The 132,053-nt window shown below is 61.6% G+C and overlaps 11 protein-coding genes and 4 non-coding genes across 21 annotated transcripts in view; 12 read left to right on the top strand and 3 right to left on the bottom strand.

Annotated features, from left to right (window-relative positions):
* Positions 1-9,439, top strand: part of CHRNB1 (cholinergic receptor nicotinic beta 1 subunit) — a 10,544-nt gene extending 1,105 nt beyond the window's left edge. For 2 of the 3 annotated variants that reach the window (XM_030548196.1, XM_030548198.1), the window contains exons 2-11: positions 260-399; positions 1,576-1,620; positions 2,322-2,431; positions 2,617-2,725; positions 3,938-4,085; positions 6,208-6,399; positions 7,137-7,360; positions 7,520-7,692; positions 8,231-8,378; positions 9,135-9,439. In XM_030548196.1, coding sequence (XP_030404056.1) covers positions 260-399; positions 1,576-1,620; positions 2,322-2,431; positions 2,617-2,725; positions 3,938-4,085; positions 6,208-6,399; positions 7,137-7,360; positions 7,520-7,692; positions 8,231-8,378; positions 9,135-9,275 — 1,430 coding nt within the window. In that variant the 3' untranslated portion in view covers positions 9,276-9,439. The remainder of the gene's footprint in view (positions 1-259; positions 400-1,575; positions 1,621-2,321; positions 2,432-2,616; positions 2,726-3,937; positions 4,086-6,207; positions 6,400-7,136; positions 7,361-7,519; positions 7,693-8,230; positions 8,379-9,134) is intronic. The other variant, XM_030548197.1, reaches the window with a different exon arrangement.
* A 3,653-nt stretch (positions 9,440-13,092) lies between these two features.
* On the top strand, positions 13,093-15,672 carry LOC115644094 (diamine acetyltransferase 2-like). The gene is made up of 6 exons (XM_030548193.1): positions 13,093-13,161; positions 13,450-13,504; positions 13,769-13,852; positions 14,465-14,566; positions 14,935-14,975; positions 15,496-15,672. Exons 1-6 carry the CDS (start codon positions 13,099-13,101, stop codon positions 15,670-15,672), a joined length of 522 nt encoding a protein of 173 aa, XP_030404053.1. The 5' UTR covers positions 13,093-13,098.
* Positions 15,673-20,019: 4,347 nt separating this feature from the next.
* Positions 20,020-22,836, top strand: LOC115644098 (diamine acetyltransferase 2-like). The gene is made up of 6 exons (XM_030548200.1): positions 20,020-20,082; positions 20,428-20,479; positions 21,155-21,236; positions 21,906-22,048; positions 22,394-22,434; positions 22,660-22,836. The coding sequence occupies exons 1-6, from the start codon at positions 20,020-20,022 to the stop codon at positions 22,834-22,836; spliced, it is 558 nt and encodes a 185-aa protein (XP_030404060.1).
* Positions 22,837-24,908: 2,072 nt separating this feature from the next.
* On the top strand, positions 24,909-28,522 carry LOC115644097 (diamine acetyltransferase 2-like). Its single transcript, XM_030548199.1, has 7 exons — positions 24,909-25,201; positions 25,900-25,951; positions 26,174-26,257; positions 26,820-26,921; positions 27,270-27,310; positions 27,919-28,121; positions 28,274-28,522. Exons 1-6 carry the CDS (start codon positions 25,139-25,141, stop codon positions 28,096-28,098), a joined length of 522 nt encoding a protein of 173 aa, XP_030404059.1. The 5' UTR covers positions 24,909-25,138; the 3' UTR covers positions 28,099-28,121; positions 28,274-28,522.
* A 7,370-nt stretch (positions 28,523-35,892) lies between these two features.
* On the top strand, positions 35,893-48,020 carry SENP3 (SUMO specific peptidase 3). The gene is made up of 11 exons (XM_030548195.1): positions 35,893-35,967; positions 41,437-42,302; positions 42,395-42,637; positions 43,230-43,341; positions 43,742-43,889; positions 44,362-44,409; positions 44,774-44,851; positions 45,286-45,423; positions 45,992-46,075; positions 46,778-46,828; positions 47,246-48,020. The coding sequence occupies exons 2-11, from the start codon at positions 41,450-41,452 to the stop codon at positions 47,354-47,356; spliced, it is 1,866 nt and encodes a 621-aa protein (XP_030404055.1). The 5' UTR covers positions 35,893-35,967; positions 41,437-41,449; the 3' UTR covers positions 47,357-48,020.
* A 6,569-nt stretch (positions 48,021-54,589) lies between these two features.
* Positions 54,590-63,244, top strand: EIF4A1 (eukaryotic translation initiation factor 4A1). Of its 2 annotated transcripts, none has more exons than XM_030548188.1 (11): positions 54,590-54,662; positions 56,207-56,255; positions 56,678-56,810; positions 57,297-57,436; positions 57,990-58,158; positions 58,432-58,541; positions 59,670-59,813; positions 60,188-60,325; positions 60,837-60,926; positions 61,325-61,404; positions 62,280-63,244. In XM_030548188.1, exons 1-11 carry the CDS (start codon positions 54,640-54,642, stop codon positions 62,422-62,424), a joined length of 1,221 nt encoding a protein of 406 aa, XP_030404048.1. In that variant the 5' UTR covers positions 54,590-54,639; the 3' UTR covers positions 62,425-63,244. The 2 variants fall into 2 exon arrangements, with proteins under 2 accessions (XP_030404048.1, XP_030404047.1); XM_030548187.1 differs by lacking the exon at positions 54,590-54,662 and adding an exon at positions 54,716-54,924.
* LOC115644112 lies at positions 57,694-57,835 on the top strand. The gene has a single exon (XR_003998432.1). It is a non-coding gene; the product is annotated as a small nucleolar RNA SNORA48 (small nucleolar RNA).
* Positions 58,237-58,363, top strand: LOC115644113. Its single transcript, XR_003998433.1, has one exon. It is a non-coding gene; the product is annotated as a small nucleolar RNA SNORD10 (small nucleolar RNA).
* LOC115644111 lies at positions 59,897-60,031 on the top strand. The gene has a single exon (XR_003998431.1). It is a non-coding gene; the product is annotated as a small nucleolar RNA SNORA42/SNORA80 family (small nucleolar RNA).
* Positions 60,451-60,587, top strand: LOC115644110. Its single transcript, XR_003998430.1, has one exon. It is a non-coding gene; the product is annotated as a small nucleolar RNA SNORA42/SNORA80 family (small nucleolar RNA).
* Positions 63,245-66,038: 2,794 nt separating the features above from the next.
* On the top strand, positions 66,039-76,104 carry CD68 (CD68 molecule). 4 transcript variants are annotated; one of them, XM_030548189.1, is made up of 7 exons: positions 66,044-66,199; positions 67,401-67,523; positions 69,603-70,135; positions 72,206-72,325; positions 72,731-72,803; positions 75,587-75,754; positions 75,934-76,103. In XM_030548189.1, exons 1-7 carry the CDS (start codon positions 66,148-66,150, stop codon positions 76,071-76,073), a joined length of 1,209 nt encoding a protein of 402 aa, XP_030404049.1. In that variant the 5' UTR covers positions 66,044-66,147; the 3' UTR covers positions 76,074-76,103. The 4 variants fall into 4 exon arrangements, with proteins under 4 accessions (XP_030404052.1, XP_030404049.1, XP_030404051.1 ...); XM_030548190.1 differs by lacking the exon at positions 66,044-66,199 and adding an exon at positions 66,862-66,898; XM_030548192.1 differs by lacking the exon at positions 75,587-75,754 and having other exon boundaries at positions 66,039-66,199; positions 75,934-76,104.
* A 5,974-nt stretch (positions 76,105-82,078) lies between these two features.
* Positions 82,079-89,301, top strand: MPDU1 (mannose-P-dolichol utilization defect 1). The gene is made up of 7 exons (XM_030548209.1): positions 82,079-82,514; positions 84,870-84,935; positions 85,417-85,549; positions 88,058-88,143; positions 88,240-88,358; positions 88,642-88,752; positions 88,954-89,301. The coding sequence occupies exons 1-7, from the start codon at positions 82,427-82,429 to the stop codon at positions 89,080-89,082; spliced, it is 732 nt and encodes a 243-aa protein (XP_030404069.1). The 5' UTR covers positions 82,079-82,426; the 3' UTR covers positions 89,083-89,301.
* Positions 89,302-90,794: 1,493 nt separating this feature from the next.
* Positions 90,795-94,137, bottom strand: SOX15 (SRY-box transcription factor 15). Its single transcript, XM_030548210.1, has 2 exons — positions 93,511-94,137; positions 90,795-91,467 (listed from the first exon to the last, which is right to left on the bottom strand). Exons 1-2 carry the CDS (start codon positions 93,951-93,953, stop codon positions 91,278-91,280), a joined length of 633 nt encoding a protein of 210 aa, XP_030404070.1. The 5' UTR covers positions 93,954-94,137; the 3' UTR covers positions 90,795-91,277.
* A 5,716-nt stretch (positions 94,138-99,853) lies between these two features.
* Positions 99,854-129,230, bottom strand: FXR2 (FMR1 autosomal homolog 2). The gene is made up of 17 exons (XM_030548184.1): positions 129,128-129,230; positions 113,582-113,634; positions 106,263-106,356; positions 106,093-106,164; positions 105,548-105,696; positions 105,080-105,173; positions 104,658-104,774; positions 104,215-104,385; positions 104,027-104,105; positions 103,499-103,608; positions 103,335-103,421; positions 102,295-102,508; positions 101,936-102,115; positions 101,420-101,620; positions 101,204-101,299; positions 100,768-100,871; positions 99,854-100,662 (listed from the first exon to the last, which is right to left on the bottom strand). Exons 1-17 carry the CDS (start codon positions 129,176-129,178, stop codon positions 100,582-100,584), a joined length of 1,953 nt encoding a protein of 650 aa, XP_030404044.1. The 5' UTR covers positions 129,179-129,230; the 3' UTR covers positions 99,854-100,581.
* Positions 111,247-112,254, bottom strand: LOC115644090 (uncharacterized PE-PGRS family protein PE_PGRS54-like). The gene is made up of 2 exons (XM_030548185.1): positions 111,420-112,254; positions 111,247-111,356 (listed from the first exon to the last, which is right to left on the bottom strand). The coding sequence occupies exons 1-2, from the start codon at positions 112,245-112,247 to the stop codon at positions 111,267-111,269; spliced, it is 918 nt and encodes a 305-aa protein (XP_030404045.1). The 5' UTR covers positions 112,248-112,254; the 3' UTR covers positions 111,247-111,266.
* Positions 129,231-132,053: the final 2,823 nt, after the last annotated feature.

Here is a 132,053-nt window from a genome sequence, read left to right as displayed (position 1 = left end):
GACGGGTGTGGGGGGATGGAGGGATGGGTGGAGAGATAAAGGTGTGTCTGGGTGGGGATGGATAGAGGGAATGTGTGGGGAGGGGGGAATGGATGGATGGATGGATAGATAGTCGGCTCAGTAGTTAGCTATGTCCCATGGAGCAGTACCAGGCTGCAGGGGGGTGTGAGGGGGAAACACACACACACACACACACACACACACACACACACACACACACACACACACAAACACACACACATTTTCTCTCTCCCGGCAGTGGCGGGCGGCTTGGAGACCGAGGAGCGTCTCCTGGAGAAGCTGTTTGAGAACTACAACCCCAACGTTCGCCCCGCCCGCACCCTCACCGACAAGGTGTTCGTCCGGGTGGGCATGTCGCTCTCGCAGCTCATCAGCTTGGTGAGGAACCAGAGTTCTAGATCCGCCACACACACCCCTGGAATGTTCTAGACCAGGTTCTAGGTTGTCCTGGGCCAGAGTTCCTGGTCCTTTGCTGGCAAAAAAGAGAACATGTTCTAGATTAGCTTACACATGGGATGGTGGATGAGCCACTCATATTGTTCTAGACCATGTTCTAGACCAGTCTAGTGCCTGTAGCTCCTGGTCCTTGATGGCCCAAAGGGACTGCAATCTAGATTGGCTTTTGGGGGGGGACCTTTTCTAGCTCAGCTGTATGGCATGGCCATGCGCACTGCCCAGAGAAGACCGTCCTCTAGGCTTCCTCCCTGATGACGTTCCAGACTGGTTACCGAGGCTATTTCAGGCTGGGTTCTAGAGTGGCCTAGAACACAGCAACTCCTGATCGATACTGGCCAGTGGGTGCTGTGTTCTGAGGTGACCTCCTTGGCAGCAGCCTAGACCAATCACCGCCCCCCAGTGCTATCTAGAGCAGCCTAGAACATGACCCTGTGTCCTAGATGGTCTCCCCAGTGACGTTCCAGAGCTATTCTAGCCCATGTTCTAGAGCGGCCTAGCGCACCTCTGCTCCTGTGCTGCACCGACTGTGTTCTAGATTAGCTTTCCAGTAGTTTCTTTCAGGCCAGGGCCCAAAGCCACACTACAGCGACCTAGAACGCAGTTGCTTCGGCTGTGACGCCTGGGCCTCTCGCTCTAGATTTCTTTCTTGAGGCAGCTAGCGCCCGTGGGGGGAAGGCAGCAGGATCTCCGACTCTGGCACGGAGAGGGTTAAGGACCTCTCGCCAGCCCCCTTGGCCCACGGACAGAGACAGCAGCTGTCACGGAGCCCATCCCAGGCACTTTATAAATAGCAGTGGACGGGGAACGGGGGGAGGAAATTGGGCTGGAGGGGGAGGGGACACTGGATAAGTTCATGGGGTTGGCACACCAGGCGGGAGTCCATCTCAGCCCCATCTATCTGCCCACCAAAAACCAACCCCCACTGGCCAGTCTCCCCCGAAAGGGCCCTATTCCTCCCAACATACCTCCACTAGGAGGGGCATTCTCAAGGGGGTTACACGGGGGAGGTACCAATACTGGGGAGGGGGCAGGATTCTGGAGGTGGAGGGGGTATCCCCCGAATGACTTTTTAACCTTTTCTCACCCCCACCCTCCCAGAATGAAAAAGACGAGGAGCTGACCACGAAGGTGTATATGGACCTGGTGGGTACCTTCCCCCCACCCACCCCAAACTATTTCCATGCCTACTGCCCCCCACATATCCCATCCCAGATGGGGAGGGGGGGCTGCGTTCCCTAGTCTGCCTCTTCACACCTGGGCAGGTAGCTGACTCCACCTAATGGCTACTGGGGGAAGTGCAGGAGTAGATTTCTAGTTGTGTGTTGTGGGGGGGGGCTCTGTGGGTTATAAAAGGGGGGACAATGAGGAAAGGTGCCCCAGCTCTGCTTCCTTATTTATAACAGCAGCCAGGCGGGGGGCTGGTCCATTCCCAGCTCAGCCACAGACGGCGGGCAGATCACTGTGTGCCTCAGTTTCCCCATTTGTGCCATGGGGCAAACAGCCCTGCCTGGCCTCACAGGATGGGGTGGGGCTGGGAGGACAAACACAGGGGGAGGAGTTATTTCTTTCTTTCTTTCACTCTTATCCTTACATTTTTTCACACTCATCTTTTCTCTTCCTTCCTTCCTTCCTTCCTTTCTTTGTCTTTCTTTCTTTCACACTCAATTCTTTTTTCTTACTTTCTTTCACACTCATTCTTACTCATTCTTTCTTTATTTCACATTCATCTTTCTTTCTTTCTTTCTTTCTTTCTTTCTTTCTTTCTTTCTTTCTTTCTTTCTTTCTTTCCCACTCACCCTGTCTCTTTCCCCTCCCGTCCACCCCTCCCTGTCGGCCACACTCAGGAGTGGACAGACTATCGCCTGAGCTGGAACGTGTCCGACTTCGACGACATCACGTCCATCCGGACCTCGTCCGACAAAGTCTGGCTCCCAGATATCTACCTCATGAACAAGTGAGCCGGGCGAGGGGCCGGGGCTGGGGGGGCAGCCCGAGGCCCTAGCACAAGCTGAGCGCGGTGTGCGAATAGGACAGGGGGTGTCCTTTGCCCAAGTGGCGCCCCCTCTTTCTTTCTTTCTTTCTTTCTTTCTTTCTTTCTTTCTTTCTTTCTTTCTTTCTTTCTTTCTTTCTTTCTTTCAGTAACGATGGGAATTTCGACATCGCATTGGCTGTGAATGTTTTGGTGTCGCACGTTGGGGCCGTTCGCTGGCTTCCCCCAGCTCTCTACCGCAGCAGCTGCAGCATCCAGGTGAGCTGGGCGCGGGGCTGCAGAGGGCTCCCAGCAGGGGGCGCTGTTCAGAGAGGCTCAGTGGGGGGGGCAGTGCTGCAGGGGCCCAGCAGGGGGCGTGGTGCTGCAGGGAGCAGAGGGGCCCAGCAGGGGGCACGGTGCTGCAGGGGCCCAGCAGGGGGCGCGGTGCTGCAGGGAGCAGAGGGGCCCAGCAGGGGGGCGCCATACCGAGGGCTCCAGCAGGGGGCGCTGTTCAGAGGGGCTCAGCAGGGGAGGCAGTGCTGCAGGGGCCCAGCAGGGGGCGCGGTGCTGCAGGGAGCAGAGGGGCCCAGCAGGGGGGCGCCATACCGAGGGCTCCAGCAGGGGGCGCTGTTCAGAGGGGCTCAGCAGGGGAAGCAGTGCTGCAGGAGCAGAGGGGCCCAGCAGGGGGCAGAAGGATCCAGCAGGGGGCACCGTGCTGAGGGGGCCAGCAGGGGGCAGAGGGGATCAATAGGGGGCGTGGTGCCGAGGGGCTCCAGCAGGGGGCACGGTGCTGCAGGGGGCAAAGGGGCCCAGCAGGAGGCAGAGGGGCCCAGCAGGGGGCGCCATGCAGGGGGCCCAGCAGGGGCGAGGTGCCGAGGGTCCAGCAAGGGGCACCATGCAGGGGGGCCTAACAGGGGTGCGGTGCTGAGGGTCCAGCAGGGGGCACCATGCAGGGGGCCCAGCAGGGGATGCCGTGCCGAGGGTCCAGCAGGGGGCGCCATGCAGGGGGCCCAGCAAGGGCGAGGTGCTGAGGGTCCAGCAGGGGACACCATGCAGGGGGCCCAGCAGGGGCGAGGTGCTGAGGGTCCAGCAGGGGACACCATGCAGGGGGCCCAGCAGGGGGTGCGGTGCGAGGGTCCAGCAGGGGGCGCCATGCAGGGGGGCCCAGCAGGGGCGTGGTGCCGAGGGTCCAGCAGGGGACGCCATGCAGCGGGGCCCAGCAGGGGCGTGGTGCCGAGGGTCCAGCAGGGGGCGCCATGCAGGGGGATCAGCAGGGGCACGGTGCCGAGGGTCCAGCAGGGGGCGCCATGCAGGGGGCCCAGCAGGGGGTGCCGTGCTGAGGGTCCAGCAGGGGGCGCCATGCAGGGGGGCCTAGCAGGGGTGCGGTGCCGAGGGTCCAGCAGGGGGCATCATGCAGGGGGGCCCAGCAGGGGCGAGGTGCCGAGGGTCCAGCAGGGGGCGCTGCATCCACACCATCTCTCCCATGCCCAGGTGACCTACTTCCCCTTCGACTGGCAGAACTGCAGCATGGTGTTCCAGTCGTACGCCTACAGCGCCGCCGAGCTCGGCCTCCTGCACCCGCTGGGCGAGGACGGGCGCGAGGTGCGCGAGATCGTCGTCTTCGACAACACCTTCATTGGTGAGCCGGGCATGCTGCACCCACAGCTACACACACACACACACACACACACACACACACACACACACACACAGAGCTGCACACACAGCTACACACAGACACACAGACACACATACACAGCTACACACAGACACACACATACAGACACAGAGCTACACACAGACACACACAGCCGCACTCACAGCTACACACACAGAGCTATACACGCACACACACACACAGCTACACACACACAGCCGCACCCACAGCTACACACACAGAGCTACGCACCCACAGCTACACACACAGAGCTACACGCAGACACACACACACACACATACACAGAGCTACACACAGACTCACACAGCTACACACACACAGAGCTACACACACACACACACAGATACACACACACAACTACAGAGTGACGCACACAGCTACACACAGAGAGAGACACGCACACACACACACAGCTACACACAGACACACACACACAGCTACGCAGACTCACACACAACTACACAAAAATACACACACAGCTATGCGCATATAGATCTACACACACACAGACAGACAGATACACACAGCTACTCATGCACAGCTACACACTGACACACACAGAGCTACACAGAGAGAGAGAGAGACGCACACACACACAGCTATGCACACACACACACAGCTACACACAGATGCACACAGAGCTACACATGCACATAGCTACACACAGACACACACAGCTACACACACACACACACACACAGCTACAGAGTGACGCACACAGCTACACACAGAGAGAGACACGCAGACACACACACAGCTACACACACACACACAGCTACGCAGACTCACACACAACTACACACAGATACACACACAGCTATGCACATATAGATCTGCACACACACAGACAGACAGATACACACAGCTACTCATGCACAGCTACACACAGATGCACACAGAGCTACACACGCACACAGCTACACACAGACATAAACACACAGCTACACACAAAGACACACAGCTACATGCACTCACAGCTACACACACACAGCTACACAGAGACACACACAGAGCTACACTCATACACACAGCTACACACGCACACAGTTACACACAGAGACACACACAGCTACACACAGAGAAACACACATACACAGAGCAACACACACAGCTACACACAGAGACAGCTACACACAGAGAGACGCACACAGCTACATGCACACAGAGCTACACATTCACACACATCACAGAGTCACACATGCACAATCACAACACACAGAGCTATACAGACACACACACACACACAGCTACACACACAAGCTACAAGTGCACAATCAAAACACACACCTACACAAACACACTCACAGCTACACATGCACACAACACACAGAGCTACACACACACACAGCCATGCATACACAACCACAAGACACACGCAAATAGAGTTACACACACACCTACACATGCACAGCCATGCACACAACACACCATCATCTCAAACACGCACAGAGCTACACACATGGCCATCTCTCTGTCACACACACACAGCCAGGTATGCACAACCACAACACACACAGAGCTACAGAGAGAGAGAGGTACACACACACAGCCATATCTCACATGCCACCACAACACACAGAGCAACACACATACACTGACAACCACTACATGCACACAGGAACAACCACAACATACAGCTCCACACACCCATACAGTGTCACACACATGACCACAACACACCCAGAGCAACGCACACACACAGCCATGATGCACGCAACAAAACACACCCAGAGCGATACACAGGCAAAGCCACAATCCACACAGGCAGAATGACACCCAGCCACACCACAAACACAGTGACACATGCACAAAGCCACCTCACACACAGAGTGACACACATCGAGCGACACACATGCAACATGACACACACAGCGCCAGCTATGCACACCCGCACACACACACACACAGTTACTTGACACACAGACACAACCTGCACAGCATCACACAGCCAATCCCTGCACATTCAGGGTAGTGATCCCACTTCTGCCACCAATGGTCTCTGGGCCGCACTCCCCTGCCACTCCTAGTGGGGTGACTCCGGATTGGCACCCCTTTGCCCCTGACCCGCTCCTTTGCCCTCCAGACAACGGGCAGTGGGAGATCCGGCACAAGCCGGCACGGCGCAACACGCTGCCCGGGGATTCACAACACGAGGACCTGACCTTCTATCTCATCATCCGCCGCAAACCGCTCTTCTACATCATCAACGTCATCATCCCCTGCATCCTCATCACCATCCTGGCCATCTTCGTCTTCTACCTGCCCCCTGACGCCGGTGGGTGCCGGGTAGACGGGCACAGGTTGCCCCTGGGGCAGTGGGGGGCAAGGGAAGGGCTGGACCCATTCCAGGGGGCAGGAACCTGGTGCCAGGTTTTCCTCTCATCCCAGGAACTGCCTCCTTTCCAGGGGAGGGGAGGAATCCAGTGCCAGGACTCCGGTCTCCCTGAGCAGACCTGAGTCCATCCTAGGTGGGCACCTTGGCAGACCAGAGGCCATGTTAGATGGGCACCAGAATCCCCTGTGCCCGGAGAGAGACCAGAGACCATGTTAGATGGGCACCAGAATCCCCTGTGCCAGGAGAGAGACCAGAGACCATGTTAGATGGGCACCAGAATCCCCTGTGCCTGGAGAGAGACCAGAGACCATGTTAGATGGGCACCAGAATCCCCTGTGCCAGAAGAGAGACCAGAGGCCATGTTAGATGGGCACCAGAATCCCCTGTGCCAGGAGAGAGACCAGAGGCCATGTTAGATGGGCACCAGAATCCCCTGTGCCAGGAGAGAGACCAGAGGCCATGTTAGATGGGCACCAGAATCCCCTGTGCCAGGAGAGAGACCAGAGGCCATGTTAGATGGGCACCAGAATCCCCTGTGCCAGGAGAGGGACCAGAGGCCATGTTAGATGGGCCCCACAACCCCTCTCATGGGAAGAGACCAGAGGCCAGGCTAGATGGGCACAGGTCTCCCAGTTGTCCCCGGGCCTGGCTGATGCCCCTCCATGGTCTCTGCGCAGGGGAGAAGATGACCCTGTCTATCTTCGCCCTGCTCACCCTCACCGTCTTCCTGCTACTGATGGCGGAGAAGGTGCCGGAGACGTCGCTGGCGGTGCCCATCATCGTCAAGTATCTCATGTTCACCATGATCCTGGTGACCTTCTCCGTCATCCTCAGCGTGGTGGTCCTCAACCTGCACCACCGCTCGCCCAAGACGCATGACATGCCCTTCTGGGTCCGGCAGGTAACGGGCCCCCTTCACCCCCGGCTCCCACCCGGCCCCAGGGCAGGGACTGGCTGGCTCAGGGGGGTGGGGAATGGGGCAGGGGCCTGTCCTCTCTAGGGGATGCCGGCCCCAGGGCGGGGGCTCACGGAGGGGTCCTGGATTCTCTCTCCTGGGCAGATTTTTATTCACCGGCTCCCACGGTACCTGGGGTTGCAGCGGCCGAAACCAGAGGCCATCCTGAAACCGCCCCCGGCCCCCAGACGGGAACTGGGGGTCAAGAGCAACCGAGGCACAGATGAGTATTTCATCCGCAAGCCCACCTGTGACTTCCTCTTCCCCAAGCCTAACAGGTCAGATGGGGGGCGCTGTGGGGCAGGGAGCGGGGCGGGGGCTCAGCAGGGGGCGCTTTCCCCTGGCAGGCGGGGCTGGCCCCAGGGCTGCTCTAGGGGGTGCTGTGGGGCAGGGAGCGGGGCGGGGGCTCAGCAGGGGGCGCTTTCCCCTGGCAGGCGGGGCTGGCCCCAGGGCTGCTCTAGGGGGAGCTGTGGGGCAGAGAGTGAGGCAGGGGGCTCAGCAGGGGGCGCTCTCCCCTGGCAGGCGGGGCTGGCCCCAGGGCTGCTCTAGGGGGTGCTGTGGGGCAGAGGTTTTCAGCATTTTCTTCCGTCTCTCTGAATTCCCCCGTGGAGTTTCAGCCAGATGTGAGGTTCCCCTTTTCTTCCTGGCCTAAAAGGCTATGCAGGTGTTAAGCAGCCCTCATGCCCTGCCCCAGAGGTGGGTGCATCTGAGCGCTGCAAGGGGTCCCTGGGTAACTAGCCACCCCGCCCCAGAGGTGGGCGCATCTCCTGGGCCCCGGTGGAGGTCTTCACGCCCTCTTCCCGGTGATCTCTTCAGGTTCTCCCAGGACCCCTTCTCGCAGGACCTGAGGCGGTTCATCAACGGGCCAAGCGAATGCCTCGTCCTGCCGCCCGACCTCAAGTCTGCCATGGACGCCGTCACCTACATCGCCCGGCAGCTGCAGGACCAGGAGGACTACGACACGGTGAGTGGGGACCGGCCGGCTGCCCATCACCCATGGACTCTGGCTCCGGCCCCAGCCAACACGCCCCCGCCCCCCCGGTCCCTGGGATTAGAGTTTGTCTGTCTGTCCAGCACCGAGCACAGTGGGCTGGTTTGGGAGGGATGGGGGCCCCTATGGGTCAGGGTTAAGGGGGGATCAGTGGGGCAGGCTTGAAGGGTGGGGAAGATTGCTGAGGGGTTGGTGGGGCAGGCTTGGGCCAATGGGGCAGGTTTAAGGGGATCCGTGGGGCAAGTTTAGGGGCCAAGGCATCAAAGTGAGGGGGGCGTGAGGCAGGACTAGGGGACTGGTGGGGCGGGGTTAGAGGCCAGTGGGTCAAGTTTAGGGGGGTCTTAGGGGTCTGTGGGGCAAGGTTGGGAGCCGCTATGGGTCAGGGTTAAGGGGGGCCAATGGGGCAGGCTTGGGGGGTTGGGGAGGTTTATGGGGGTCAGTGGGACAGGGTTGGGGGCCACAATGGGGCAGGGTTACGGGGCAGCCAAAGAGGCAGACTTTGGGGGTGGTGGGAAGGTATATGGTGGTCAGTGGGGCAGGGTTGGGGGCTATGATAGGCCAGGGTTATGGGCCGCCAATGGGACAGGCTTAGGGGGTGGTGGGGAGGTTTATGGGGGGTCAGTGGGGCTAGGTTGGGGGTCGCTAGGTGCACCTACTAGGCAGAGCATTAGGGGGCTGCAAGGATCAGCCCCCCCATGTCACTCCCCCGGGACCCCCATCTCCCCCCAGCTCAAGGAGGACTGGCAGTATGTGGCGATGGTCGTCGACCGTCTTTTCCTCTGGACGTTCATCACCTTCACCAGCGTCGGGACCCTCACCATCTTCCTCGACGCCAGCTACAACCTGCCCCCCGAGCACCCCTTCCCGTAAATCCGGAGTCACTCCCAATCGTGTTCACAACCCGCCGGGGGGCAGCGGAGTGACTCCGGATTGACGCCCCGGGAGCTGGTGGGAGTCAGTTCTGCCCGTGACCTCCAGAGGGCGCTGTGAGGTGGTGCTTGTTTTCTGAGGCTGAATAAATCCCCCAGGTTGGTTCACAGTGAAAACGGGTCCTTCGGCGTCATTGAATCCGGTGTCTGATGGGTTAGAGCAGGAGGGGCTGGGAGCCCGGACTCCTGGGTTCTCTCCCCGGCTCTGGGAGAGGAGTGGGGGCTGGTGGGTTAGAGCAGGGGGGGGCTGGGAGCCCGGACTCCTGGGTTCTCTCCCCAGCTCTGGGAGAGGAGTGGGGGCTGGTGGGTTAGAGCAGGGGGGGGCTGGGAGCCCGGACTCCTGGGTTCTGTCCCCAGCTCTGGGAGAGGAGTGGGGGCTGGTGGGTTAGAGCAGGGGGGGCTGGGACCCAGGACTCCTGGGTTCTCTCCCTGGCTCTGGGAGGGGAGTGGGGGCTGGTGGGTTAGAGGGGGGAGGCGCTGAGACCCCGCACTCCTGGGTTCTCTCCCCGGCTCTGGGAGGGGAGTGGGGGCTGGTGGGTCAGAGCAGAGGGGGCTGGGAGCCAGGACTCCTGGGTTCTTTCCAGTGCCGAGGTAGCCACTTGCCTCAGGCACGCACAGCAGAGGGGTGCAGAACAAGACTGATTTTTCTTGTCTCCCTCCCCAACCGGGTCGGGCTTCTTGCCTCCCTGCAGGCGGCTGCCTGGAGAACAGGAACCCCGATACCTGCAAACCCCCCCCCGCCACCGGCAACCCCTTTCTGCGTGCCCCGGGACTTGGGCTGCAGCGATTCCAGGGCCGCCCCCACCTGACTCCTCCGGCCTGAGCCAGCCCAGGGCGGGAACGGGGCGAGCCTAGGGTGACCAAGCAGGACAGGGGGTGGGGGGTAATGGAGCCTATACGAGGCCTAGTCCACACTACAGCGTTAAATCGATTTAATGCTGTACCTGTCCACACTACAAGGCACTTTAAATCGATTTTAAGGGCTTTTAAAATCGATTTCTGTATTCCTCCCCAACGAGAGGAGTAACCCTAAAATTGATATTACTATATCGATTTAGGGTTAGTGTGGACGGAAATCGAAGTTATTGGTCTCATTCCTTTAATGTAGCTACCCAGAGTGCACCGCTGCGGAAATCGATGGTAGCCTAGGACCATGGACACACACCACCGAAGTAATGTGCCCTAGTGTGGACGCGTAAAACCGATTTTATAAAACCAGTTTTAATAATTTCGATTTTATGCTGTAGTGTAGACGTGGCCTTGTTGGTCACCCTAGGGGAGCCACTACCCAGTAACTCCAGCTTGTGCCCTGCGGCTTCGTCCTCCAGCGTAGCCCGGTGGGTTTAGTCCTTGGCGGCTCAGAACTGGCCCGAACCGCGGGGCTGGCAGGGGACAAGCCCGGCCCGGCTGCCAGGCGGGTTTTGGTAGGAGCCAGAGGCCGGTCCGGTGCGGATTGTGGAGCACCACGGTGGCACTGAGCAACCCCGAGCGCTACCCGGCGCAGCAGCTCCCGGCCCGGCTCAGGGGCCGGATCGCAGGGAGGCGGGGAGCTCGGGGCGCAGACTGGGCTGCCTCGGGCGTTTCCTGCTCCTGCCCAGCCCCTGCCACCCACCGGCTCGGGCGCCCCCTTCCCTGGGCACGGGCTGAAGCAATCGGGGCCGCTCCCCGGCTTGGGCTTCGCCCTGGCGCGCTTGCAGGGCCCCGAGCCAGATGCCCAGAGGATTCAGGGGGGCTGGGGTCTTTGGCCACAGGGGGTCCCGGGGCACAAGGACCCCCCCACTGCAGGTCTTCGGGGCAGTTCGGCGGCAGGTCCCAGGGCGGAAGGACCCCCCAGGGCAAGTCTTCGGGGCACTTTGGCAGTGGGTCCTGGAGCAGAAGGACCCCTCCCCACCGTGGGTCTTTGGGGCACTTTGGTGGCGGGTCCTGGAGTGGAAGGACCCCCCCGCGCCATCAAATTGCTGCCAAAAACCCATAGTGGAAGAAACTCCAGGGGCCCGGGCCCCACGAGAGTTTTCTGGGGCCCCCAGAGCGAGTCAAGGACCCTGCTCCAGGGGCCCCGAAAAACTCTTGTGGGGGCCTGGGGCAAATTGCCCCACTTACCCCCCTCGGGTGGCCCTGTGGCAGCAGCAGTGCGTCGTGCACGGGGGGCACCCTGGGGCCGCTTGTCCGTGCCACGGGGGGAGCAGCGCCCACACCTTGTGGCTGGCCCGGGCAGGCTCCGAGCGGGGGACACTGGGGATGGGGGCTGCCCCGTGGGGCACACAGAGCCTCCTGCAGGTGCCGCAGGGCGGACGCCCCCCAGCACCACAGCGGGGGAGGCCAGAAGCAGCTGGGTCATAGAGGGTGGGACGCTGCCATGTGGGGCCCACGTCCTGCTCTCCGGGGCTCCGCTCCCTCTCGGGCTGCCCCGCCCCAGCTCCTCAGCCCCCTGCCAGGCCGGTCCCCCGGCTCTGCCCTCCCGGGTCCCCGATGGTCCTGGAGGCGGGAGCCCCGGCTGGAGGGAGCCTGGGCCGAGGCACGGCCAGGAGCCCTGCCGCTTACCCCGACCCAGCTGGAGGCCAGAGGGGGAGCGGGTGGAGTCAGCACCGGTGGGGGGGAGCCCAGGGCTGGGGTGGCAGGGGGGGGACATCAGGGGGAAGGTGAGAGCCCAGGGCTGGCATGGGGGGGCAGCCAGAATTTCCTGGCGATTTCTTAGAGAACAGGCATCCTTAGTCCGAACACAAAAGCTCAGGACTGAACTGGGAGCAGAACCAAACGCTCTGATTGTTGGTCATTCAAACAATTTTTCCCCCCCCGAAGACTCCCCGGTTCAAACGGGTCCTGTGATTCCAATAAATAAACTTTCTATTGTCATTATTCCTGTTACTGACGTGTCCTCCGTTTTTTCACAAAGTAACGACTATGAAATTAGATGGAGGGCACAATTTTATGCGCAAAAAATAGTTAGTTACGGCTCTGGTTCCCTCCCCGGCTCTGGGAGGGGAGTGGGGTCCGGTGGTTAGAGCAGGGGGACTGGGAGCCAGGACTCCTGGGTTCTCTCCGCGGCTCTGGGAGGGGAGTGGGGGCTGGTGGGTCAGAGCAGGGGGGCTGGGAGCCCGGACTCCTGGGTTCTCTCCCTGGCTCTGGGAGGGGAGTGGGGTCTGGTGGTTAGAGCAGGGGGGCTGGGAGCCAGGACTCCTGGGTTCCATCCCCAGCTTGCGGCCATTGTGTGTTTTGAATTTCAGCTCCCCTCTGAACTACTAACCCCCCCCTCCCCTCCCACAGCTGGGGAGTGAACCCAGGAGTCCTGAATCCCACCCTACTCCCCTCTCAGACCTCAGTCCATGACCCAGGAGCCCTGGCTCCATTTTCCTCGCTCCCCATAACCCCCGGTGTAGGCCAGTCCCACCCTCAAACCCAGCCCTATTTCCTCCATCTCAAACTCAGTTGTGGCTGCAGACCTGTCCCCCCTGCCCCGCCAGGTCCCCTATTACTCTCTATGCGGGGAGATGGAGTCACCGTCCCTCTGGCCCCAAGCTCCTTTGCAATCAGAGGTTGCTTGGTGTCAGTAGTGGGATCCCCTCTCTTTGGTGGGAGCCGTGGGATGGCGCCTTCCTGCCAGGCGCCCCCTCCTGGCGCTGGAGCGAACTGATTCAGGGGTGGGACACAACTCCTCCCTCTTGTTGTGTAGCCCCGCCCCCACCTCGCCCTGGCAGCTGCTCTTAAAGGGGCAGCAGGAGTCCAAGGGTCGGGAAGGAAAAGAGGCAGAGGAAGGAGCTGGCACCATGAACTGCATCATCCGAGCGTGCACGGTGAAGGACTGCAAAGTCCTCATGCAGTTTATCAAGGTAAGGGGGGAGGGGTCCTGGATCCCAGCTCCCCCCCTGCTCTGACCCACCAGCCCCAACTCCCCTCCCAGAGCTGGGGAGAGAACCCAGGAGACCTGGCTCCCACCCTTCCCTGCTCTACCCACTAGGCCCCACTCCCTCCCCAAAGCTGGGGAGCGAACCCCAGGCTTCCCGAGGTTGGGGCAGGGAGAGGCTCAGGATGGGGGTCACAGGGGACTGGCCCTCAGGGGTGGGCGTCTGGGACCAGCGGCAGCTCTGGGGCACTCAGGTGGGTGCTGTCTCTTGCAGAACATTGCCATTGATTACGAGGTGCCCCCCACTGATGTGAAAGTCACTCTGGAAGGTAAGAGCCTTTGGGGGAGCGGTGGAGGGAGGGATGGGGGGCAGAGGGGGAGGAGTCCTGGGCAGAGGAGGAGGGATAGGGGGTCTGAGCTGTGAGGGGTGGTGGAGGGGGTCTCTGGCTCTGCACACCCCTTGCCCCATGGCTCTGGTTCCCTCCCATTCAGCAGTGCCCCCTCCCCAGTGCACTACTCTGGTGCCCCCCCTTTCCCACACCCCTGGGGGGGCACTCTGGGCCCTGACGAGTGTCTCTCCTTCCCCTGCCCAGCGCTGAGAGAGGACGGGTTCGGGGCGCGACCCCAATACGAGTGCTACCTGGCGGAGCTGCCCCCTGGGCAAACGAACGAGGAGGGTAGGTGTGTGCGCTGGTGCGACGCCGCCCCTGTTGGGGTGTGCGCATGTGCGAGGCTGCCCCCCTGCTGGTGTGTGCACGTGTGCGAGGCCCCCTGCTGGTGTGTGTGCTTGTGTGACGATGCCCCCTGCTGGTGTGTGCATGTGTGCGAGGCTGCCCCCTGCTGGTGTGTGTGCTTGTGTGACGATGCCCCCTGCTGGTGTGTGCGGCCGCCCCTATTGGTGTGTGTGTGCACGATGCCGCGCCCTGCTGGGGCGCACGCTCAGGCGACCCTGCCCCCTACTGGTGTGTTCATGTGTGCGAGGCCCCCTGCTGGTGTGTAATCACACGTGTAAGGCTGCTCACGATTGGTGTGCGCACTTGTGCACCACCGCACTGTGCTGGTCTGTGCACGCTCGTGCGACGCTGCCCCCTGCTGGTCCGTACGTGCTTGTGTGGCACTGCCCCTTGCTGCTGTGTGCGTTTCGACCCCACACTGGCTAGGATGCCGACGATACTCTGTGTGTCATGGGCCCTGTACAGCTACCGGCTGCTGTCGCTGGAGGTGGGTGGGTCTTGGGGTGAAGCCGGCAGATCCTGCCCCAGCCCAAGGCTCTGTCATTCCCCCGGCAGGTGGCAGTGCCGTGGGTTACGTCCTGTTCAGCTACACCTACAGCGCCTGGAAGGGCAGGAACCTCTACATAGACAATCTGTATGTCCAGCCTCAGTTCAGAGGTACGGCTGGGCCGAGCCCAGGGGGAGAACCCAGGCGTCCGGGCTCCCAGTCCCCCCTCCACTCTAACCCACCAGCCCCCACTCCCCTCCCAGAGCTGGGGAGAGAACCCAGGAGTCCTGGCTCCCTGCCCCCCTCCTCTAACCACCACCCCCACTCCCCTCCCAGAGCCAGGGAGAGAACCCAGGAGTCCTGGCTCCCAGCCCCCTCTACTCTAACCCACCAGCCCCCACTCCCTTCCCAGAGCTGGGGAGAGAACCCAGGAGTCCTGGCTCCCAGCCCCCTCCTGCTCTAACCACCAGCCCCCACTCCCCTCCTAGAGCTGGGGAGAGAACCCAGGCATCCGGCCTCACTTCTGTTGCTCCCACAGGCCAGCGGATCGGGAAGCAGCTGATAGAGAAGGCTGCCCAGGTGAGGTTTTGTTACTGGGGGAGGGGGCAAATGCTTATCTCTAACACCCCCACCCCACCCTGAACCCCTCAACTCTGACCTAGGGAGCCAACCCCTCTTTGCTGGGGTCACCACCCCCACCCCCCTCCTCCCTGACCAGTCCCAACCCGGATCGGCTGAGGCCTGGGCACTTCATCACTTCGGTTATGGGCCAGGATTAGGGTGACTAGCCAGTGTGTGTGAGAGACACCCAGCTCTCTGACCCCCACCATCGCACACCCCTTGCCATGTATCCTATGCCCTGCACTGCTGCCTGGTAGCAGAGATTCCCCCCACAGCAGTGGCTCTAACCCCTCTCTCTGTTACTCCACGTGTCCTATGCCCTGCATTGCCCTCAGGTAGTGGAGATTCCCCCTGCAGCAGCGAGTCTAACCCCTTTCTCTGCTCCTCCATGTGTCCTACTCCCCGTACTGCCCCCTGATAGCGGAGATCCCCCCCCCAGCAGTGAGGCTAACCCCTCTGTCTTTGCTGCCTCCTGCAGGCAGCAGTGAGCAAGGGCTGTGGCCAGCTCCGCATGCACGTGGCCAACTGGAAGGCGAAGGAAAAGGACTTCCTGGCCCGCCGGGGAGGCGAGGACCTGACGGCCAAGGAGGGCTGGAGCCTCTTCCACTTAGAAGAGGACGCCCTGCGGAGACTGGCAGCCCAGAGCACAATTTAGGGGCCTCGGGAGGGGGACAGGACAAAGCCCAGATGGGTTGGGGGGGCCAGGGGGTTCCCCAGAGGGGAGAGATCATCTCGGGGGGGGTGTCTCAGTGGCTGGGAGGAGGGAATTGTGACTCGGGGAGCTGGTTCTCCCAATGCCCCAACTCCCCCAAAAAATGACTGGGGGGTGGATGTGGGCCTGGCTGATAAAGTCAGGGTGATTTTTGCTGGGGGCCCCTAAAAACAGATGGTTTAATGGATATGGGGAATTGTAGTCAGGACTCTTGGGTTCCCGCCCCAGTTCTGGGAGGGGAGTGGGGGCTGGTGGGTCAGAGCAGGGGGGCTGGGAGCCAGGACTCCTGGGTTCTCTCCCCGGCTCTGGGAGGGGAGTGGGGGCTGGTGGGTCAGAGCAGGGGGGGCTGGGAGCCAGGACTCCTGGGTTCTCTCCCCAGCTCTGGGAGGGGAGTGGGGGCTGGTGGGTCAGAGCAGGGGGGCTGGGAGCCAGGACTCCTGGGTTCTCTCCCCGGCTCTGGGAGGGGAGTGGGGGCTGGTGGGTTAGAGCGGGGGCGACTGAGGGGGAAGCCGGGCATGGGGCAGGGGGAAGAAGAGAATCCCTGCCCTGGGAAAGCCAGCAGTTACTGGGTTGTCTCTGGCCAAATCCAGAGCACCATTGGCCAATCCACACAGCCCAGGGGAGATGTTGGGGTGATGAGGGCCTGAGCTCTGGGAGGGGAATGGAGTCTAGTGGTTAGAGCCGTATGGGACTGGGAGCCAGAACTCCTGGGTTCTCTCTTCAGCTCTGGCTCCCCCCTCACTGCCCTCCCAGAGCCAGGGAGAGAACCCAGGAGTCCTGGCTCCCAGGGCCCCCTGCTCTAACCCACCAGCCCCCACTCCCCTTCCAGAGCCGGGGGTAGAACCCAGGGGTCCTGGCCCCTCTATTCCCAGCCCTTAACCATTAAACCACCTAGTTTTCAGGTTGGGTGATTTTTACCTTCCTTTCCAGTCTGCCGTGCCCCATGTCAAGTGAGATCTTTGCCCCACATGGGTCCCTTTCCCCCAGCATGTGATCAGCGACTGGCAGGTGGGGGGGGATGAAAAATCTCTGACCTGACAAATCCCCTCCCACGATGCCCCCTGAGAGGCAGCTCCTCAGCCAAGCGGAGATGGACCCTGACCCCCAGCTTAGTGATTAGGTGCCCTGAGGGGCCACCTGCCCTGCCCGGGGGCCCGCCCCTCTCTGCCCATGTGTGGGACCCCTTGCCAGAGGATTGAGTCCGACCAGGGATGGGAGGGAGCTGGAATCTGTATCGTTTCCCCCCCCACGCCACCCGGAGCAGAACCCCCCCTGTGATGAAGTGGGAATGTTCTTAATGTTCTCTCTGAATACTGTGTGGGTGCCTCAGTTTCCCCTATGCAGTTCTCAAGTGTCTAGGTGGTGGGATAAGGGGTGCAGAGCCCAAGAGGGCCAGTGTGATCCTGTCTGCACAGAGAATGGCGAATGCCCTGTCTCCTGGCCACTGATGGCCTGGGCCCCTCCCCTGAAAGGTGCCAACTGAAGGGGCTGGAGAACAAAGAGACCAGGTGGCCTCCTGGCCCGGGACAGAGAGAAAGGCAGAGGAGGGGCTGGAGAGTTTCAGTTTGGAGCTGGCTGGGGAAATGGAGGGAGCCCCAGGGCTGGGGTGTAAGCTCCCTGCCCCCCAAGATGGACCTGACTGAGGGGTCCTGTTCTCTGTACCTACAAGCTTGGTTCTGGACTGTGTTCCTGTCGGCTAATAAACCTTCTGTGTTACCGGCTGGCTGAGAGTCTCAGTGAATGGCAGGAAGTGGGGGGTGCAGGACCCTGACTCCCCCACACGCCGTGGCCCCAAACCAGCCCACGGATGTGCCCAGCGGGCAGCCTGGCATTAGCCCACCTGCTGCAGGGCTGAGTCTGAAACCAGGCAGAGCTAGCCCAGGGCACCAGCGAGCACCCCCACAACCCAACTGCGCATATCCATCCATATCCATCCATCCATCTCTGTCTTCCCATCCATCCATCCATCCATCCATCCATCCATCCATCTCTATCTTCCCATCCATCCATCCATCCATCTCTATCTATCCGTCCATACATCCATCAACCCATCCGTCCATCTCTATCTTCCCATCCATCCATCCATCCATCCATCTCTATCTGTCCATACATCCATCAACCCATCCGTCCATCTCTATCTTCCCATCCATCCATCCATCCATCCATCTCTATCTATCCGTCCATACATCCATCAACCCATCCGTCCATCTCTATCTTCCCATCCATCCATCCATCCATCCATCTCTATCTATCCGTCCATACATCCATCAACCCATCCGTCCATCTCTATCTTCCCATCCATCCATCCATCCATCTCTATCTATCCATCCATACATCCATCAACCCATCCGTCCATCTCTATCTTCCCATCAACCCATCCGTCCATCTCTATCTTCCCATCCATCCATCCATCCATCTCTATCTTCCCATCCATCCATCCATCCATCTCTATCTTCCCATCCATCCATCCATCAACCCATCCATCCATCTCTATCTTCCCATCCATCCATCCATCCATCTCTATCTTCCCATCCATCCATCCATCAACCCATCCGTCCATCTCTATCTTCCCATCCATCCATCCATCCATCTCTATCTATCCGTCCATACATCCATCAACCCACCCGTCCATCTCTATCTTCCCATCCATCCATCCATCCATCCATCTCTATCTATCCGTCCATACATCCATCAGCCCATCCGTCCATCTCTATCTTCCCATCCATCCATCCATCCATCCATCTCTATCTATCCGTCCATACATCCATCAACCCATCCATCCATCTCTATCTTCCCATCCATCCGTCCATCTCTATCTTCCCATCCATCCATCCATCCATCCATCTCTATCTATCCGTCCATACATCCATCAGCCCATCCGTCCATCTCTATCTTCCCATCCATCCATCCATCCATCTCTATCTATCCGTCCATACATCCATCAACCCATCCGTCCATCTCTATCTTCCCATCCATCCATCCATCCATCTCTATCTATCCGTCCATCCATCCATCAACCCATCCGTCCATCTCTATCTTTCCATCCATCCATCCATCCATCCATCCATCCATCTCTATCTTCCCATTCATCCATCCATATCTATTTACCCATCCATCCATCACTTCTACTTTCTACCCATCCATCCATACACACACCCCTCTAGCCATCCCTCCCCATTCACAGCTATCCATCCATCCATCCACCCATCCATCCCCATACACACCATCTATCCATCCATCCGTCCATCCATCCATCCATCCACCCATCCATCCCCATACACACCATCTATCCATCCATCCGCCGATCCATCTAACCACCCCATACACCCCCTCTATCCATCCATCCATCCCCATACACAGCTATCCACCCATCCATCCGTACATCCATTCATTCATCCATCCATCCATCCATCTCCATACACACCATCTATCCATCCATCCATCCCCATACACAGCCATCCATCTAACCATCCATCCATCCAATACACCCCCTCTATTCATCCATCCATCCCCATACACAGCTATCCACCCATCCATCCGTACATCCATCCATTCATCCACCCACACGTTCATCCATCCGTACAGCCTTCAATCTGTCCATCGAACCCCAGGCATCTCTATCCATCTTTCCATCCACCCATCTACCCATCCACTCACTTCTACCTATCCGTCCATCCAAATCCACATACCTCTTTCTGTCCATCCCTCCATCCATCCATGTATCCATCCATCCATCCATCCCTCCTCCTACCTACCTATCCATCCCCATACATGCCACTCGCCTATCTATCCATCTGTCCATCCATACACACACCCCTCTATCCATCCCTCCCAGTACACCTCTCCCTCTCTCTCTTACTGGATCCATCCTCCCCCACTGGTACAGCACCCAGCTTCTCCTGGGCACCCCCATCTTTGCCCTGAGGGCTCAGTTCCCTGCTCTCGTCACACCCTGTCCCCACGGATGCACTCTGGTCTCCAGGCCAGGAGTGCCTGGAGCTGGGGACACTGGCCCCTTTTACATGGCTACCCTGCCTTGCTGGCTTAGAGGGAGAGGGGCCGTGGCTAATGTGCCTTTGAGTCTGATTGGTGCCAGCGGTGGGATCCTGTCTGGCTGGTGTTAGCTGTGGGGTTACCTCCTACTTGGCGCCCCCTCCTGGCTCCATAGGGAACCACAGCCACCGAGGGCTCTCGGAGGGGCCAGGACTCCTCCTCCTCCTGGATATCTGACCCAAAGGGCAGGAGTCCAAAGCTGAGAAGGGAGAGAGAGAAGAAGAGAGGCCTGCAGCCATGAGCTACGTCGTCCGACCCTGGGCTCTGAGGGACCTCAAGGATGTCATGCGGCTGATTCGGGTGAGCAGCGGAGGGAAGCGTAATCGCACCCCGAGGGAATGGAACTGCCCAGGGGTGGTAGCAATGGTGGTGATAGAACCCAGGAGTCCTGGCTCCCAGCCTCCCCCTCCTCTGATCGCTAATGCCTCCTCCCTAAGCCAGGGTAGAAACCAGGAGCCCTGGATTCAGCTGGAAAGTTCCCTATTCCCAGGGAAGCAAAGCTGTGGGCATGTTAACAAGCGACGATGAGATGCAGCAACTACTGGGGGGGGGCTGGTTATACAGGGACCCCTCACCCGGGGCTGAGATGCAGCCACCTCTGCAGCAGGGCAGCTGGTTATACAGGGGTCTGTCATTTCTAAACAGGAAGGGGCAACATTTCACAAGGCTTTGGATCAGGTCAAAACTACCCCCGAAGGTAAGTTACTGGGGCTCTACCATGAGCAATGTTCAGGGCTGGATTTCAGTGTTGGGGGGCAGCTCTGAGTTTCTTCACCCCACTTCTTGTCCAAATTCCAGCCTCCCCCTGCTCTAACCCCCCCCTCCCCTCCCCTCCCCTCCCCTCCCAGCTCCGGGGAGAGAACCCAGGAGTCCTGGCTCCCAGTCCCTCCCCAGCTCTGACCACCAGCCCCCACTCCCCTCCCAGAGCCGGGCAGAGAACCCAGGAGTCCTGGCTCCCAGCCCCCCCTGCTCTAACCCACCAGTCCCCACTCCCCTCCCAGAGCTGGGGAGAGAACCCAGGAGTCCTGGCTCCCAGCCCCCCCTGCTCTGACCCACCAGCCCCCACACCCCTCCCAGAGCCAGGGAGAGAACCCAGGAGTCCTGGCTCCCAGCCCCCCTTGCTCTGACCCACCAGCCCCCACTCCCCTCCCAGAGCCAGGGAGAGAACCCAGGAGTCCTGGCTCCCAGCCCCCCTGCTCTGACCCACCAGCCCCCACTCCCCTCCCAGAGCCGGGGAGAGAACCCAGGAGTCCTGGCTCCCAGCCCCCCTGCTCTAACCCACCAGCCCCCACTCCCCTCCCAGAGCCAGCGAGAGAACCCAGGAGTCCTGGCTCCCAGCCCCGCCTGTTCTGTTTATTCTCTCTGCCTGCAGCGCTGAGGGAAGACGGCTTCGGGACGGACCCCAAGTTTGGCTGCCTGGTAGCCGAAGTTCCCCCTGACCAGAGGAGCAAAGACGGTGACACATGGGAATTTGGGGGGGCGGGGGGGGAGCTAAGCAGGAAGGGGTTGGGCAATGTCTGGATGGGAGACTCACGTGCCCGCAGGGAGATGTGGGAGGCGCTCAGCAGGGGGCGTTGTTCTGCACAGAGTGCGGTGTTGGACTCCACACCCCAGAGGTGGCTGAGGGGTCCCTGTGTAACCGGCCACCCCACCCCAGAGGTGGCTGCATCTCAGCACCAGGCGAGGGGTCCCTGGATTACCAGTCACACAAACCCAGAGGTGGCTGCATCTCAGCGCCGGGTCAGGGGTCCCTGGGTTACCGGCCGCCCTGCCCCAGAGATGGGCGCATCTCAGCACCGGGCAAGGAGTCCTTGGGTAACCAGCCGCCCCGCCCCAGAGGTGGCCGCATCTCAGCGCCGGGCGAGGGGTCCCTGGGTAACCGGCCACCCTGCCCCAAAGGTGGGCGCATCTCAGCACTGAGCGAGGGGTCCCTGGGTAACCGGCCACCCTGCCCCAAAGGTGGCTGCATCTCAGCACCGGGCAAGGGGTCCTTGGGTAACCAGCCGCCCCGCCCCAGAGGTGGGCGCATCTCAGCGCCGGGCGAGGGGTCCCTGGGTAACCGGCCGCCCCGCCCCAGAGGTGACCGTGTAACAAGCCATATATGGGGCTGAATCTTCACTGCCTGATGTGCCCTTCTCTCTGCCTTTGACACTGGTTTCTCCAGGGCACACCATCGTCGGGTACCAGTTCCATTACTTCAGATACTGCACCTGGACAGGGCGGATCATTTTTGGGGAGGATCTGTACGTCATGCCGGAGTTTAGAGGTAGAGGGCCACGCTAGGGGGCTCTGTGGGGCAGGGAGGGCTCAGAAGGGGGTGCTCTCCCCAGACATGACACTATCGTTAGACTGTCCTGCCTTTCATGGAAACAATATTAAGACACGTGATTTTATGCAAGACCCACAGGGTCAGGGTTTGAACTCACATATCATGTGTGCCGGGCGAGGGGTCCCTGGGTAACCAGCTGCCCCACCCCAGAGGTGGCCGCATGTCAGCGCCGGGCGAGAGGTCCTTGGGTAAGCAGCCCCCCTGCCCCAGAGGTGGCTGCATCTCAGCGCTGGGTGAGAGTAAAGTTGGTAGTTCCATATTGATTTATGTTCTTCTCCGCAGGCAAAGGAATTGGCACCAGTTTACTGAGCCAAGTGGCCAAGGTGAGATTAGCTCCGAAAATCAGTCTCTCTCCCTTCCTGGTCGGTGTGGGCCAGATCTGGGGTCAATGGGCCTATTGCTCTGTCAGAGTTTATGGGGCGAGACCCCCTAGGTAACTCCTCTGGTGCCAAGCCTTGCCTTCTGGCACAGGAGCAGATAGGACACTGCTGGTCCCACACTGATGAGTGAGTCAGTAAAACAGCTCTGCCCCTCTGTCCCTCCCGCAGCTCATGCTTGCCCACGGCTGCAAACAGTTCAGATTCATGTCGGCCAACTGGAACCATCCGGCCACGGCGCTGTACGAGAAATTGGGGGCTGTGGATGTGACGGCGAGGGACAACTGGGTCATCTGGCACATCGAGGGGCAGGCCGTGCAGGAGATGGCACAGCAGGCGACACAATAAGAGCTGCTGCCAGGAGGCAGCTGGGGAGTTAACCCAGGAGTCCTGGCTCCCAGCCCCCACCCTCCCACTCCCCTCCCAGAGCCGGGGAGAAAACCCAGGAGTCCTGGCCCCCAGCCCCTGTGCTCTAACCACCAGCCCCCACTCCCCTCCCAGAGCTGGAGAGCAAACCCAGGAGTCCTGGCTCCCAACCCCCACCCTCCCACTCTAACCACCAGCCCCCACTCCCCTCCCAGAGCTGGGGAGAGAACCCAGGAGTCCTGGCTCCCAGCCCCCCTGCTCTAACCACCAGCCCCCACTCCCCTCCCAGAGCCAGGGAGAGAACCCAGGAGTCCTGGCTCCCAGCGCCCTCTGCTCTAACCCACCAGCCCCCACTCCCCTCCCAGAGCCAGGGAGAGAACCCAGGAGTCCTGGCTCCCAGCCCCCCTGCTCTAACCCACCAGCCCCCACTCCCCTCCCAGAGCTGGGGAGAGAACCCAGGAGTCCTGCAGGTTCAATCCTGCCACCACCTGGAATCTGGCCCAGATCCGGATGCAGCTCGACGTGCTGGCGAGAGACAACGCCCCCTGGGGGGTGCCACAGGGCATGACCTGCCACTGGGAGGCTCCTTGGGGCAGGGACCCCGTGCCGCGCGGGACCCATGTGTGATGAACTGGGAAAGTTCTTAATGTTTTCTCTGAATACTGTGTTGGTGCCTCAGTGTCCCCATGGCAGTTCTTAAGTATCTGGCAGAGCAAAGGGCCAGTGCACCTAAATGCCTGGCACTCTGTCTCCTAGCAGCTGATGGCCTGGGCCCCCCCCCTGCAAAGGTGCCAGCTGAAGGTGTTGGAGACAAAGGGATCAGGTGACCTCCTGGCCCGGGAAAGGGGCTGAGGAGAGAGGAGGGGCTGGGAGGGGTTGTTCGTCTGGAGCTGGCTGGGGTCAAGGGTGGAGGGCAGATGTGGGGGGTCTGGCTCACTGCCCCCCAGAATGGACCCAGCCGAGGGGTCCGGTTCTCTGTACCTACAAGCTCTGTTTTAGACCCTGTTCCTGTCATTGAATAAACCTCTGTTTTACTGGCTGGCTGAGAGTCACGTCTGACTGCAAAGTGGGGGTGCAGAACCCGGTGGCTTCCCCAGGACCCCACTGGGGTGACTCACTGTGGGAAGCGCACGGAGGGGCAGAGGATGCTGAATGCTCCGAGGAGAGACCCAGGAGGTGAAGCCGTGTGAGCTTCTTGCCCTGAACAAGTCTGCTCCGAGGGAGAGGAGGCTCCCCAAAGTCCTGCCCGGCTTGGTGGGGAGCAGTTCCAGAGCATCGCCCGGGGACGCCGTGACACCATGTCAAGAAACAACAGTGTCAACTAGCTTGTGCATGACTCTGTGCCTCGGGGTGGGGGGGTTGTCTTTCCACCCCTCCAGGGCCACTTTAGGAGGTGGGGGAGTGGGGGCTGGTGGTCAGAGCAGGGGGTCTGGGAGCCAGGACTCCTGGGTTCTCTCCCTGGCTCTGGGAGGGGAGTGGAGGCTGGTGGGTCAGAGCAGGGGATCTGGGAGCCAGGACTCCTGGGTTCTCTCCCTGGCTCTGGGAGGGGAGTGGGGCCTGGTGGGTCAGAGCAGGGGGGGGCTGAGAGCCAGGACTCCTGGGTTCTCTCCCCAGCTGTGGGAGGGGAGTGGGGGCTGGTGGGTCAGAGCAGGGGGGCTGGGAGCCAGGACTCCTGGGTTCTCTCCCCGGCTCTGGGGGGGGAGTGGGGGCTGGTGGGTCAGAGCAGGGGGGCTGGGAGCCAGGACTCCTGGGTTCTCTCCCCGGCTCTGGGAGGGGAGTGGGGGCTGGTGGGTTAGAGCAGGGGGGCTGGGAGCCAGGACTCCTGGGTTCTCTCCCCGGCTCTGGGGGGGGAGTGGGGGCTGGTGGGTCAGAGCAGGGGGGCTGGGAGCCAGGACTCCTGGGTTCTCTCCCCGGCTCTGGGAGGGGAGTGGGGGCTGGTGGGTCAGAGCAGGGGGGCTGGGAGCCAGGACTCCTGGGTTCTCTCCCCGGCTCTGGGAGGGGAGTGGGGGCTGGTGGGTTAGAGCAGGGGGGCTGGGAGCCAGGACTCCTGGGTTCCATTAGCTATTTCCGTGTTGAAAGCGGGAGGTAGGGCCTCATTCACGGGGGGATTGTGCCCCATGGAAAGTAGGACGGGGCATAGGGTGTGGGGCAGATCCAAGTGCATGCTGGGAAATACAATAAATTCTCTGCAGTCGGCGGCTCCCCCCGCTGAGCCGTAGGTGAGGCGGGGTACTGCTCCCTCCCGCCCTGACTTTGAACCCAGGCGATCGGCGCGGGACGGGGAATGGAGTGTGTGCTCCGGCCCTGCAGGGCTGAAGACTGCGCGGAGGTCGTGCGGATGATAAAGGTAAGGAGAGAACCCAGGCGTCCTGGCTCCCAGCCCCCACTTCCCTCCCAGAGCCGGGGAGAGAACCCAGGAGTCCTGGCTCCCAGCCCCCCTGCTCTAACCACCAGCCCCCACTCCCCTCCGAAAGCCAGGAAGAGAACCCAGGAGTCCTGGCTCCCAGCCCCAACCCACCAGCCCCCACTCCCCTCCCAGAGCCGGGGAGAGAACCCAGGAGTCCTGGCTCCCAGCCCCCCCTGCTCTAACCCACCAGCCCCCACTCCCCTCCCAGAGCCAGGGAGAGAACCCAGGAGTCCTGGCTCCCAGCCCCCCCTGCTCTAACCCATCAGCCCCCACTCCCCTCCCAGAGCCGGGGAGAGAACCCAGGAGTCCTGGCTCTCAGCCCCCCTGCTCTAACCACCAGCCCCCACTCCCCTCCTGGAGCTGGGGATAGAAGGGGGGCCTGTGGGGGGGCTTTGCGTGTGCAGAATGGGGGGCTGGGCAGAGGGAAGGGAATTTGGGGGGCTGGGTAGAAATGGGAGGTCTAGGAGGTGGGGAATTGGGGCTGGGGAGAAACGAGAGCGCTGGGTGGAGAAGAGATTTCTTGGAGGCTGGAGGGAGGGTCTGGGGGCTGGGAGAGGAATGGTGGGGCAGGGACGGAGAGGGGACTTGGGGGGAGATTGGGGGGGGCTGATCCAGGGGGTTCCCTTTCTGCCCCCCAGGAGCTGGCAGAGTTTGAGAAGCTCCCGGACCAGGTAGAAATCAGCGACCAAGGTGAGCCCTTCCCCTGCCCGATATCTCCCTCTCCCCTGGGGACCTGGGCATGCACCCCCTCTTCTGGGGCAGGAGGAGGGGAGAGCGAGTGGGCTTTGATGGTGCCCCAGTTTGGGAGGGGGGGTTCAGGGAGCTGGGGGGTCTTGCCTGTGAGTGACAATGGGGTTCTCTCTCCTCCCCTTCCCCTCATGACTCCCCCCGCCCCCCAATATCCTTCCCCAGTGCTCCGGGAAGACGGTTTCGCCAACGACCCTTTCTACAGATGTCTGGTGGCGGAGGTCCCACCCGAGCACCGGAGTCGAGACGGTAATGCCCACCCTCCCCCGCCAGCAACGCCCGAGGGGGTACCCCCCCGGACACCCGTGGGGTCCAGAATCCCATCACAGTCATAATTTGGGGGACCCCAAGAGGCCGAAGCCAGCACAGCCCCACCCCAGCTCAGCCCCGGGGCAGATTGGGGGAACCCAGCCCCCCACAATCTCACTTTTCCCTGATACATTTATAGCCAGGGAGAGAACCCAGGAGTCCTGGCTCCCAGCCCCCCCTGCTCTAACCACCAGCCCCCACTCCCCTCCCAGAGCCGGGAAGGGAACCCAAGAGTCCTGGCTCCCAGCCCCCCCTGCTCTGATCCACCAGCCCCCACAGCAGGGGATAGACTTGGGGGTGCCTGGGGAGCTTTGGGGATGGAGAATGGGGGGCTGAGAGCAGGGAAGGGAATTTGGGGGGCTCGGACGTGGGGAATTGGGGGCCGGGTGGAGAAGGGATTTCTCGGAGGCTAGAGGGAGAGTTCAGGGTGGCTGGGAGAGTACCAGGAATTTGGGAGGGGGCTGAGATGGGGGCAGCTGTTGGATTTTGTTCCCCACCCCAGGACACACCGTCGTGGGGTACGGCCTCTATTTCTTCACCTACAGTACCTGGAAAGGCAGGAACATCTACATGGAAGACCTGTACGTCATGCCTGAGTTCAGAGGTAGGGAACGGGGGGAGAACGGGATAATTTTGGGGTCCCCACCAGAGACAGCCCCTGCGATGCCTGGAAGGCAGTCACCCCAGGGGAAGTGCTAGGACGCGGAAAAGTGGAGCAGAACCCAGGAGTCCTGGCTCCCAGCCCCCCCTGCTCTAACCACCAGCCCCTACTCCCCTCCCAGAGCCGGGGAGAGAACCCAGGAGTCCTGGCTCCCCGCCCCCCCTGCTCTAACCACCAGCCCCCACTCGCCTCCCAGAGCCGGGGAGAGAACCCAGGAGTCCTGGCTCCCAGCCCCCCCTGCTCTAACCACTAGACCTTGCTGTTAACTTACTCATTTCTCTCCCCACGCAGGTAAAGGCATTGGCAAGAAGCTTATGAGTAAAATTGCAGAGGTAACAGGATTTTGGTCCCTTTCCCCTTTCTGGCCCCTTCCTTTACTTGATCTCAGATTGCAAGGCTGCCCTCTAGGGGTATCATTGTTCCCACTTATACCATGGGGGAAACTGAGGCAATGGCTTGGCTCCCAGCCTCCCCTGCTATAACCACTAGGCCCCACTCCCCTCCCAGAGCAGGGGAGAGAACCCAGGAGTCCTGGCTCCCAGCCCCCCTGCTCTAACCACCAGCCCCCACTCCCCTCCCAGAGCCGGGGAGAGAACCCAGGAGCCCTGGCTCCCAGCCTCCCCTGCTATAACCACTAGGCCCCACTCCCCTCCCAGAGCAGGGGAGAGAACCCAGGAGCCATGGCTCCCAGCCCCCCCTGCTCTAACCACCAGCCCCCACTCCCCTCCCAGAGCCGGGGAGAGAACCCAGGAGCCCTGGCTCCCAGCCCCTCCTGCTCTAACCCTCCAGCCCCCACTCCCCTCCCAGCACCGAGGAGAGAACCCAGGAGTCCTGACTCCCAGCACCCCTGCTCCAACCCACCAGCCCCCACTCCCCTCCCAGAGCCGGGGAGAGAACCCAGGAGTCCTGGCTCCCAGCCCCCACTATTGATCCTTCTCAGATCGGCGTGGAGAACAGATGCTCCCAGATGAAGTTTGTGGTGCTGGACTGGAATCGAGCGGCCATCGACTTCTACCAGGGCCACGGGGCGGTGGACCTCACGGCCGCCGAGGGCTGGCACTTCTTCCACCTCGAAGGAGATGCCCTGAAGCAGCTAGCGCGGGGGCAGCTGGGACAGTGACGTGGCCACCGGCCCCCACTCCCCTCCCAGAGCCGGAGAGAGAAACCAGGAGTCCTGGCTCCCAGCCCCCCCTGCTCTGACCCATCAGCCCCCACTCCCCTCCCAGAGCCGGGGAGAGAACCCAGGAGTCCTGGCTCCCAGCCCCCCCTGCTCTAACCCACCAGCCCCCACTCCCCTCCCAGAGCCGGGGAGAGAACCCAGGAGTCTGGGATCCCACTCCTCTGCTGGAAACCTTCATAGATGCTCCTGTAAAATGCCTTTCTGCTGATCGATTTCTTGGGGGGCGGTTTCAGGGTCAGGCAAAGCTGTGGGAATGAGGATGGTGGGAGGGCCAAGCCCCCCAGCTGCGGGGAGGTCTCTAGATCCACTGGGATCCTGTCTCCCAGCAAGCCCCAGCCTCTAGAATAAAACCATGGGGAACAAATATTTGTCTGTGTCCAAATCACTTTCCTTCAAGAATGGCAGGGTGGGAACTGGGGGTGGGGGCAGACTCAGCTAGCAATGGGCAGGGGGGAGATGGGAAGCTGCAGGTTATGGGGTGACATGGCAGTTTCCCAGTGCAGGAGTAGGGAGCGAGTGAGTGCAACTCCCCTGTGCTGAAATATCCATTGGACAGTAGGGGAATCGCCCATGGGGAGGTTGCAGTAGAGGGAGTATGACACACAGTGTCCAAATCATCGCTCTGTGGGCTTGGCTACCTCGGTCGGGGCGGGGGGCGGATCTAGGCAGTCCTTATGTTCAGGGCCTGGGGCCGACTTCAGATCTGCAGAACGAGGACCGTGCTTTATGGCTCTGGGCCAGTGGCTCCTAAGGAAGCTGGGGATAGAACCCAGGAGTCCTGGCTCCCAGCCCCCCCTGCTCTAACCCACCAGCCCCTGCTCCCCTCCCCGAGCCAGGGAGAGAACCCAGGAGTCCTGGCTCCCAGCCCCCCCTGCTCTAACCCACCAGCCCCTGCTCCCCTCCCAGAGCCAGAGAGAGAACCCAGGAGTCCTGGCTCCCAGCCCCCCTCCCCCTTCTAACCACTCGACCCTCCTTCCAGGAGGTCTGTCCGCGGAGATCACAATCATCTGTCCTGACCTTGGAATCTAGAAATCTACCAATGTATTTATGAAATAAAACCCTAGCAAAACAAGCCCCTGCAAGGCACACCCTTCTTTCTCCAGGAGAGGACAATCAGGTGTCCACTCTGGGGCCTGGTTGCTTAATGGCCTGCGGGATGGAGCTCGGCTACTCCCGGGATCAACCAGGCGGGAACCCCAGGGAAGTCCCGCGGCCCCTACATGACCACAGATTGTGACCTTAGAATGTATACATCTAAGGGGGGAGGGGCACTGGAGAAGAACCCATAGAGAGAAGAGCCTATAGAGAAGAACCCATAGAAAAGAGAAGAAGCTATAGAGAGAAGAGCCCATAGAGAGGTGAAGAACCTATAGAGAAAAGAGCCTATAGAGAAGGACCCATAGAGAAGAGCCTATAGATAAAAGAAGAGCCTATGGAGTGGTGAAGAGCACATAGAGAAGAACCTATAGAGAAGAGCCTATAGAGAGGTGAAGGGCCTACAGAGAAGAACCTGTAGAGAAGAGAAGAGCCTATAGAGAAAAGCCCATACAGAAGGACCTATGGAGAAGAGCCTATAGAGAGGTGAAGAGCCTATAGAGTGGTGAAGAGCACACAGAGAAGAACCTATAGAGAAGAGAAGAGCCTACAGAGAAAAGCCCATACAGAAGGACCCATAGAGAGGTGAAGCGCCCATAGAGAACCTATAGAGAGGTGAAGAGCCTATAGAGAACAGCCCATACAGAAGGACCATAGAGAAGGACCTATGGAGAAGAGCCTATAGAGAGGTGAAGAGCCTATAGAGTGGTGAAGAGCACACAGAGAAGAACCTATAGAGAAGAGAAGAGCCTACAGAGAAAAGCCCATACAGAAGGACCCATAGAGAGGTGAAGCGCCCATAGAGAAGAACCTATAGAGAGGTGAAGAGCCTATAGAGAACAGCCCATACAGAAGGACCATAGAGAAGGACCTATGGAGAAGAGCCTATAGAGAGGTGAAGAGCACACAGAGAAGAACCTATAGAGAAGAGAAGAGCCTACAGTGAAAAGCCCATACAGAAGGACCCATAGAGAGGTGAAGCGCCCATAGAGAAGAACCTACAGAGAAGAGCCTACAGAGAGGTGAATTGCCCACAGAGAAGGACGCATAGAGAAGAGCAGAGCCTATAGAGGAGCACAGCAGCAAGGTGCTAGAGGCTGGCACAACTGCTGTATATATATTTTTCCCCCCTACCTACGCAGATGGGGACCCAGCGGTGGCATTCCAAGCAGACAATCTTTCCAAGCCTCACTGCATTCCAGAAGCAGCCCTTCTGTATGAAGAGTGTGAGTCAAGGGCCCCAAATCCTGAAGTGCTGACAGACTGGAGGCGGGGGTACTTGCCTTCTGATTATTATTTTTTTGAGCTTCCAGGGAGAAGCTGCTAGCTCCTCAGAGCGGTTCGTTTCAGCTACAAACTTCACCTGTGGAAAGTTTCCACTGTGCCTGCAAAACTCTGTAAATCATCTCAGACCATTGTAGGCCATAGAATCTCTTCCTCGTACTCCTGGACGGTGAAACCTCCAGCCATCGAGCTGGGCAAGTGCAGGGCGGCTCCGCAGGGGTTGTGATCCTGGAATGGGTTCCCTAGGGAGGTGGTGGAGTCTCCATCCTTAGAGGTGTTTAAGGCCTGGCTTGACAAAGCCCTGGCTGGGATGATTTAGTTGGGGATTGGTCCTGCTTTGAGCAGGGGGTGGGACTAGATGGCGTCCTGAGGTCTCTTCCAACCCTAATCTATGATCCCAAGCAGTGGACCTCTGTCTTCCCACACATCCTGGGGCGCATGCACGCCTCTCCACATTTCCCAAGGACCCTCTCTTGTTCCCTGTCCGCCATAGCTTTATAACACCGGGTTCTTTCAGGCAAGGAATCACAACTTCTGCGTGGGTTAGTTAACAGGTGTCATGACCTCAAGGATAGTGGCCATCTTGGCTGATACTAAGGACCGAATCAGGGTGAATTCTCCCAGCACTTGGGATCCTCAAAGTGGCCATCGGAAAGTGTGACCAGTTGTGACGAAAGCTCTCACTTTAGTCATCCAACAGAACATCTCTCCAAGTCCTGTTAAGATGCAATGTGTTTCCCACGGCATCTTCCAACATAAGCCCACAAGGAGGGTCCAATTAAGGTCAAAACGTTCCATTTCTACCTTAGTAGAACAGAACATTTTTTGTGTCTGGCGGTGGGTGGTGTTATAAAATCAAGGATCCAGTACAAAAATGTTGGGCATTGTGTGTTGCGGGGGAACTTTAAAACTTCTCCATTTTTGTTCCAAAATGGAACAAAAACATCACAGAATCATAGAATATCAGGGTTGGAAGGGACCTCAGGAGGGATCTAGTCCAATCCCCTGCTCAAAGCAGGACCAATTCCCAACACAATCATCCCAGCCAGGGCTTTGTCAAGCCTGACCTTAAAAACCTCTAAGGAAGGAGATTCCACCACCTCCCTAGGGAACCCATTCCACTGCTTCACCACCCTTTGAGTGAAAAAGTTTTTCCTAATATCCAACCTAAACCTCCCTCACTGCAACTTGAGACCATTACTCCTTGTTCTGTCATCTGCTACCACTGAGAACAGTCTAGATCCTTCCTCTTTGGAACCTCCTTTCAGGTAGCTGAAGGCAGCTATCAAATCCCCCCTCACTCTTCTCTTCTGCAGACTAAACAATCCCAGTTCCCTCAGCCTCTCCTCATAAGTCATGTGCTCCAGCCCCCTAATCATTTTTGTTGCCCTCCGCTGGACTCTCTCCAATTTTTCCACATCCTTCTTGTAGTCTGGGGCCCAAAACTGGACACAGTATCCAGATGAGACCTCACCAATGTCGAATAGAGGGGAATGATCACGTCCCTCGATCTGCTGGCCATGCCCCTACTTATACAGCCCAAAATGCCGTTAGCCTTCTCGGCAACAAGGGCCCACTGCTGACTCAGATCCAGCTTCTCATCCACTGTTAACCCCTAGGTCCTTTTCTGCAGAACTGCTGCCTAGTCACTCGGTCCCTAGTCTGTAGCAGTGCCTGGGATTCTTCCGTCCTAAGTGCAGGACTCTGCACTTGTCCTTGTTGAATCTCATCAGGTTTCTTTTGGCCCAGTCCTCTAATACATCCATGAATAAACTTAAGTTGGAAGGTTTCCAACAATCCGAGTGGGTGTACTAGAATAACTCCTAATAGAAGTAACAAGGAAAGCAGGGGGAACCTAACGAGACTTCAGATGGAGCTTGATAAATTGATGACCATGCTGCCATCGCCTGGACTGGATGACCCAAGAGACCTTTCCAGTCCTATATAAATATTGGGATTTCTCAAACACACTTCTGAGGTTTCAACTAGCTCTCCTAGATCTGGCTGAAGTGCCTGGTGGGTGAATTTTGGCAGACTAAGTTATCATGTCTGAGGTCACAATGGTTCCTTTGGGCATTCAGCTGAGAATCTGCTACTGGCTGCAGTGGCTAGCAGATATTCTGGGCCTCGCAGGGCTGCCTCTATGAGGAGACAGAGGTGACATGAGTCAGGTGTACCCTTGTTTATAACCATCTACGAAGTTCTGCTTCCCTGAACGCAGAAAGAGCAACCGGTGCTCTGGCTTTCAGGCCTGGAGTGTCCAAAAGGCAGTGTGGGCTAGTGAATAGAGCACTGAACGGGGACACGTGAAAGGTCACCCAGATCTTCCAAGTCCCTTTACGTGCCTCCATTTCCCCATCTGCAAAATGGAGATGATATTGACCTTCTCTAAAGCACCTGGAGAGCTACAGATGAAAAGAGCTAGGTATTAAATTCCTTCTCCTGGCTTCCTCTGATTACAGGCTGCAGCAATCGCCAAGGCAATCTCCAAGCAGCAGACTGCCTTGGGCAGTCATCCCTCCCACACGTTCTATTGCTCTCTCACACCTTAAAGGGGCTTAATTGCTCCTTCTGAGCCTCGGGCCATAATGAGGTCTGTGGATCCAAGACTCCACTGTGTCTGGTTCTATCCCTCTTTATCCTCTTGCAGGTGGTGAAGATCCGCCTGAGATGATGCTGGCATTGATTTTGCTGGTGGCAGCAGCTGTCGTTACGGCTCTCTCATCTTCGTGGTCAAAAGACGTGGCCACTCGGCCCCGCAACCAGGGGTGTGATTTCCGTCTTTCTGTTCAATAGTGAAGAGAAACTAGCTCCGATGTGTGATTTCAATAGATTGTTTTGGGGGGTTCACTTTGGAACGGGTTGGGAACTGGTGTGGAAGGTCAATGGGAAATTCACACCCTGAATGGGGACAAGAAACAGATTTGGACAAAAAGCTGAATCCCTCCCCCTCAAAAAAACCCAACAAACCCATGATGGGAGGAGACTGGATTGTGGGCAGATCAGAGTCCTGTTAGCAAGGTGGAAATGGATGTCCAGCTATAGGGAAGAGGCTGGGTTGAAGATCCCTTCGTTAGCCTCTGTAAAGGGTTCTACCATGGAAGGGGTTGACGGCTCTAAAATGGTTTGACTGGTAGATCACAATGGCCATAGTGGGTCAGACCAACGGTCCGCCTAGCCCAGTGTCCTCTCTTCCAACGAGGGCCGGTGCCAGGTGCTTCCAAGGGAAGGAACCGAACAGAGGCTGGGCCATTGGAAAGTTGCCGTTGTCCAATCCCAGAGGTTCGGGGCCACCCGGAGCATGGGGTTGTCCCCCCGACCATCTTGGCTAACATGATGGACCTATCCTCCAGGAACGTATCTAATTCTTTTTCTAACCCTGTTATCCTTTTGGCCTTCACAACATCCTTTGGTTTGGTTTTAAAGCTGCTGCTTACTCACCTGAGCAGGTGTCCTCCCGGTCCTCGGGTTATGTGAAAGGGGAAATAAATATACCTTCTCCACACCACGTATGATTTGATAGACCTCTATCATCTCCTTCCCAGCAGTCCTCTTTTCCAAGCTAAACAGTCCTGTCTTTTTAATCTCTCCTCGTACAGAAGCTGTTCCATACTCCAGCCAGCACAGTCCCAGTATCGATGCTTGAGGGACCCTCCGGTTTACCGCTCTCCATTCTGAAAATTAACCGGTTATTCCTACCCGTTGTTCCCTATCTTTTATCCAGTTTTTGATCCAAGAGACGACCTTCCCTCTTATACCATGACTGCTTGCTTTGCTTAAGAGCCTTTAGTGAGGGACCTTGTCAAAAGCTTTCGGAAAGTCCAAGTATGCTAGATGCACTATCCGCGTGTTCGTTGACCCCCTGAAAGAATTCTAATAGATCAGTGAGGCGTGATTTCCCTTTCCAGCAGCTGCGTTGCCTCTTTCTCCAACAAATCCCGTCCAGCGCCGTGGAAGGCCGAGTCCTCGCAGTAGTAGGTGGGGAAGCGGAGGCAGGGCAGCCCTCGTCTCCAAGCCTGGGTGCAGCTTGGCCATCGGGTTTTGTACGGGGTGTGGGGAGGTCCCAGAAGGGAGTCATCGGGTCACCCCTCTCAGCTGCCGCACGTGACAGCATGTGCTGCTGTTACGCTGTTAGAGGACGCGTCGAGGCACTGGGGTGGGGGGGCTGCCTTGCCAGAAAAATATTCAGGGCACTGCCAGCCCCGCGTGACAGGAGGTTGCCTTGTGCCCCAACCCATCGTGTCAGGCGGCCTCCTGTCCCACAATGCCCCGGGGCCCATGGGGCGGCCTCCTGTCCCACAATGCCCTGGGGCACATGGGGCAACTGCCTGTGTCCCATGATGCACTGGGGCAACTGCCTGTGTCCCACAATGCCCTGGGGCATATGGCGCAACCACCTGTGTCCCACAATGCCCTGGGGCACATGGGGTGGCCTCCTGTCTCACAATGCCCTGGGGTGATCATCTGTGTCCCACAATGCCCTGGGGTGGCCGCCTGTCCCACAATGCCCTGGGGCACATGGGGTGATGCCTGTTTCCCATGATGCACTGGGGCAACCGCCTGTGTCCCACAATGCCCTGGGGCATATGGTGCAACCGCCTGTGTCCCACAATGCCCTGGGGCATATGGAGCAACTGCCTGTGTCCCACAATGCCCTGGGGTGGCCACCTGTCCCACAATGCCCTGGTGCACATGGGGCGATGCCTGTGTCCCATGATGCACTGGGGCAACCGCCTGTGTCCCACAATGCCCTGGGGCATATGGAGCAACCGCCTGTGTCCCACAATGCCCTGGGGTGGCCACCTGTCCCACAATGCCCTGGGGCACATGGGGCGATGCCTGTGTCCCATGATGCACTGGGGCAACCGCCTGTGTCCCACAATGCCCTGGGGCATATGGAGCAACCGCCTGTGTCCCACAATGCCCTGGGGTGGCCACCTGTCCCACAATGCCCTGGGGTGGCCGCCTGTCCCACAATGCCCTGGGGCACATGGGGCAATGCCTGTGTCCCATGATGCACTGGGGCAACCGCCTGTGTCCCACAATGCCCTGGGGTGGCCGCCTGTCCCACAATGCCCCGCGGCCTCACAGGCTCCCTCTCCCAGCCCCTCCCTCCCACGGGGAGGATCAGGCCCCGCCCCCTCCCTCGGCCTGACGCACGCCGTCGCCGTGACGTAAGAGCCCGAGGAGCGAGGCGTGGCCCCGCCCAAGAGCGGGAGGGGGCGGGGAGGCAGCGCGGTGACGCGAGGGACGTGACGTGAGTCGGGGGCGGGGCGGGGCGGGCGGTGACGCGGCGCGCGCGGCCCCCTCCCCTTTTTTTCGGGCGCGGGTTGATGACGACATCGGGCGGCGACGGCGGCTCCTGGGTCCGGGGAGGCGGCGGCGGCGGCGCAGGGAGCCGGAGCGAGGCCCCGCTCTGCGGGGAGGGGGGTGAGTGACCGGCCTCGGCCCCGCCCCCCGGCCCTGTTCCCACCCGGGTCCGCTCCTGGCCCTGTTCTCACTGCGGTCCGCAGCCCCTCCCCCATAGCGCCCCCCCCCCCGTCCTGTTCCCACCGCGGTCCGCCGCCCCTCCAACCGCCTGTCCCTCCCCGGGTCCGCTCTTCCCCCCACAGGCCCCGGACCCTGCTCCCACCCGGGTCCGCCCCTGGTGCTGTTCCCACCGCGGTCCGCCGCCCCCCCCCCGCCTGTCCCTCCCCGGGTCCGCTCTTCCCTCCACGGCCCCCGGACCCTGCTCCCACCCGGGTCCGCCCCTGGTGCTGTTCCCACCGCGGTCCGCCGCCCCCCCCCCCCGCCTGTCCCTCCCCGGGTCCGCTCTTCCCTCCACGGCCCCCGGACCCTGCTCCCACCCGGGTCCGCTCCTGGTCCTGTTCTCACCGCGGTCCGCCGCCCCTCCCCCCCCCGCCTGTCCCTCCCCGGGTCCGCTCTTCCCCCACAACCCCCGGATCCTGCTCCCACCCGGGTCCGCTCCCCTCGGATTTCCCTCCCCCAAGGGCCCCTCTGCTCCCGGGGGAGGGGTTAGAGGCTTCGTCTCCCCCCTTCCCCTTTGATCTTCTCCTGATGGGGGGGGTGATGGGATCTCAGGGCCGAGGCCCCCCCTGCCCAGCCTGGCAGATTTGCCTGGAGTCTGAGACATTTTCCCCTCTGGCTCCTCCCTTCCCCCCTTGACATACCCAGGCCTTGGGGGGCTTCAGTGGGGTTGGCCGGGGTGGCCCCCAGAGCAGCCTCCCACTGCTCTTCATAGCGCACAGGACCGACAGGCTCCCCCGGTGCTGTGACAAGGGGAGGAAGAGGTGTGGGCCCCCCCAGCCCCGGGTCCACCCCCTCCCCGGATCACCAGGGAGCCCGTCGCCGCCATGGGGGGCTTTCGCTCACGACACCCTGACGGGTTTGGACTCAGGCCCCCGACTTCCTCCCTAGGCTGTGTCTGAATCCAGCCGGCACCCAGGGGTGCGGCCAACGCTGCGGTGTGGGCTTAACTCGGGTTCGCTGACCTCCCCCTGCCCCTGAAACCCCAGGCTTGACCCCTGAGTTCAAAACCAAGCTGCTGCCTCCCAGCCCAGCGTGGAGGAGGCGCTGAATCTTGCAGCGTAGACGTGCCCTGAGCTGCGTGGCCTTTCCCGTCCCCCCCATTGCTCCCTTCCCCCATGGCAGGATCCCTCATTTCCCCCCCACACACACACCAGGGGCTCTGTGTGCCCCCACTCTCCCCGCCCCCATACTGGGGTCCCTCAATCTCCCCCATGCCAGAGGCTCTGTGCGTCTCCAGTTTTCCTCCCGCAAGCCAGTGGTTCTGTGTGCGCCCCGATTCCCTTCTTACCCCCATACCAGGGCACCCCATTCTCTCTCCGTTCTACCTTTTCCCATGCCAGGGCCCCCAATCTCCCCCCATGCCCATGGCTCTATGTGCCTCCCCCCACCCCATTGCCTCTTTCCTCCATGATAGGCAGGTCACATCTTTGCTGTGCCTGCCTGGGGAAAGCTTCCTGAATGGGGACCCTCCTCTTTCAACAGCAGGTCGTGTCTACACTAGGCAAAGCGCTGCTGCTTTGGACATGACTTTTCTGGCAAAGCCCCACTTTATATGCTCCCGATTATCCAAAACGCCTGGGGACCCGGAATTTATTTGGGTAAGAGAGAGGGCAGGGAAATTGAATCAGCGGCCGGCGATGTCGTCGTCAGTCCTGCCCAGGGGTCTCCGCTTCATGATCAGAACCTCCGCGTTCTCCAAACCCCTTCTTTGGGTAATGCAGAGTTTCGGATGAAAGGGTTTTGGAGAAACGGGAGGATACTGTATATTAAAAACACCCTCTTGGAGTGAAACAAGCTATACTGGTAAATAGTAAGTCGTAGCATAGTGTGACACAGTTATGTTCGTAGAAAGGTTTTATACCAGCATAGCTTTCAGCTTGTTAGATTTAAGGCCCGAAGGAACTTAAGAGTCTAACCCAGTATATCCCCATTAAATGTTACCCGCTAGCTTGTGTTGGAGTATGGACCGTCTTCCGGGAAGGCATCTGGTCTGGCTTGGAAGAGCTCAATCGATGGAAAATCCACCATGGGGGAATTTTGTTCCAATGGCGACTCCCCCCTCACTGTTATGGATTGGCTTCATAGTAAAGGCCCCACCAAATTCACGGCCACGAAAAAAGCGTCACGGACCGTGAAGTCTGGTCTCCCCCTGTGAAATCTGGTCTCTTGTGGGTTTTTACCCTATACTCTATAGCAGGGGTAGGCAACCTATGGCGCGCATGCCGAAGGCAGCACGTGAGCTGATTTTCAGTGGCACTCACACTGCCCGGGTCCTGGCCACCGGTCCGGGAGGCTCTGCATTTAAATTTAATTTTAAATGAAGCTTCTTAAACTTTTAAAAACCTTATTTACTTTACATACAACAATAGTTTAGTTATAGATTATAGACTTAAAGAAAGAGACCTTCTAAAAACATTAAAATGTATCACTGGCACGCGAAACCTTAAATCAGAGTGACTAAATGAAGACTCGTCCCCCCTACAATAACCTTGCAAACCCCCTTCCCCCCCCCCGACTCCTTTTTGGGTCAGGACCCCCACAGTTCCAACACCGTGACGCTTCAGATTTAACGAGCTGAAATCATTCAGTTGATGATTTTTAACATCCCATGATCATGCAAATAGCCTGTGAATTTGGTATCAGAATTTGCCTGGCTTCAACTCCCAGCCTTTAAAATCTTGATCTGCCTTTCTCTGCTACGTGAAAGAATTTAGTCCCCGGAAGTTTCTCCCCGGGTCTGTAATCAAGTGATCTTCTAAAAAGAATCTTCTTCGAAAGGAGATCAATAAGAGGGGAGATGCTAAAAGTCCATAAAACAATTAGACTCGGCACGATTAAGTAAAAGTCGATTTCACTGTACATATGCAAACTGATGAGAAAATATTTTCATCGGGGATTGCTGAATTTTACGGCTAGGCGAAGGAAGAAAATCCTGCTTGACAGCTAGAATTCGACAAAGCCAATATCTTTAAATCAGGTTTGACGTGTGCTATTGACAATCCCTGTTTTAAACGGTTGTAAGTCCTTCTCTTTTTGGACCTCGAAACTTACTGTCATCAAATTATTGCCCAGCAGTGAAAATTTGAAATGGATTAAAAAAATTTTTTTTTTAAAAAACGTAACCCATTGTTTTGCGCAACTGTGAAAAGGTAAATGGCTAAAACCCATGGGAAAGGCTGAAAAATAAACATCAATATTATCCATCAGAATTATAAAAGAAGATCACCTTCTGCGACACCTAAACATATTGGGATAACAAAGACATATAGGGAACTTTTGTTGTGTCTGTCTTGAGACAAGAGCAAGGGGACAATCTCTGAAATGAATTTCCTTTGATCAGGTTTGCATTCACCACCTTTTCATTTGCACATCTTGTCTAACCCTGGTTAACCGGTGGAACTCTCTGCTTCAGGCCGACAGTGTAACCAGATTCAAAGAGGGATTGGCCATCTCTGTGGAAGCTAGGATAGTGAATGCGAACGAGTTTTGCAAGGGCAGTTAAACCTACCTCATGCTTCAGGATTTAAGCCAATCTAATTATCAGCGATCGAGACAAGACTTTTGTAGAGGGTCATTCATCCCCCATCCGTAGGGTTTTTATGCTTTTGTTTGAAGTGTCTGAGGCTGGTCGGATCTGGTCTGGCGATTCCGGCACTGCACAGACACACAACAGAACCGGAAGGGACCTCTTACACCATGGAGACTAGATCCCCTGCCGTATCGGGCAGCCCCCTCAGATAATCCCGTTCTTAAACTGCTGAAGCTCTATCTTCAGACCCCCTCCTCTGAATTCCCAGCCTCTGATCTTGATTTAAATGTTGTCGTGGTGGATTGTCTGTCACCGACCCTTGGTCAGTTGGGCCAGCGTTTAATTATTCTTATAAGAACGGCCATACTAGGTCAGACAAAAGGTCCGTCTGGCCCAGTATCCTGTCTTCTAACAGGGGCCGATGCCACGTGCCCCACGTACAGAACAGGGAATCGTCAAGTGATCCATCCCCTTTCGCCCATTCCAAGCTTCTGGCAAACCAAGGCTAGGGACACCCTCCTGGCCAATAGCCATTGATGGACCTCTCCTTCGTGAACTTCCTCTAGTTCTTTTTTGAACCCTGTTATAGTCTTGGCCTTCACAACATCCCCTGGCGAGGAGTTCCACAGGTTGACAGTGTGTCAGGTGAGGAAATACGTCCTTTGGTTTGTTTGAAACCTGCTGCCTATTGGTTGCATTTGGTGACCCCCTAGTCCTTGTGTTAGGAGAAGGAGTAAACAACACTCCCTTATTTACTTTCTCCGCACCAGTCATGATTGTGGAGACCTCAATCACATCCCCCCTGTTGTCGTCTCTTTTCCAAGCAGAAGGCCTCTTTCCCCCTCTGAATGTCTCTCGCGTCATCTTCCAGCCATTGGATCGTGTTAGACTTTTCTCTGCCAGATGGAAGAGCCCGTTATGCAGTATTTGTCCCCCCAAGTAGATAGAATATCCGGGTTGGAAGGGACCTCAGGAGGGATCTAGTCCAACCCCCTGCTCAAAGCAGGACCAATCCCCAACTAAATCATCCCAGCCAGGGCTGTGTCAAGCCTGACCGTAAAAACATCTAAGGAAGGAGGTTCCACCACCTCCCTAGGGAACCCTTTCCCGTGCCTCACCACCCTCATCCTTAAGTTGTGGGCACCACAATGGGATGCAGGATTCAGAGAGACCCACACATTGTGATTTTAATATAGAGACAAGTGGGGGGTGAGAGAATTTTTTGCCAGCGGAAATTGGTCCAATAAGAGACGGGATTTTGAGCGTACACCCGGACGCTCGTCGGGTTCCCGAGAGTTCCTCTCTGTCACCGATAGGTGTGTGACCTCCTCCTGCTCGTCTCTCTCATATCCTAGGAGTGACACAGCTACAAACGGTGACGGAAGAAACGGGGAGGCTCCCAAATTGGTCCAGGATTGATGGATTCCCCGTCCAGGAGCAAAACAAATTTGACCAAACCGGCCTTAAACTGATTCAAGGGGGTCCATGATGGTAGCACCTAGGAATTCGAACTGGGCGGACGCTTATGCTGAGTGCGACACAGGCCCCGTCTGACTGGGATTGGGGTCCCCCTGGCATTGAGGTCCCCCCCCCCCCCCAGTCACACGGTCTGGGCAGATCCTGACCGAAGTTCCCCCATTGTGCCAGGTCCCAGCTGAGATGAAGAGTCCCCCGTTACGCAGACAGTTATTTTCTCCCATTCTGGGCTGTATTGTCACCCATCCTCCCTCGGTTCCCAGCAGAGTGGGGGAAACTGAGGCACGGGAAGAGGGTGGTGCAGTGAGTCGAGGGTCTCCCTGGCATCTGGAGCCGCCCTGACCTGTGTCCCCCGCTCCCTGCAGGCACGTCGGAGCCATGAAGGAAACCATCCAGGCCAGGAAGCTGTGGGGCCCTGGCCTCCGTGAGGCCCACAAGCGGGAGAGGCTGCGCCTGGCGTCCCAGGACTGGGAGGAACTCACCCCCCCGGCCCCCAAGCATGGCGGCTGCTTCGAAGGCAGGCGCCGGCTGGCCTACACCAAAGAGCAACCCCCGGGCTTCGCGAGCGAGGAGGAAGGCCCTGCCGGCGACTGGGACTTGCCTCGCGTCTCGGGCTGGGCCCGGAGCAAAACCGCCGGGGAGAAGGTGGCCAGGAGCGGCGGCCCAGACTGGCCCTTCGCCGGCGGGGCCGAGGGGCGGCCGCCGCTCTCGGGGGCCACCAGGCGGCGCTGCCAGCTGCGGCGGCGCCAGCGGGCCCGGCGGGCTCTCCGCATGCTGCTGTACTCCAAATGCTCCTCCTTGGCCTTCCCCTGGAAGCTGTGGGGCAAGCTGGCCTGCCGGGGGCGCCGGCGGGGCAGCGCCAAGCAGTCTCGTTCCTCCCTCTCGCCCGGCTCCCAGCCCGACGACGACCTGAAAGGCTGCCCCCTGGAGGAGGAGGAGGACTGCCAGGGCGGGGCCAAGCCGGGGCCCTGCCCCTTGCGCTTCCGGCCCCACCCCTTGCCCCAATTGGACTACCACCTGGGCGGCGCCTTTGCCCCCTCGCCGCCCCGGCTCAGCCTGCTGGGGGCGCTGACGGGCGAGGCGCCCGGCTCCTCCTCGTACCCGCAGTACGCCCAGCTGCAGCGGGCGGACGGCGCCATGGAGGTGGGAGGGGAGGACGGCGCCCGGCTTCTGGCAGAGCGGTCCTCCCCCGGGAGCAGGAGAGAGGCGGCAACGCTGGATGGGGACCCAGGTAAGCAGGAGGGGGGGCCCATAGGGAACCCCTTCCTCCGTCCCCCCCCCCTCCGCCAGCGTAATGACCCCCGTGTCTCCTCTCCCGCCCAGGCCCCACGGGCCCCCTGCCCAACGGCTTCGCCTCCCTGGACGGCGACCTCGGCGGCCTGGCCACCACCTCCTCGGACCCCAGCATCGTCATCAGCAACGTGTGCAGCATCGGCGCGGCCCACGCGGTCGAGGAGTTCTTCCGGGCCAAGGACGGGCCCGGCGCCCCCCAGCGAGAGGCACCCCCTGGGGAGAAGGCGGTGCAACACAGTCCCCTGCGGGAGGAACACGTCACCTGCGTGCAAAGTATGGCGCTAGGGTGTGGGTGTCCCCCCCATAAAGGGGAAGGGAGAAGGTAGGGGAGGGGCTAGTGTAGGAAGCCGCCATGCCAAAACAGGTGTAACTTTGACCTCCCGCCACAAGGTGTCAGGCTTCGTTCAGCAGCCTCGGGGGAGTGCGAAAGGGAGGGATTAGGACAGGACGCAGCCATGCCCCCCCACCTGCGGCTGGGCAGTGCCGCTTTCTGGCTTCCTCCCCTTTCGCGACCCTCAGTGCTTCCCCGCTCAGCTAAGACCCAGAGATGACCAGGCGTCATCGCTAGGTCTCAGAGTTAACATCCCACTTGGCTCATCCAGGGGACACGACGCACCCGGGGTTTCAGGCTGCCTGCCAACTCAGGCAGACAGCCTGCCTTGCGGGAGGGGTGTTGATGAGGATCAGCGATGGAAACACCATTGCTTTTCGTATGCAAGCTAAGACGAATCACAGTCTCTGAGCAAAGCATCTATGTATAACCAGCCGCCCCACCCCAGAGTTAGCTGCATCTCGGCCCCTCACACTGTCACTTCAGCTGTTCTATCCAGCTGCTCTCGCTCTTCTTCCCCGCCCCGCCCCCCAGGTATTCTGGATGAGTTCCTTCAGGCCTACGGCAGCCTGATCCCCGTCAGCACGGACGAGGTGGTGGAGAAGCTAGAAGACATTTTCCAGCAAGAGTTTTCCACACCACAGAGGTACCTGCGAGGGGTTAGAGCAGGGCGGGGGAGAGCTGGGGGCCAGGACTCCTGGGTTCTCTCCCCAGCTCTGGGAAGGGAGTAGGGGCTGGTGGGTTAGAGCAGGGGGGGCTGGGAGGTGGGACTCCTGGGTTCTCTCCCCGGCTCTGAAATGGGAGTGGGGGCTGTTGGGTTAGAGCAGGGGGGGGCTGGGGGCCAGGACTCCTGGGTTCTCTCCCCAGCTCTGGGAGGGGAGTGGGGGCTGGTGGTTAGAGCAGGGGGGCTGGGAGCCAGGACTCCTGGGTTCTCTCCCCGGCTCTGGGAGGGGAGTGGGGGCTGGTGAGTTAGAGCGGGGGGGCTGGGAGCCAGGACTCCTGGGTTCCATTCCTGGGCCTGCCTCACTCCCCGCCTCTCCGTGCAGGAAAGGCACAGTGCAGCAGCTGATCCAGTCCTACCAGCGCATGCCAGGCAACGCCATGGTGAGGGGCTTCCGGGTGAATTACAAGCGCCACGTGCTGACCATGGACGACCTGCAGACACTTTACGGCCCCAACTGGCTCAATGACCAGGTGGGGCGCTCCGCAAGGCCACTGGGGGGTTTGGGGGCCAGTACTATCTCAGCGCCGGGCGAGGGGTCCCTAGATAACCGGCTGCCCCGCCCCAGAGGTGGCTGCATCTCAGCACCAGGTGAGAGGTCCCTGGGTAACTGGCCGTCCTGCCCCAGAGGTGGCTGCATCTCAGCACCAGGTATGGGGTCCCTGGGTAACTGGCTGCCCCACCCCATCTCAGCACCGGGCAAGGGGTCCCTGGATAACCAGATGGCCTGCCCCAGAGGTGACTGCATCTTACCATGGGGCGAGGGGTCCTCAGGTAACCGGCCGCCCCACCCCAGAGGTGGCCGCATCTCAGTGCGGGGCGAGGGGTCCCCGGGTAACGAGCCGCCCCGCCCCAGAGGTGGCTGCATCTCAGCGCCAGGCGAGAGATCCGGAGGGGGGTGTGTTGCCCCTAACCCTCTGTCCTCTCTCACTGTTGCGTGTGCAGGTCATGAACATGTATGGGGACCTCGTCATGGATACGGTGCCAGACAAGGTGAGAGCCCGTTACCTTTACTTTGGTGATGGCGAGGTGTCATTCTAGGGAACCGCCACTGGGACGGATCCCTCCCTCCAGACCCCCAGCCCTACCCGGTAACTTCCACTGCTATAAATCGGTCCTGCCCCACCACTTCAGCAGAGACTCGAGATGAGTCAGAGAACCCCCGGCTCTGGGAGGGGACTGCGACCTGGTGGTCAGAGCAGGGGGGCTGGGAGCCAGGACGCCTGGGTTCTCTCCTTGGCTCTGGAAGTGGAGTAGGGGCTGGTGGGTAGAGCCGTGGGGCTGGAGCAACCCGGCCTGGTGGAGGGACCCGGCCCGAGGCTGTTGGTATCTAAACGGAGGCTCCTTCATCCCCCAGGTCCATTTCTTCAACAGTTTTTTCTATGATAAGCTACGAACCAAGGGGTACGAGGGGGTGAAACGCTGGACCAAAAATGTGAGTGTGTCGGGGAGGTGCTGGGCTGGCCCCAGGGCGGCGCTAGGGGGCGCTGTGGGGCAGGGAGCAGGGCGGGGGCTCAGCAGGGGGCGCTCTCCCCTGGCAGGCAGGGCTGGCCCCAGGGCGGCGCTAGGGGGCGCTGTGGGGCAGGGAGCAGGGCGGGGGCTCAGCAGGGGGCGCTCTCCCCTGGCAGGCAGGGCTGGCCCAAGGGCGGCGCTAGGGGGCGCTGTGGGGCAGGGAGTGGGGCGGGGGCTCAGCAGGGGGGCGCTCTCCCCTGGCAGGCAGGGCTGGGCCCAGGGCGGCACTAGGGGGCGCTGTGGGGCAGGAAGCAGGGCAGAGGCAGCAAGGCCTGGCAGGTAGGGCTGGCGCTAGGGGGCGCTGTGGGGCAGGGAGGAGGTGGCCGGCTGGCTCAGTGCGTGTGGCGCCCCCTGCAGGTGGACATCTTCAACAAGGACCTGCTGCTCATCCCCATCCACCTGGAGGTTCACTGGTCCCTCGTCTCTGTGGACGTGAAGCAGAAGAGCATCACGTACTTCGACTCGCAGCGAACACTCAACCGCCGCTGCCCCAAGGTAACCGGGCAAGGGGACGGGTAGCGGGGCAGGGGCTTGTGCCCTCTAGGGGGCGCCGGCTCCCACCCGGCCCCAGGGCAGGGACTGGCTGGCTCGGGGGGGCAGGGTCCTGTCCCCTCTAGGGGGCGCCGGCTCCCACCCGGCCCCAGGGCAGGGACTGGCTGGCTCAGGGGGCAGGGAACGGGGCAGGGTCCTGTCCCCTCTAGAGGGCGCCGGCTCCCACCTGGCCCCAGGGCAGGGACTGGCTGGCTCAGGGGGCAGGGAATGGGGCAGGGGCCTGTCCCCTCTAGGGAGCGCCGGCTCCCACCCGGCCCCAGGGCAGGGACTGGCTGGCTCAGGGGGGGCGGGGAATGGGGCAGGGGCCTGGCCCCTCTAGGGGGTGCCGGCTCCCACCTGGCCCCAGGGCAGGGACTGGCTGGCTCAGGGGGCAGGGAATGGGGCAGGGGCCTGTCCCCTCTAGGGGGCACTGGCTCCCATCGCACCCTGAACTCCTGCCAGTCCTGAGACAGAGCCCCTTCCCCCCCTTGAGTCACCCCCTTTATGCTCCTCCTGCCCCCCCCTCCCCCAGCACATCTGTAGGTATCTCCAGGCTGAAGCAGACAAGAAGGATCGGCCGGACTTCAGAGATGGCTGGAGGGGCTCCTTTAAGATGGTGAGTCAGGACTCCTGGGTTCTCTCCCCGGCTCTGGGAGGGGAGTGGGGACTGGTGGGTTAGAGCAGGGGGGCTGGGAGCCAGGACTCCTGGGTTCTCTCGCCGGCTCTGGGAGGGGAGTGGGGGCTGGTGGGTTAGAGCAGGGGGGCCTGGGAGGCAGGACTCCTGGGTTCTCTCCCCGGCTCTGGGAGGGGAGTGGGGACTGGTGGGTTAGAGCAGGGGGGCTGGGAGCCAGGACTCCTGGGTTCTCTCGCCGGCTCTGGGAGGGGAGTGGGGGCTGGTGGGTTAGAGCAGGGGGGCCTGGGAGGCAGGACTCCTGGGTTCTCTCCCCGGCTCTGGGAGGGGAGTGGGGGCTGGTGGGTTAGAGCAGGGGGGCCTGGGAGGCAGGACTCCTGGGTTCTCTCCCCGGCTCTGGGAGGGGAGTGGGGACTGGTGGGTTAGAGCAGGGGGGCTGGGAGCCAGGACTCCTGGGTTCTCTCGCCGGCTCTGGGAGGGCAGTGGGGGCTGGTGGTTAGAGCAGGGGGGCTGGGAGCCAGGACTCCTGGGTTCTCTCGCCGGCTGTGGGAGGGGAGTGGGGGCTGGTGGGCTAGAGCAGAGGGGGCTGAGTTCCTGAGCCAATGGCAGAGCTCTGTTCTCACGCTGGAGGGACGGGGGTGGGGGGGTTTGCTGGACCTGGTTGACCCTCCTCTCCCCTCTCCCCAGAATGTGGCCAGGCAGAACAACGACAGCGACTGTGGGGCCTTCGTCCTGCAGGTGAGCGGCGGCTGGGGCTGGGAAGGAGCCGGGGGGAGCACTGCCCCCCCTCCGCCTATATCCCTGATCTCCCCCTGTGCGCACTGACAGCCCCCCCAAACCTGCCATCCCCACCCATAGCGGAGGCTGCAGGGATGCCGTTAGTATTTTTCCCCCATGATGCATCTTCCCCTCACTGCAACCCCGCTGGTGATGGGCCAGGAACTGGGCTGAGACCTGACATGCTCCCCTCACGAAGACTGGGGCCAGATGGGAGCTGGCGCCCCCTAGAGGGGACAGGCCCCTGCCCCATTCCCTGCCCCCCTGAGCCAGCCAGTCCCTGCCCTGGGGCCGGGTGGGAGCTGATGCCCCCTAGAGGTGAAAGCTTTTCTCTCTGCCCCAAGTAATTCTGCTTCTCCCGCCCGCCTCCCCCCCTAGTACTGCAAGTTCCTGGCCCTGGGCCGGGCGTTCACCTTCACCCAGCAGGACATGCCGAAGCTACGACGCCAGATGTACAAGGAGCTTTGCCACTGCAAACTCAGCGTGTGAGTCGCCCACCCACACGCCCACCTCTTCCCTTCCGGCTAGGGCCCACGCGGACACCGCCTCCTCCCCCCCAGCTCTTGGGGGTGAGGGGGCGCACCCCGAACCCCGGAAGGACGGGCCGCGGGAAGGGGCATTAACTCTGTTGCATTGGAACTGTTCAAGCCAGGGTGAGGGAAGCAGCTAATCTCAGCTCCCCCTGCCAACCAGACTTTTGGGGGACTTTTTTTTACTTTGGGGGGGCCTCCCCCTTCCCCCCTGGTTCTATATTATTTTTTTCATATTTAAACCCAGTTTCCCTTGTTACATTTTGGGGCGGGTGGGGGTGGGCGGCTCATGGTAAATACACCCCCTACCCCTGAATTTTGGGGACACATCGGCTTTGGGGCAGAGGGGTGTCACTACCGGGGGGAGGAGGGAGGAGCCATTTCTTCCCGGGAAGGGGGAGCGGTGGGGAGATGAGGTTGGAATCTCTACCCCCACCTTTTCTTCTCCCCGGGGGTTATTTGTGTTAGTGAAGTTGTATGTTGGGGGGGTGGGGGGGGGATGACAAGTTTATACACTGGGCTGTGAAATGAGAAACAAGCATTTTTTTTTTTATATATATATATATATATATATAATGCGGCAGCGAATTGTTCTGGGCAATAAACTTCCTTTCTTTGGCGAATCCTCTGGGTTTGAAATGTGGGTCGTGCGGGGAAGGGGTGTCCTTCCCCCCCGGGTCGCCCCCTTGAAGCAGAGTGAATTTTCTCCCCGTGTTGGCTGTTGGAGGAAGAATGTCCGCTGGGGGGAGGGGCAGGGCACCAGGGTGGGGAATGGGACACCATTTTGGGCCAGGTGCTGCACAGACACGCTGCCTCCCAGAACGAGATCAGGGTCCCCCATTGCGTCAGGTGCCACGCAGACACCCACCCCCCGCGAGACTGGGGTGCCCATGTTGCTGAGCACAGCACGGACCCCTACCCCCTGAAACCATGAAGGAAAGCGAATCCAATCCAAGGCCATGTCGAGCTTCTTCAGAGTTCTAAACAACTAACAAACTCAGCCGAGGGCCGGGACTCGGTGGCCATGGGGGATTTCGATGACCGTGTCGTCTGTCGGGAAAATAATGTGGCAGGGGACAGCTGATCCGACCAATTCTTGGACTGCCCTGGAGCCAGTTTTTTCGTTCCGAAGGTGGAGAAAGCAACTCGGGGCTGATTTTGACCAACGGGGAGGAGCAGTTTGAGAATTTGAAGGTGGAAGAAGAGATCGAGTTGGTGATTCTAAGGAAGGCTAGGATGGAAGACCGCATAATGAAGACAATGGATTTCAAGGAGGCAAACTTTAGCGAACTCAAGAAGGCGGAAGGTAAGATCCTGCGGAAAGCAAGTTCAGGTTCGAGAGAGTTGGCAGTTTTTTGGAGATGTTATGACGGGCACAAAAGCAAACTGTTGTAGCAGTATGGCAGGTGACCACCCTGGCTTAACCGGGAGATCTTCAAGGATTCGAAACACGAGATTGGAAACTAGGTGAAATGATGAAGGATGAATATAAACAACTATCTAAGGACAAAAGTAGGCCCAAAACGAGATCAAACGAGCTAGAGCCATAAAGGGTAATGAGGAAACATTCAGCAAATCCATTTGAAGCAAGAGGAAGACCAAGGAGGGGGTAGGCCCGTTACTCAACAAGGAGAGAGAAATGGTAACCGAAAATGTTGAAACGACGGAAGTGCTAAATGACTTTTTGTTTGTTTCTTTTCACCAAAAGTTCCACGGTGATTGGACGTCCCACGTGGTGAACACAAGGTAGGAGCAGAGGCTAGAATAGGGAAAGAACAACTTAAAAATGACTCACGGTGTTAGGTGTCTTCACGTCATCAAGGGCCTGATGAAATCATACAATATCCGGGTTGGAAGGGACCTCAGGAGGGATCTAGTCCAACCCCCTGCTCAAAGCAGGACCAACCCCAACTAAATGACCCCAGCCAGGGCTTTGTCAAGCCTGATCTTAGAAACCTCTAAGGAAGGAGATTCCACCACCTCCCTAGGGAACCCAGTCCAGTGCTTCACCACCCGCCTAGTGAAAAAGTGTTTCCTAATATCCAATCTAGACCTCCCCCACTGCAACTTGAGACCATCGCTCCTTGTTCTGTCATCTGCCACCACTGAGAACAGTCTAGACCCATCCTCTTTGGAACCCCCTTCAGGTAGTTGAAGGCAGCTATCAAATCCCCCCTCACTCTTCTGCAGACTAAATAACCCCAGTTCCCTCAGCCTCTCCTCATAAATCATGTGCTCCAGCCCCCTGATCATTTTTGCTACTCTCTGCTGGACTCTCTCCAATTTGTCCACATCCCTTCTGTAGTAGGGGGCCCAAAACTGGTCACAATACTCCAGGTGTGACCTCAGCAGTGCCGAACAGAGGGGAATGATCACTTCCCTCGAGCTGCTAGCAGTGCTCCTAATACAGCCCAATATGTCGTTAGCCTTCTTGGCAACAAGGGCACCCAGCTGATTCATATCCAGCTTCTCGTCCACTGTAACCCCCAGGTCCTTTTCTGCAGAACAGCTGCTTAGCCAGTTGGTCCCCAGCCTGTAGCGGTGCCTGGGATTCTTCTGTCCTAAGGGCAGGACTCTGCACTTGTCCTTGTTGAACCTCATCAGGTTTCTTTTGGCCCAATCCTCCAATTTGTCTAGGTCACTCTGGACCCTTTCCCGACCCTCCAGCATATCTACCTCTGCCTCCAGCTTAGTGTCAGCCACGAACTTGCTGAGGGAGCAATTAATCCCATCGTCCAGATCGTTAATGAAGATATTGAACAAAACTGGCCCCAGGACCGACCCCCTGGGGCACTCGGCTTGATACCGGCTGCCAGCTAGACATGGAGCCGTTGATCATTAGTCGTTGAGCCCGACGATCTAACCAGCTTTCTATCCACCTTATAGTCCATTCATCCAGCCCGTACTACTTTAACTTGCTGGCAAGAATATTGTGTGAGACCGTTATCAAAAGCTTTGCTAAAATCAAGATGTATCACATCCACAGAGCCAGTTATCCCCTCATAGAGGCAGTCGGATTGGTCAGGCGTGACTTGCCCTTGATGAATCCATGTTGACTATTCCTAATCCCTTTCCTCTCCACCAGGTGCTTCAAAATGGATTCCTTGAGGACCTGCTCCATGATTTTTCCAGGGACTGAGGTGAGGCCGTAGTTCCCTGGATCCGCCTTCTTTAAAGATGGGCACTACATTTGCCTTTTTTCCAATCATCCGGGACCTCGCCCGATCGCCACGAGTTTTCAAAGATAACGACCAACGGCTCTGCCATCACATCTGCCAACTCCCTCCGCACCCTTGGATGTGTTCGATCCAGACCCATGGATTTGTGCAAATCCAGCTTTTCTAAATAGTCCTTAACCTGGTCTTTCACCACTGAGGGCTACTCATCTCCTCCCCATACTGTGCTGCCCAGTGCAGCAGTCGGGGAACTCACCTTGTCTGAGAAGACCGAGGCAAAAAAAGCATTGAGTACTTCAGCTTTTTCCACATCGTGTGTCACTAGGTTGCCTCCCCCATTCAGTAAGGGTCCCACACTTGCCCTGACACTCTTCTTGTTGCTAATGTAAGTCCATCTGAGACCACTCAAGGAGCTGACTGAGGAGATAGCTGGCCTTTTGGATCTTCAAAAAGTCCTGGAAGACGGGAGCGATTCCAGAGGGCCAATCTAGGGACTACTCCGGGAATTAAAGACCAGCCAACGTAACTTCAGTACCCGGAAAGATAACAGAGCAAAGAATTAATTTGCCAACACCTAGGAGATGATAAGGTGATCAGTAATGGTCAGCATGGAGTTTTTAAGGCCCGGCTTGACACAGCCCTGGCTGGGATGATTTAGTTGGGGTTGGTCCTGCTTTGAGCAGGGAGTTGGACAAGATACCTCCTGAGGTCCCTTCCACCTCTGATAGTTTATTATTCTGATTTGTCAAGAACCCAATCGCAGCAAACCAACCTGATGACTTTCTTTGACAGGGTAACAAGCCTTGTGGACGAGGGTGGAGGCGGTAGACAAGGTCTAGCTTGACGTTAGTAAGACTTTTTGATACTTGCTCACGTGACCGCATAAAGAAGGGAAATGCAGCCTCGCCGGAGCTGCTGGGAGGTGGGCGCAGAAGCGGTTGGAAAACCGTTTCCAGAGAGGAGGTATCAGCAGTTCACAGTCATTTTGGAAGGATCTAACGAGCGGGGTCCTGCAGGGATCAGTGCTGGGTTCGGTATCTTCACCAATGAGAGAACACTTCTCGTTTGCAGCCACCACCCAAGCTGGGAGGGGTTGCAAGTGCTTTGGAGGATGGGCTTAAAATTCAGAATGAGGCGGAGAAATGGTCTGAAGGAAAGAGGATGAACCTCAACCAGGACCGATGCAGAGCACCCCACTTCGTAAGGAATAATCAGTTACACAAAATGGGCACTGACTGCCTAGGCAAGAGTGCTGCAGAAAGAGATCTGTGGGTCCCCGCCCTGCTCTAACCATTAGCTCCTGCTCCCCTCCCAAAGCTAAGGAAAGAACCCAGGTATCCAGCGATTCAGCCCACTCTTCGTTTACCAGCCTCGCCCCGTTTGCAGACCACCGGGGTCACGCGTCAGCTAGACCCATGCCAGCACTACCGCCCTGGGCACAGAGCCGGAGGACGGCTGGAGACATCAGGCGGTTTTCGTGTCTCATGTAACGTTTCAACGGGCCAGGACAGGCAATCTGAAAACAGCATCATCTCGCCCAAAGGGCCGTGACACAGCGGTTTTCACCCAAACGGGCCAGAAACGTCTAAACACAAATACGCCGGCTTTGGAAATATTTCACCCAAGCGGTGATCCACATTCCCAAACTTTTCTGCCTTGGCGTCCAGCAGACGCCTGGGGCCCCTGAGCACGTTTGGCCAGTGGGTGGCGGCCAACGCACCCCCCGATTATAATCCATCCATAGACTCACCCCGGCCGGATCCGGCAGGCTAATAGTGGCCCACAGTAATTGCCTGGTGCCGAATCCACCAGCAAGCCAGGGTCCTGGTTTCTAACCCAGCTGGGGTGGGCAGCTATGTCTGTGGGGATACAGCAGGTGAACTGACGGCTTCTGGGATGGGGGGCTGGTGGCCAGGCCTCGCTTGTGTTGTTCTTCTCATCCATCAGCTCAGGACCACACATTACCCAGAGCTGGTCCCTCCTTCCCACCCTGCCACAACGATGCCGCTGAGCCCGGGGGTTCTCCGTTAATGCTCGGGGAAGGGCAGCTCACTCCAGGGATTCAAAGGCACGGGCCTAATTTATAAAGCCATGAGCAGACCGAGCCAGGGCGACTCTCCCAGCCTGAGGCTGTCGGGTCCTCTCTGCTGGGGACCACTAACGCGGTGAGCCGGTAACGGGAGCAGGATGAGAAACGCCAGCAGGCAGGTTACTGATCTCAACTTGATTTCCTGTTTCTCTGGGGGAGGACGCACCATGGGGCTGCTGGGAGCCGGATGCCACTGCAGGGCGAAGAGCTGAGAACGGGTGTGCTCAATGCATGCCCAGGGTGCCCGGCTCCCCCAGAGCCCCGCATGCGCCTATGGCCCCGCCAGGCACCTTGCTCTCATCAGCCTCCCCTCCCCGCCCTGAGCTGAATGGGTTTGGGGCAGGGCCACAGCCTGAGACACACACACATTCCCCCTCAACCCTGGACATCAGAGCCATCCAGCAACTGGGCCCAGGGCCAAGTTGGATGTGGGGGGGGGGGGTGACTAGTCTGACCAGGGTGGGGGAAGCTGTTGGAGGAGGGAAACAGGCAGGCCGAGGTGCCTCTGGAAACCCAGGGTGGGGAATGGGGGGGGCATGCTCTGGTCAGTCACAAGCTGGGGTGGGGGGGAACAGATGGGGAGGCTCTCAGCAAAGCTGGCCCCAGCTGATGGGGGGGCCCTGGCTGGGGTGGGGCTGGTAGGAGGGTATCCCATGGGGGCAGGGCTGTGGGGATCCTGTGGCTGGGGGGGTGCTGGTAGGAGGGGAGTCAGGGGGGGACCAGGGGACTGGGGGGAGGGGATCAGGGGGGCTGGGGCTGGGGGGTGCTGGTAGGAGGTGAGCCGGGGGCACCCAGGGGCTGGGGGGAGGGGATCGGGGGGCTGTGGCTGGGAAGGGGAGGCTGGAGATCCGGGGGGTGGGGGCTGTGGCTCGGGGGGGGGTGGTAAGAGGGAATGTGGGGGGGACCCGGGGGAGGGGATCGGGGGGGCTGTGGCTGGGGAGGGGCGGCTGGAGATCCGGGGGGGGGGGGTGTGGCTCGGGGGGGTGGTAAGAGGGAATGTGGGGGGGGCCCGGGGGCTGGGGGGAGGGGATCGGGGGGGCTAGTAGGAGGGGACCCGGGGGGGACTGGAGGGCTGGGGGGAGGGGATCGGAGTGTATGTGGGGGGAGGGGCTGCTAAGAGGGGATCGGGGGGCTGTGGCTGGGGAGGGGCTGTGGCTCGGGGGGTGGTAAGAGGGAATGTGGGGGGGGCCCGGGGGCTGGGGGAGGGGATCGGGGGGGCTGTGGCTGGGGAGGGGCGGCTGGAGATCCGGGGTAGGGGCTGTGGCTCGGGGGGGTGGTAAGAGGGAATGTGGGGGGGGCCCGGGGGCTGGGGGGAGGGGATCGGGGGGGCTAGTAGGAGGGGACCCGGGGGGGATCGGAGTGTATGTGGGGGGAGGGGCTGCTAAGAGGGGATCGGGGGGCTGTGGCTGGGGAGGGTCTGTGGCTCGGGGGGTGGTAAGAGGGAATGTGGGGGGGGCAGGGGCTAGTAGGAGGGGACGCGGGGGGGGGGGGCTGGGGTACGGGGGCCGGGAGGGGTCACGGCGCCGGGAGCGAGACGCGCACAAAGGGAGGCCGCAGCCTGTGGCCACCCACGTGTGCGACCCCTGCCGGCCTCACTTCCGGCCCGCACCCCGCCCCTTCCTGCCGGCACGCCGGCCCATTGGCTCGCCGAGCCGTGACGGGCGTGCGCTCCGGCCAATCGTCGCCCGGCGTGTTGGCGCCTGACTCACCCCGCTCGCGGGCGGGGCCGCCGCCCAATCCCACGGGGGGAGGGCGTCCTGACGTCACACGCCTATTTTCAATCGGCTTTGACGTCACCGGCGGGGAGCCGGGCGCCGGCGGCCAATGGGAGCGGGGCCGGGAGGCGGGCTCAGAGGGGGAAGGAGCCAATGGGCGCGGGGCCGGTGGGCGGACGGCCAATGGGAGCGGGGCGGGGGCGGGGCCTGCCGGCGGGTTATAAGACAGGGCGAGGCGGGTGGGGGCAGGATCCTGCCCAGGATGTCTGCGAGTCTGGAGAGCCGGTGAGTGCGCGCGGCCCGGCTAGGCCTCCCCGGGCCGTACCATTTCCCAGCTCTCTGCCCCCCCCCTGCGGTGGGCGCGACCACCGCGGCGTTCCACCCCCTGCTCGCGGGGGTTCCATGGGCCGAACCATCCCGCGGCGGGGGGGGAGCTGGGCGAGACCATTATAGCAAAGCGGCGTTTAGGTCGCGAATCGACCCCCACACACACGCAGGCACGTACGGACACGCGCTCCATGGGCGGTACCATCCGCTTGTGGGGGAGGTGAGTCCATTCTTGCGGAGGGGGGTGTCATCCCGGATGGACCATTCCATTCCTTTATTTTTCGAGGGGGGGTGGGCGAGTCCATTTAAATCTTCTCTCTAGAAGACGCGAGCGGAGCCATCCGGGCCCGGCGGGGTGGGGCGGGGCGGGCAGAAAGGTGGGCGAGACCATTCCCGATAAGGGGGAGGAGGCGCCGTTTGAGCCACCGAGCAGGGAGATGGACGGAACCATCCCCGAGGGAGGGGGACGCGACGCCATTTTGTGTCGGTGGGAGAGCTGGATGCGGCCTGGCTGCGGACGGAACCATCTGGGTCGGCCGGGGGGGCGAGTGGAAGAGTCTATTATACCCGAGGGGGGATTCAATGGGGGGGCACAAGACAGAACCACCGGCCTGGGGGGGGATGCGGGTTGGTTTCTCCTGGGCGGAGCCATCCGCGGGGCTGTGGGGGGGGAGCAAATGGACGAATCCATTCCTTCCCCGCGGGGGGGGAGAGCCGACCCCGCCGGGCCGCCTCCATTGTCCTGCCGCTCGGCATCCGGGCACCGCGGCCGTGACGTCACGCCGGCCGCCCCGCCAATGGGCAGGGCGAGGGGGCGGGACTTCCGGCGCGCGGGGTGGGGGAAGGGAGGCGAGGGGCCTGAGCACGTGGAGCGGCCTGGGCCGGGCCCGGCGCGCGGTGGTGGTGGGGGGGGGGCACTTCCGGCCCCCGCCTGACGTGGGGGAGGGGCCATGCTCCCCTTGGGGGACCCCAGGGTGGGGGGGACAAGTGGGGGGGAGGAGGGGGTCAATGGGGAGGGGGGGCAGGTGTTGGGGGACCCCAGGCTGGGGGGGGAGCTGAGGGTTGGAGGGTGGGATGGCAGGTGTTGGGGGACCCCAGGCTGGGGGGAGGGGAACTGCCTAGGTAAGAAGAGTGGGATTGTGGGCCCCCCCCGTAGCTGAGGCAAGAGGCCCTGAAGCCCCGTAAGGCTCGTGCCTGGGGGTGGGAAGGGCCCGGGAGAAGGGGTGAGGAGGGATCTCCTGGCTGTTCAGGCAGAGGAGGTGAAGAGGAAATGTTGGGGGGGGGGTTCCCTGCTGGGGGGGGAGATGGGCCCAGGGGGTCCTGATTGCATCTCTAAATGGACACGTGTGCAGGCAGGCGGCCATGGGGGGGGGTTAGCGAGGGGTTTGGGGGGAGCAGCCCAGCGGGCGAATGACAGCCAGGGACCGTGGCAGGGGCTGTCTGGTTCTCCATAACCTTGTCTAACCCCCCCACCCCCACCCCCCGCTTCTTTCTCCTTCCAGATCTAGAGACAATGGCCCCGAGGGAATGGACCCCGATGGCATCATTGAGGTGGGCAGGGGCTGGCGCTGGGGGTGGGGTGTCAGGGACAGGAGGCCTGAGTTGTGCAGGTTTTGGGGGCGGAGGGGGCAGCAGCTGTGACGTGCGGGGGCTTCAATGGGCTTGTGGGGGGGATGGGGCATGTGTGGGGAGCAGTGGGGGCTTTGAGGCGCAGGGTGGGGGTAGATGGGCTTATTAGGGGGGCAGGAGTTGGCATCCATGGGGGGCCTGCAGGAAGAGGAGAGCAGCCTAATGGGGTGTCACTGGAGATGTGGGGGTACCCAGAGGATTATTGTTGGGGGGCAGGCTGAGAAGAGATTTGTGTGCTGGGGGGCGGGCGGGTCCAGACAGGAGTCTCAAGGGGCTTGGGGCTGCAGAGGAGACACATGGAGGGTGTTAACCCTTTTTCCCCGCCGCGTCCCCCCCCTCTTCAGAGCAACTGGAATGAGATCGTTGACAGCTTTGACGACATGAACCTGTCGGAGTCCCTGCTGCGGGGAATCTACGCCTATGGGTTTGAGAAGCCCTCCGCCATCCAGCAGCGAGCCATTCTTCCTTGTATCAAGGGTGAGTCGGCCCCCAGGGAGGGGCGATACATCCCGGCGAGGTGGAGTTGTGGGGCGGTGACCCCGGCCGGACTCTGCCCCCTCCCCTGCGAACGGACAAAGAGGCGTCCGGTTGGTGGCGCGGCTCTTGAATTTAGCGAGGGGAGGGGGAGAGCGACGAGCCCTCGTTCATCCCAGCACAAGATCCTGGGCGGTGGTTGTGGCTGGTTCATGCTGGGGGCACACGGCTGTCAGGACTTCTCAGGAACTGAGATGCGGCCACCTCTGGGGCGCGGTGGCTGGTTACCTAGGGATCCCTCGCCCGGCGCGGAGATGCGGCTACCTCTGGGGCGGGATGGCTGGTTACCCGGGGACCCCGTGCCCAGCCTGACGATGCAGCGACCTCTGGGGCAGGACGGCCGGTTACCCAGGGACCCCTCACCCGGCGCGGAGATGCAGTCACCTCTGGGGCGGGGCGGCTGACGGATGATGTCTCGTCTTCCCCCAGGTTATGATGTCATTGCACAAGCTCAGTCTGGCACTGGGAAGACGGCCACCTTCGCCATCTCTATCCTCCAGCAGATCGAGCTGGACCTCAAGGCGACCCAGGCCTTGGTGCTGGCCCCAACCCGTGAGTTGGCCCAGCAGGTGAGCTGGCTGCGGCAGAGCAGCGTCCCGCCCCCCTCGCTTAAAGCGGTGACTCAGCCCAGTAACAATCCCTGCCCAGCTCCTTTCTTAGCTGAGATGTCAAGGGTGACAGAACCCAGGAGTCCTGGCTCCCAGCCCCCCTGCTCTAACCCACCAGCCCCCACTCCCCTCCCAGAGCCAGGGGGAGAACCCAGGAGTCCTGGCTCCCAACCTCCCCAGTGGTGTAAGAACGTGGTTACTTGGTATCAGACCCGCTTCCTCCCTTGCTACCTGGGCAAAGAGGCGTCTGGTTGGTGGCGCAGCTCTTCAATCTAGCAGGGAGAGAGAAATGAGCCCTCGTTCATCCCAGTGCAGTATCCTGGGCGGTGGCTGTCGCTGGTTCATGCAGGGGGCACACGGCTGTCAGGGCTCCTTGGTGGCAAGCGCCGAGATGCGGCCACCTCTGGGGCAGGGCAGCTGGTTACCCAGAGACCCTTCACCCGGTGCTGAGATGCGGCCGCCTCTGGGGCGAAGCCTGGCTCTCCGGCCGCTCACCCTCGCTTCCTCACTGCAGATCCAGAAGGTCGTGATGGCCCTCGGGGACTACATGGGGGCCTCGTGCCACGCCTGTATTGGGGGCACCAACGTCCGGGCCGAGGTGCAGAAGCTGCAGATGGAAGCCCCCCATATCATTGTGGGGACTCCAGGCCGTGTCTTCGACATGTTGAACAGGAGATACCTGTGTAAGTTTTGTGGGTGGGGGGGTGGTCCTCTCTCCAGGTGCCCCCTGGGCAGGTGGGGGTGGGCCACCCCCTATATCTGTTCAGTGATGATTCCCCATGCGTGTCAGCTGATCCCAGTGCTGCCTGGTGCCCCCTGCTAGGCGTTCTGCTGTCCGGGCCTGGCACAGGGGCTTCTGGGTGTGATCAGAACTATCCGACTGAGAACAGCATCTGGCTTGATCCCTGGCGGCCGGCTACTCCCTCCACCAGGCTAACAGCCGCCTCTCCCCACAGCTCCCAAGTTCATTAAGATGTTTGTGCTGGACGAGGCCGACGAGATGCTCAGCCGGGGCTTCAAGGATCAGATTTACGACATATTCCAGAAGCTGAGCGGGAACACCCAGGTGTGCTTGGAACCCGGGCAGACCAAGAACCGGTGTCTGGGAGGAGCTGGATCCAGAACTGGGGGCGTTGGGCTCGCTGGAGGAGGGGCGGAGGATGGGGAGCCTAGAACTGGAGAGGGGGAAGGTGTTAAGTGTGGGGTCTAGGTTATTAGGAGGAGGGTGTCTCCGGAAGTGGCAAGACCAGATGAAGTGGTAGGACTAGAAGCTCAGCTATCCATGGGGAGTTGAATCCAGCTGCAGGGATCTAGAACCGAGGGGGTAGGATGAGACCGTACGGAGCTGGAATTGTGACGGGGCTAAGCCCAAGGAGCAGTGCAATGAACTGAGGGGGGCTCTGAACCCAGAGGCCGGGCTGGTCCATAAGGGATTAGAACTGGCAGTAAAGGGGGTAAGAACCCAAAGGGGTAAGTCAGTTGTGGGACGGGTAGGGCAGGGATCTAGAATCTGGGGGTAGTTGGTGGGGTGCTGCAGCTACCAGTAGAGGGGTCTAGAACCCAGCAGGCAGGAGCTAGTTCATGTGCAGCTATAACCTCCATTGGAGGGATCTAGAGCCCAGAGGGCCAGGAGCTAGTCATTGGGAGCTAGCTGGAGCCACCAGTGGAGGGGTCAAGAACCCAAGGGGCAGGCGCTAGTAATGAGCTAAACCTCCAGTGGAGGGGTCTAGAACCCAGGGAACTGGAGCCACCAGTTGAGTGATCTGGAACCCAGCAGGCAGGAGGTAGTCAGTGAGGAGCGGGAGCCACCAGTAGACTAGAGGGGTCTAGAACCCAGGAGGCAAGTGCTACTTAATGGGGAGCTAGAACCTCCGGTGGAGGGGTCTAGAACCCAGGGAACTGGAGCCACCAGTTGAGTGATCTGGAACCCAGCAGGCAGGAGGGAGGTAGTGAGGAGTGGGAGCCACCAGTAGACTAGAGGGGTCTAGAACCCAGGAGGCAAGTGCTACTTAATGGGGAGCTAGAACCTCCGGTGGAGGGGTCTAGAACTACAGGCTAGTCTGGGGAGCTGGAGCCACCAGTAGACAGGTCTAGAACCCAGGGGCAGATGCTACATCTTTGAGAGAACAGAGGGGATCTCTGGGTGGGGCAGGCTGGCAGCAGTGCCCCTCACTGCCCCCCCTCCGCCCCCCAGGTGGTGCTCCTGTCAGCAACGATGCCCATGGACGTGCTGGAGGTGACCAAGAAGTTCATGCGGGACCCGATCCGCATCCTGGTGAAGAAGGAGGAACTGACCCTGGAGGGCATCCGGCAGTTCTACATCAATGTTGAGAGAGAGGTGAGATGGGGAGATCTGTGGGGGGGGGGGGAAGTGTTGGGGGTTGAGAGCCAGGACTCCTGGGTTCTCTTCCCACCCCAGCCGCATGGTCATGGATTTATGGAGGAGTCCCTCCATGGCATCTCCATAGTGTACCCCATGCAAGAGCAATCAGCCCCCCTGAACCATGGCCGCCCCAATATCTCTGGGTCCCGGTCCCTGAAATGGGGGGCCCATGTGCTGTCTCGGGAGCAGGGGTGCTTTGCCCCCAGCAGTGGATTCTGGAGGCCCTGCTGGAGTTGGGGGCTGACTTTCCAGGGGTCCCCCACATGGGTGGGGGGCTGCTGTCAGCCCTAGTCCTCACCCCCATGGGTCCTGTCCTCCCCGCCCCCCAGGAGTGGAAGCTGGACACGCTCTGCGATCTCTACGAGACCCTGACCATCACCCAAGCCGTGATCTTCATCAACACCCGCCGGAAGGTGGACTGGCTCACCGAGAAGATGCATGCTCGGGACTTCACCGTCTCTGCCATGGTACGGGGGGCGGGGAGGAGCCAGGATGCCTGGGTTCTCTCCCTGGGGCTGGTGGTTAGAGCTGCGGGGGCTGGGAGCCAGGACTCCTGGGTTCTCTCCCCGGCTCTGGGAGGGGAGTGGGGGCTGCATGGCTGTGGATTTATGGTGGGCGTCCGCCCCATGGCCCCTCCATAGTGTGCTCCATGCAAGAGCAGTTGGCCCCCCTGAACCATGGCCGCCCTAGTGCCTGTGGGTCCCGGTCCTTGAAATGGGGGGCACAGCTTTTTAAGGGGGGTCCCCCAGTTGTGTGTGCCAGGTTTAGCACAGGGGTGGGAGTTGGGGAGCCAGGACTCCTGGGTTCTGTCCCTTCCCCCTTCGGTGGCTCTCGGAAGGGGCCGGAGTCTCTGGGAGGCGGTTGCCCCAGAGATGTGGGGCGGGGGGGGGGGACGCAGCGTGACACCCCCCCCCGCCCCCTGGCAGCATGCGTTAGTAGCTAACCCACAGTCCTAACAACCCTCTTCTGGCCCCCCAGCACGGAGACATGGACCAAAAGGAGCGGGACGTGATCATGCGGGAATTTCGCTCCGGCTCCAGCCGGGTCCTGATCACCACAGACCTGCTGGTGAGACTTGGGGGGCTGTGTGGGGGGTGGATCGGGGTGTTAAATTTGGGGGAGGCTCCGATGTGGGGTTCTGGGGTTGGGTCTGCCCTGGGGGGAGCCAGAAAGATCCGGCCCCTCTTAAAATGGCTGCCATCACATGACAAGTGGCCAGCTTGGGTGTCGGTGAACCCAGGTGTCCTGGGGGCTCCCCCCAAGGAGATTCCCTCTCCGCCCAGCCCCCCCCCGTGCTGTATGCGGAATGTAGCTCCTTGGCACACCAAGGGGGGGCTGCTCCGTGCGGTGGGTGGCCCCACTCCTGGGCCTCGGCCACGGAACGGCAGCCCACAGCCTGGGCACGGGCGCTGCCCCACACATGGGGGGCCGAGGCCTGAAGGCTGGTTCTTCTCCCCCCTCCCCAGGCCCGTGGCATTGACGTGCAGCAGGTGTCGCTTGTCATCAACTACGACCTGCCCACCAACCGCGAGAACTACATCCACAGGTACCGGGGGGCAGCCCCCCCTGCCCTCTCAGCAGCGGGGAGAACCCAGGCGTCCTGGCTCCCGGCCCCCACTGCCCTCTCAGCAGCGGGGAGAACCCAGGCGTCCTGGCTCCCGGCCCCCACTGCCCTCTCAGCGCCGGGGGGAGAACCCAGGCGTCCTGGCTCCCAGCCCCCACTGCCCTCTCAGCAGCGGGGAGAACCCAGGCGTCCTGGCTCCCAGCCCCCACTGCCCTCTCAGCGCCGGGGGGAGAACCCAGGCGTCCTGGCTCCCGGCCCCCACTGCCCTCTCAGCGCCGGGGGGAGAACCCAGGCGTCCTGGCTCCCGGCCCCCACTGCCCTCTCAGCGCCGGGGGGAGAACCCAGGCGTCCTGGCTCCCAGCCCCCACTGCCCTCCCAGAGCTGGGGAGAGAACCCAGGCGTCCTGGCTCCCAGCCCCCCCTGCTCTGACCCACCAGCCCCCACTCCTCTCCCAGAGCCGGGGAGAGAAACCCAGGAGTCCTGGCTCCCAGCCCCCCCTGCTCTAACCCACCAGCCCCCACTGCCCTCCCAGAGCCGGGGAGAGAACCCAGGAGTCCTGGGTCCCAGCTCCGCCTGCTCTGACCCACCAGCCCCCACTGCCCTCCCAGAGCCGGGGAGAGAACCCAGGAGTCCTGGCTCCCAGCACCCCCTGCTCTGACCCAGCAGCCCCCACTCCCCTCCCAGAGCCAGGGAGAGAACCCAGGAGTCCTGGCTCCCAGCCCCCCCTGCTCTGACCCACCAGCCCCCACTCCCCTCCCAGCACTGGGGAGAGAAGCCCAGGCTCTTCCTAGCCACCAGGCCCCCAGCAAGCTGGGGGAGAACCCAGGCGTCCTGCGCTCACCCCTTCTCCCCCCCAGGATCGGCCGAGGGGGGCGCTTTGGCCGGAAGGGGGTGGCCATCAACATGGTGACGGAAGAGGATAAGCGCACCCTGCGCGACATCGAGACCTTCTACAACACCTCCATCGAGGAGATGCCCTTGAACGTGGCCGACCTCATCTGAGCGCCCCCCGCTGGGCGCCCCGGGCGCTGCCCCCGCGTGCTGCTCGCACCTGCCGCCGCCGGACACTTTTTTTTAATTATTTTCCTCTTTTTTTTTTTGGGTTTCTTTCAATTTTTTTTTGGTTCTTTTGAATAAATGTCACTTTTTGGAGGTGAAAAAAAATCCACTTTAGTGTTTCGTGGCATTTCTCTTGTCTCTGTCCACTTCTCGCTGCCTCATGTCGGGGGACCCGGGCGCCAAAGCCTCCCGGGGCGTCCTGGCCTGTGGGGTCGCCCCCGGCCCCCGTTTCCTTCATGTTCCTAGAACAGGGGGTGCCCGGACGCCTGGGTTCTCGACAGCTAGCGCAGAACCCAGGCGTCCGGGCTGTGATCGGCTGGAGAGGGGGAGAGAATTGGGGGGGCAAGTGGGACCCAGGCATCCTGGCTCCTCCTGTCCCCTGTAGCGGCTAAGCCAGGTTCCCTGGGATTGGCCAGGTTCTCTCCCCGCTCCAGCGTAGAACCCAGGAGTCCTGCTCTTCCCAGCCCCCGGACGATCTGGCCATCTCTTAACGAGCCCCCCCCTCACCCCAAGCTACCCCACCCTGATCCTGGTGCTAAATCGAACTGCTTGCAAGTCGGACCTACCTCAGGGTTGGTAGCTGTCGGGGGGGAGGGAGCCCCCCAAATCAGTTGCCCCCAAAACATTAAGCTAGAAATTTCTCCCCCCTGCACTCAATTTTTTTTTCCCCATCTGACAAAATTGTGTGCGACTTTTTTTACTTTTTTTGTATAGTATTTATTGAAAGGAAACAAACGTACCAAATAAAAATCTTCTTTCAAAATGGCAGCTGCTTTGGGTTGTGTTTGTAATGGGGGGGGTGGCCCCTCCCCCCCAGGGGGCTCAAGGCAGTTTGGCCAGCCCCTCCCCTGAATCCCGGTTGGCTGGAGGAGGGGTGTCCTTGCTGTTTCCTGCAGCCCTTTGCATGGCTAATCCTCTCTCCCAGAGGCATTAGTGGCAGCGGTGGGATCCCAGAGTCTTGCGTGGCTGATCCTCCTGGGGGGGACATCCCTTACCACAGTGCTCCCCTTAAGAGCCAATGGGGGGTAGTTCTTACTGCCTTGGGCTGCCAGTTTTTTTCTCATGTGCACCCCCCTTCTCCCTCTCTTTGCCTCAGTTTCTCCACTGAGACATTGAGCTGCTACTACCTTTTGCGGGAGGGCCTTGCAATCTACTGTCCGGAAAAGCAAGGGGGGCTAATAGCAGAGGGTGTTGGTGGTAGAAGTGGGATCCCAAGTATTTGTCCTGCTAGTGGCCTGATGAAGGGAAGGATGGTGAAGCCTCTCCGGGCAAGGTGCCCCCTGCTGCACTGGGGGGCTAAGAGTTCACACTTCTTTGACTCACAAGGGCAGCTGGCCCTTGGGGCTTTCAAAAAAAAATAGGGGGTGATTGTGGGGGTCCTGATGCTCTGGGAACATGGTTGCTGTCTGTACCCCCAAACTGCAGGGGAGGAAGGACAGGGTCCCACGTACAGTAGGGCCCATTCTCCGCTGCCGTGTTCAGTTTGACCCATGGTTCTCAAACTGGGGGGGTTGGGACCCCTCGGGGGCGATGAGGTTATTACAAGGGGGTGGGTTGGGAGCTGTCAGGCTCCATCCTGAACCCCACTTTGCCTCCAGCATTTATAATGGTGATACATTTCTAAAAGGTGTTTTTAATTTATAAGGGGGGGGTCACCAGTGCCAACCTTTGAGAACCTTGGTGCGAGAGCTGCGCAGTCCTGTGGCGGGGAGTCCCTCGGGTGAACAGCCAGGCTTTCTGTTGTGCGAGGCTGTCGCAATGCTGCTACTCAGTCATGGGTAAGAGCCGCCACGCGGAGACCCAGGTGTTCACAGGGCCCAGCCCCAGCTCGCCAGCAGCAAACCCAGGCGTCCGAGCCCGAATCCCCAAGGGAACAGTGCCAATAGAACCCAGGAGTCCGGGCTCCTGCTCCCCTGTTGCCACAGCAGAGGTTGTAGCAGAATGGCTGGGGCCTAGCCCAGCTCCCCAGCGTGGCTACTAGCCCCCCCACCTGTCCCTGTTAAATTGAGCTTCCTAATGAATCTGTCCCCCCTTGCAGCAGGGAGTTCCGCAGGCCCCTGGGGGTCAGGTTTAATCAGCTGGCAGGAGGATATCAAGGAGATGCAGTGGCGAAGAGTTCCCCAGGCTGAGGAGGAGCACGAGCGTGGCCAGGATGCTGCCCCCTGGTGGTGGTAGCCCATAATTGCTTCCCTCCACAGCACCCCCGGTGAGAGACAGAAGCAGAGCGGGCTGGGGCCCTGCTGCAAGTCGTTTGGGGGCGGGGGGGTTGCAGCCAGTTCTGGGGTGGGGGCACCTGCCGCCCTGCACTTTGTATCTAAAACCACCTGGATTCTCCCACAAGAAAGCAAAGGCCAGCAAGTGTCCCCCCACTCCCCTCCCAGAGCTGGGGAGAGAACCCAGGAGTCCTGGCTCCCAGCCCCCCCTGCTCTAACCCACCAGCCCCCACTCCCCTCCCAGAGCCGGGGAGAGAACCCAGGAGTCCTGGCTCCCAGCCCCCCCTGCTCTAACCACCAGCCCCCACTCCCCTCCCAGAGCCGGGGAGAGAACCCAGGAGTCCTGGCTCCCAGCCCCCCCTGCTCTAACCACCAGCCCCCACTCCCCTCCCAGAGCCGGGGAGAGAACCCAGGAGTCCTGGCTCCCAGCCCCCCCAGTTCCACCACGTGAAGGTCACAGGCCTTTCCTGGGGGCTGACTCAGCGTCGTCCACAGATCCTCATGGGGAACTGAAAGACCTGAATCATCTGCCCCCGGCCTGCGCACCGAGGCAGCTGGAGTCTGTCACAGCCACAAGCCCATCATACACGGCATCCCGCCACCCCCACGGCCCATCCAGCCATAAAACCCAGCCCCACGGCCCAGGACAACCTGTGTCACCAGCCGCCCCGCCCCAGAGGTGGGCGCATCTCAGCGCCGGGCGAGGGGTCCGTGTGTAACCGGCCGCCCCGCCCCAGAGGTGGCTGCATCTCAGCGCCGGGCGAGGGGTCCGTGTGTAACCGGCCGCCCCGCCCCAGAGGTGGCTGCATCTCAGCGCCGGGAGAGGGGTCCCTGTGTAACCGGCTGCCCCACCCCAGAGGTGGCTGCATCTCAGCGCCAGGTGAGGGGTCCCTGGGTAACCGGCCGCCCCACCCCAGAGGTGGCTGCATCTCAGCACCGGGCGAGGGGTCCCTGGGTAACCGGCTGCCCTGCCCCAGAGGTGGGCACATCTCAGCGCCAGGTGAGGGGTCTCTGGGTAACCGGCTGCCCTGCCCCAGAGGTGGCTGCATCTCAGCACCGGGCGAGGGGTCCCTGGGTAACCGGCTGCCCTGCCCCAGAGGTGGGCACATCTCAGCGCCGGGTGAGGGGTCTCTGGGTAACCGGCTGCCCTGCCCCAGAGGTGGGCACATCTCAGCGCCGGGTGAGGGGTCTCTGGGTAACCGGCTGCCCTGCCCCAGAGGTGGCTGCATCTCAGCGCCGGGCGAGGGGTCCCTGGGGAACAGGCCGCCCCGCCCCAGAAGTAGGCGCATCTTGGCCTCGAGGACTCATTATCTGTGTGTGTTGTTGGAGTCGGGTGAGCGACCTTGGAAAGGGAACTGGTTTCATTTCCTTCATTTTATCAGTGAAGCGCAGGACGGGCTGGGAGGGAGACTCGGAGCGAGGGACGGACTCGTGGACGGACGGAGGATCCAGCATGGGGATCCTAGGCACCCTGGGGCCCCTGTCCCTGCTGCTCTGCCTGGCAGGTAGGTGCTGCTCTTCTCTACGGGTGGCATCCCACTTACTCACCACACCCCACTCCCCTCCTGGCACCAGGGAGAGAACCCAGGAGTCCTGGCTCCCAGCCCCCCTGCTCTGACCACCAGCCCCCACTCCCCTCCCAGAGCTGGGGAGAGAACCCAGGAGTCCTGGCTCCCAGCCCCCCCTGCTCTGACCCACCAGCCCACACTCCCCTCCCAGAGCAAGGGAGAGAACCCAGGAGTCCTGGCTCCCAGCCCCCCCAGTTCCACCACGTGAAGGTCACAGGCCTTTCCTGGGGGCTGACTCAGCGTCGTCCACAGATCCTCATGGGGAACTGAAAGACCTGAATCATCTGCCCCCGGCCTGCGCACCGAGGCAGCTGGAGTCTGTCACAGCCACAAGCCCATCATACACGGCATCCCGCCACCCCCACGGCCCATCCAGCCATAAACCCAGCCCCACGGCCCAGGACAACCTGTGTCACCAGCCGCCCCGCCCCAGAGGTGGGCGCATCTCAGCGCCGGGCGAGGGGTCCGTGTGTAACCGGCCGCCCCGCCCCAGAGGTGGCTGCATCTCAGCGCCGGGCGAGGGGTCCGTGTGTAACCGGCCGCCCCGCCCCAGAGGTGGCTGCATCTCAGCGCCGGGAGAGGGGTCCCTGTGTAACCGGCTGCCCCACCCCAGAGGTGGCTGCATCTCAGCGCCAGGTGAGGGGTCCCTGGGTAACCGGCCGCCCCACCCCAGAGGTGGCTGCATCTCAGCACCGGGCGAGGGGTCCCTGGGTAACCGGCTGCCCTGCCCCAGAGGTGGGCACATCTCAGCGCCAGGTGAGGGGTCTCTGGGTAACCGGCTGCCCTGCCCCAGAGGTGGCTGCATCTCAGCACCGGGCGAGGGGTCCCTGGGTAACCGGCTGCCCTGCCCCAGAGGTGGGCACATCTCAGCGCCGGGTGAGGGGTCTCTGGGTAACCGGCTGCCCTGCCCCAGAGGTGGGCACATCTCAGCGCCGGGTGAGGGGTCTCTGGGTAACCGGCTGCCCTGCCCCAGAGGTGGCTGCATCTCAGCGCCGGGCGAGGGGTCCCTGGGGAACAGGCCGCCCCGCCCCAGAAGTAGGCGCATCTTGGCCTCGAGGACTCATTATCTGTGTGTGTTGTTGGAGTCGGGTGAGCGACCTTGGAAAGGGAACTGGTTTCATTTCCTTCATTTTATCAGTGAAGCGCAGGACGGGCTGGGAGGGAGACTCGGAGCGAGGGACGGACTCGTGGACGGACGGAGGATCCAGCATGGGGATCCTAGGCACCCTGGGGCCCCTGTCCCTGCTGCTCTGCCTGGCAGGTAGGTGCTGCTCTTCTCTACGGGTGGCATCCCACTTACTCACCACACCCCACTCCCCTCCTGGCACCAGGGAGAGAACCCAGGAGTCCTGGCTCCCAGCCCCCCTGCTCTGACCACCAGCCCCCACTCCCCTCCCAGAGCTGGGGAGAGAACCCAGGAGTCCTGGCTCCCAGCCCCCCCTGCTCTGACCCACCAGCCCACACTCCCCTCCCAGAGCAAGGGAGAGAACCCAGGAGTCCTGGCTCCCAGCCCCCCTGCTCTAACCCACCAGCCCCCACTCCCCTCCCAGGGGGAGAGAACCCAGGAGTCCTGGCTCCCAGCCCCCCTGCTCTAACCCACCAGCCCCCACTCCCCTCCCAGAGCTGGGAGAGAACCCAGGAGTCCTGGCTCCCAGCCCCCCTGCTCTGACCACCAGCCCCCACTCCTCTCCCAGAGCCGGGGAGAGAACCCAGGAGTCCTGGCTCCCAGCCCCCCTGCTCTAACCCACCAGCCCCCACTCCCCATCCAGAGCTGGGGAGAGAACCCAGGAGTCTGGGCTCCCAGCCCCTCTGCTCTAACCCACCAGCCCCCACTCCCCTCCCAGAGCCGGGGAGAGAACCCAGGAGTCCTGGCTCCCAGCCCCCTTGCTCTGACCCACCAGCCCCCACTCCCGTCCCAGAGCCAGGGAGAGAACCCAGGAGTCCTGGCTCCCAGCCCCCTTGCTCTGACCCACCAGCCCCCACTCCCCTCCCAGAGCTGGAGAGAGAACCCAGGAGTCCTGGCTCCCAGGCCCCCCGCCAACTTCCATTTAACCTTGTTTACCTGTGGAAAAGAGTCTGTTTTGCTCCGGGGTCATTTTAAAACGTCGATTTTCCCCAAAGCTTTGGGTGAGAACAGGGCCATTTCCTGCCGGGTCAGCACTAACGAAAGCCGAACCGGTTCGGGTTGCTGGAGGCGGCTAAATTTGGGGGGGGCTAAGCTCCCTCCCCCTCTCAAGCCCCTTCCCCCCCCAGATTGAATGTCCATGTTATTGTTTTCAGCCGTCGGCAGAAAATTGGCCAGGCCTTTGGGCTTTGCTTGAGATCTTGGTGGGGAACCAAATATTCCTCCCCCCCCCACATCTGGCACAGAAAAAAAATTGTAATTTAGACGATTTGGGCGGGGGGGGGGCAGAAAACCTCCGAAAATCTCATAGCCCAGAGAAATTGGTATTTATTTTTGCACTGAACCAAAGGTTAACGTTACGCAATTCTGGCAGTGGAAATATTTGAAGATTTATAGTGCTCCAACTTGGCCACGAACGCCTGAATTTGCTTGGTTTGGGGTGGGAAAAAAATGGGACTTTTTTTTTTGTTTCCCCGTTAATTTCGCCCCCTCCACGCCTCCCTCCCCCAAATCCTGAAATGTTGGGTGAAAAATGAGCAAGAAAACCTACTTGGTTTCAAAATGCGGATGTCAAAACAGCCATAAATCCGTCATCCGCTAAGAGATATAATCTCACCCGCCGTGTCGCAGTAATATCCCGGGCCGAAGACGGCTGCCAGCAAAGGATATTTCGACATTTTCAGACCGTCACAATCTGTAGAGGTGTCCAAATCTCCCTTTTGTCAGTCCGAAGAAAATTGTCAGCGGCGTTAACTCTGAAACCTACTGAGGGCACAATTGGAAAGGAGCACTGGGTTGGGCTGGCTGGACAACAAGGCAGGAAGGATTTTGCAGGGAGCTGGGGTCGGGGGGTTCTTCTTCATTGGGGTGTTAACTCTGATGCTGGTGTCGGCTGAGAAAGGATCACTTAGGGGGCAGGATTTGAGGGTACAATGTCATTGCGGGACCCACATCCTTTGGAATATGGAGGATCGAACCTGGATTTTTTTGGGGGGGGTGTTGATTCTGGACCGACATGGGTGTGGCGGCAGAGGGCAGAGGCTGTAGGAGGAGAGAAATTAGCTTTCTATAATTCCTGAGTTAGCAACTTGTGTGTTTACTCTGGACCCTAATGATGGCTATAGTGACACAGCTAGTCAGGGGAAGTGTTTTGGTGCCCTGTGTCTACTTTGGGGGTCTGACTGTTCCTCTCCACCGTCATCCTCACCCCTCTAGCCTGCATCTCTGCCCCGCCCGGCGAGGGGGCCCAGGAACTAGCCACGCCCGGCTCCGGGATCGAGGCCCCGTGCGACGGCGACGGCTGCCCCCGCCATAAGAAATCGGCCACCCTCGTGCCGTCTTTCACCAAAACCACCACCACCACCACCACCACGACCCACCGCACAACGCCCCCCACCACGACCCACCCGACCAACCACACCACGACCCACCCGGCCAATCACACGACAACCCACACAACCACCCACACCACGACCCACCCGGCCAATCACACGACAACCCACCCGACCAACCACACCACGACCCACCCGGCCAATCACACGACAACTCACCCGACCAACCACACCACGACCCGCCCGGCCAACCACACCACGGTGCACACGACCCCCCACCTCACCACGGCAGCCCCACCGGTGCCCCCGGATGTGGGGGTCGGGAACTATTCGGTAAGGAACGGGTCGGACATCTGCCTCCGGGTGCAGTCGGGCCTCCAGATCTTGGTCCGATACGAGAACAGCTCCAAAGCGCAGGTATGGGGTAAGGGAGGCTAGTGGTTAGAGCGGGGGGGGGCGGAGCCAGGACTCCTGGGTTCTCTCCCTGGCTCTGGGAGGGGAGGGGGGGCTGGTGGGTCAGAGCAGGGGGGCTGGGAGCCAGGACTTCTGGGTTCTCTCCCTGGGTCTGGGAGGGGAGCGGGGGCTGGTGGTTAGAGCAGTGGGGCTGGGAGCCAGGACTCCTGGGTTCTCTCCCCAGCTCTGGGAGGGGAGTGGGGGCTGGTGGGTTACAGCGGGGGGGCTGGGATCCAGGATTCCTGGGTTCTCTCCCCAGCTCTGCGAGGGGAGTGGGGGGTGGTGGTTAGAGCGGGGGGTGGGGTTTGAGCCAGGACTCCTGGGTTCTCTCCCCGGCTCTGGGAGGGGAGTGGGGGCTGGTGGTTAGAGCAGGGGGGGCTGGGAGCCAGGACTCCTGGGTTCTCTCCCCGGCTCTGGGAGGGGAGTGGGGGCTGGTGGTTAGAGCAGGGGGGGCTGGGAGCCAGGACTCCTGGGTTCTCTCCCCGGCTCTGGGAGGGGAGTGGGGGCTGGTGGGTTACAGCGGGGGGGGCTGGGAGCCAGGACTCCTGGGTTCTCTCCCCAGCTCTGGGAGGGGAGTGGGGGCTGGTGGGTTACAGCGGGGGGGCTGGGAGCCAGGACTCCTGGGTTCTCTCCCCAGCTCTGGGAGGGGAGTGGGGGCTGGTGGGTTACAGCGGGGGGGCTGGGAGCCAGGACTCCTGGGTTCTCTCCCCAGCTCTGGGAGGGGAGTGGGGGCTGGTGGGTTAGAGCCGGGGGGGGTTTGAGCCAGGACTCCTGGGTTCTCTCCCCGGCTCTGGGAGGGGAGTGGGGGCTGGTGGTTAGAGCAGGGGGGGCTGGGAGCCAGGACTCCTGGGTTCTCTCCCCGGCTCTGGGAGGGGAGTGGGGGCTGGTGGTTAGAGCAGGGGGGGCTGGGAGCCAGGACTCCTGGGTTCTCTCCCCGGCTCTGGGAGGGGAGTGGGGGCTGGTGGGTTACAGCGGGGGGGCTGGGAGCCAGGACTCCTGGGTTCTCTCCCCAGCTCTGGGAGGGGAGTGGGGGCTGGTGGGTTAGAGCGGGGGGGCTGGGAGCCAGGACTCCTGGGTTCTCTCCCCAGCTCTGGGAGGGGAGTGGGGGCTGGTGGGTTACAGCGGGGGGGCTGGGAGCCAGGACTCCTGGGTTCTCTCCCCAGCTCTGGGAGGGGAGTGGGGGCTGGTGGGTTAGAGCCGGGGGGGGTTTGAGCCAGGACTCCTGGGTTCTCTCCGCGGCTCTGGGAGGGGAGTGGGGGGTGGTGGTTAGAGCAGGGGGGGCTGGGAGCCAGGACTCCTGGGTTCTCTCCCCGGCTCTGGGAGGGGAGTGGGGACTGATGGTTAGAGCAGGGGGGGGCTGGGAGCCAGGACTCCTGGGTTCTGTCCCCGGCTCTGGAAAGGGAGTGGGGGTTGGCGGGTTAGAGCGGGAGGCGGCTGGGAGCCAGGACTCCTGGGTTCTCTGCCTGGCTCTGGGAGGGGAGTGGGGGCTGGTGGTTAGAGCAGGGGGGGCTGGGAGCCAGGACTCCTGGGTTCTCTCCCCAGCTCTGGGAGGGGAGTGGGGGGTGGTGGTTAGAGCAGGGGGGGCTGGGAGCCAGGACTCCTGGGTTCTCTCCGCGGCTCTGGGAGGGGAGTGGGGGGTGGTGGTTAGAGCAGGGGGGGCTGGGAGCCAGGACTCCTGGGTTCTCTCCGCGGCTCTGGGAGGGGAGTGGGGGTTGGTGGGTCGGAGCAGGGGGGGCTGGGAGCCAGGACTCCTGGGTTCTCTCCCCGGCTCTGGGAGGGGAGTGGGGGGTGGTGGTTAGAGCAGGGGGGGCTGGGAGCCAGGACTCCTGGGTTCTCTCCCCAGCTCTGGGAGGGGAGTGGGGGCTGGTGGGTTAGAGCAGTGGGGGGCTGGGAGCCAGGACTCCTGGGTTCTCTCCCCGGCTCTGGGAGGGGAGTGGGGGGCTGGGAGCCAGGACTCCTGGGTTCTCTCCCCAGGATCTTGGGGTTCGGGGGTGAAGGTGATACCAGGTCACCCGACTCCTCTCTCTCTTCCAGCTCTGGGGAATTTTTTCCGTCCAGCCAAACCAGACGAAGGTGTCAGGAAATTGCTCCGACGAGTCGGCCACCATGGAGCTCAGCTTCGCCCAGGGCTTCCTGCATTTCACCTTCGTAAAGGTACTGGCAGGGGGCAGCAGGGGGCGCTCTCCCCTGGCAGTGGGCTGGCCCTGGGGGGGCACTAGGGGGCGCTGTGGGGCAGGGAGCGGGGTGGGGCAGCAGGGGGCGCTAGGGGGCGCTGTGGGGCAGGGAGCTGGGCGGGGGCTCAGCAGGGGGCGCTCTCCCCTGGCAGGCAGGGCTGGCCCCAGGCCAGCACTAGGTGGCGCTGTGGGGCAGGGGGCGGGGTTGGGGTCTCAGCAGGGGGCGCTCTCCCCTGGCAGGCAGGGCTGGCCCCAGGGCAGCACTAGGGGGCGCTGTGAGGCAGGGAGCTGGGTGCGGGTTGTATAAACAGCGGCTGTGCTCCACCCCAGAGGTGGCTGCATCTCCATGCTGGGCCGACGTCTCCGGTCCCTTGTGTCTCCCCAGAATAAAACCCAAAACACCGTCTACCTGCACGAGGTCCAAGCCCAGCTGAGCCTCCAGTTTCCTGGGGTCCCACGTGAGAACTGGGGTTTGAGGCTATTGGGGGGAAGGTTTGGGGGAGTTGGGGAAAAAGTTTGGGGCATTGGGGTGAGTTTGGGGGCCCAGAGTGACATTGGGGGTGTGGGATGACTTCAGGGGTGTTGGGGTGACTTTGGGGTGCTGGAGGTTTGGGGTAACTTTGGGGGGCTCGAGAGTGATGGGGAATTGGGGTGACATTAGGGGTTCGGGTGGTCGGGGTGACTTTGGGGGATTGGAGGGTTCGGGGTGACTGGGGGGTTTCGGTGACTTTGGGGGGTCAGGGTCACATTGGAGGTTCGGGTGGTCGGAGCAACTTTGGAGGACTGGCAGGACTGGAGGGTTTGGGGTGACATTGGGGGTTCGGGTGGTCGGGGTGACTTTGGGGGATTGGAGGGTTTGGGCTGACTGGGGGTTCAGGGTGACTTTGGGAGGGCTGGGGTGACGTTGGGGGTTTGGGTGGTTGGGGTGACTGGGGGATTGGAAGGTTTGGGTTGACTGGGGGTTCAGGGTGACTTTGGGAGGGCTGGGTTGACATTAGGGGTTCGGGTGGTCGAGGTGACTTTGGGGAATTGGAGGGTTTGGGGTGACTTTGGGAGGGCTGGATTGACATTAGGGGTTCGGGTGGTCGAGGTGACTTTGGGGGATTGGAGGGTTTGGGCTGACTGGGGGTTCAGGGTGACTTTGGGAGGGCTGGGGTGACGTTGGGGGTTTGGGTGGTTGGGGTGACTGGGGGATTGGAAGGTTTGGGGTGACTGGGGGTTCAGGGTGACTTTGGGAGGGCTGGGGTGACATTAGGGGTTTGGGTGGTCGAGGTGACTTTGGGGAATTGGAGGGTTTGGGGTGACGGGGTTTCGGGTGACTATGGGAGGGCTGGGGTGACGTTGGGGGTTTGGGTGGTTGGGGTGACTGGGGGTTCAGGGTGACTTTGGGAGGGCTGGGTTGACATTAGGGGTTCGGGTGGTCGGGGTGACTTTGGGGAATTGGAAGGTTTGGGGTGACGGGGTTTCGGGTGACTTTGGGAGGGCTGGGGTGATGGGGGTTCGGGTGGTCGGGGTGACTTTGGGGGATTGGAGGGTTTGGGATGACGCGGTTTGGGGTGACTTTGGGGGTCAGGGTGACGTTGGGGGTTCAGGTGGTCGGGGTGACTTTGGGGGATTGGAGGGTTTGGGGTGACAAGGTTCAGGGTGACTTTGGGGGTCAGGGTGCCGTTGAGGGTTCAGGTGGTCGGGGTGACTTTGGGCGATTGGAAGGTTTGGGGTGACTGGGGGTTCAGGGTGACTTTGGGGGGTCAGGGTGACGTTGGGGGTTTGGGTGGTCGGGGTGACTTTGGGGGATTGGAGGGTTTGGGGTGACGGGGTTCAGGGTGACTGTGGGGGTCAGGGTGACGCTGAGGCTTCGCGTGGTCGGGGTGACTTTGGAGGATTGGAGGGTTTGGGCTGACTGGGGGTTCAGGGTGACTTTGGGGGGTCAGGGTGACGTTGAGGGTTCGAGTGGTCGGGGTGACGTTGGGGGATTGGAGAGTTTGGGCTGACTGGGGGTTCAGGGTGACTTTGGGGGGTCAGGGTGACGTTGGGGGTTCGGGTGGTCGGGGTGACTTTGGAGGATTGGAGGGTTTGGGGTGACTGGGGGTTCAGGGTGACTTTGGGAGGACTGGGGTGACGGGGGTTCGGGTGGTCGGGGTGACTTTGGGGGATTGGAGGGTTTGGGATGACGCGGTTTGGGGTGACTTTGGGGGTCAGGGTGACGTTGGGGGTTCAGGTGGTCGGGGTGACTTTGGAGGATTGGAGGGTTTGGGCTGACTGGGGGTTCAGGGTGACTTTGGGGGGTCAGGGTGACATTGAGGGTTCGAGTGGTCGGGGTGACGTTGGAGGATTGGAGAGTTTGGGCTGACTGGGGGTTCAGGGTGACTTTGGGGGGTCAGGGTGACGTTGGGGGTTCGGGTGGTCGGGGTGACTTTGGGGGATTGGAGGGTTTGGGGTGATGGGGTTCAGGGTTCGGGTGGTCAGGGTGACTTTGGGGGATTGGAGGGTTTGGGGTGACTGGGGGTTCAGGGTGACTTTGGGGATCGGGGTTATGTTGGGGGTTTGGGTGGTCAGAGTGACTTTGGGGGATTGGAAGGTTTGGGGTCACTGGGGGTTCAGGGTGACTTTGGGGGGGTCGGGGTGACATTGGGTGTTTGGGTGGTCGGGGTGACTTTGGGGGATTGGAAGGTTTGGGCGGCCTGGGGGTTCAGGGTGACTTTGGGGGTCAGGGTGACGTTGAGGGTTCGGGTGGTCTGGGTGACTTTGGGGGATTGGAGGGTTTGGTGTGACGTGGTTTGGGGTGTCTTTGGGGGTCAGGGTGACGTTGGGGGTTGGGGTGGTAGGGGTGACTTTGGGGGATTGGAAGGTTTGGGCTGACTGGTGGTTCAGGGTGACTTTGGGGGTCAGGGTGACGTTGGGGGTTGGGGTGGTTGGGTTGACTTTGGGGGATTGGAAGGTTTGGGGGGCCTGGGGGTTCAGGGTGACTTTGGGGGGGTCGGGGTGACGTTGGGTGTTTGGGTGGTCGGGTTGACTTTGGGGGATTGGAAGGTTTGGGGGGCCTGGGGGTTCAGGGTGACTTTGGGGGTCAGGGTGACGTTGGGGGTTGGGGTGGTCGGGGTGACTTTGGGGGATTGAAGGGTTTGGCCTGACTGGGGGTTCAGGGTGACTTTGGGGGCTCGGGGTGACGTTGGGGGTTGGGGTTGGCGAGGCGGGCGATTCGGGGGGCTGGCTCTGATCTCTGCCCCCTGGTCCCCCCCAGGGCAGCACTTCGGGGTGCACAATGCCAGCCTGCGGGAGTTCGAAGCCCGGCTGGGCCACTCCTACCAGTGCCAGAACCGCAGCCTGGCCCTGGCCCCGGCCTTCCACCTCGACGCCCTGCACGAGCGGCTCCAGGCCTTCGCCCTGCCCGGGGGCCAATTCGGGGAAGGTACCGGCCCCCCCTCGGCCCCAGATCTGCCCCCCGCAAGCCCCACGCTCAGCTCCCCCTCCGACCCCAAATCCCCTCTGCTGCCCCATAATCCTAGCTCCCCCTGCCCCCCATAGCCCTCTCATCTCCCCCTGCCCCCCCTGCCCCCCGTCTCACCCCCTGCCCCTCCTCTCTTGCAGCCGAGCTGTGCCCAGAGGAGCGGCGCAGCTCGCTGGTGCCCATCATCATCGGGGTGGTTCTGCTGGTCCTGATCCTGATCATCGTCATCGCCTACCTGCTGGGCCGGCGCAAGGCCCGGGGGGGCTACCAGACCCTCTGAGGGGCCGGGACACTGGGGGGGTGAGGGGGGTGGGGCCTGTCCCCTCTGGGGGGCGCCAGCTCCCACCCGGCCCCAGGGCAGGGACTGGTTAGCTCAGGGGGGTGGGGAATGGGGCAGGGGCCTGTCCCCTCTGGGGGGCGCCGGCTCCCACCCGGCCCCAGGGCAGGGACTGGCTGGCTCAGGGGGGTGGGGAATGGGGCAGGGGCCTGTCCCCTCTAGGGGGCGCCAGCTCCCACCCGGCCCCAGGGCAGGGACTGGCTGGCTCAGGGGGGCAGGGAATGGGGTGGGGCCTGTCCCCTCTAGGGGGCGCCGGCCCCCACCCGGCCCCAGGGCGGGGACTGGCTGGCTCAGGGGGGCAGGGAATGGGGCAGGGGCCTGTCCCCTCTGGGGGGCACCAGCTCCCACCCGGCCCCAGGGCAGGGACTGGCTGGCTCAGGGGGGGCAGGGAATGGGGCAGGGGCCTGTCCCCTCTGGGGGCCGCCGGCCCCCACCCGGCCCCAGGGCAGGGACTGGCTGGCTCAGGGGGGCAAGGAATGGGGCAGGGGCCTGTCCCCTCTGGGGGCCGCCGGCCCCCACCCGGCCCCAGGGCGGGGACTGGCTGGCTCAGGGGGGCAGGGAATGGGGCAGGGGCCTTTCCCCTTTAGGGGGCGCCAGCTCCCACCCAGCCCCAGGGCAGGGACTGGCTGGCTCAGGGGGGCGGGGAATGGGGCAGGGGCCTGTCCCCTCTAGGGGCGCTGGCTCCCACCCGGGCCCAGGGCAGGGACTGGCTGGCTCAGGGGGGCAGGGAATGGGGCAGGGGCCTGTCCCCTCTAGGGGGCGTCGGCTCCCACCCGGCCCCAGGGCGGGGACTGGCTGGCTCAGGGGGGCAGGGAATGGGGCAGGGGCCTGTCCCCTCTGGGGGGCACCAGCTCCCACACGGCCCCAGGGCAGGGACTGGCTGGCTCAGGGGGTGCAGGGAATGGGGCAGGGGCCTGTCCCCTCTGGGGGCCGCCGGCCCCCACCCGGCCCCAGGGCGGGGACTGGCTGGCTCAGGGGGGTGGGGAATGGGGCAGGGGCCTTTCCCCTTTAGGGGGCGCCAGCTCCCACCCAGCCCCAGGGCAGGGACTGGCTGGCTCAGGGGGGCGGGGAATGGGGCAGGGGCCTGTCCCCTCTAGGGGCGCTGGCTCCCACCCAGCCCCAGGGCAGGGACTGGCTGGCTCAGGGGGGCAGGGAATGGGGCAGGGGCCTGTCCCCTCTAGGGGGCGCCGGCTCCCCCCCCCGGCCCCGGGGCAGGGACTGGCTGGCTCACGGGGACGGGAATGGGGCAGGGGCCTGTCCCCTCTAGGGGGCACCGGCTCCCACTGGCCCCAGGGCAGGGACTGGCTGGCTCAGGGGGGTGGGGAACGGGCTCAGAGATCCAAAAATTTTATTTTACTGATTAAAAAGTATTGGAGTTGTTGGTAAATACGAGGACGTCTCAGTTACTGCCCGTGCACCAGCTCTCGGCAGCATCCCGATGGGGTTACCTGCCCCCCCGCCCCAAAAACCAGTCCCCCCCCCCAATTCTGTTCAATAATAAATGGGCATGACGTCTCCTGGAGTTAAGGAGATGCAGCCACCTCTGGGGCAGGGCGGCCAGTTACCCGGGGACCCCTTGCCCGGCGCTGAGATGCGCCCACCTCTGGGGTGGGGCGGCCGGTTACCCGGGGACCCCTCGCCCGGCGCTGAGATGCGCCCACCTCTGGGGCGGGGTGGTGGCTATTTAAAACATAAGTCTAGGACCAGAACTGGGGTGCTCCTGGGAGGGGGGTTCAGCAGGGGGCGCTCTCCCCACAGGCAGGGCTTGCCCAAGGGTGCTGCTCAGGGATGCTGCAGGGGGCACCCCAGCAGCCTGGCTGTATCCCGCCCCCCCCAGGGGTGCCCAGTCCCCAGGTGCCCCACTCTGACCCGGCAGGGTCCTGTTCACTCAGCCACATGCAGGACCGGCCCCACCCGGCTCCTAAGGGAAGTGGGGGAGTCACGGGGCTGCTGACATCATTGGGGTGGGGTGGGGAGAGGGGCAGCACACAGGCCACGCCCCTTTCTTTGGCACTAATCAAGCCACGCCCCTTGCCTCACAAGCCACACCTTCTTCTAACTCCCATGACTAAGCCACGCCCCCACCCCCATGGAGCCCACCCTCCAGGCCTTTAAACCACGCCCCCTTTTCAAGAGTCCTGCAGCAACCCCACCCCCTCCACGAATCTTTTATTCCATCCGCATTTATAAAGATGCGCCCACCTCTGGGGCGGGGCGGCCGGTTACCCTGGGACCCCTCGCCCGGCACTGAGATGCAGCCACTTCTGGGGTGGGGCGGCTGGTTACCCAGAGGCCCCTCGCCCGGCGCAGAGATGCAGCCACCTCTGGGGCGGGGCGGCCAGTTACCCAGAGACCCCTCGCCCGGTGCTGAGATGCAGCCACCTCTGGGGCGGGGCGGCCAGTTACCCTGGGACCCCTCGCCCGGCACTGAGATGCAGCCACTTCTGGGGTGGGGCGGCTGGTTACACGAGGACCCCTCACCTGGTGCTGAGATGCAGCCACCCCTGGATGCGTAGATACAGCCCTTGCCTGCATGTCCTCCTTGCTTTCCATCCGGAAGGCCAGCCAGACAGACGGAGCAGCTGAACGAGCCAGGATGGGGCTGACTGTGCAGCTATGGGGCGGGAGTGGGGCAGAGAGAGGGGTCAGGTGTTGGCGGACAATTATAGCAGGGCTCCTTTGGGTTGAAGTTTTCGTTTATTGCGGCTACAGAGAACCCAGGCGTCCGGTTCCTCCCATCACCCACCCATATTCCTCCTCCTCCGCCCCCTTCAACTGCCCCTTCCCCAACCTGGTTTCAACGTCCCAGGTCCCCACCGCCACCCCAGTTCTGACACCCAGCCCCTAACGCACACACCCACCTGGCACACTCATCTCTCCTGCCCCCCTACCCCCACCCCTAGGAGAGGGGATTCCAGGTTGTGGCTGGGGAGGGAAGGAACCTTCAGCAGATTAAGCAGGAAGGCCGGGAGCCAGGACGCCTGGGTTCTCTCCCTGGCTCTGGGAGAGGAGCGGGGGCTGGTGGGTTAGAGGGGGGGGGCTGGGAGCCAGGACTCCTGGGTTCTCTCCCCGGCTCTGGGAGGGGAGTGGGGGCTGGTGGGTCAGAGCAGGGGGGGCTGGGAGCCAGGACTCCTGGGTTCTCTCCCCAGCTCTCGGAGAGGAGAGGGGGATGGTGGGTTAGAGGAGGGGGGGCTGGGAGCCAGGACTCCTGGGTTCTCTCCCCGGCACTGGGAGGGGAGTGGGGGCTGGTGGTTAGAGCAGGGGGGCTGGGAGCCAGGACTCCTGGGTTCTCTCCCCAGCTCTGGGAGGGGAGTGGAGGCTGGTGGGTCAGAGCAGGGGGGGCTGGGAGCCAGGACTCCTGGGTTCTCTCCCCGGCACTGGGAGGGGAGTGGGGGCTGGTGGTTAGAGCAGGGGGGCTGGGAGCCAGGACTCCTGGGTTCTCTCCCCAGCTCTGGGAGGGGAGTGGGGGCTGGTGGGTTGGAGCAGGGGGGGGCTGGGAGCCAGGACTCCTGGGTTCTCTCCCCGGCTCTGGGCGGGGAGTGGGGGCTGGTGGGTCAGAGCAGGGGGCCTGGGAGCCAGGACTCCTGGGTTCTCTCCCCGGCTCTGGGAGGGAAGTGGGGGCTGGTGGGTCAGAGCAGGGGGGGCTGGGAGCCAGGACTCCTGGGTTCTCTCCCCAGCTCTGGGAGGGGAGTGGGGGCTGGTGGGTTAGAGCAGGGGGGCTGGGAGCCAGGACTCCTGGGTTCTCTCCCCGGCTCTGGGAGGGGAGTGGGGGCTGGTGGGTTAGAGCAGGGAGGCTGGGAGCCAGGACTCCTGGGTTCTCTCCCCGGCTCTGGGAGGGGAGTGGGGGCTGGTGGTTAGAGCAGGGGGGCTGGGAGCCAGGACGCCTGGGTTCTCTCCCCGGCTCTGGGAGGGGAGTGGGGGCTGGTGGGTTAGAGCAGGGGGGGCTGAGAGCCAGGACGCCTGGGTTCTCTCCCCGGCTCTGGGAGGGGAGTGGGGGCTGGTGGGTTAGAGGAGGGGGGGGCTGGGAGCCAGGACTCCTGGGTTCTCTCCCCAGCTCTCGGAGAGGAGCGGGGGCTGGTGGGTTAGAGGAGGGGGGGCTGGGAGCCAGGACTCCTGGGTTCTCTCCCTGGCTCGGGGAGGGGAGTGGAGGCTGGTGGGTCAGAGCACGGGGGCTGGGAGCCAGGACTCCTGGGTTCTCTCCCTGGCTCTGGGAGGGGAGTGGGGGCTGGTGGTTAGAGCAGGGGGGCTGGGAGCCAGGACTCCTGGGTTCTGTCCCTCAGTCCCGCAGGGTCAGAGCCAGCGCCTCACGGATCTCAGCCGCGGCGCCCTCCTCTCCCTCTCCGTCCTCGAAGGGCTCTTCCTCCTCCTCCTCTTCCTCCACCATCCAGCGGGGCTGGAAGACGTCGCCGTGCATCTCGCAGACGTTGTGGAGGGTGGAGCAGGCGGCGATCAGGGTGGGCAGGAAAGAGACGTCGGTGTCGTTGCGTTTCTGCAGGCAGCGCCAGCGACCCCTGAGGCGCCCGAAGGCCACCCCCACCACGGTGCGGGCGGCGGCGGCGTACTCGTTAAACCGCCTCTGGGCCGGCGTGAGCTCCCCGGCCCGGTAAGGCCTCATCAGCCAGGGCAGCAGCGGGTAGGAGGGGCCGGCCAGCAGGTAGACGGGCACCTGGACGCCTGCCACCTCCCGGGCCGCCCCGGGGAAGAGCTCCCCCCGCTGGGCGCGCTGGTAGAGCTGGGAGGCCCGCAGCACCTGGGCGTCGGTCTGCCTCCCCGGGCAGCCGACGTCGACGTCCCAGAAGCAGCCGCGGGCGTCGACGGCGGCCTGCAGCACCAGCGAGTGCCAGCCCCGGCGGTTGAAGTACCCGGCGGCGTTCTCGTTGGGGGCCCGGATGGGGATGTGCAGGGCCCCCAGCACCCCGGCCAGCTGCGGCGGGGCGGGGAAGCCGGCGGCCCGGGGCCCGGCCGGGGCGGCCACGTAGGCCGGGGTGAGGATGGCCACCACGGCCTCGCAGACGTCGCGCAGGATCTTGCAGACGGTGGAGCGGGAGACGCCGAACTGCTGCTCCACGGCCCGGTACTCGGTGCAGGCCCCCAGGCGCCAGAGGGTCATGGCCAGGCGCACCTCGGCGGGGATGGCCCGGCGCATGTTGGTGTCCCGCCGCTGGATGGCCGCCCGCAGGCGCCCGCAGAGGTAGTCGAAGGTGGCCGGGCCCAGGCGGAAGTTCTCGGCCCACTCGCCGGGCCCGAAGGCCTTGGCCCGCACCGTGTCCCAGAAGGCCGAGCTGCGGGCCTTGCTCCACAGCCGGCGCTCCGGGCCGGCGGGGCGGGGGCCGGGCCCGGGCGCCGGGCTCCCCGCCCGCCAGAGCAGGGCGAAGCGGCGCCCCCAGCGGGCCCGGGCCCGGCGGCGGGCGGCCGGTGGCGCGGCCTCGCGCAGGCGGCGGCCCCGCTGCAGCCGCAGGTAGTAGAGCAGGCAGAGGGCCACGGCCCCCCGGCTCAGGGCGGGGAGGGGGCAAGATGGCGGAGCCTGGGCGGCCATCTTGGCTTGGCCAAAGTTTGGTCAAGGCAGGCAGTGGGGGGTGGGGGAGGGGTGCGCCAGGGCGCATGCGCGGGAAGGTGGGGGGGCCAAGCGTGGGAAGGGAGGGCGCATGCGCGTGGAGGAAAAGGCGGGGAGGGTTGGGCGAAAGCGCGCGTGCGCCGGGAGGAATGCGCGCTCTTATGGGGGGACAGCGCATGCGCGCGGAAGAACGCAGGCGGTTGAGGGGAAATGCGCATGCGCATGGAGGACATGCGGACGGTTGAGGGGCAGAGCGCATGCGCGCGGAGGAAAAGCAGAGGGTTATGGGGCACGGTTGAGGGGAAAGGCGCATGCGCATGGAGGACATGCAGACGGTTGAGGGGCAGAGCGCATGCGCGCGGAGGAAAAGCAGAGGGGCATGGCGCATGCGCGTGGAGGAAATGGAAACGCTTGAGGAGCAGGGCGCATGCGCGCCCTCTCCGATTCATGCCGCAGACTAAGCTTTGCCCGCGCCTCCCCTTTGTCTCCCCCCCCTCCGTTGCGCATGCGCTGCACAGAGCGGGCGCGAAACAGACGTCTGCGCGCTGCGGAGGCGGGAATCTAAGGCGGGAGTGCCGGCGCATGCGCACGAGGCCTGTGAACTGAGGGCGGTTCCCGGGCGGGACGCGCGTGCGCAGTGACTTGAGCCGCGGGCGCCACCGCGCCTGCGCTGTAGGGACGCTGGCGACATGGAGGCGGAAGCGCCGGCCAAGCCGGTGTGGGCGCGTCACTGTTTCCCAAAATGGCGGCGCTGCAGGGGCTGCTGGTCCCGCACCTGCTGCCTGAGCGCTGCTACGACGAGCTGTTCCTGCGCTTCAACCTGCTGCACGGTGAGCGCGCGACCCCGCCGCCCGAGCCGCACGCCTCTGGTCGCCATGGCAACGCAAGGGAGCAGCCCCCCATCGGCGCTCCATGGCTGCGGGGCGGAAGTGCCGTATGTCCCAGCCATGTTGATGCGGGGCGGAAGTCAGGCGGCCCGCTGCCATTTTGCTGCGGGGCGGAAGTGCCCACACGTGGCGTGCTGTCGCCCTGGTGGTGCGGGGCGGAAGTTAGGCGTGTCGCTGCCATGTTGGTGCGGGGCGGAAGTGCCCCCACAAATGGGATTCCTGGGGGAGGGCTGACCCCCATTGTTAGCCCACTCCCCTGGGATGATACATCCCTGCCTCCGCCCCCATTTGGCGGGGAGAGGCAGTGAATGTTGGCTGGGGCAGTTAGACCAGTGGGAGGGGTGTGGGGCAGGAGTCAGTGGGGGCTGGTTGGGGGTCAGCGGGGTAGAATCAGAGTCCCACCCCCTGCTCAGAGCTGGACCCACCCGAACGCAATCATCCCAGCCAGGGCTGTGTCAGCTGGGCCTTAAACACCTCTGAGGGTGGAGATCCCACCACCTCCCTAGGGAACCCATTCCCGTGCTTCACCACCCTCCTAGGGAAATAGTGTTTCCTAATATCCACCCTAAACCTCCCCCACTGCAACTTGAGACCATTGCTCCTTGTTCTGTCATCTGCCACCACTGAGAACAGCCGAGCTCCATCCTCTTTGGATCCCCCCTTCAGGTAGCTGAAGGCTGCTATCAAATCCCCCCTCATTCTTCTCTTCTGCAGACTAAACAATCTCAGTTCCCTCAGCCTCTCCTCGTAAATCATGTGCTCCAGCCCCCTGATCATTTTGGCTACCCTCTGCTGGACTCTCTCCAATTTGTCCACATCCCTTCTGTAGTTCGGGCCCAAAACTGGACACAGTACTCCAGATGAGACCTCACCAATGTCGAATAGAGGGGAATGATCACATCCCTCGATCTGCTGGCAATGCCCCTACTTATACAGCCCAAAATGCCGTTAGCCTTCTTAGCAACAAGGGCCCACTGCTGACTCATATCCAGCTTCTCGTCCACTGTAACCCCCAGGTCCTTTTCTACAGAACGGCCGCTTGGCCAGTCAGTCCCCAGCCTGTGTCAGTGCCTGGGATCCCTCCATCCTAAGTGCAGGACTCCACACGTGTCCTCATTGAACCTCATCAGGTTTCTTTTGGCCCAGTCCTCCAATTTGTCTAGGTCACCCTGGACCCTATCCCGACCCTCCAGCGTATCCACCTCTCCCCCCAGCTTAGTGTCAGCCACGAACTTGCTGAGGGAGCAATTAATCCCATCATGCAGATCGTTAATGAAGATGTTGAACAAAACCGGCCCCAGGACCGACCCCTGGGGCACTCGGCTTCATACCGGCTGCCAGCTAGCCATGGAGCCGTTGATCACTGGCCGTTGAGCACGACGATCTAACCAGCTTTCTAGCCACCTTATAGTCCATCCAGCCCAGACTTCTGTAACTTGCTGGCAGGACACTGTGGAGACCGTATCAAAAATTTGCTAAAATCAAGGAATAAGACGTCCACTCTTTTCCCCTCATCCCCAGAGCCAGTTATCCCCTCATAGGAGGTTAGGGGGGTGGGGAGCTGTGGGGCTTGGTTGGTGGTCATTGGGGTGGGGGAACAGCGGGGTTGGGTGGGCATCGGTGGGGTGGGGGAGCAGTGGCGGTTGGGTGGGCGTCGGTGGGGTGGGGGATCAATGGGGGGTTGGGTGGGGGATCAGTGGGGCTTGGGTGGGCGTTGGTGGGGTAGGATGGGGGCTCACTGGGGCAGGGCAGTAGCTACCGTGGAGACCAAGGCGGGGAACTGAGTGGGTGGGAGCCCAGCTCTCCCAGGGGGCTGAGCCTGTGGGGGCAGGGGTGTGTGGAAAGGAGCTGGGGGGGGCCCAGCACACAGGGAACCAGGGTCACTCGGGGGGTCGGAGGAGCCACAATGCAGAGGGCCAGGGAGTAGGGGGCAGTGATGCTCAGAGAAACACATGAGATGGGGCCCCAGGGGAGCCTCACCCGTGTGGGGCAGTGCTAGGAGAACGAGGGATGGAGTCAGCATAAGGAGGGGTCTTGGGGATATCCAGGGGGCAGCAGATGCTGGCCGGGGGCAGACAGCAGCCATGGGCCTGCTGGGGAAGGGGAAGAGGGGGCAGGTGGCTAAGGACACCCCAAGAGGCCGTAGGCTTGGTGGGGGGGGCAGTGAAATCCCAGCCCTGGGAACCCAGGTGGGGAGGATGTGAGCTTGCCGGGGGGGCATAAACTCCACCGGGGCAGAAAGGGGTCGCTGGGCCCTGAGTTGAACCCTCCCCCTTCTCCCTCTGTGTTTTCATCCAGTTCCCTGCCTGAAGATCCTGATCAGCAAAGGGCTGGGACTCGCCATCGTCGCGGGGTCGCTGATGGGTACGGATCCGGCTCCCTGGCTGGGCGGGGAATGGGGCAGGGGCCTGTCCCCTCTAGGGGGCACCGGCTCCCACCCGGCCCCAGGGCGGGGACTGGCTGGCTCAGGGGGGCAGGGAATGGGGCAGGGGCCTGTCCCCTCTAGGGGGCACTGGCTCCCACCCGGCCCCAGGGCGGGGACTGGCTGGCTCAGGGGGGCGGGGAATGGGGTGGGGGCCTGTCCCCTCTAGGGAGTGTTGGCTCCCACCCGGCCCCAGGGCAGGGACTGGCTGGCTCTGGGGGGCGGGGAATGGGGCAGGGGCCTGTCCCCTCTAGGGAGTGTTGGCTCCCACCCGGCCCCAGGGCAGGGACTGGCTGGCTCAGGGGGGTGGGGAATGGGGTGGGGGCCTGTCCCCTCTGCGGGGCGCCGGCTCCAACCCGGCCCCTCCGTTTTGTGCTGATGAGGGGCAGCCCCCCGCCTCATGTGCCCCCCGTCTCCCTGCAGTGAAGCTACCCCAGGTGTTTAAGATCCTGGGGGCGAGAAGCGCCGTGGGGCTCAGTCTCCAGGCCATCCTGCTGGAGCTGCTGGCCATCACGGGCACCATGGTCTACAGCCTGGCCAACGGCTTTCCCTTCAGGTGAGCCCGTGCTGCCCCCCCACACCTCCAGGGGGAGCCCTGGGGTGGGAGCCCGGACGCCTGGGTTCTCTCCCCAGCTCTGGGAAGGGAGTGGGGGCTGGTGGGTCAGAGCAGGGGGGCCGGGAGCCAGGACTCCTGGGTTCTCTCCCTGGCTCTGGGAGGGGAGTGGGGGCTGGTGGTTAGAGCAGGGGGGGCTGGGAGCCAGGACTCCTGGGTTCTCTCCCCGGCTCTGGGAGGGGAGTGGGGGCTGGTGGGTTGGAGCAGGGGAGCTGGGAGCCAGGACTCCTGGGTTCTCTCCCCAGCTCTGGGAGGGGAGTGGGGGCTGGTGGGTCAGAGCAGGGGGGCTGGGAGCCAGGACTCCTGGGTTCTCTCCCCGGCTCTGGGAGGGGAGTGGGGGCTGGTGGGTCAGAGCAGGGGGGCTGGGAGCCAGGACTCCTGGGTTCTCTCCTCGGCTCTGGGAGGGGACTTGGGGCTGGTGGGTTAGAGCAGGGGGGGCTGGGAGCCAGGACTCCTGGGTTCTCTCCCCAGCTCTGGAAGGGGAGTGGGGGCTGGTGGGTCAGAGCAGGGGGGCTGGGAGCCAGGACTCCTGGGTTCTCTCCCCGGCTCTGGGAGGGGAGTGGGGGCTGGTGGGTTAGAGCAGGGGGGCTGGGAGCCAGGACTCCTGGGTTCTCCCCCGGCTCTGGGAGGGGAGTGGGGGCTGGTGGGTTAGAGCAGGGGGGCTGGGAGCCAGGAGTCCTGGGTTCTCCCCCGGCTCTGGGAGGGGAGTGGGGGCTGGTGGGTTAGAGCAGGGGGGCTGGGAGCCAGGACTCCTGGGTTCTCTCCTCGGCTCTGGGAGGGGAGTGGGGCTGGTGGTTAGAGCAGGGGGGGCTGGGAGCCAGGACTCCTGGGTTCTCTCCCCGGCTCTGGGAGGGGAGTGGGGGCTGGTGGTTAGAGCAGGGGGGGCTGGGAGCCAGGACTCCTGGGTTCTCTCCCTGGCTCTGGGAGAGGAGTGAGGGCTGGTGGGTCAGAGCAGGGAGTGCTGGGAGCCAGGACTCCTGGGTTCTCTCCCCGGCTCTGGGAGGGGACTGAGGGCTGGTGAGTCAGAGCAGGGGGGGCTGGGAGCCAGGACTCCTGGGTTCTCTCCCCGGCTCTGGGAGGGGAGTGGGGGCTAGTGGTTAGAGCAAGGGGGGCTGGGTGCCAGGACTCCTGGGTTCTCTCCCCGGCTCTGGGAGGGGAGTGGGGGCTGGTGGTCAGAGCAGGGGGGCTGGGAGCCAGGACTCCTGGGTTCTCTCCCCGGCTCTGGGAGGGGAGTGGGGGCTGGTGGGTTAGAGCAGGGGGCTGGGAGCCAGGACTCCTGGGTTCTCTCCTCGGCTCTGGGAGGGGAGTGGGGCTGGTGGTTAGAGCAGGGGGGCTGGGAGCCAGGACTCCTGGGTTCTCTCCCCGGCTCTGGGAGGGGAGTGGGGGCTGGTGGGTCAGAGCAGGGTGGCTGGGAGCCAGGACTCCTGGGTTCTCTCCGCGGCTCTGGGAGGGGAGTGGGGGCTGGTGGGTTAGAGCAGGGGGGGCTGGGAGCCAGGACTCCTGGGTTCTCTCCCGGCTCTGGGAGGGGAGTGGGGGCTGGTGGTTAGAGCAGGGGGGGCTGGGAGCCAGGACTCCTGGGTTCTCTCCCCGGCTCTGGGAAGGGAGTGTGGGCTGGTGGGTTAGAGCAGGGGGGGCTGGGAGCCAGGACTCCTGGGTTCTCTCCCCGGCTCTGGGAGGGGAGTGGGGGCTGGTGGTTAGAGCAGGGGGGGCTGGGAGCCAGGACTCCTGGGTTCTCTCCCCGGCTCTGGGAGGGGAGTGTGGGCTGGTGGGTTAGAGCAGGGGGGGCTGGGAGCCAGGACTCCTGGGTTCTCTCCCCAGCTCTGGGAGGGGAGTGGGGGCTGGTGGTTAGAGCAGGGGGGGCTGGGAGCCAGGACTCCTGGGTTCTCTCCCTGGCTCTGGGAGGGGAGTGGGGGCTGGTGGGTCAGAGCAGGGGGGGCTGGGAGCCAGGACTCCTGGGTTCTCTCCCTGGCTCTGGGAGGGGAGTGGGGGCTGGTGGGTCAGAGCAGGAGGGGCTGGGAGCCAGGACTCCTGGGTTCTCTTCCTGGCTCTGGGAGGGGAGTGGGGGCTGGTGGGTCAGAGCAGGGGGGGCTGGGAGCCAGGACTCCTGGGTTCTCCCCCGGCTCTGGGAGGGGAGTGGGGGCTAGTGCTTAGAGCAGGGGGGGCTGGGAGCCAGGACTCCTGGGTTCTCTCCCTGGCTCTGGGAGGGGAGTGGGGGCTGGTGGGTCAGAGCAGGGGGGGCTGGGAGCCAGGACTCCTGGGTTCTCCCCCGGCTCTGGGAGGGGAGTGGGGGCTGGTGCTTAGAGCAGGGGGGGCTGGGAGCCAGGACTCCTGGGTTCTCTCCCCGGCTCTGGTACTCCGTTGGGGCGCCGCGCAGGGGGCAGGCTGGCTGGCTCGCGGGGGGGGCAGGGTTTTCGGGTGACCGGACCCGGTGTTTTCTCCCCCCCCCCGCAGCGCTTGGGGCGAGGCGCTCTTCCTCATGCTGCAAACCGTCGCCATCGGCTTCCTGGCCCTGCACTTCGGGGGACGCACGGCACAGGGTGAGTGGGGCGCAGCCCCCCCTCCCACCGGGGGAAGGGGGGGCAGGTGGATCCCTGCGGGGGGGGTTAACCTTCTCCCATCTCTCCCCCCCCCAGGTGTCTCCTTCCTGGTGCTGTATTTCACTCTGCTCTGCCTGCTGCTCTCCCCCCTGACCCCCCAACCCGTGGTCACCCTCCTGCAAGCCGCCAACATGCCCGCCATAGTCATCAGCAGGGTAAGGGGCTGTCCCCTCTGGGGGGCGCCGGCTCCCCCCGGCCCCAGGGCAGGGACTGGCTGGCTCGGGGGGGCAGGGACTGGGGCAGGGGCTAGTGGGTGGGGGCTGTGTGTGTTTTGGGGGGCTCCCCCCCGCAGCAGGATTCATTCCAAAGGGGGGTGGCCGGGGGGCCAGCGCAGCGCCCCCTGCAGGCGTGGCTTTTCTCCTGGCTAGGTGGGGGGGGCAGAATCTGTCCAAGCTGCTGATTTGGGGGGGTCTCGTCTCTTCCCCCCGCCCCCATCAGCTACTCCAAGCAGCCACCAACTACCGCAACGGGCACACGGGGCAGCTGTCGGCCGTCACCGTCTTCCTGCTCCTGGCCGGCTCGCTGGCCCGGATCTTCACCTCCGTCCAGGTAGCGCCGGGGGGCACAAGGCGTGGGGGGGGGCATTTTCCTTCCCACAATCCCGTGGGGCATGTCCCATCATCCTCTTGGGGAGAGGGGACAGGCCCCCGCCCCCCCACGCCAGCCGGCGCCCCCTAGAGGGGTCACACCCTGTGCCCCATTGCCCGCCCCCCGGGCGCTCTCACCCCCCCTCCGTCTGTCCCCCTCCAGGAGACGGGCGACCCCCTGCTGGCTGTGACCTACGTGGTCTCCTCCGTCTGCAACGGCGTCATCGCAGCCCAGCTTCTCTATTACTGGCACGTGCCGGCCGGGGCGGGGGCCAGGAAGAAGCTGGAGTAGAGGGGACCCCCCCGCCCCCAGGCTCTGACTGCGGCCAGCCCCCCCCCCCCCGTGCTGCCGTCTGAGCTGTATCGGCCCCCGTCTGGCTCCACCGGCGCCCCCTGGAGGGGAACCCACTCAGCCCCGGTCTGCCCCCCCTCCCCAGCTGGGCTCCGACGGGGGCGGGAAGCCTGTACCCCCCCCATCCAGTGAGGTAATTAAACGCTGACTTGCCAGGAGCTCCCGGCTGTGCCCATCCCCGGGGGGGGGATCTCTGGAACTCCCTGCTGCAGGGCCGGAAGGACGGAGGGTGGAATTGGGATGGTGGGGGAGGCATGGAAACCCCCAGCCCCTCCTCCCCTGCCCCCGGCAGCTAACGAGCATGGTGTTGATTGTGCCAATTAGTCACCGTTCTCCTGCCTCCCTGCCCTGCCCCCAGGCACCGGGATCCCCAACCGAGGGCAGGGCAAAGCCGAAGCGGCCTGGAGCCGTGTCTGCCTGGGGACCCTGCCTGGTGCTGGGAGGGGAGTGGGGGCTGGTGGGCAGAGCAGGGGGGGCTGGGAGCCAGGACTCCTGGGTTCTCTCCCCGGCTCTGGAAGGGGAGTGGGGGCTGGTGGGTCAGAGCAGGGGGGCTGGGAGCCAGGACTCCTGGGTTCTCTCCCTGGCTCTGGGAGGGGAGTGGGGGCTGGTGGGTTGGAGCAGGGGGGCTGGGAGCCAGGACTCCTGGGTTCTCTCCCCGGCTCTGGGAGGGGAGTAGGGGCTGGTGGGTTGGAGCAGGGGGGCTGGGAGCCAGGACTCCTGGGTTCTCTCCCTGGCTCTGGGAGGGGAGTGGGGGCTGGTGGGTCGGAGTGGGGGGGCTGAGGGGACAGGTTCTTGCCCTGGCTGGGAGGGGCTTTTCCCTGGGTCTCCCCCGCCAGCAGGTTTCCCTGGGTGATTCACCCCTTCGTGTCAGAACAGGCGGGGGCCGGGCCCTTCCCTGGTTACTATGGCAACTGGGTGGGGTGACAGGGAAGGCACCAGTGTTGTAGCTAGGACAGAAGACGGTTACCAGGGCAACGGCCCCCATCCTGTTCCCCCCCCCCATATTCCCTGGCACATGCGGGGTTAACTCTTCAGCTGCTCTCTGAGCAGCTGGGACCTTTCCTGACCTGAGGGGCACCGCAGAGCTGGGGGGCAAAGCTGGGGGGGCAGGGGCTCCGGGTCAGGAGTGAGGGGCACTGGCAGAGCAGGGGGGCAAAGCTGGGGGGGCAGGGGCTGCGGGTCAGGAGTGAGGGGCACCGCAGAGCTGGGGGGGGAAAGCTGGGGGGCTGCGGGTCGGGAGTGAGGGGCACCAGCAGAGCTGGGGGGCAAAGCTGGGGGGACAGGGGCTCTGGGTCGGGAGTGAGGGGCACTGGCAGAGCAGGGGGGCAAAGCTGGGGGGCAGGGGCTCCGGGTCGGGAGTGAGGGGCACCAGCAGGGCTAGGGGGGGGGGTAAGGCCGGGCTAGCAGGGACTGTGGGTTGGGAGTGAGGGGCACTGGCAGAGCAGGGGGGCAAAGCTGGGGGGGCAGGGGCTGCGGGTCAGGAGTGAGGGGCACCAGCAGGGCTGGGTGGGGGGGGCAGGGCTGGTCTAGCAGGGACTGTGGGTCAGGAGTGAGGGGCACTGGCAGAGCTGGGGGGCAGGGCTTGTGGGGGAGGGGGAGTGAGGGAAATTTTCATTTCCTCCTTTCAGTCTTTCTTGCTTGGGGGGGGGGGTGCGGCTGTCAAACCCTGCAGGATTTTGGGAGGGGGGGAGGTTCGATCCGTTTCCTGCCCCCCCCCCAGCATCTCCTCTCTCCATTGCCCCCCCCCCCAGTAACCCGCTGGGCTGGCGGCCGCCTCTAGGAACCAGCTTTATTCTCTTTACAAAATACCTTGGTAAACAGCATTAAGACACACAGCCCCCCCCAGTCCGCCCCGCCCCTCCCTTTCAGCCCCCCCGACTTCTGCAGGCCCCCAACTCCCTCCCCCCTTTGCGACTCCCATGCTGAGGGGACAGCGGCCAGCAAAGGGTTAATAGAGGGGGTGACTTTACCATGGGGGACAGAGAAGGGGGGAGCTGGGGGGCAAAGGGGGGAGCCTCCACCCTGCCCCTGGGAGCCCTCCCCACAACATCCCCCCCAAACTTTGCTCCTCCTGGAGGTTTTTCTTCTTTCTGTATAAAAAGGCCCCACCCCCCTCAGTCCCGGCCCCCCCCGGGCTAGAGGGGCATCAGTGGCACCGGCCCGGGGGGCTCGTAGGGCGGCTGGGGGAAGCCCTCGCCCATGTCGCAGGCCTGCAGGCCGTAGGCCGCCATCATGTCGCGGAAGTCGGCCGGCAGCACCCCCGGCGGGTGGGGGGCAGGGTCCTGCTTGTAGGGCGTCAGGGCCGGGGGGCCGTAGGAGAAGCCGCTGGGGGGAGAGAGAAGGGGGGTTAACAGCTGCAGAATGAGGGGAGAAGCCAGAAGTCCTGGCTCTCAGATCCCCCACCCCCCCCGCTCTAACCCACCAGCCCCCACTCCCTTCCCAGAGCCAGGGAGGGAACCCAGGAGTCCTGGCTCCCAGCCCCCCCGCTCTAACCCACCAGCCCCTACTCCCTTCCCAAAGCCAGGGAGGGAACCCAGGAGTCCTGGCTCCCAGCCCCCCTGCTCTAACCCACCAGTCCCCACTCCCCTCCCAGAGCTGGGGAGAGAACCCAGGAGTCCTGGCTCCCAGCTCCAACCACCAGCCCCCACTCCCCTCCCAGAGCCGGGGAGAGAACCCAGGAGTCCTGGCTCCCAGCCCCCCTGCTCTAACCACCAGGCCCCACTCCCCTCCCAGAGCCGGGGAGAGAACCCAGGAGTCCTGGCTCCCAGCCCCCCCTGCTCTAACCCACCAGCCCCAACTCCCCTCCCAGAGCCGGGGAGAGAACCCAGGAGTCCTGGCTCCTAGCCCCCCTGCTCTAACCCACCAGCCCCCCGTCCCTTCCCAGAGCCGGGGAGAGAACCCCGGCGTCCTGGCTCCCAGCCCCCACTCCCCAGCCAGGACGCCGGGGTTCTCTCCTGGCTCTGGGCGATGGTATGGCGGGGGCCCGCCCTGCAGCAGCAGGAAGAGCTGCCCCCATCCCGGGCTGGGTGAGCCAGGGCCGCATTCCTCAGGTGGCCTGTTAATCCGGTTCTGGGCGTGAGCAGCTCCCCCAGAGCCTGTCCTGACCTGCCCTCCCCTCCCGCCGGCAGCGATGGAACCCAGGCGTCCTGGCACCCACCTTCCCCTCCCGCGAACCCCGGAGTCCTGGGCGCCTGCCTGCCTCCCCTTCTCTGTTTGTGGGTGACGAAGTGGTTAGAGCAGGGCATGCTGGGAGTCAGGATTCCAGGGTTCTATAACTCGTGCCTCAGTTTCCCCTCCCCTGGGCACTGGCTCCTGCCCCCCAGCGCTCCCCGCGGTGATTGGACGTGGCCTGGCCGGGTCATGACCCTTTGCTCAGGGCACGGCAAATACCAGGTGCAGGGCGGATGCTGCCTGGCATCCAGCCCCACCCCGCCCCTGGCCAGGACTCAAAGACCTAGGGCCCGGGGCAGGGGTGGAGAGGGGCAGAGCCTGGCACACGGCAGAGCCAGGACTCCTGGGTTCTCTCCCCGGCTCTGGGAGGGGAGTGCGGGCTGGTGGGTTAGAGCAGGGGGGGCTGGGAGCCAGGACTCCTGGGTTCTCTCCCCCACAATGGGAGGGGAGTGGGGGCTGGTGGGTTAGCGCAGGGGGGGCTGGGAGCCAGGACTCCTGGGTTCACATACCCAGGGACTGGTGCCCCATCATGCCCTCAGCAGCTGGCATTGACTCACCTTGTTCACATGCAAATTCTGGGGCTGATGCCTGCTTGGTCCCAACCTAGTGTATCTTCCCCCCAGCGCCCGGCGCTGAGATGCGCCCACCTCTGGGGCGGGGCGGCCGGTTACCCAGGGACCCCTCACCTGGCGCTGAGATGCGCCCACCTCTGGGGCAGGGCGGCCGGTTACTTGGGGACCCCTCGCCCGGTGCTGAGATGCGCCCACCTCTGGGGAAGGGCGGCCGGTTACCCAGGGACCCCTCGCCCGGCGCTGAGATGCGCCCACCTCTGGGGCGGGGCGGCCGGTTACCCAGGGACCCCTCGCCTGGCGCTGAGATGCGCCCACCTCTGGGGCAGGGCGGCCGGTTACTTGGGGACCCCTCGCCCGGTGCTGAGATGCAGCCACCTCTGGGGCGGCCGGTTACCAGGGGACCCCTTGCCCGGCGCTGAGATGCGGCCACCTCTGGAGTTGGTTATACATGGACTCCTCAGGCGGCCCTAATTTCAGCTATGCCTCGCTGGGGGAAGGAGGGAATGTAGCCCCCCCCCCTTGCTACTGTACCCCCATTTCCCCAGTACAGGGCCACAGTTGGGGGGTCCCCCGTTCACCGGAGGCACCCCCAGGGGCAGGAACAGGAGGCGCGGGCAGGACCCACCTGTACCCTGCAGTGGCGGCAGCATTCCCGTATCCCGCGGCGGCCGGACACGGTGGGTAACGGGCCGGCTGGTAGCCCAGGGGCTCGCTGTAGCCCCAGGCCCGGGCCGCGGGCGGCTGCGGGTAGCCCCCGGCCGGCGGCTCCTTGGCGGGGGCCCGGCCCTTGCGTCTGGGCCGGTACTTGTAGTCGGGATAGTCCCTCATGTGCCGGGCCCGGAGCCGCTTGGCTTCCTCCACGAAGGGGCGTTTCTCGGCCTCGGGCAGCCGGCGCCAGGCGGCCCCCAGGCGCTTGGAGATCTCCGAGTTGTGCATCTTGGGGTGCTCCTGGGCCAGGCGCCGGCGCTGCCCGCTGGACCACACCATGAAGGCGTTCATGGGGCGCTTCACCTTGTCCGGGGGGTCACCCCCCGCCGCGCCCTGCCCCTCGGCCATGCCCAGCCCCATCTGAGCCCACCCGCACCTGGGCACCCAGATATAGCCCTGCTGGGGCCCCGCCCACCGGGGGTGGAGCCTCCGAGCCAGGCCCCCGCCCACAGCCAGCCAGGTAGCCTAGCCCCGCCCCCCACCACTGGGCTCCTCCCCACACGTGTCCTGGCTCCCGCCCTGGGGAGAGAACCCAGGAGTCCTGGCTGCCAGCCTCCCCTCCCCTCCCAGCACTGGGGAGAGAACCCAGGAGTACGGGCTCCCAGCCCCTCTGCTCTGACCCACCAGCCTCCCATCCCCTCCCCTCCAAGCACCGGGGGGAGAACCCAGGAGTCCTGGCTCCCAGCCCCCCCTGCTCTAACCCACCAGCCCCCACTCCCCTCCCACAGCTGGGGAGAGAACCCAGGAGTCCTGGCTCCCAGCCCCCCCTGCTCTGACCCACCAGCCCCCAATCCCCTCCCAGAGCCAGGGAGAGAACCCAGGAGTCCTGGCTCCCAGCACCCCCTGCTCTAACCACCAGCCCCCACTCCCCTCCCAGCACTGGGGAGAGAACCCAGGAGTCCTGGCTCCCAGCCCCCCTGCTCTGACCCACCAGCCTCCCCTCCCCTCCCAGCACCAGGGGGAGAACCCAGGAGTCCTGGCTCCCAGCCCCCCTGCTCTAACCACCAGCCCTCACTCCCCTCCCAGAGCCGGGGAGAGAACCCAGGAGTCCTGGCTCCCAGCCCCCCCTGCTCTGACCCACCAGCCCCCACTCCCCTCCCAGAGCCAGGGAGAGAACCCAGGAGTCCTGGCTCCCAGCACCCCCTGCTCTAACCACCAGCCCCCACTCCCCTCCCAGCACTGGGGAGAGAACCCAGGAGTCCTGGCTCCCAGCCCCCCTGCTCTGACCCACCAGCCTCCCCTCCCCTCCCAGCACCGGGGGGAGAACCCAGGAGTCCTGGCTCCCAGCCCCCCTGCTCTAACCCACCAGCCCCCACTCCCCTCCCAGAGCCGGGGAGAGAACCCAGGAGTCCTGGCTCCCAGCCCCCCCCTGCTCTAACCCACCAGGCCCCACTCCCCTCCCAGAGCCAGGGAGAGAACCCAGGAGTCCTGGCTCCCAGCACCCCCTGCTCTAACCACCAGCCCCCACTCCCCTCCCAGAGCTGGGGAGAGAACCCAGGAGTCCTGGCTCCCAGCCCCCCTGCTCTGACCCACCAGCCCCCACTCCCCTCCCAGAGCCGGGGAGAGAACCCAGGAGTCCTGGCTCCCAGCCCCCCCTGCTCTGACCCACCAGCCCCCACTCCCCTCCCAGAGCCAGGGAGAGAACCCAGGAGTCCTGGCTCCCAGCACCCCCTGCTCTAACCACCAGCCCCCACTCCCCTCCCAGCACTGGGGAGAGAACCCAGGAGTCCTGGCTCCCAGCCCCCCTGCTCTGACCCACCAGCCTCCCCTCCCCTCCCAGCACCGGGGGGAGAACCCAGAAGTCCTGGCTCCCAGCCCCCCCTGCTCTGACGCACCAGCCCCCACTCCCCTCCCAGAGCTGGGGAGAGAACCCAGGAGTCCTGGCTCCCAGCCCCCCCTGCTCCAACCCACCAGCCCCCACTCCCCTCCCAGAGCCGGGGAGAGAACCCAGGAGTCCTGGCTCCCAGCCCCCCCCTGCTCTAACCCACCAGGCCCCACTCCCCTCCCAGAGCCGGGGAGAGAACCCAGGAGTCCTGGCTCCCAGCCCCACCCTGCTCTAACCCACCAGGCCCCACTCCCCTCCCAGAGCCAGGGAGAGAACCCAGGAGTCCTGGCTCCCAGCCCCCCCTGCTCTGACCCACCAGCCCCCACTCCCCTCCCAGAGCCAGGGAGAGAACCCAGGAGTCCTGGCTCCCAGCACCCCCTGCTCTAACCACCAGCCCCCACTCCCCTCCCAGCACTGGGGAGAGAACCCAGGAGTCCTGGCTCCCAGCCCCCCTGCTCTGACCCACCAGCCTCCCCTCCCCTCCCAGCACCAGGGGGAGAACCCAGGAGTCCTGGCTCCCAGCCCCCCCTGCTCTGACGCACCAGCCCCCACTCCCCTCCCAGAGCTGGGGAGAGAACCCAGGAGTCCTGGCTCCCAGCCCCCCCTGCTCCAACCCACCAGCCCCCACTCCCCTCCCAGAGCCGGGGAGAGAACCCAGGAATCCTGGCTCCCAGCCCCCCCCTGCTCCAACCCACCAGCCCCCACTCCCCTCCCAGAGCCGGGGAGAGAACCCAGGAGTCCTGGCTCCCAGCCCCCCCTGCTCTAATCTACCAGCCCCCACTCCCCTCCCAGAGCCAGGGAGAGAACCCAGGAGTCCTGGCTCCCAGCCCCCCCTGCTCTAACCCACCAGGCCCCACTCCCCTCCCAGAGCCAGGGAGAGAACCCAGGAGTCCTGGCTCCCAGCCCCCCCTGCTCTGACCCACCAGCCCCCACTCCCCTCCCAGAGCCGGGGAGAGAACCCAGGAGTCCTGGCTCCCAGCCCCCCCTGCTCTAACCACCAGCCCCCACTCCCCTCCCAGAGCCGGGGAGAGAACCCAGGCGTCCTGGCTCCCAGCCCCCCCTGCTCTAACCACCAGCCCCCACTCCCCTCCCAGAGCCGGGGAGAGAACCCAGGAGTCCTGGCTCCCAGCCCCCCCTCCTCTAACCCACCAGCCCCCACTCCCCTCCCAGAGCCGGGGAGAGAACCCAGGAGTCCTGGCTCCCAGCCCCCCCTGCTCTAACCCACCAGCCCCCACTCCCCTCCCAGAGCTGGGGAGAGAACCCAGGCGTCCTGGCTCCCAGCCCCCCCTGCTCTAACCACCAGCCCCCCACTCCCCTCCCAGAGCCGGGGAGAGAACCCAGGAGTCCTGGCTCCCAGCCCCCCCTCCTCTAACCCACCAGCCCCCACTCCCCTCCCAGAGCCAGGGAGAGAACCCAGGAGTCCTGGCTCCCAGCCCCCCCTGCTCTGACCCACCAGCCCCCACTCCCCTCCCAGAGCCGGGGAGAGAACCCAGGAGTCCTGGCTCCCAGCCCCCCCTGCTCTAACCACCAGTCCCCACTCCCCTCCCAGAGCCGGGGAGAGAACCCAGGAGTCCTGGCTCCCAGCCCCCCCTGCTCTAACCACCAGCCCCCCACTCCCCTCCCAGAGCCGGGGAGAGAACCCAGGAGTCCTGGCTCCCAGCCCCCCCTCCTCTAACCCACCAGCCCCCACTCCCCTCCCAGAGCCGGGAGAGAACCCAGGAGTCCTGGCTCCCAGCCCCCCCTGCTCTAACCCACCAGCCCCCACTCCCCTCCCAGAGCCGGGGGAGAGAACCCAGGAGTCCTGGCTCCCAGCCCCCCCTGCTCTAACCACCAGCCCCCACTCCCCTCCCAGAGCCGGGGAGAGAACCCAGGAGTCCTGGCTCCCAGCCCCCCCTGCTCTGACCCACCAGCCCCACTGCCCTCCCAGAGCCGGGGAGAGAACCCAGGAGTCCTGGCTCCCAGCCCCCCCTGCTCTGACCCACCAGCCCCCACTCCCCTCCCAGAGCCAGGGAGAGAACCCAGGAGTCCTGGCTCCCAGCCCCCCCTGCTCTAACCACCAGCCCCCACTCCCCTCCCAGAGCCGGGGAGAGAACCCAGGAGTCCTGGCTCCCAGCCCCCCCTGCTCTGACCCACCAGCCCCCACTCCCCTCCCAGAGCCAGGGGAGAGAACCCAGGAGTCCTGGCTCCCAGCCCCCCGTGCCCTGACCCACCAGCCCCCACTCCCCTCCCAGAGCTGGGGAGAGAACCCAGGAGTCCTGGCTCCCAGCCCCCCCTGCTCTAACCCACCAGCCCCCACTCCCCTCCCAGAGCCGGGGAGAGAACCCAGGAGTCCTGGCTCCCAGCCCCCCCTGCTCTAACCCACCAGCCCCCACTCCCCTCCCAGAGCCGGGGAGAGAACCCAGGAGTCCTGGCTCCCAGCCCCCCCTGCTCTAACCACCAGCCCCCACTCCCCTCCCAGAGCCAGGGAGAGAACCCAGGAGTCCTGGCTCCCAGCCCCCCCTGCTCTAACCCACCAGCCCCACTCCCCTCCCAGAGCCAGGGAGAGAACCCAGGAGTCCTGGCTCCCAGCCCCCCCTGCTCTGACCCCACCAGCCCCCACTCCCCTCCCAGAGCCGGGGAGAGAACCCAGGAGTCCTGGCTCCCAGCCCCCCTGCTCTAACCACCAGCCCCCACTCCCCTCCCAGAGCCGGGGAGAGAACCCAGGAGTCCTGGCTCCCAGCCCCCCCTGCTCTAACCACCAGCCCCCACTCCCCTCCCAGAGCCGGGGAGAGAACCCAGGAGTCCTGGCTCCCAGCCCCCCCTCCTCTAACCCACCAGCCCCCACTCCCCTCCCAGAGCCGGGGAGAGAACCCAGGAGTCCTGGCTCCCAGCCCCCCTGCTCTAACCCACCAGCCCCCACTCCCCTCCCAGAGCTGGGGAGAGAACCCAGGAGTCCTGGCTCCCAGCCCCCCCTGCTCTAACCACCAGCCCCCACTCCCCTCCCAGAGCCGGGGAGAGAACCCAGGAGTCCTGGCTCCCAGCCCCCCCTCCTCTAACCCACCAGCCCCCACTCCCCTCCCAGAGCCGGGGAGAGAACCCAGGAGTCCTGGCTCCCAGCCCCCCCTCCTCTAACCCACCAGCCCCCACTCCCCTCCCAGAGCCAGGGAGAGAACCCAGGAGTCCTGGCTCCCAGCCCCCCCTGCTCTGACCCACCAGCCCCCACTCCCCTCCCAGAGCCGGGGAGAGAACCCAGGAGTCCTGGCTCCCAGCCCCCCCTGCTCTAACCACCAGCCCCCACTCCCCTCCCAGAGCCGGGGAGAGAACCCAGGAGTCCTGGCTCCCAGCCCCCCCTGCTCTAACCACCAGCCCCCCACTCCCCTCCCAGAGCCGGGGAGAGACCCCAGGAGTCCTGGCTCCCAGCCCCCCTGCTCTAACCACCAGCCCCCACTACCCTCCCAGAGCCGGGGAGAGAACCCAGGAGTCCTGGCTCCCAGCCCCCCCTGCTCTAACCCACCAGCCCTACTGCCCTCACAGAGCCAGGGAGAGAACCCAGGAGTCCTGGCTCCCAGCCCCCCTGCTCTAACCCACCAGCCCCCACTCCCCTCCCAGAGCCGGGGAGAGAACCCAGGAGTCCTGGCTCCCAGCCCCCCTGCTCTAACCACCAGCCCCCACTCCCCTCCCAGAGCCGGGGAGAGAACCCAGGAGTCCTGGCTCCCAGCCCCCTGCTCTAACCACCAGCCCCCACTCCCCTCCCAGAGCCGGGGAGAGAACCCAGGAGTCCTGGCTCCCAGCCCCCCTGCTCTAACCCACCAGCCCCCACTCCCCTCCCAGAGCCAGGGGAGAGAACCCAGGAGTCCTGGCTCCCAGCCCACCCTGCTCTAACCCACCAGCTCCCACTCCCCTCCCAGAGCCGGGGAGAGACCCCAGGAGTCCGCCATGAACATTCCCTCCGCACAGGCCCCTGCCTAGTGCTCCCTCTCCCCCGTGTGGCCAGTGCTTGGAATTACACCTGCTCATGGCCTTGCAGCCCCAGCCCTGTCCCCCCCACAAGAGTAGGCTCCTGCAGACTGGCCCGCCCCCTGCCCCCCCCTCCAGCTGGGGGGTGCACTGTGTGAAGGGACCAGCCAGCTTGGCCCCCTGGGGTGGAAAACCCACCTGCCCCCCTTCCCCCACAGAAGCCCGCCCAATCCAACCCACTAATAAGCAAAGGAGGCTGATGGGGGGGGTTAAAGGGGGGGCCAATTTGTGCATGAACCCATGACCCCAGGGTGTCCCGGCATGGGCCGCCCCCCCACGGCGAGTGAAGGGCGCGGAGCCGACGGTTCTTTTCGGTGGCTTTATTGAAGATCTCGGGGTGGTGAGGGAGGAGAGCGGGTTTGTGGGGGGGTGATTATCTGCCCCCCCCAGCCACGTTCCCCGGCAGGGGCAGGGAGGGGAAGACACAGCAGCTTTTGCGTACGAGTTTGGTTCTTTATTCTCTTTTAAATACTGTACAGTGAAAAATAAATAACCTCTCAACCGTCACAGCTCGATTTTCCCCCCCCGGCGCCCCCCCTCCTGGCAAAGCGACACTGGGGGGGGCACGCGCGGCTCTACCCTCTCTGCCCCCCCTTGGTCTGCCACAGTGTACGAAAAAAAAATACCTGCTGTGGTTGTATTGCCTGGAACCAAAAATCCACCCCGCACTTCCCGCCTGTGGTACCTTCCGATTTTTTAAGGGGGGGGGGGAGGAATAAACAGCGCGTCATCGGCCCCCCCGCTTTGCCGAAATCGTTGTGCGACCGAATTGGGCGGAAGGGAAAAGGACCGAAAAAAAAAAAAAAGGAAGGCTAGCGAGGCGCGTTCAGAAGGCACAAAAAAATCCTCGCTCTGGTTTTCCTGTCCTGGCTGGAACGGAGTCGTCAAAAACAGACACAATTAGAGAGAATTAACTTTTTTTTTTACTGCCGGGGGGGTGAGGGGGGGGAATAGCCACGCCCCCTGCCCCGGCACGAATCCGGTTGCCTGTCTCTTGATTGGTCGGCGCCTAGGAGCCGCGAGCGCTTGGCTGTCTTTGGCAAGCTGCCGCCAAGCTCGTCGAGGGAACGGTTCGTTAACGAGAGGTCGGCGGGCGGGCGGGCGCTGAACGAGGGCGCAAGCGGGGCGGGCGAGGGGCGGCGAGGCGGGATGCGGCGGGCGCGGCGCTTACGCCAGCCCGTTCACCATGGCGGCCGGCTCCTCGCCGTTCTCCGACGGGCGCTTGGCCAGCTTGCCGGACGGCTCCGCCTGCAGGGGGACGGAGAAGGTCTCAAGAGAGGCGGGGGAGAAGCCCCGCCCCCAGCCGGCAAGGCTCCGCCCACTGGCTCCGCCCGCCGCCGGCTCCGCCCCTACCTTTTGTCGCGGTGTGTCGTCTTCGGTGGATTTTTTCCGGGGCTCCTGCGGGGCCCGCTGGCGGCTCTGGGACTCGGCCCGGGAGATGTAATCGGCCACGGTCACTGGAGAGGAGGGAGCGGGCGCTGGGTTGGGGACAGCTGCCGACGCCCCCCCGGCCGTCCCCCGACGCGCACATGGCAAGGACAGAACGCCAACGGGTGGGATGGGACCCAGGAGCCCTGCGAGCCCAGAGCGGGGTGACGCTGGCCGCCGGGCTAAACTAGAGCAGCCTCAGGGCTGCTCTAACGTGTGACCCTGATCCGTCCCGGAAATGGGGCCCTGCTGCCCGCACCCGGCGCAGGGAGGGGTCCCAGGGCAGCTCCTGCCCCCCCCACACCCCATCATTCTGCAGCAGAAGCGAGAGCTGAGCCCGGACCCACCAGACCCCCTGTACCTGGCTGCCGGTCCCGGCTGATGGAGCCGTCCATGCGGTTACCGCGGTTACGCCGGCGACGGCTGCGGTTGCGTCTCTGAGGCTTCGATTCGTCCTCTGGGAAAGCAGGGAGCAGAGATGGGGATGAACCCAGGAGTCCTGGCTCCCAGCCCCCACTCCCCTCCCGGAGCCGGGGACAGAACCCAGGCGTCCGGGCTCCCAGCCCGCCCCGCTCACCCACGCCGTTCTCGCTGACGGACATGGTGTCGGACTCGGCAGCACCGTCCATCATGGTGGCGTCGTCGTCGGTGCGGCGCCGGCGGGAGCGGCGCCGCCGATTGCTGACGGGCTGCGACTCGCTGCCATCGGTGTCGGCCGTCTGGTCCGTCTCCGTGTTGTCCAGCAGGCTGTAGGGGTTGCTGTCCGGGTCCTTGAGCACTGGGCAGGGGGGGAGAAACGGACTTCAGCACGGAGAACCCAGGCGTCCGGGATCGCAGCCCCACCCCCGACCGGACACCCCTTCATTCTGAGTTAGGAGGCTGGAACATGGCATCTGGTTATACGCCACTGAGATGCAGCCACCTCTGGGGCAGGGCACGGCAACTGGTTACACAGGCACCCCTCACCCGGCGCTGAGATGGGGCCACTTCTGGGGCAGGGCGGCTGGTGACACAGGGGCCCCCTTGCCCGGCGCTGAGATGCAGCCACTTCTGGGTGGTGCACAGCCGCTATTTAACAGCTACACCTGGTCACCTGAACTGATAGAGGAGCTGTTGTACTTGCTGCTTCCGCCCCCTCGGGGTGCCAGGGCAGGACCCCGCCCTCGCCCCACCCCCGGGCGCCTCCGGCTGTCCTCGGGGCGCGGGTCTCGCTCGCCGTCGTCCCTCTTCTCCGACTCGGTCTCCGAGGCATTGGACAGGTCTGAGTTGGTACCTGGGAGGGCAGAAAAGGGGGGCGCGTGAGCCGCCTTTGGTGGGGGCTGATCTGTACTGTGGGGGGATCCCCAAAGCTGTAGGAGGGGCAGGACACACAATATACTAGGAAATGCAGCCACCTCTGGGGTGTGGCCCGTCGGTCACCCTGCCCCCGCCATGAAGAAGGGGAGATTTTACCGTAGCCCGAGTTGGGCCCCCTGCGCCCGCGGCCTCGCCCGCCGTAGCTGCCCCCGTATGTCCGCGTGCCGTGGAGGGAGGAGGAGGTGCTGTCGTCCGTGGCGTAGCCGCCCCGCTCCTTGTCGGCCCGGCTGGAGAGGGGGCGGAAGCCCATGCCGATCTGCCGCAGCTGCTCGTCAATCTGCAGCCGCTCCAGGCGCAGCTGCTCCACCTCCTGGGGAACAGGGTGGATGGGAACCCATTAACTGTCACACCCAGGCAGGGGGAACCAATTAGCAGCTGTACCCATGCCGTCTTGGGGCAGGGAACCAATTAATGGCTGCACCCATACAGGGCTGCCGGGGGAACCAATTAGTGACTCTTCTGTGAAGGGGAGCAATTAGCAATTGCACCGATGCAGGGCAGCAGGGGGAACCAATTAGCAGAAGCACCCATGTTATCTCGGGGCAGGGAACCAATTAATGACTGCACTCATGCAGGCAGCAGGGGGAACCAATTAGCAGCAGCACCCATGTTATCTCGGGGCAGGGAACCAATTAATGGCTGCACTCATGCAGGCAGCAGGGGGAACCAATTAGCAGCAGCACCCATGTTATCTCGGGGCAGGGAACCAATTAATGGCTGCACTCATGCAGGCAGCGGGGGAACCAATTAGCAGCAGCACCCATGTTATCTCAGGGCAGGGAACCAATTAATGGCTGCACTCATGCAGGCAGCGGGGGAACCAATTAGGGCTGCACCCAGGGATACCGATTAGCAATTGCAGCCTCAGGACAGGTGGTTGGGGGAGGGGGGGGCACAAAAGTGCAGCCTCAGAACAGGAAGGGGAAACAAAAGCCGGTTGCACGCACACAGCCCAGAAAAAGGGAGGGGGAGACAACCCGGCTGTGCAGGAAAGCACAGGAAGTGGGGGACCCGATTAACGGTCACGCCAGCGATACACCCACATTGACCCCCTCCCCAGCTGATCCGCAGGCGTGCGCCCCCCGGCAGAGCGAGCCAGCCGGTTCCGAGCCCGTCCTCGGCAGAGCCGCATTTACCTGGAGGTACGCGAGGTGATATTCCAGGAGCGCCTGCGCGTTGCTGATGTTCTCCCGCGTGCCGACGAAGATGAACGGGACCATTCCCTAGGAGACAGGAGATCCGGTCACGGCACGGCCGCCCCCCGGCTGCCCCCCACCTCGCCGGCTGCCCCCCCGCTTACCTCCTCTCGGGGGTTTTTCTTGTCGTTGTCCCCTTCCACCCGCACCCGCACCACTCCCGACTTGTCCACGATCTCCTGGATCACTTTGCCGTTCTTCCCGATCACTTTGCCTGGCGGGGCGAGCGGAGAGGTGAGCCCACAGAAACCCATCCCAAAGCGCTTTGACCAGACCCACACCAGCTCCCCGGGCTTTTCCACCACCTCCCCCGGCTCCTTACAGGTGCTCTGACTGCCGGTGCGACGCCGGCTTTTGTTCGAGGCCTTGCGGGACGTCGTGCTGGTGAACGCAAGGGGCCCCCCCGGACGCCACTGGACATCGGCGCCCTCCGCCGGTTGGCACCCTGAGCTTCTCGGGGCACACGTGGTCACTTCCATTCGTAGCCCACATCCCGCTCCAGCGCAGTGCTGCGGTTACATGTTGGGGTCCCCCATCACAAGGGAAGTCACCCCAGTTCTCCGGGGGAGGCCCCACGAACGCCAGGCCCCCGGAGGGTCACTACAGAGCCCGGTCGCAGCGGTGACACCTACCAACCAGGTTTCTCGGGACTTGCACCGAGTCTTCGGAGAACTCCAGGTAGGTCCGGGCCTGCTTGCATGCCTCGGGAGTCTGCGGGGAGGAGACAACCGTCAAGTAACGGAGCCGGGGAGAGAACCCCGGAGTCCTGGCTCCCAGCCCCGCCCCCACACCATCTCCTGGAGCCCCGCCCGGCCCTCACCTCCCCGTAGATGCGGAAGGTGCAGGTCTCCTCATCCAGCTCGATGGCGGTGACGCCTGGCACCTTCCGGGCCTGCTGGATGTTGGCGCCGTGGGTGCCGATGGCCAGCCCCATGAGGTCTTCGCGGACGGTGAACTCCTCCTGGAACGCCGAGGCCAGCTGCTTACTCGTCTGGGGAGAGAAAGAGCGCTGGGACGCAGAGCGGGGAGTCAACGGAGCGGCCGGGGGGAGCGCCGACCCCCCCACCCCACTCCCCACGGAGCCCAGGTCAGGCGACCGGCCGGGCAATCATCGGGGAAGCCCTAGGCGGGCCGTGTACAGCCCCCTATTCCCCGCCCCGTGGTGCCCGTGTGGCAAGAAAGCCAGAGGTGTATTGCCCCGCGGCGCCTACCCCCACCCCCCCTTCGGGTGCTGGCCGTTGCCCGGACTCCTGGGTTCCTCACCTCCAAGTGTTTGTTGGCCTCCTCGTTCCGCGACATCAGCATGAGCTTGGTACGGATACTGCGCAGATGCATGTCGCCCAGGAGCGACGCCCGCTTTACCGTGGATTCGTTCGTCGACTGGGAAGAGGGGGAGGAAGACGAGCGGTGTCAGAGATCGGCAGGCCAGCCCCCGCCTACCGCCAGAACTCGGGGGGGGGGAGGGGGGCTAGCCAGCCCTGATTACAGAAGCCGCAGTGACCAGACGGCCGCAGCAGGGCTGAGGAGAACCCCCCACCCCAAGGGTCACTGCCAGTTCCCTCCTGACCCTCAACAACGACGTGGGCAAGGCAAGCCAGCCGGGCAGCCTGAAACCAGGCCGGAGCATCGGGTCCACCCCGATCTCCGACGAGCGCCGCCCCCCGCCCGGCTCCCCTCCGGCTCACCAGGATGAAGAGCTCGCTGCTGGCGACGCTCAGGAAGATGCAGTTTGCCCCCACCGCCTTCTTGAATTCTTTATGCACGTTTTCGTTGGAGCACCTGTGCAGAGAGGGGACGGGGTGAGCAGAGACTGGGGAAGCGAGAACCTACCCAAAATGATCTGTCCGGTCTGTGGCAAAGCCGGGAGTAGAACCCAGATCTCCAGAGTCCAGAACTGGATTGGCCAGTGGTTTGGGACTTTCCTTATTCACAGGCGTAACTACGGTAGGATGATATCGATCAGTTTCCCCACACAGCCACACCCCAAGTTAGAGGAGCCTCTGGGCTGCTCTAACTCGTGCTAGAGACTGGGCGTGCCTTTAAAGGCAGCCCTGGTCTCCGGCTCCTTCACCACAGAGGTAAAGCCAAGCTAGCGACTTTTCTTCCATCTAAGGCCACGGAGGTCCCCGCTCCAGGATCCCCGTCTCACTCACGCTTCCTTGAGGTCCTCCGGCACCGCGATGGTGTATTTGAAGAAGCTAGATTTGGTGGCCACTTTGTTGGGGTTGACGGGCCGGAGCCGCTCCAGCGTGACGATTTCGTTGTAGGTGGCGTCGCAAGCTGCGTATTCGATGACGTAAAACTGGGGGGAGACAGAGAGATCGGGTGAGAGCCCGGGATTTGGGGTGGGAAGGAGAGATGGGCTGTGCCGTTCAGACACAGCCGGGTGGGGGAGAGAAGGGACGACCAGGTGCAACGCGTCGTTTTCAGACGGAATTAGCCTGTGGACCTCACTGCCACTGGATAGGACTGAGGCCAAGCACTTACAGGTAGGAGCCGGAGGGCGGCCATGCCGCTGCTTCTGAGAGCCGCGTGGAGCGGCCCCCGACCCTGCTCCCCGGCAGGAGCAGGGCAAGCCCCACACCTGGGCTCGAGGGCCGGCTTAAAATGGGCCTAGGAAGCACCAAGAGCTGGCACAAAGGATTCTGGGACAGATGCGATTGGTTAGGGGGTGGCAGAAAAATCCTCAGAAACTTACATCTCCTTTCATCATCCGGACCCTCGCCAGCCACCAGCCGCACGGCTCGTGTTCATTGGCTCGGGAATAAACCTAGAGAGACAGGGATATGGTCAGCAGGGAGCCAGTGAGGATAGCGGGCTCACGGTGGCACCCCTCCGCCGTCCCCCCCAAAAAAGCACACCCCCTACCTCCACTTCATCCCCTTCGGTAATCTCTTTATTGTAGTCGGCGGGTGGGGGGAGCCGTACGTCGCCGAAGGGGATCTGCCGCTCCGGCTGCCAGCTGTTAGGAGACAGAAGACCGAGATCGGATTCGCCTGTAGGTGGTGCCAGGAGACCGGGAATAAGACGCGGCAAGATGGGTGCGCGTTCCTGATCACGCTGAAGAGATAGCACCAGGCCCCGGGCACCCACGCGGCCGAAGACAGTCCCTGCCCTGGAGAGTTTACCATCTACGCACACAAAGGAAGGATTGTTCCCCCTTCTGGAAAGTGAGGAGAAGACCTCCTAGAACTCCCCCTTCTGCCCTCGCCCCAGCAATTTTGGGATCCTTGCCTATGTCAATCGTGAGCTCTTTCTGATCAGTGTTCGGACAGCCTGCGAAACCGAGACGCTACCGCAGTACAATATCCGGCACACGGCCACGAGATGGATTTTGCAACAGAAAGAGGGCACCAAACCTGGGGTGGGGATAAACTTTCCCTTCAGCTAAACCCAGCTTAACGTCCCTGCCACCTCGGCTCTCCGCCTCGCTGTTTGTTTTAACGATTCATGTATGTACGTTTGCAATTAGCTGCTCCCGGCGCGGACTCGGGACTCCTGTACCCAACGCAGCCCAGGGCTTTTTGTGACTCAGGCAGCATATTTTGGATGGAGACGTGTTGAATGCCACCACGTATCGTCAGCACAAGACATTGCAGCTTCTCGCTAGTCTGAATCTGGGTTCCCAGGGCTGGTGCTGTCTACACGCATTTGTAACCCCCCAGGTTAGGAACTGTCCCAACCTGGGGCTCCGGCGTCTACACTGCGTTACGTGGGCCGCTGCCCAACCACCAATATCTCAGCATCATCCCAAAACATGGCCGCTCTAGCCCTTGGTTCATGGTGCAGGGTGAGAAGACTTGACTGTCCACCAAACTTAGGCTCACAGAAGATCAGGGTTGGAAGGGACCTCAGGAGGTATCTAGTCCAACCCCCTGCTCAAAGCAGGACCAATCCCCAACACAATCACCCCAGCCAGGGCTTTGTCAAGCCTGACCTTAAAAACCTCTAAGGAAGACGATCCCACCACCTCCCTAGGGAACCCATTCCAGTGCTTCACCACCCTCCTAGGGAAATAGTGTTTCCTAATATCCACCCTAGACCTCCCCCACTGCAACTTGAGACCATCGCTCCTTGTTCTGTCATCTGCCACCACTGAGAACAGCCGAGCTCCATCCTCTTTGGAACCCCTTTCAGGTAGTTGAAAGCAGCTATCAAATCCCCCCTCACTCTTCTCTTCTGCAGACTAAATAACCCCAGTTCCCTCAGCTGCTCCTTATAAATCATGTGCTCCAGCCCCCTAATCATTTTTGCTACCCTCCGCTGGACTCTCTCCAATTTGTCCACATCCCTTCTGTACTGGGGGGCCCAAAACTGGTCACAATACTCCAGGTGTGACCTCAGCAGTGCCGAACGGAGGGGAATAATCACGTCCCTCGAGCTGCTGGCAGCGCTCCTAACACAGCCCAATATGTCGTTAGCCTTCTTAGCAACAAGGGCATCCTGCTGACTCATCCAGCTTCTCGTCCACTGTAACCCCCAGGTCCTTTTCTGCAGAACTGCTGCTTAGCAAGTCAGTCCCCAGCTTGTAGTGGTGCCAGGGATCCTTCCATCCTAAGTGCAGGATTCTGCACTTGTCCTCGTTGAACCTCATCAGATTTCTTTTGGCCCAATCCTCCAATTTGTCTAGGTCACCCTGGACCCTATCCTGACCCTCCTGCGTATCTACCTCTCCCCCCAGCTTAGTGTCAGCCGCGAACTTGCTGAGGGAGCAATTAATCCCATCGTCCAGATTGTTAATGAAGATGCTGAACAAAACTGGCCCCCGGACCAAAAGTCGGCTTGTGGGATGTTTTTGGTGGACCCCCAGCGTGAGGTTGCATCTGCAATGCCAAGCAATAGAATCACAGAAGATCAGGGCTGGAAGGGACCTCAGGAGATATCTACGCCAACCCCCTGCTCAAAGGAGCAGCAATCCCCAGACCCCTAAATGGCCCCCTCAAGAACTGAACTCTCAACCCTGTGTTTAGCAGGCCAATGCTCCAACCACTGAACACTCCCTCCCCCCAGTACTTGAACGCTGGGGCCTGGCTTGACTCAGTCTGGGGCCCCCAGTCAGAGCGATGCGCGTGCGTGTTTGGGAGTTGGAAACCAGAGGCCGTCAGCCGGGAACAGCTGTCGGGAGGCGGAGCAGCTACAGCTGTCTCGGCCGGGAAATTTCACCTGCTCAGCAACACTGCTAGAAACCCCATCAGGACACCGCAGCCAACCGAGGCAGTTGAGGAACGGCGCGCGCTCGACGCTCTGTGGCCTGCTCGGATCTATGCGGCTCAGCCCCCTCCCCAGCTTAGACAGAACCCCAGCCAAGCAGAGGGAGCCGGGTGGCCAGGTTCTAGGAACTGGTGACAATGCCGTAATCTCCCCATCTAGGTTAATGAGGCTGGGATTTGCACGGTTAATGACACCACCGTCTGAACGGGAGAACCTGACTACGGATCGCGGAGCGGCAGGCCGCAGAGCGCGTCTCCCGAAACGCCGGCCGCCGCTCCAGCTGGCAGTGCTCCAGCGTTACTCGTTTTCACTGGTCGATCCGAAATAGAGCCCCAGTGTGAACACGACGGCCTGAAATCAGCCAGGCAAGCGCAGAAATTCAAGGAAAACCTGCACCTGCCCAACCTGGGACAGGTAGCTCCACGCCAACAGGCAGCGCCTCAAAGCTTTAAAAGGTGGAAGGGTCAATTGCCTGAGATCAGCTGTTGAAAGAGGGAAATCCACTCAGAAGCCGTGTAGGGACCGGTGTCTTTTACTTCTGCGTCGGCTAAGAGAGAGAGCCGGGGCCGGTAGCTACTTTTAAAGCTCTTTGTTTGTGGCGTAAGCTGATTTAAACCCCGTTTAGCCTGTTACTGGTTCAGAAACATTTTCAGTTCCCTGGGTCAAGAGCCACACACCAGGCAAAGTAGATAGAAACGGAGCAATTGGACTCCTGATTAAACACCCATCTCCCCTGCACAGTTTGGGGCGGAGAAAATTCTTCGCTTCCTGCCCTCCCCACTTCCACCCCAGAGGTAGCCGCATCGCAGTGCCGGCGGAACAGATGGCACATCCCAGAGGTGGCCGCTTCTCAGGGCTGGCCTGTCTGCCATGCCATCTGTATTCGCACTACCTACCAAGCTGCGTTTAAGGGCTCTGAAAATCCTGCCCGCGGACGGCAGGGTATTACAACCGGGCCTTCTGCCTTTCCTTTCCCACCGTGCACAGAGACGTTTGCCAACAAACACGCTCCTAATGACGCTGCTTCCTCCTAGTCCCTGCCGCCGGGAGACACAAACCCCGAAATGAAGGAACCTGGCCGGTCAGAAAGAGAAACGTTTAACAGGGCCACCACGGGGAGCGGCTGGGTACCTGTAGGGACGGCGCTTCGCACAAGGCGGCCCTGAGATCGCGGCCCTACCATCGACCCACATAATCCCGCCAGCGGTAGAGTGACAGCTGCCAATCTGGAGGCATTCCCTGGGGCGGGCGGGCGGCTGGCTTATTACGAGTGAGTCCGTTTCAGTCGCATGCCACACACAGCAGGAGCTAAATTTGGACAGGCGGCAGCCTGCTAGTGATGCCAGGCCTCAAGGCCCCGTGACAGATCCTTGAGTGCAGGGGCTTTATTTAGGGCTCTGAAGCGGGGACTGTGGCATCCCGGCATTTCCCCCCTGCAGCAGCTCCAGCAGCTCGGGTGAGGTGCCCATCGGCCCTACAGCCGCCTGCTAGCAGCCCTCCCAGCACGGAACAGCGTAGGGCTGAAAGGGGCGATCCATTCGCTTGCACGAGAAAAGCAACAGCCTGCCCCACAAGCGGCGTGCACATCCCGCGCACGCCCGTCCCGCTAACCATCCCAATGGATGAGTGGACACCTCCAGCCTGCCCGTCCCGTGCACGCCCGTCCCGCTAACCATCCCAATGGATGAGTGGGCACCTCCAGCCTGCCCCGTCCCGCGCACCCCAATGGATGAGTGGGCACCTCCAGCCTGCCCCGTCCCGCGCACGCCCGTCCCGCTAACCGTCCCAATGGATGAGTGGGCACCTCCAGCCTGCCCCGTCCCGCGCACGCCCGTCCCGCTAACCGTCCCAATGGATGAGTGGACACCTCCAGCCTGCCCCGTCCCACGCACGTCCGTCCCGTTAACCGTCCCAATGGATGAGTGGGCACCTCCAGCCTGCCCCGTCCCACGCACGCCCATCCCGCTAACCGTCCCAATGGATGAGTGGGCACCTCCAGCCTGCCCCGTCCCACGCACGCCCGTCCCGCTAACCGTCCCAATGGATGAGTGGACACCTCCAGCCTGCCCCGTCCCACGCACGTCCGTCCCGTTAACCGTCCCAATGGATGAGTGGGCACCTCCAGCCTGCCCCGTCCCGCGCACGTCCGTCCCGTTAACCGTCCCAATGGATGAGTGGGCACCTCCAGCCTGCCCCGTCCCACGCACGCCCATCCCGCTAACCGTCCCAATGGATGAGTGGGCACCTCCAGCCTGCCCCGTCCCGCGCACGCCCGTCCCGCTACCCATCCCAATGGACGAGTGGGCACCTCCACAGCCTGCCCCGTCCCGCACACGCCCGTCCCGCTACCCATCCCAATGGACGAGTGGGCACCTCCACAGCCTGCCCCGTCCCGCACACGCCCGTCCCGCTACCCATCCCAATGGACGAGTGGGCACCTCCAGCCTGCCCCGTCCCGCGCACGCCCGTCCCGCTAACCGTCCCAATGGATGAGTGGGCACCTCCAGCCTGCCCCGTCCCGCACACACCCGTCCCGCTAACCATCCCAATGGATGAGTGGACACCTCCAGCCTGCCCGTCCCGCGCACGCCCGTCCCGCTAACCGTCCCAATGGATGAGTGGGCACCTCCAGCCTGCCCCGTCCCGCACACACCCGTCCCGCTAACCATCCCAATGGATGAGTGGGCACCTCCAGCCTGCCCGTCCCGCGCACGCCCGTCCCGCTAACCGTCCCAATGGATGAGTGGGCACCTCCAGCCTGCCCCGTCCCGCGCACGTCCGTCCAGCTAACCGTCCCAATGGACGAGTGGGCACCTCCAGCCTGCCCCGTCCCACGCACGCCCGTCCCGCTAACCGTCCCAATGGATGAGTGGGCACCTCCAGCCTGCCCCGTCCCGCGCACGTCCGTCCAGCTAACCGTCCCAATGGATGAGTGGGCACCTCCAGCCTGCCCGTACCGCGCACGCCCGTCCCGCTAACCGTCCCAATGGACGAGTGGGCACCTCCAGCCTGCCCCGTCCCGCGCACGCCCGTCCCGCTAACCGTCCCAATGGACGAGTGGACACCTCCAGCCTGCCCCGTCCCGCGCACGCCCGTCCCGCTAACCGTCCCAATGGACGAGTGGGCACCTCCAGCCCGCCCCGTCCCGCGCACGCCCGTCCCGCTAACCGTCCCAATGGATGAGTGGGCACCTCCAGCCTGCCCCGTCCCGCGCACGCCCGTCCCCCTAACCGTCCCAATGGATAGGTGAGCACCTCCAGCCTGCCCCGTCCCGCACACGCCCGTCCCGCACACGCCCATCCTGCTACCCATCCCAATGGATGAGTGGGCACCTCCAGCCTGCCCCGTCCCACGCACGCCCGTCCCGTTACCCATCCCAATGGACGAGTGGGCACCTCCAGCCTGCCCCGTCCCACGCACGCCCGTCCCGTTACCCATCCCAATGGACGAGTGGGCACCTCCAGCCTGCCCCGTCCCGCGCACGCCCGTCCCGCTAACCGTCCCAATGGACGAGTGGGCACCTCCAGCCTGCCCCGTCCCACGCACGCCCATCCCGCTAACCGTCCCAATGGACGAGTGGGCACCTCCAGCCTGCCCCGTCCCACGCACGCCCGTCCCACGCACGCCCGTCCCGTTACCCATCCCAATGGATGAGTGGACACCTCCAGCCTGCCCTACAAGCGGCGCGCCTGTCCTGCACACACCCGTCCCTGCTCCTTGTCCCCTGACCCCACCCCCATCCAACCCTCCCTGCTCCTTGTCCCCTGACCGCCCCCCTCCTGGGACCCCACCCCGTATCCAACTCTCCCGGCTCCTTGTCCCGACCCCACCCCCTATCCAACCCTCCCTCCTCGTCCCCTGACTGCCCCCTCCTGGGACCCCACCCCCATCCAACCCTCCCTGCTCCTTGTCCCCTGACCACCCCCTCCCAGGACCCCACCCCCTATCCAACCCTCCCTGCTCCTTGTCCCCTGACCTCCCCCTCCCAGGATCTCCCGGGACCCCACCCCCTATCCAACCCTCCCTGCTCCTTGTCCCCTGACCTCCCCCTCCCAGGATCCCCCAGGACCCCACCCCCTATCCAACCCTCCCTGCTCCTTGTCCCCTGACCTCCCCCTCCCAGGATCCCCTGGGACCCCACCCCCTATCCAAGCCCACCTGCTCCCTGTCTCCTGACTGCCCTGACCCCTATCTACAGCCCCACCCCGACCGGCTCCTCGGGACTCCCTGCCTAGCCAACCCCCCCGCTCTGCCTCCTGACCAGCCCCCCAGAACCTCCGCCCCCATCCAGCAGCTCCCTGTCCCCCGACTGTCCCCCAGGAGCTTATCCAACCCACCCTCTCCCTGCTCCCCTACCAGGCCACTCAGAGCGCCAGGATTGGCTTAGTGGAAAGCTTGGGAGGTGGGCGAGTGCAAGCCATGCCGCCCACGCGGCGGTGTAGCTGCAGGGGAGGGGGGACAGAAGGGGAGGGGCCAGGGGCTAGCTTTCCCGGCCAGGAACTCAAGGGCTGGACAGCCACACGGCCCCCTTGGAATTTCTTCACCCCCCCTAGTTTGGGAAAGAATGGCCTAGTGGGTTACTGCAGGAGTCAGGAACCCCGGACGATATCCCCCAATTCTGGAAGGCGCACGGGGGTCTAATGGGTAGTCACAGAAAGAGACTGGGGGGGCCAGGACACCTGGGTTCTATCCCCGGGTCTGCCACCGACTCGACCTAACCCTAACCATTTTCGACGCAGAGAAGCAGCCACTGAAAACAGCTGACAATTGCTCAAAGGAGACGCAGAGTGGTAGGACTAGGACCTGCGAACGTTAATGGCCTCGATCTGACAACGCGTGCCAGAGGTGTCTCTCAGTTCTCACCCCTACGGGAGCTCAGGCCAGGCTGCCCCAGACGCCCAAGCTCAGAACGAGGACAAACGGAGACCAGGCCCAGGACTGCACCTTCCCGCCAGGGGTCCCCGGCGGAGACTTACTTGTTCTCGAAGGATATCGTGACCGAGTCTTCGTGCACATCTTTCACAAAACCCTGCGGAGGGAGAACGGAAGAAAGCATGAGATCCTCAGGGCAGTAGATTCCCTTTGACAGCAAACCCGGATATATTAACGACTTCATTATGGGGAGGCTGTGGGCAGGGCAGTAGCAGGGATCGCTGGGTAATTGCAACTTTCTGCAGGCACCCAAGGGGTTGCTAATAAGCAGAATCTGCTGTATCTGCAGCCAGCCACACACCACCCATACGCAGAATTAAGATCTCAGCATTACAGCCGTGTGTTTAGAGCCCTGGTTCCTGGAGTCAAGTGATTTTAGCAGCATCTAGGGCTTCGTTATTTAAAAAAAATTAAGTTTCTAGCTCTCACGGTTGTGAAGAAACACCTGAAAATGTGACCGGCGTGTAACGGACACAGCGACGTCTGCCTGAAACTATAGCTCAGAGAAGGGTGAACTGCCCCAAGGATAACTGACTCAGCCAGGCTGCCTGAGTCTGCAGAGAGCCTGAACTAATCTCTCTCAGCAAGGGGAACCGTCCCATGCGTTTCAATGGGGTGTCAATGCCAAGCCCTGCAGCACTGCCCCCCTCCTCCCCGCCAACCCCATCCCAGCAGGGAGCTCTGTGTGGTGCTGAGCGGGAAGGCATCGCAGACCTGCTGCTTCATCCATACAGACATGCCCCAGCTGCTGGGCCCCCCAGATCTCTAGGGGGAATGTGGGGGAACTATGCTGCTACCCTTTTCACCCACTTGGGCAAACCACTTGTGCCTCAGTTTCCCCATATGTAAAATGGGTACAACAACCCTGACCTCCCCTGTAAAGAGCTTTGAAGTCTAGTGAGGAAAAGTGCTATCTAAGAGCTAGATGGTATCAATCCAGCGCTCCATTTATAACCATCCTCCCTCCCCTAAACAGTGATTAGGGTTTTGGATTGTCGTACGTGGTTTTCCTCCTCTCCCGGCTTGACGCATCATCACAGGGTGCCCTGGTTTTCAGGAAGTGCTGGGTAAGATTTGGTGGATGTGCTGGACTTTCCACAGAATCGCCCCCCCCCAAATCTGCTAGTCACTTGAAAGTTTTGGCTAGAATTCGCAGGATGTGTTGTCAGGATTGGGCTCGGAACCGGGGTCTGCCACCGACGCTGTGCGTGGCTTCAGTTCCTCACTGAAAAGTCTTTTGTCTGTTTCGACTGTTAGTTCTTCCGGGGCAGGGACTGTCTTTCACTGCAGCTGTGAAGTGCCCAGCCCAATGGGGGGCATCCCCCTCACCCCCTGCTGACCTCGACCAGGAGGCCCACCCAGCTACTCCTGATACAGGCTATGTGATCGGAGTCCTGGCCGTCAGCATCTCCCAGGAGACTCTGCGAGGTGCGGTGGGGGTGGGGGGGCAGGCGATCTTGTTCTGCATTTGGAGTCTGAGGCCAGGGACAAGAATGCCTCACCAGTCCAACCGGTGACGGGACGAACAGGTGCTGAGAGAGACGCTCTCCCGACACCACCACCCACCAGCTGCCTGTTCGGAGCTAGCACGCCGTGAAAAGCCTCGAGACCCGTCTGCGGCAGGAGCAGGGATGCACTCCTGAATAAAACCCCTCCTGGCCTTCAAAACCCTGACTCTATGTTCTTGGCCTCACTCCCGCTCTACCAGGCATTCCGCTGCAGACGCGTGTTCTCTTAACTCGCCCCTTTTCTCGGGTAACAATGCCACAACAGACTGGCTGCCATTTTCAGGGATGGGAAGGAATCTTCCCCCAGGTTAGATTGACAGGGACCCTTGGGGGCTTTCACCTTCCTCTTCAGCTTGCGGGGGGCAGATTGTTTGCTAGGATAATGTGGGTACATCAATTAATTCCCTGCCTTGGGCACGGGTGTCACCTCAGTCAGCTCCTATTCTCTGCCTGTGACAAGAGTTTGACCTCCCAAGGGTTGTAACGCTTTAGTCTAATCCAGGGCATCAGCTCAGTACAGGGTTGACAGTGGGATTCGGGGACTGGTGATGGCTAATGAGCTGACGGGCCGTTCCGGCCTTAATTCCTCTTCACGCAAGAGGTTAGCCGGGCTATCGATCATTTTCACTGCCCTTCTCTGAACCCCTTTTAACTCTGCCACCTCCTTTTTAAGGTCATCTCCAGATAAGGCACCACCGTCGATATCCAGAAAGGCATTACAATATATTCTGTGTTACGTAGGATGGGGCCCTCATCCTAGCTGGGCCACTAAACACTGCCCAAAACAAACAAAGTGATGATTGCTACAGTATTTATCATTTTATTTTTTATAGGGACTACAAAATCCAGATCCAATTCCCTTTTCCTCCTGTTTTAACACACACACACACCCGTTGTCAACACCGTCTAGACACACTCACTTGCAGTCCGATACCAGGGACAGGAATGCCTCAGTTGCACGGGTGAACAGATTGGAGAGACGCTCCCTCACCACCCCACTCAAATGGGTTTATGATTAAGGCTCTGGATTGAGACTCCGGTATGGGTTAGATTCCCAGCTCTGACTCTGGGAAAGCCACTTAACCGTCCGTGCCTCGGTTTCCCCCACCCCATAGCTAGCTTTGTTCTGAATACAGAGCCCCAAACGCGACACGTTTCACGCCAGCTGCTTTTCTGACTCGCTGGTCTTTCAGGGGGATTCACCGTTGGGAACGGTAAAGCATGATCTGCGAGATGGAAGTTTTGGAAGTCATGCAGAAGATGCCAACCATTGAAACAATGCTCCTATGTTCTGGAAAACAACCGGTGAATCGGAGCAGCACCAACAAACGCAGGAAGTCGTGCACTAACTCTGAACAGGGCATCAGACAACCTTGATGTCAGAGTTCAAACACTGAAGATCAGGGAAGCGGGACTCGAGCAAGAACAATGATTTCCCTGGACGAGTTATTACAGAGGCCGATATTACCCCAGGGACCTCTGAGATAGCTGCATTAGAGATGGGATCTTCCCACGTGAAAGCCATTTGCTATCAAGATGCTGACACCCGCTTCCAATCAGCCAACCACCTCTTTCAAACACACCTCTCTGCGCTTTCTCCAATGGAGCTCTCTGTACGCATCCCCCCCAAAAAACGAACGTAACCTCCTCCACACTCCTCCTCAAACTCAATATCGTCTCCCTGTTTCCTTGTACTCCCCTGTTTGACTGGATCCATCTGTTGTCTCAACACCCAGACTGTGAACCAGGGGTGGGCAAACTACAGCCCGTGGGCCGGATTTGGCCTGCCAGCCGTTTTAGGCCAGCCCTCGAGCTCCAGCCGGGGAGCAGGGTCGGGAGCCGCTCCACAAGGCTCCTAGAAGCCGTGGCATGGTCCCGCCTCCAGCTCCTACGTAGGAGCACCCAGGGGCCTCTGCTCTGCACGCTGCCCCCGCAGCTCCCATTGGCCAGAAACTGTGGCCAATGGAAGCTGCAGGGGCGGCGCCTGCAGATGGGGCAGCAGGAGTGGGGACATGGCTTCCAAGAGCTGCTTGAGATACACGCTGCCCGGAGCCTGCACCCCTGAGCCTGAACCTCCTGCCCCAGCCCTGATTCTCCTCCTGTCCTCCAAACCCCTCAGTCCCAGCCCCAACCCAGAGCCCGCACTCCAACCCTCTGCCCCAGCCCTGATCCCCCTCCTGCCCTCTGAATCCCTCGATCCCAGCCCAGAGCACCCTCCCGCACCCCAACCCGAATTTTGTGAGCAGCCTTGGCCCACCATACAAAAAGTTTGCCCACCCCTGCTGTAAACAATTTGGGGCAGGGCCCCTCTGTTCTGAGAGAGCTGCAGAGGACATATCCCTTGATTTTAGGAAGGCTTTTTGACACAGCCCCACATGGCAGCAGCCAAAGCAAACTAGGGAAGCGTGGTCTAAAGGAAGGTGCACAGCTGATTGAACGACCGCACTCAAAGAGCAGTTACAAATGGCTCGCTGCCAAACTTGGCAGGGGTGGGGGGCGCATTTAGCACTGAGTCCGTTACCATCCAATATTGTCACGAATGTCTTGGATAACCGCGTGGAGAGGATGCTTATAAAATTTGCTGACGACGCTAAGTTGTGGGGAGTTTTGCTTTACAAATTTTGATCTAACCAGAGAAACTGATCAACCTCCCTCACTCACCCCCCACCACCACACATTTGCCCCCCAATCCAGAGATGGGGATTAAATCCTCTAGGAGCAACAGTTCTATATTTGTCTCAAGCAGGCAGGCTGGTCCCCTTTAAACGCAGTTGTGCCTGAGGCTATATACGTAGTCAGTCTCATTCCCGAGTTAGCCAACTGACTGGCAAACGGTGTCTCATTTATCATTCATTCAACGTGAAGCAAATCAGCTCCCCTCTCATACCAAAGTGGCACATTTTATCTCCACTTTCCACTCGGAGCCCACACACACCCCCTGCTTTTCAACGCACCCGCTGAGGTCTAAAATAAACAGCGTGTCTCAGCCTTTCCCATGCAGCTACCCTATGTTGCAACAGGAGAGAATTTTGGGATAATCCATGAAAGTTTCAGGCACTTCCCATCTCATCTAGCCATGGAGAACGGGAACATTGTCCTGCTTAGTCTCAACATCCTTCTCCCGGTGACGGTTTGAGAGCCCATTAAATAAACTAAGCAACGGTCTCACGCCACTGGCTATTAACCAGACAAGTTTCAAACCTGCAAGATCAGGGTCACTCGGAGAGACCAAGACTGCGTCCAATTCTTGCATCCACCTTTTTAAAATAAAGGTTGAACGCTGGACAGCAAAGAACCACACAAATTATTCCAAACCTGGAAAATAAGTGAGACTTAAGACAAGAGAAGATCAAACAGGTGACCTGATCACGGTGCGTAATACCTGATATTTTCTCCAGGCTAAAGGGCTTTGTAAAGGCAGAACAAGAACCAACGGCCAGAAACGAAGGCCAAACAGATTCAAGTTAAAAAAAGGGCACAAACTCTTAACAGTGAGGGCGATTAACATCGGAACAAAGTCCCAGGGGGTAGATTCTTCGCCTCCTGAGGTCTTCGTATCGAGAACGGATGGCTGTCTTTCGGGAAGAGATGCTTTAGTGCACCGCAAATTATTGGCCGCAGTACGGGAGTCCCCAGATAGCCTGACTTCCTGTATTTTATCTCTAGTGGTCCCGTCTAGCCACAAAGATCTGTTGTGCAGCTCACAATCTGTGAGGCGACATCAGGGGAAATTATGGACCAAAGGACGGGAGGGCAAACTAGAACTTGGTGCTTCACGCCCGGTAGCCTCCACTCGCCAGCCGTCTAGCCGCGGTCAGCATTTGATCAATCCCTTCTGGTCTTAATCTTTCTCCAATCTGTCCTCCTGTGCAACAGAGGCCCGAGAATTTCAGCCAGCGATTCCTACATCGATCCCAACACATTTGTGGTTGGACTAAAAACATCTCTTTTAGAAAGCTCTTCCGTCTCGTAAGAACGGCCATACTGGGGTCAGACCAATGGTCCATCTAGCCCATTATCCTGTCTTCTGGCAGGGAACAGTGCCAGATGCTTCAGAGGGAATGAACAGAATGGGGGCATTTTCGAGTGATCCATCTGGAAGTTGGACGTTTAGGGAGCGTGGGGCTGCATCCCTGACCTTCTTGGCTCCCAGTCATCCTCCATGAACTGATCTAGTTCTTTTTTGAACCAAGTTATACTTCAATTTAAAAATTCCAAGAGATGGACAAAATCCACCACAGAAACAGAAACGCAACGCTGGAAGGGACCTCAGCAAGTCCAGTGTTTCTCAACCTTTGCAGTCTTCCTAAAGTGGGTCAGCGAGATCTCAGGGACCAGCCCATGTACGCCAGCCCCCCTGTGACGCTGCTCCAATGGGTAATGACCCCGATGGGCTAAAAACCTGCGCCCTGTTTCCAGTTGGGATGTGGCTAACTTCAGGTTCCAGCTATCAGATCTTGTGCCACTTTAGTCTGTTGGACTGAAGAGCCTTCTGCGCTCAGAGATCTTACAGTCACCATACAGAAAGAGGGATTGTCCTAGTTTAACAGAGCTGAAGGCCAGGCAGAGGCGTTAGGCTGTATGACCTAATGCAGGCCACGGAAACCCACCTGCATACTCCTAACCTTGAGCCCAATTTTAGCTTAATCGAAGCATATCAGTCCTCGGGAGACTAAACTCAGTGAGAGAACAGGAGAGGCCAAAATGCCACCAGTGCCCATGGCCCCGATACGGCAGGAAAATGATTAGAATCATAGACTCATAGAATATCAGGGTTGGAAGGGACCTCAGGAGGTATCTAGTCCAACCCCCTGCTCAAAGCAGGACCAATCCCCAGACAGATTTTTGCCCCAGATCCCTAAATGGCCCCCTCAGGGATTGAACTCACAACCCTGGGTTTAGCAGGCCAATGCTCAGACCATACCCAGTTGACCCCAGAAGGCAAACCCCACCCCCCTCACAAAAAGTCCCTGCCAATCTGACCTGAGGGAAAGTTCCTTCCTGACCCTAAACGTGAGACCCTGAGCAAAGGAGCAAAATACACCAGCCAAGCCACTAGAAAGGACTTTCTTTACCACCTCTAAGCACTGGCCCACCCCATCCATTGTCCTGTCTCCAGTTGTGGCCAATCTCTGATGCTGCAGAGGAAGGCCAAAAGACCCAGCCCTGAATATGTCTAGCCAGTTGTGCTTCGGGAGAACAATTCCTTCCTGACCCCGGAGGCAACATGCTGAAAACCTGAAGCATGAGACTTGATTACAGCGTCATGAGCACGTTGACGCACCACGGGCAAACCTGCACCTAGCAGGGACAATGACACGGTGGTAGCTTTGCGAACCTAAATGGCAAGAGGCCCTAAAAGTGATCCAGTTAGTATTTGGTGCAGTGGAGAAGGGGGAAGTGGACCAAGGGATCACAAATGGAATATGAGTCAGCAGCAGTTCAAATAAAAGATCATCATTCCGGGGTGGGGGGGTGTCTTAACGGAGTGTCGCACGTAAGACACAGGAGATAGCTGTCCCGCTCTGGAGGGGCCACAGCTGCAGTGCTGTGTCCAATACTATATGCCCACGCTTTAAGAAAGATGTGGAGAGAGTCCAGAGGAGAGCACCATAAACCATCAAGGGTTTAGAAACCTTGATCTTTGCTGAGGTTAAAATAACCGGGCATGTTTAAGCCTTGAGAAAAGAAGACTGGAGAGGCGGGTGGGTGAATACCTGATAAGAGTCTTCAAATATGTTCTACAGAGGACAGGGACCAGTCAGGGCCGGATTTTGATGGAATAAGTGACCGCTGAAAGGCTGCTATTATTTAAACCGAAAGGGGACTTGGGCAGTGAAGTACAGGAGGAGGAAATAACCTTGGAAATCTTAACAATTCTCATTCGCAAGACTCCAGAGATCCTTCACCTTAAACGGGAACGAAAGTCGGCCAGGAATCAGAGACCCCCTACGCGTGAAAGGGAGGGATGGCAGAAGCAGCAAGTCAGCTGGAAAAAAAGGCTTCCTTCCCCTTTTCTAAGCAGAGAATTAGCCCATGAAGACTTTTTAACACCTTTGATCTGCAGACCCGCTGATGCCAGACACCGGTCGGCGTTCGACTGTTTTCCCATGGGGCAAGACAGGTCTAAAATTAGCCCTGTGGCAAAGCGGAGACAATACCACACACCCCTTTGGCCCAGATCAGATTACTACAGTCCTGCAACATCCCATTGCTCTCGCTTTTTCCGCACGTCTGGTACTATTCACAGATCTCCAACTCGCGTCTTTGCTTCGCTGTTTCCCGAGGATGGCACCGATCCTCAAATTCCTACAACCAAGGACCCGCTCAAAGCGTTGCCAGATGTCACTAAGAAAAAGTTATTTCCTTCCTGAGACCATGTGTCGGTGCTTAACATAACCCCAGTTTCAGAGAGGCGAGTTTGCCCCTTAAAAGCACCTTGGTTAATAAAAATCGAGAGCACGTGCAGATTCTTGTGGCAACTCATGGCTGATGAGGAAGTACTAGAAGATGAGATAAAGCTGGCAAGTCTGCTCTGAAAAAAACCCCAACACAACTGATTCTTAACTTCCAGGGACAATATATGACCAAAGATTAAAAACAGACGGGTCGACCGTGCTTTGAAATTTGTGGAGGGTTTGATGCGAAATCTACCTTTTTTACACCATAAGGAAGTATAAGAAAGCTAAAGACATTCGCAGAAAGCACCTAAAAGTTACTCTTTTTGCACAATCCACACCTAGAAGCAAATAACGGACTGCGTATCACAGTGGTTTTCCAACCTTTTTTCATTTGCCGACCCCTAAAAACTGTCAAATGGAGGTGCAGAACCCTTTGGATATCTTAGACAGTCTGCAGACTCCCAGGGATGATATTACAGCAGCACTAACTAAGATCAGGGCTTCGGTGTGCTAGGAGCTGTACATACATGCAATGCAGAAAGAAACAGTCCTGCCCCGAAGACCACCTCATCTAAATTGGCAAGGCAAACAAAGGATGGGAGAAAAGGATGCGCATCCCCAAACAGACAAATGAGGCACAGAGACGGAATGACTTGCCCAGAGAGAAAGCTAGGTAGGTGACGTGAGAGAAGGTACAGGTTTCTGCAACACGTCAATCCTTGCGTTCTTCCAATATAGGAAAGAAACACATCCCAAGAGCTAAAATTACTGACATCTTGTTCTAATTTAATGAAAAATTTAGATCCAAATATCTGGGGCTGCAAAAGACACGACAAACATTTGTTAAAGCTAAAGCAAATTTCAACTTCAACTCGATTTAAAGCTTCGACACAACAGCAAAATGCTAAGCTAGGAGAATCTGTTAACAGAACAGATTAGGATCAACCATGAAATTAACCAGCCTGGCTTTGCCGCCCTCAATGAAAGACAAGCCCCTCTCCAAGTTACTCGATTATGAAATATGACCTGCAGCATTAGCCAGACTAGGAACAATCTGTCTTTTCCTCGCAACTGTTCAGACATAAAATGGACTGAGATTTGCAATCGAAGTGACATGGGGTTTGGGCCAAAATAATGGGTGATTTCAGGCGCTTCAATTCTTGATGCCCCCCCCCCCCGATTTTCATATGATGGACACTCATTCTTCTAAAAAGAATGTTGAAAAAAGCTGGACAGGGTACAGAGGAGTTACAAAAATGATCAGAGGACTGGAAAATATGCCTTATACTGAGAAATGTGAAGACCTCAGGCTGTTTAACTTACCAAAAAGATCAAGAGACGACATGATTACATTGTACAAGTGCCTTCACAGGGAGAAAATACCGGGTACTAACACTTATCTAGTGGACTAATCTTATTCTAGTCCTATCCGGTATTAAAAGCTGTGAAGTGGTCAAGAACTATGGGTAGAAGAGCTATAAAAATAAAATATGTAAAACAGATTGTAAATTCATTGTGACGTTTGTACAGCAGTTAACACAAGCTAGGTCTGTCACTAGGAGCCCAAAATCAAGATGTTTTTCAAAAGATTTTGCTTCAAGCTGCTAACCTCAGGAAAGGAAATATTGATGGGTAGAGTCAATTGCACCCGATATTGTCCCAGCGTTACGCTTTCTAAGGCATTCATTGCTTCACAATCTGAATACGGGAAAGAGCAACTGTCCTAACAGGTTTCATAATTCAATTCCCTATGACCTGTTCGAAATGAGCTGCAGCTGGAGACAACCTTTCATCACTAACCCTGTTGAACTTCCTGGTAGTCAGTTTTTGGGCAAATTTACTGTTAAGATGGGTCAGAAAGGAGTCAACACATGTCCAAGCCGAGGAGTCTGGGGCTACGAACCGAGGTTGGGCTTGTAGCTAAAACACTGGACTGGCGGATAGAGCACCGGAGACCTGGGTTCTGTTCCTGGATGTGGGGCTGATGGGTTGGGTGAGCTTGGGCAAGGAGCTTACCCTATCCGGGCCTCAGTTTCCCCATCTTTATAATAGGGATGATGCTGACACCTCCTCTGTATAGCGCTTTGACCGACGAAAAGCCTGATGTATTAAAACATGAATACCAGTCTGAGACTCAGCTCCCCCTGTGCGCAGCAGGGAAAATAATCACCCCTCTAGCTACACACAGCGCCTAGCATCTTGGGGCCCCAGTCTTGGTTTAATAACCTTAAGTCACATTATGCCACGTCAGCAATTTCAGTGGAACAAGATCAGACAGGGAGAACCATTATGGCTTTGGGAAGAGACCGGACAGGTTATTACAGCCGAGAGCATGAAGGGAACACACGACGGCACTGGGACTCTGGACCAGCTGTCACCATGACGGTCACATGGTAAGAGACTGGCACAGGAGGAAATGGGGAAAACTTTAGCCGGTGGAACCTGCTGCCACGATATTGCTGATGCCAAGAGTTACCAGGATTGGACATTTATACAGAAAACATGAGAATCCATAATCGCAACAGCAAGGAAAAGGACCTGGGGGTTACAGTGGACGAGAAGCTGGATATGAGTCAGCAGTGTGCCCTTGTTGCCAAGAAGGCTAATGGCATTCTGGGCTGTATAAGTAGGGGCATTGCCAGCAGATCGAGGGATGTGATCATTCCCCTCTATTCGACATTGGTGAGGCCTCATCTGGAGACTGGGTCCAGCTGGATGTGGACAAATTGGAGAGAGTCCAGCGGAGGGCAACAAAAATGACGAGGGGGCTGGAGCACATGACTTACGAGGAGCGGCTGAGGGAACTGGGATTGTTTAGTCTGCAGAAGAATAATGAGGGGGGATTTGATAGCTGCTTTCAACTACCTGAAGGGGGTTCCAAAGAGGATGGAGCTCGGCTGTTCTCAGTGGTGGCAAGTGACAGAACAAGGAGCGTTGGTCTCAAGTTGCAGTGGGGCAGGTCTAGGTTGGATATTAGGAAACACTATTTCACTAGGAGGGTGGTGAAGCACTGGAAAGGGTTCCCTAGGGAGGTGGTGGAATCTCCTTCATTAGAAGTTTTTAAGGTGAGGCTTGACAAAGCCCTGGCTGGGATGATTTAGCTGGGGATTGGTCCTGCTTTGAGCAGGGGGTTGGACTAGATCCCTCCTGAGGTCCCTTCCAACCCTGATATTCTATGGTTCTAAGGATGCAGGGTCTGTAAGACCACCTCTCCTGGCAGTTATCTGGAGGCTGCAGGGTTTCTTGCACCTGCCTCTAAAAGCAGCTGATACGAGCCCATGTCAGAGACTGGAGATCAGGCTAGAGATCAGCTGTGCCAGGCATACACATAGTAAGAGAAAATGCGTGCTCTGCACAGACAGGACAAAGGAAGAAACAGCCCCATTTCACAGATGCCCAGAGTTTAAAGCAATATTCTCAAGGTCCTGCAGAAAGTGCGTGGCACAGGCAGGAACCGAAACCAGCTCCCCGAGTCCCAGCTTTTACCACAAGACCATCTTCACCAGCTGAACTATAAAGGACTTCAGTGAGGAGACCAGATTTTCAGACGATACGAGAGGGTCACCTGCCGCAGCTCTGCCACAGAGGTGCCGCAAGTGCACAATTGTAGGGTTCGGTCTGCCTGGCTAATTGGGCAATCTGACTCAACAACCCTAAGTACTCTGTAACGAAACTCGTATCATCGGCGTATTTAAACACGCCACCAAGAGGAGCTTGCAGGAAACAAGACTGTCCGATAACACTACCCGGATCCATAGCCTGTTCGAAGGCAGCATGAATGGGGAACAGTTGAAGCCAGTCAAACTTAAATAATTCCTGTGGTCCGCTAAGGCATGGGACGCCAAAAGGATGTAAGAATTCAGTGCTGAAAAGTACATCGAAATCAATCCTCATGCTTTGCCCTACAATCAGTGTATGTTTGCAGAGAGGCTCTGAACCTGGGTTCTGCTGTGAGAGAAAGGAATCGGGGTTAGAGACCCTGCTGCGCGACCACAGGCAAGTCACCAAATCCAAGCCTCGGTTTCTCCATCTGGGAGATGGGAATCACAATCCTTCCTGTCTTGTCGGTTTCAGTTGTGAGCAGGGACGCCTCTTTCTATGTTTGGTCAGCCCATAGCCTAAGGGGATCCGACTGTCCATAGTTGAGATGCCAGGTCCTCTGTGGGAACAGCTGATTTCGGTACAAATCTAATACCTCAAACGAGAAAGGTGCCTACCTAACAATGGGCTCTGCCGCTGAGAAACAAGGCCGATTCTCAAAGGGATTTAGTCTCCCAACATCCACTGGCCCCTTGGAGGATCTGGACTTAAGTTAGTGACGTTAACCCATCAGGCACCAGCATCCGATGCAGACACAGGAATACCCACCTAGGTTCCAGTTGCAAAATTTTGATTGTTTACACAGGGTCATACATTTACACCACCCTCCTCCGCAAGATGAGATGGCGCTGAGAGAGCACGCTCCTCGGAGTTCCCCGGCAAAGAACGGCATCTGAGCATTGCCTTTGGTTCAGGAGCCCACGGAGAGATTTTACAGCCTTCAATATTCTCAGCCTTCAAACACTAAAATCACGCAGCTTGCCAAACCCTTATCCCACCTTGTTCTGGGGCGGAAATCGACACCCTCACAGGTGTATTGCAGCCACATCATGCAAATTACGCAGGAGGTCAGACAAGATCGTCCTGAGGCTACAAGCCATTGGAAGCTAGGAAGTGTCCTTTGACTGCTCACCGCAACCCGGTCCAAAAGCTACACTTGCCAGGTAGCAAGGGCTAGCAGGAAGTGGACTCATCCAGCCCTGACCACCCTGATGTGTGGTTTGGGCAAGTCCCCTCACTTCTCACAGGCAGGTTTCCTCCTATGCTAGGTCTATTTAGAAAGGGACTGTGCTTGCTATGACAGAGTGCTGGACAACGGGGCCCAACACTGATTTCAAGGCTCTCTAAGGTGGGTACGACCCACATTTTATAGAGGAGGGGGAAATCACAGTATTTATCTCCTCACCAGGCGAGAGAACTCAAACCCTCAGTTTCCAGTCCACTCGCAAAAAATACAAACCGGGGCGCAACCTGACATCATCAAGGGACCTCGCGTCAGAAATTAAGATGAAGCAACTGATTAGGCATTAGAAATTGGGGAGGGCGGGAGATTCTGCTATTCAAGTGACTTCGGGTCCCCGCACAAGACACATCCACCTGCCTGCGGGACTCTGGCTGCAAGGAACTACTAGCGGAAATGACCATCTGGTTGCTTCAGACAGCGTCCCAGGCCTCCCCCTTTTCCTTTTGCTACAACCCGACTGCCCGGTGGTCGATTGTGAACCCTGACGGGTTGCTGGAAGGGGGCTCTGACCCCCGTGATATCTGGGTTTCGGAGGCGGGGTTGGGCATCTGAGAAGGAGCAAAGGGGAGCTGTCTTGGGGCAAGTGGAGAGGGAAAAGGGGAGCCTGATGGAAGAGCCACAGTGCAAACGCAAGACTTCTAGGGGTGCAGAGGGAAAGGAGGAAAGAAGGGGGGCCCCCTATGTGGAGCTTAGAGATAAGGGTGATGTAGGCACAGTGCACCACAGGCTAAATTGGGATTCCCCACCCCCACAGTGACACTGCATTCTCAGAACCCCACCGGCACCCTTCTCCAGGTTTTGATCACCCCACTCACAGTCAGGGCCCCCCAAAAGGATCGGGAAGCAGGGTCGCTATCCTAAGGATGCCTACCCAGCTCAGTGACCCTCTGCCCCATATTAGGGGGCATCCGATCCCCAGTGACCCTGTAACAGGCTGCGTGGGATCCCTAGGAGAGGAAATCCTCATTGCTAATGAAGGGGGGGGCTTCCATCCCCCCTCCCACAGGTCCCTACAGATTTATGCAGAGTCCCGGATCCTTCAGTCACGCCCCAGGGGACATCAAGCACCCCAGCCTCTCCCCCCATAATCCTCCTCTCCCAACATCTTTCCTCCAATCCCCCCATACCTCATGTCCTCCTGTGAGCCCCCACATACCCCCTTCCCCCCACATCTTACCCCCAGTTACAGCCCTCTAGTCCACTCTGTGCCTCAAAACCTTCCTGGTTCCTCACTTCCCCCTAAATGACTCCCAAACCATATAGCCCCAATCCCCAGTTACTGTCTCATAATCCTCCCTTGCCCACACCCAGCCCCCCTGCCTCACCCCATCGCCTCCCCTTCTGTGCCCCCCCTTTCACCTCCTCCTTTGCCTACACCAACCCCCATCCCATTATGTGTTTCCATCTGCACCCTACTATTACCTCCACAGCCCCCCGCCTGACTCCCTCTGCCTCACCCCCAATTACCACCCTCTGACCCTCCCTCAGCCCATCATCCACCTTCCCCCACCTCATCATATCCCCTCTCTGCTATTACCTCCCTTAACTCCCTAGAGCCTCCACTCCCCCCTCCATACCCACCTGTATGACCTCCCTACTCCCCCTGCTCCCCACCCCTAGCCCCTTCTGCCACCCTACCACGCCCCCTCATGGGACCTGCCCATTCCCTGCCCCCTTCTCCCATCATGCCTCTCCCCTCTACACCCCCCACCACCACCCTGGGACCTCCCTGCTCCTCTCCCCCTCCCTCACACCCTCTTCCCCCCCCGTGGGACCTCCCCACTCCTCCTCTCCCCCCTCCCCACATGGGACCTCCCATGTCCCCCCCACCATACTCCTGGCCCCAAACCCCTCCCCCACTCTACCCCACCATGAGACCTCCCTGTTCCTCTCCCCCTCCCACCCTCATACCTTCTCCCCCAGCTGCTTCCCCTAGCACCCAGTGGGACCTCCACTGCCCCCACGTTCATACCCCTGGCCCCAAACCCCTCCCCCACTCTCCCCCACCCTCTCCTCTAGCCCCCAGTGGGACCTCCCGTGCCCTCCTTCATACTCCTGGGCCCAAACCCCTCCCCCACTTTACCACACCCCCCTCATGGGGCCTCCTTGTTCCTCCTCGCCCCCCACCCTCACACCCTCTTCCCCCCCATGGGACCTCCCCACACCTCCTCTCCCCCCTCCCCACATGCCCTAATGGGACCTCCCATGCCCTCCCTTCATACTCCTGGCCCCAAATCCCTCCCTCACTCTCCCCCGACTACGGGACCTCCCTGTTCCTCCTCCCCCCCACCTTCACCCCGAGTGGGACCTCCTGTGTCCCCCCCATTTCAGACCCCTGGCCCCAACCCCTCCCCCACACTCTCCCCTAGCCCCCAGGGAGACCTCCCATGCCCCCCTTCTTACTCCTAGCCCCAACCCCTCCCCCACACTCTCCCCTAGCCCCCAGGGGGACCTCCTGTGCTCCCCTTCCTGGGCCCAATCCCCTCCCCCAGTCTACTGCACCCCCCTCATGGGGCCTCCTTGTTCCTCCTCGCCCCCCACCTTCACTCTCCCCCCCCCGGCGGGACCTCCCGCCCCCCCCGCCATACCCCGGCCCCAAACCCCTCCCCCACTCTTCCTCACCCCCCACCATGGGACCTCAATGCTCACCTCCCCCTTCTCCTCCCCTTCCCCCCCACGACGGCCCCTCCCCCACTCCATACCCCCCCAGCTCCCCTCCCCACATGGGACGTCCCGTGGCCCCCCCCTTCACACCCCTGGCCCCTCCCTCCCTCCCTCCCTCTCCCCCACCCCGGGACCTCAACGCTCCCCTCCCCCACCCGGCCCCAGGGCCCTCACCTTGTAGAAGGCGCCGTTGGAGCCGCGCAGCTCCACGGGCAGCCCCTCCATGGGCCCGGCCGCCGCCCCCCCGGGGAGGGGCCCAGGCCCCGCCGCGGGCCGGAGCCGCCCGGCCTGGGGGGAGCCCCGCAGCGGGGGGGGGATGGGAGGCGCCCCGGGCCGCTCCGGCTCCGCCACCGTGAGGCCGGGACCGACCCGACCCGCCGCCGCCGCCGCCGCCTCACACCGCAGCGAGCGCGAGCGGCCGCCCCCCCCCCGCGGACTCACACACACACGCGCGCGCGCAGGCGCGCCGGGCCAACCAATCCGCGGGCTCCCGCCCGGGCCCGCCGGCCAATGGGAGGACGGGGTCCCCGCGGGAGGCGGCCAATGGGAAGCGGAGGAGGGGAGGGGAGGGCCAATGGCGGACGGCGTTGCGTTGCTGGGCGCGCGCGCGTCCCGGCGGCCAATCGGGAGGCGTCGGTGGGAGCGCGAGCAGAGGCGGGGGGGGGGGGAGCGGGATCGCTACGCCAGCGCCGGTCCTGCCAATCCCAGGGCGATGCCCCGCCCCGTTTCAGCCACGCCCCTATTGAGCCTTGCCCCGCCCCTTCACCAATCAGTAGGCCGCAGTCTACTCCCCTCGACCAATCAGGAGGCGCCTCTACCTCCTCACCAACGTCTGGGGCGCGAGCCCGCTCCCCCTCGCCCCCCCGCCGCTTGCCTCTGCCCGTCCGAGATCGAGGGCGAGAAACGCCCGACGGCTAGGCCACGCCCACGACTGCCAATCACAGGCCGAGGCCCGCCCCTGTGTTCTCCCCCAGTCTTCTGATTGGCTGCGCCGGAATGTCACCCAAACATGACAGTTGGGAGACAATCCCCTCCCCCCCGGGCACCCTCAGGTCACGGGTTCGACTCTCCCCACCCCGGCACGAGGGGGATTATGGGAGATGGGGAAAATGGGGCCCGAGCCACTGCTCCGTATCCCATAATCCCTCTGGGCCCCAGGTGCCCCCAGTATCCCACAATCCCCCTAGGGCCAACCACCTGTATCCCACAATCCCCTGCGCCCAGAGCACCCCCAGTATCCCACAATCCCCCTAGGGCCAAACCCCCAGTATCCCACAATCCCCCTGCGCCCAGAGCACCCCCAGTATCCCACAATCCCCTAGGGCTAAACCCCCTGTATCCCACAATCCCCCTGTGCCCAGAGCACCCCCAGTATCCCACAATCCCCCTAGGGCCAAACCCCCTGTATCCCACAATCCCCCTGCGCCCAGAGCACCCCCAGTATCCCACAATCCCCCTAGGGCTAAACCCCCTGTATCCCACAATCCCCCTGTGCCCAGAGCACCCCCAGTATCCCACAATCCCCCTAGGGCCAACCCCCCTGTATCCCACAATCCCCCTGCGCCCAGAGCACCCCCAGTATCCCACAATCCCCCTAGGGCTAAACCCCCTGTATCCCACAATCCCCCTGTGCCCAGAGCACCCCCAGTATCCCACAATCCCCTAGGGCCAAACCCCCTGTATCCCACAATCCCCCTGCACCCAGAGCACCCCCAGTATCCCACAATCCCCCAGGCCCTGAGCACCCCTGTATTCCATAATCCCCTGCCCCCCCATATCCCATAATCCCCTGGGCCTGAGCATCCCCATATCCCACAATCCCTCTGGCCCCGGCATATCCCCCAATCCCCCTGGGCCTGAACCCCCCCATATCCCACAATTCCCTGCACCTGAGAACCCCTGTATCCCACAGTCTCCTGGGCCCAGAGCACCCCCAGTATCCCACAATCCCCTGGGGTCTGAGCACCCCCGTATTCCATAATCCCCTGCCGCCCCATATCCCATAAACCCCAAGCACCTCCATATCCCATAATCCCCTGGGTCTAAGCATCCCCATATCCCACAATCCCTCTGGCCCCGGCATATCCCCTAATCCCCCTGGGCCTGAACCCCCCCTATATCCCACAATTCCCTGGACCTGAGAACCCCTGTATCCCACAATCTCTTGGGCCCAGAGTACCCCCAGTATCCCACAATCCCCTGTGCCCTGAGCACCCCCGTATTCCATAATGCCCTTCCCCCCCATATCCCATAAACCCCAAGCACCTCCATATCCCATAATCCCCTGGGCCTGAGCATCCCCATATCCCCCAATCCCTCTGGCCCCCCCAATCCCATAATCCCCTGGGCCCCAAGTGCCCCTGCATCCCACAATCCCCTGGGCCTGAGCATCCCGTATCCCACAATCCTTTAGACCCCAAGCACTCCCGTATGCCACAGTCCTCCAAGACCTGAATGGGTGTGAGAGAGAGGACTCTATGGTCCCCTGAGGGGCGCTCTAGCAGCGTGTGGCGGGGTAGGAGGGCAGTCTCTATGCTTCTGACTGATCCATTTTAGCTGAAACATCCCCCCCAAAAAAATTTCAGCCGGAGGCCTGGAAAATGTCACCCCAAACGATTACATTTTGACAAAGCTACAGGGAACCGAAAACAGGGTCTCACGGCGGGGAAGGCCAGGCGACCATAACTACAGGCGTCGCCTAGCGTCACCGATTCGCCCTGGTGCGTCTCCAGGCACTGGGGTAGGGCGGTGCTCTGGCACCAAGCCATCCCATTGGTCCCCGCTGGCCTTGGGATCGATGATGAGAGAGAACAGTGTGAAAACGTGATCGGCGGGCCCCCTACAGGATCACAAGTACAGCCGGCCGGGAAGTGGGGGTTGGTCCCCGTGTGAAAAAAGGTTGACAAAAAACGAACAAGCAAAGAGACGTTTGTCTCACTTTTCGGTGGGGAAATTTTGGTTTTTGGCAGATGTTCCAATAAGGAGAAACCTACCCGTCCCCACGGACGCACGTTTGTGTGTCCCCGTGCACAACTGGCTATCCCCACGAAACGGCTGGCTGTCTCCATGCACAGCATTCAGTCTATCCATCCCCACACAC

Source organism: Gopherus evgoodei, unplaced genomic scaffold, assembly GCF_007399415.2.
Source record: "Gopherus evgoodei ecotype Sinaloan lineage unplaced genomic scaffold, rGopEvg1_v1.p scaffold_88_arrow_ctg1, whole genome shotgun sequence".
Classification (NCBI taxonomy): domain Eukaryota; kingdom Metazoa; phylum Chordata; order Testudines; family Testudinidae; genus Gopherus; species Gopherus evgoodei.
Note: the sequence above shows the minus strand (reverse complement) of the source record. Positions and strands in the feature narration are given on the sequence as shown.

What these genes read in the sequence shown, in the direction of transcription:
- LOC115644094 (XM_030548193.1), top strand. Translation starts at nt 13,099, where the DNA reads ATGAACTGCATCATCCGAGCGTGCACGGTGAAGGACTGCAAAGTCCTC. An exon ending in TCCTCATGCAGTTTATCAAG is followed by an intron (nt 13,162 to 13,449) that starts GTAAGGGGGGAG and finishes TGTCTCTTGCAG; the next exon opens with AACATTGCCATTGATTACGA. An exon ending in TGTCCAGCCTCAGTTCAGAG is followed by an intron (nt 14,567 to 14,934) that starts GTACGGCTGGGC and finishes TTGCTCCCACAG; the next exon opens with GCCAGCGGATCGGGAAGCAG.
- LOC115644098 (XM_030548200.1), top strand. Translation starts at nt 20,020, where the DNA reads ATGAGCTACGTCGTCCGACCCTGGGCTCTGAGGGACCTCAAGGATGTC. An exon ending in GGTCAAAACTACCCCCGAAG is followed by an intron (nt 20,480 to 21,154) that starts GTAAGTTACTGG and finishes CTCTGCCTGCAG; the next exon opens with CGCTGAGGGAAGACGGCTTC. An exon ending in CCTGACCAGAGGAGCAAAGA is followed by an intron (nt 21,237 to 21,905) that starts CGGTGACACATG and finishes ATCTTCACTGCC; the next exon opens with TGATGTGCCCTTCTCTCTGC.
- LOC115644097 (XM_030548199.1), top strand. Translation starts at nt 25,139, where the DNA reads ATGGAGTGTGTGCTCCGGCCCTGCAGGGCTGAAGACTGCGCGGAGGTC. An exon ending in CGAGCACCGGAGTCGAGACG is followed by an intron (nt 26,258 to 26,819) that starts GTAATGCCCACC and finishes TCCCCACCCCAG; the next exon opens with GACACACCGTCGTGGGGTAC. An exon ending in TTATGAGTAAAATTGCAGAG is followed by an intron (nt 27,311 to 27,918) that starts GTAACAGGATTT and finishes GATCCTTCTCAG; the next exon opens with ATCGGCGTGGAGAACAGATG.
- SENP3 (XM_030548195.1), top strand. Translation starts at nt 41,450, where the DNA reads ATGAAGGAAACCATCCAGGCCAGGAAGCTGTGGGGCCCTGGCCTCCGT. An exon ending in GAGTTTTCCACACCACAGAG is followed by an intron (nt 43,342 to 43,741) that starts GTACCTGCGAGG and finishes CTCTCCGTGCAG; the next exon opens with GAAAGGCACAGTGCAGCAGC. An exon ending in TCAACCGCCGCTGCCCCAAG is followed by an intron (nt 45,424 to 45,991) that starts GTAACCGGGCAA and finishes CCCCTCCCCCAG; the next exon opens with CACATCTGTAGGTATCTCCA.
- EIF4A1 (XM_030548187.1), top strand. Translation starts at nt 54,896, where the DNA reads ATGGGCGGTACCATCCGCTTGTGGGGGAG. An exon ending in ACTTCACCGTCTCTGCCATG is followed by an intron (nt 60,326 to 60,836) that starts GTACGGGGGGCG and finishes CTGGCCCCCCAG; the next exon opens with CACGGAGACATGGACCAAAA. An exon ending in CGCGAGAACTACATCCACAG is followed by an intron (nt 61,405 to 62,279) that starts GTACCGGGGGGC and finishes TCTCCCCCCCAG; the next exon opens with GATCGGCCGAGGGGGGCGCT.
- CD68 (XM_030548189.1), top strand. Translation starts at nt 66,148, where the DNA reads ATGGGGATCCTAGGCACCCTGGGGCCCCTGTCCCTGCTGCTCTGCCTG. An exon ending in AGAACAGCTCCAAAGCGCAG is followed by an intron (nt 70,136 to 72,205) that starts GTATGGGGTAAG and finishes TCTCTCTTCCAG; the next exon opens with CTCTGGGGAATTTTTTCCGT. An exon ending in CGGGGGCCAATTCGGGGAAG is followed by an intron (nt 75,755 to 75,933) that starts GTACCGGCCCCC and finishes CCTCTCTTGCAG; the next exon opens with CCGAGCTGTGCCCAGAGGAG.
- MPDU1 (XM_030548209.1), top strand. Translation starts at nt 82,427, where the DNA reads ATGGCGGCGCTGCAGGGGCTGCTGGTCCCGCACCTGCTGCCTGAGCGC. An exon ending in GCGCTTCAACCTGCTGCACG is followed by an intron (nt 82,515 to 84,869) that starts GTGAGCGCGCGA and finishes GTTTTCATCCAG; the next exon opens with TTCCCTGCCTGAAGATCCTG. An exon ending in CGGGGGACGCACGGCACAGG is followed by an intron (nt 88,144 to 88,239) that starts GTGAGTGGGGCG and finishes TCCCCCCCCCAG; the next exon opens with GTGTCTCCTTCCTGGTGCTG.
- SOX15 (XM_030548210.1), bottom strand. Translation starts at nt 93,953, where the DNA reads ATGGGGCTGGGCATGGCCGAGGGGCAGGGCGCGGCGGGGGGTGACCCC. An exon ending in GCCGCCACTGCAGGGTACAG is followed by an intron (nt 91,468 to 93,510) that starts GTGGGTCCTGCC and finishes CTCTCCCCCCAG; the next exon opens with CGGCTTCTCCTACGGCCCCC.
- LOC115644090 (XM_030548185.1), bottom strand. Translation starts at nt 112,247, where the DNA reads ATGGGTAACGGGACGGGCGTGCGTGGGACGGGCGTGCGTGGGACGGGG. An exon ending in TGGGACGGGGCAGGCTGGAG is followed by an intron (nt 111,357 to 111,419) that starts GTGCCCACTCGT and finishes GGCAGGCTGGAG; the next exon opens with GTGCCCACTCATCCATTGGG.
- FXR2 (XM_030548184.1), bottom strand. Translation starts at nt 129,178, where the DNA reads ATGGAGGGGCTGCCCGTGGAGCTGCGCGGCTCCAACGGCGCCTTCTAC. An exon ending in GCAGCGAGCTCTTCATCCTG is followed by an intron (nt 104,775 to 105,079) that starts GTGAGCCGGAGG and finishes CCCTCTTCCCAG; the next exon opens with TCGACGAACGAATCCACGGT. An exon ending in ATCACCTCGCGTACCTCCAG is followed by an intron (nt 102,509 to 103,334) that starts GTAAATGCGGCT and finishes CCTGTTCCCCAG; the next exon opens with GAGGTGGAGCAGCTGCGCCT.